Raw genomic sequence first — 118,941 nt, 5'->3', positions numbered from 1 at the left:
CCAGTCCAGACTTCTTTAGTTCCCCAGAATCCCAGGTCACAGAGCCAGAGAGTGGCAAAGGACCCCAGCTGCCATCTAAACCAACACTTCTCTGAAAGGAATTGCATTATAATGTACCTGACAAACAGTGGTCTAGCCTCTGCTAGAAGCCTCCCAAGGAGGGGGAAACCCAAGGTCACAGTCTACACCACTTTAAAACAAACTCATTGCTAGGATGTTTTCTCAGATCCAATGCCTGAACTTCAGGCTCTTTACACCTTCTCCCATCCACTCTGGCCTCTGCCTTCTGGGGTCAAACCTTCCTTCAACTGTTATAAGCCCAAGGCACTCAATGAGGTTAAGACTTGCCTAAAGAAACACAACAGGTTAAGCTGGTCCTGGAGCCTATGCATCTCTTCAACCCAAGTCTTTGAATCTGCTATGAAAACAAGATCTGTTAGAACTCAGAGGAACATGACTTACGTTATATCTCAGGGAGCATTTCCCAGTGTTTAGATCTGGCAAAACAGTTCGGTGAGACCATAGATGTGAGTGGGGAACAATTACCCTAGGTGAGAAGATGGTCCATCCTGGAGGGTCTGGCGCATGCCTGTGCCCCCAAAAGGCACTGAGGGGAGAGAGCGGGCCAACAGGACAGGAGAACCCTGGAGGTCCTTGGGCTGTACAGGACAAAGACTGGCAGAAAACATGGAGGCCAAAAATGGGAATGGGTGACCATAGTGGGAAGGGAGTGAGGCCACCTTGCTGAGTATCCTCACCCTGGGGGACAGCCCCAGGTGTATTTTGCTGATTATAGCTCTCTTTATTCCTGTGCCTTGAGTTTGTTAATTATCTCTTATTTATCTTGCATATAGCTTGTTTTGTATATATTTGCTTCTCCTACATTATCCCCAGTGCTTAGCAGAGTGCACAGACAATTGACATCTTATCATAGGGTTACAGGGGTTTAAAGCAGGAAGAGCTGCTAGGGGTCATCTAATTCGATCCCCTCCCTTTTAGATAAGAACGCTGGGACCCAGAGCCTTACATCAGGGTCAGTCTATTTCTCCTTTTACCCAAGGCTGGTTTGATTGGCTTGGGGAAGTTTCTTACACAATCCAGCCTTGAGCAACCTGCAGGGGGAAGTACAGAGGCTGAGAACCACTTCCCATAGAGTAGAGTTGGAGGAGGAGGGGTAGGGGCAAGACAGAAGAAGCAGGCTACTATGGTTCTACTCCAGGCCCTACCCTGGTGAAGGACCCGAGCAATGTCATTAATGCCATGAGCCCAAAGGCAGGCTCAGCCTCTCAGGGCAGAGAGGAAGGAGAAGAGGGCTCAAATTTCTTCCTCCAGCCATCTATGGACAAGTACGATGGAAGCCCCAAAGGGGCAGGAACCACCTCATTTGCATCTCCCTCAGGAAGGAAACAAAGTTGGAGCAGTGAAATCCTGTACCACAGCTCTCTTGTCACCACTTTTGGGCACAGCACCTTCAGGCAATCATTAATCAAACATTTACTGAGCACCCACTATGTGCGGGCCAGTGTGCTAAGCACTTGAGATCTGAAAAGAGGCAAAAGAAAGTTCCTTCCCTCAAGGAGCTTATAGAGGAGACAACATGAGAACAAATATAAATAAAGCAAGCTCTATACAGGATAAATAGGAAATAATTCACTGAGGGAAAAGACTGGCATGAAGAGGGGCTGGGGAAGGCTTCCTGGAAAAGCTAGGATTTCAAAGAAGCCAGGGAGGCCAGTAGTCAGAGAGGAGGGAGAGCATTCTAGGCATTAAAAGGTTAAAAAGAACATGTTCTCTTGCCTTCCTTTGTCTCCCAGGCATTTAGCTCAGAGCCTGGTACAGAATGTTGCTGTTCAATTGTTTTCAGCTGTATCCAGCTCTCTGTGACCCCATTTGGGATTTTTCTTGGCAAAGACATTGGAAGAGTTTTTCATTTCCTTCTCCAGCTCATTTTACAGAAGAGGAAACTGAGGCAAACAGGCAGAAATGACTTGCCGAGGGTTACACAGCTAGTAATCATCTGAGACTGAATTTCAAATCAGGTCTTCTTGACTCCAGGCCCCTCAATCTATCCACTTTGCCACCTAGCTGCCCCTTGGGAAGTAATAAATGATTGATTGATTGCCTTCCAAATGAGGCTAAACCCATGAGTGAGATTCTGTCACTCCCTCTGGTCTGCCTTTAATCCCATTCTGAGTTAGATGGAGCAGACCTAGGCTGAGAAACCTGAGGCCTCCAGGCCACGTGTGGCCTGCTAAATCCTTGGGTGTGGCCTTTTGACCGAGTCCAAGGTTAAGAAACAAATCCTTTTATTAAGAGGATTTGTTCTGTGAAGTTTGGATTCAGTCAAAGGGCTGTACTTGAGGACCTAGAGGGTGGTCTGAGTGGGTCACAGGTTCCCCACCCTGCGGCAGACTATACTTTACTATCAGGGCCACAAAAATCTGCCGCGGCCTCTGGCTCCCATATTCATGGGGTAATCACTCTTCTGTCCTTTCTAAGTGCACAAGGCTGCAGCCTTGTCAAATATTTCTTCATCCAAGAACAGGAAAGAAAAAATTCAAAGAAGCAACACAGAAGCAAGTCCCTATTCATGTGTGATACATTGGCAGCCCACTGGGGAGATAAGCAGTTGGCCCAGAAGAGTGATTACCCTCCCTCCACCACCTCCCACCACCCTGCTCCTGTCTTTGTGGTAGCTTTGGGTGAGAGAGGGCCAGAGGTCTTCCTCCCATTCTCCTCCCCCAGTTCTGGTCAGAGTTCATTGTCTGTTTGGAGTATCTCTCCAATCTATATGGACTAGTTCTAAGGATGCCAGTCCTATCAGATGATAACATCTAGACGGTTGTTCTTCATCCAGGCACGCCTCTTGGGTGGCCCCGTGTGGGGTTTCCTTGGGGCCTCTGGTATTTCTCCGCGTTGTGATACAGAGTGGGTCAATTCACATCTCTGAGTCTGAGTTTTATCTATAAAATGGGATGTATTCATGATTATCCACCCAGCAAGATCCCAGAATAATTCTCTCCTGCAGTTCATAGCTTCCCAGGCTCACAGTAGATGAAAATGCACCAAGAACACAAGGCTCCATTCTGCAAAGTGTTTGCTTTTGAAAGTATTTCATTTGGTAGTATAAAACTGCCCTTAAACCTGGCCTTGAACAAGGCATCTCCCTCCAGCATGTTAAAATCATACCAGGTTCTTTGAAAGATGACACCATATAGACCTTGTGATTGCAAGGCATAAAAGAGAAGGTAACCTTAATAAATGTGGATTGACTGATCAGAATTCTTTGCTTGGTGTGATATAACTGTGTATGGGTCATGGATGGACTGCCACAATCTCAAAAGGATTTCAGGTCACCCAAAGGGCAACGGAGACATGTGTCTACAAGTCTTCAGCACATTGCCAAAAGTGACACTTATAGAGATTGTTGTTAAAGCTCTTGTACAGGGAAGGTAGAACCAGAAAAGGAGGTTGGAGGGGAAGATGGGGTGGGGGGAGAAAAACGGTTAACAAATAGATAAATGGCTCCAGCACTACCCCATGGAACATCAAGAAACATACAGGAAGTTCTCCAGTACTCTGGGTGGATTCTATGGCTGAGTCACCAAAAGACAGGAACAATTTACATCTAACGTGACAGAGAAAATGTACAGCACCAGGAACCACTCCATGGTAGAAATTAATATGAGTAGTTATCAGGAAAAGAATACCAAATAGTAAGTGAATCCTCAGAATCGCTAAGAGAAATCAGGCCATCAATGAGCAGGAATCAGTGCCTTCCAGGCGCTGTGACTAGCACTGGAGATCGAGTAGAGAAGGCAGTCTTGGGTCTGTCGCCATAAGGAAACCAACTTGAGGTTGCTAGAAGAGCAACTCATTTCCCTGGAGGCTTGAGCCTTCAGAATAACTAGAAGAAGGCCAGGCCTAGGTCTTGGCTTCTCTGTCCTAAGCCTTGCTGCATCTCTAGCCCTGGGACCATATTGGAGGGCTTCAGAACATCTTGCCTCGATTCTCCTTCAGAAGGCTGGGGTTCAGTAATTCCCATCACTCAAATGAAATCTTTCATGATAAGAAGTTATTATAATTTCTTTCTACAGATGGGTCTAGGAACTCAGGGATGACCCCAGAATTGCTATTATCATCTCTCCCATCTCCTCCCCCCCACACACACACACAGAGTCCAGGTCTAAGGTCCACTCTTTGGTTTCTAGCTTCTGGCTCTCTCCACCAAGGTTCCAGCCACTGCCTTTTATAGATCCAGAGTAAGGCTTGGCTTCAGCCCACAGCCAGCCCCAGCCAACCAATTCCTCTTAAATCTCTGTGACTCAGTAATAATACCTGACATTTATGGAGCGTTTTAATGTTTGCAAAGCCCTTAATATATGTGCTCTCATGTCAATGAATGGAGGAAAGAAATGAATGAAAAAAACCTGTAGTCAGCATCTGATAAATGCTGGAGAGCAGAGAAAACAGACCTTGACAGAGAAGCCACTTCCGTCATCACGGACATTATTTTATTTGAACCTTACAGCAGAGCTGTGAGAGTGACAGGACCCAGAGCTGGAAGAGGTCTAGGTTCAGATCCCACCTTCCTAACCTATTATGAGATCTTACACAGGTGACATTATGCACTGTGCTAGGCACCAGAGATACAAAGGGAAAAATAAGTAGTTGCTTTCACAGAGCTTATGTTCTATTGGGGGGAAGAGGGGATAGAGTGTACATTTAAATAAGTAAATACCAAGTAGATATCAAGTTATTTCAAGAGAGGAGAGCAATTCTAAATCATTATTGATTACAGAAATGCAAATTAAAACAACTCTGAAGTACCACTTCACACCTATCAGATTGGTTCATATGACAAAAAGGGAAAGTGATAAATGTTGGAGAAGGTGTGGGGAAATTGAGACATCAATGCATTGTTAGTGGAGTTGTGAACTGATCCAACCATTCTGGAGTGCAATGTGGAACTATTAGGGCTATAAAAGTGTGCATACCCTTTGATCCAACAATATCGTCTCTAGGTCTATATCCCAAAGAAGTCATAAAAAAGGGGAAAGGACTTACATATATAAATATATTTATAACAGTTCTTTTTGTGGTGTCAAAGAATTGGAAATTGAGGAGCTGCTCATAAAATGGGAAATGGCTGAACAAGTTATATAATGGGATATTATTGTGCTATAAGAAATGATGAGCAGGCAGATTTCAGAAAAACCTGCAAAGATTTGTACGAACTGATGCTGAGTGAAGTGAGCAGAACCAGGAGAACATTGTACACAGTAACAGCAACATTGTTCCATGGCTGACTGATAAACTCAGCTCCTCTCAGCAATTCAATGATCCAAGACAATCCCAAAAGACTCATGATGGAAAAATGCTCCCCACATCCAGAGAACTGTTGGAGTCAGAATGCAGACCAAAGCATACTCTTTTCCTTTAGGGTGTTGGATGTTTTCTTCATTCTGTTTCTTCTTTCGCAACATGACTAATGTGGAAATATGTTTTACATGATTGTATATGTATAACCTGTTATCAGATTGCTTGCCATCTTGGGGAGAAGGGAGGGAATAGACAGAGGTAGAAAAATTTGGAACTCAAAATATTATTTAAAAATGAATTTTGAAAATTGTCTTTACAAGTAATTAGAAAAAAAATAAAATGCTATTTACATTTTTAAAAAAGAGAGGAAAGCAATGACTCTTGTCCCGGAATCAGGCAGGAAGCAGGAAGTTATGTATTCTATAGGTTAGAGGTGAGGAGGAATTGCATTCCAGGTGCAATGGCTGGAGGTCATTGGAGTCATTTCCTTGTGGGAAATTCCAGGGAGCTGCTACTTGGAGAAGGGACAACTGGTGCACACATGAACGTTGGCTGTTGGCCTACCTGCGGGGTGGGAGCAGCCTTTTCTATTTGTTGGTAGTCCAAATGGATCATGTCTTTAAAACTTCCTGACTAAACATAGCCTTCGTCTTTCATACCTTTGTGTCTAGGAATGCACTCAAAGCAGATGACACCATGTAGTTAAGGGCTACCACCCTTGTGACCCTTGTACCACATACCCAGGGAAATTGACCCAGAGTTTGGGTCTTAAAAGGTGTGTGGGAGCCATGCTGTAGTGTTTCACACACCAGGCCAGGGCACTTATAGTTTCTCTTAGAGGAAGAAAGGAGTCACTGAAGATTTTTGAGCAGTCAAGTGAAATGCTGTGTGAGATCTTTGTTTTGGAATATCGGTTTGGAGACCTTTCTAAATCTGCAAAACAAAGATAATATCTCTCCACTTCCTCCTTCACAAGGATGCTAGGAGGATCATATGAGATAATGTTTGTAAAGGGTTTTCACAATCTTTAAATGCTATTTAAATGGCAGCTATTATTATCCCCATTTTACAAGCATGGACCTAAGTTCCAAAAAGGGAATGACTTACTCAACAAGTCACTTGACTCATTAAGTGGGAGAGTCATAACTTCAACCCCGGTCTCCTGACTCCCAGGCCTGTAGTCAGGCCTGAAATTATTTGTTGTCATTATATATGTATTGTTAGTGTTGTCATAAGTGTTATTACACCCAGGGTTTCTTCAGTGATTTCAGGAAATGCAGGTTACCCACACGCCTTTCAGCTGATAGTAATGTGGATGATAGCTGTGTACTTTTCTCCCTCATTCCCCCTCATTGCCTCTGGAATCAAAAGAGGGACTAGGACCTGTAGGAGGCTGCAGGTTTGGGCTTTAGCCAAACCTAACCACCCTCCCCCATGCTCAGCCCAAGGATGAAGGGAGGCCTTGAGTCAATGTGACCTGAACTGGACAGATAGTGAGGGAGAGGGACATACAAGGCCAGATCTGATCCCCAAAGAGTATTGGTATCCTAGACTTGTGGCCATGGAAGCAGAGCTCACAGGATGGATGAGGTCCCATGCCCTAGTCTTTACTGCAGAAGTAGATGGAGGCCTTTCTCTAAGCCTTCATTTGCGCATGGATGGATTTTAGTAACTGGTTGGGTGGGCAAGGAGAACAGTGAAGTCTATGGGGAACAGAGCTGGGGTTTGGGGTGCCAGTTTCTTTGCAACACACCTGAGTCACTCTTGAAAGGAGGTGGAACCCAAGGTCCTTACCTTTCACACCCCAGTTCTCTTGGGACCTTGAGCACCAGGCATATGGAGGTGGGGGTGGAGGTGGGAAGAGGGCCCTGCCTTCCTTACATGGTCACACAGGGCCACTGTGGTTCCAGAGGCACTTCTCTTATTACATCACTCTTCCACTCAATAAGCTTTGATAACTCCCTATTACCCACTGAATAGAGCATAAACTCCTGGTCCTAGTATTAAAAGCAAGCCATAGTCTGGTAGAACCCACCCATCCAACTTTACCTCATGCAATTCACCTTCACCTATGCTCCAGCCAAAGTGGACTCTTCTCCATCCCCTGTTCTCCTCTTGACCTCTCTGTATCTTTGCTCATGTCACCTCTGTGACTCCAAGATCTGCAATTATTTGTTATTATTGTAATTATGCTAATTATTATTATCGTGTTCTCCTGAAAATAGACTCCATCTTCATCCCCTGCTCCTTGGAGGGCATTATCCTGTAATATTCCCCCATCCCCCACCTTTGGGCTAACATGGGGCAGGTTCCACCAGTTCCTTAAGATCAACAATCAATTGGCTTATGTCCCCACCAAGTAAACCAAGTAAGGTTTACTCTGGAAAATATAAGCATGTATGTATTTGCATGTGTACATATAAATGCATATATACACATATATGCATATATGTATGCATGTGTATATGTATATGTGTGTGTATATATCTCCCTGATCTGGGTTTTTTAAAATGTGAGTTACAAAGTCTTTGACTTCTATACAAGTACTAAAGGTAACCAATGAAATCTAGAAAAGGATAGTCATTTGACACCCCCAGTTCCTCCTCCACCCACCCAGCAAATGCAGAAGATTCAAAGGACTCTATGGAGTCCATAAACAAACGCACAAAAAAACCATGTAAATTACTCATAATAGCAATAGGTAATCAATATAATCGCCTCTCTAGCTAATTCTACTTTTCCAAACAATGTCCCAGAGTTCTTTCAGTTTATCATCAATGTATTTAGAAGGAAACTGAACTTGGGATTACCCATGGGACATCCTGATTATCTACAGAATCTTCTCCTTAACATGCACATTGACATTATTTCTTGGTGACTTGTAGGGTCACCCTGTGGTTTAGACTTTTCTAAAAGGTGGACACTCTTTGGGGATTTTGGAGAAGTAACCCCCTTTCTATCAGACCTTCACTGTTCAAATAAATTACCGTAATAGGGGAAGTATAGATATTCTGCTCCCTCATGTCTCGATGAGTCCTTAAACTGAAGGAGGACCCACAAACTCCCCCCACATTAGGGTCAACTCTCAGAACTCTTGCATTTGAAATTTCTTTTGGGCTAAACACCTCTCATCCCACCCCACCCCTCCAGGCTGGCACTGCCTTGCCCAAGAGACTACTCTTCTATGCCTGTAAGTCAGAGATCAAATCAAATCAGTAAACATTTACTGAGTGTCTACTATGTGCTCCAGATACAAATACTCTCCCCCCCCCCCAAGAAAGACAATCCCTGCTGTCAAGAAACTTGTAATCTAATAAGGAAAGAAAAAAACACAAAAAGCTCATGGGAGGGGTGAGGAGAAAAGAGGAATGCTGGAGCATTGTGGAGAAGTAAAACTGCCAAGTGAAAAATGAGATGATTCCATCTGATACTGATTCCAGCTAAGATTGCATGGCCTAGGAAATCTGTTTCCTATGGCAAGGGGGCAGATACCAATAATAATAAAAGCTAACATATAGTGCTATGTGCTAGGCACTATGCTAAGGGTTTTAAAATTATTATCTCATTTGGTCCTCACAACAACCCTAGGAGGTGTGTGAGAGTATTACTCCCATTTTACATTTGAGGAAATTGAGGCAAACATAAGTTAAGTGACAGATGTTCAGGAATGACTTTGTCCACAGAGCATGTGAAACATTTGTTTACTTGTCCAGGGTAGTCCACAGTTATCCTGACTGCTTCCATTTGTTGAGCCAGTAAAATTCCTTCTTGATTCTTTGACTTTTTATCAGAAAGGAAAAAAGATAATCACAAAACTGGCTTTCTTGCTCAGGACCTGACACACAGTAGGCACTTAAGAAGAGTACAGGTGATATTCTAGCTTGGAAAATTTTAGGGAAGGTGAGTGGAGCCTTCCTCAGGTTGGGTAGCTTGGCACACCCTTTCAGGAACAGTGACAGAATTGATTTGATTGTAGCACTAGCATTGGAAGAAAGTGGGGGTGAGACAGCATGGTGGCTGGTTAAGAGAATCCATGGTATGATTTGGTATATACGTGATGGCTGTAGCTGGGACCTATTTGTAGCATGCCATTGATGCAACCACCTTTGGTGTGGACAGGGTCAAAGCAAGGATTCTGGTTTTAAATGTGTTGAGTTCTCCAGAGTTTGTACTGGTCAGGGCAAGGGTGGTTCCTCTTAAGAGCCAATCAAATCATACTGGAGGCCATCACTGAAGTCTATCCCGTAAGAGGCATCAACAGGCAAATCAAACCCTTCCAGTTCATCTGGAGAATTAGCCAGGAGCTGTCATCTTGTCTCTTTACATAGAATGTCAGCTCCCTGAGGTCAAGGGACTGGTTCATTTTTTGTCTTCATATACCAGTATATATAATGAGAGTTTAATTAATGCTTGTTGATCGATTCTTTTCTTTTTCTTTCTTTTCTTTTTTAGTTTTTAACATTCACTTTCACAAGACTTTTCTCTCTCCCTCCCCTCACTCCTCCACAAGACGGCAAGCAATTTGAAATCAGCTCTAAGTGTACAATCATGTTAAACGTTATTTCCACATGAGTCATGCTATGAAGAAAGAATCAGAACAAAGGGGAAAATCCACAAGAAAGAAAAAAGAGACCATCTTCGATCTGCATTCAGACTTCACAGATCTTTCTCTGGATGTGGATAGCATTCTCCATCATGGGTCTTTTGGAATTGTCTTGGATCATTGCATTGCTGAGAAGAGCTGAGTTTATCAAAGTCAGTCATGGAACAATGTTGCTGTTACTGTGTACAGTGTTCTCCTGGTTCTGTTCACTTCACTCAGCATCAGTTCATATAGGTCTTTCTAGGTTTTTCTGAAATCTGCCTGCTCATCATTCCTTATAGTACAATAATATTCCATTACATTCATATACCACAACTTGTTCAGACATTACTCAGTTGATGGACATCCCCTCAACTTCCAGTTCTTTGCCACTACAAAAAGAGCTGCCATAAATATTTTTGTACATGTGGGTTCTCTTCCCCTTTTTTTTTTTGTGATCTCTTTAGGGTTCAGACCTAGAAATGGTATTGCTGGATCAAAGGCTAAGCATGCTTTTATAACTCTTTGGTCATAGTTCAACATTGCTCTCCAGAATGGTTGGATCAGTTCACAACTCCATCCACAATGCATCAGTGTCCCAATTTTCCTGCACTTTCTCTAACATTTATCAATTTCCCTTTTTTGTCATATTAACCAGTCTGATAGGTATGAAGTGGTACCTCAGAGTTGTTTTAATTTGCCTCTAATCAATAGTGATTTAGAGCATTTTTTCATATGACTATACATAGTTTTAATGTCTTCATCTGAAAGTTGCTTGTTCATATCCTTTGACCATTTATAATTGATTGATTCTTAACTGGGTGCCAACAAGGGAGTCAGGCTTCTCTCAGACTGACTCACTATGCCTTCCACCCCAGAGCAGAGCTCCAGGGTAAATCTCTAAAATGCATTTTAGGGATGGCTCATGTTTAAAGTTCCATCAAAAGGGATTCATAGGATCTCTTCTTGAAAAAAGGTACAAAATAGGTATCAGACACAGGGGAGGTAAATGACACAGTAAACAGAGCACTGGATTTGGAGTCAGGAAGACTCATTTTCATGAGTTCAAATCTGGCCTCAAACACTTACTAGCTGTGTGACCCTGGGAAAGTCACTTAACCCTGTTTGCCTCAGTTTCTCAACTATAAAATGAACTGGAGAAGAAAATGGCAAACCACTCTAGTATCTTTGCTAAGAAAACCCTAAGAGGGATCATGAAGAATCAGGCAAGACTGAACAACAACTCAAAAATAGGATAGCTATTTATTTCCTCAGTCACAAAAGAAATGTTCAAAACACAAAAGACATATAAGTATTAACAAAAACTAAAACATAAAACAGGATCTTGTCTCTCATCATCTGCCTGACAAGAAAATGCACTTTGTGGGACTGCCAAAGAAATGCTTTACCTTATCCCTATTCTGTCCCAGGTGTCCCAGGCTCCTGGTCAGCCAGCTGGCCATTTCCCATAGTGCCCTCAGGTTCAAGATGACCTGAATGGTCATTATCTTCTCTAACAATCGGTACAATTGCAAAAATGCAGCTGCACAGATGCTAGAACTCAGAAACACTGGCATTTCTACAAGATAATTTTTAAGGCTCAAAAAAAAAAACCCATCTTCCAGGATCTATGATTGCGATCTGGTGCCTACTCACTGTGTGACCCTAAGCAAATCCTGGAGATGCTCAGGGCCTCAGATCATTAATCTCTAAAGACTACACATTGTAGAACACATGTATTAGTAGAGGGAGTTTCCTCCCTGGGAGTTCTCCATAGGTCCAGGCCCATTCCATCCTCCCTGCAAGGCCAAGGCGCCATGCTAGCTACTGGAGAAACAACTTCAGAAAAGCATTTCCTGTCCCAGGGGACCTGAGGAGATCATGGATCATTTGGGAGAACCTAAGAAGAGACAATCCAAAAGTAGCAGGAGTATACTCAGTGTTTCACACTACCACTAGATTGGAACCCCTTTGAGGGAAAGGCCTATTTGGTACATCCCTAGCATCCATCATCAGATTTTTGCACATAGTAGATATTTAATAAACATTTGTTGAATTAGAAACGCTAGAGGCTTTAAAGAGAGCAGTTTGGTCAGAAAGGAGGAGGGAGAATGAGTGAGTAAACGCTGGGGGAGGGGGACAGGAAAGGCCAAAAGGGGAAGGAACATTGACATTCCTTCATGAGGCTGTCCAACCCTTCCCTAGGTGTCAGCTAGCTCTGCAGCTTGAGGGATGCCGTGGTGGAAGACGCTGGGACATAAGGTGAGAGCAAATCAGCCTTCAAATACTCAGGAAAGCAGGTAAGCAAGCAGTTTTAAGGCTTTCCCACCTTCTCCTTCCTGAAGACCATTAGAGGAGTGGCCTGGAACCCACTGGGAGGAGCTCACACATCCTCTCCTCTTCAGAGCCCAGCCTGGAGGAAGAGATACCTGTGAGAAGGGACTAGGGGATGGAGAGAAGAGAGAGCAGAGGCAAAGGGTAAAGGAGAAGAGAGGAAGAGGATGTAAGGGGAAACAAAGAGAAATGAACAGATAGGGGAGAAACAGAGACAGAGAGAGGAGAGACAGAGAAACTGAGACAGAGGGATGAGAAAGAAGAAAGAGAAAGACAGAGACAGAGGAAAGAGAGAGGAGAGACTAAGACAGACAAAATGAGAGACAGAGACAGAGAGAGGAAAGAGAGGGAGGAGAGACAGAGAGATTGAGACATACACAGAGAGAGAGAGAGAGAGAGAGAGACAGAGAGCAAGAGACAGAGAGAAAGAGGGGAGAGACAGAGACAGAGAGAGACCGAGACACCAAGAGACAGAGAGAAAGAGGGGTGGGGAGAGAGAGAGAGAAAAAGAGAGAGAGAGAGAGAGAGCACCCTCACTTTTCATCTTCATCATGGCCCTGTATGACTTTAAGTCACTTCCCCTGGCTGGGCTTCAAAGACCTGAGGTTGAGTCTTCAAAGATCTGGATACGGTTGAGTGGAACTAAATGACCTCTGGGGTTGCTCTCAGCTCTCCACATCAGTTGTGTTTAAATATACTCTTCCATGGATTCCTCTGTAGCCTTTAAATTTCAGATGGCTCTGGAGGAGAAATGAGGCTGGTGACCTGCACAGCCCTCCCTCACTCAAAACAAAGTCAAGTGCAAGTCATGTCATTATTTCTCCAATGGCATGGTCTTCTTCAGCAACGAAGGATGAACACACACACACACACACACACACACACACACACACACACACACACACACACACACACAAAGTTCAACTCAGCTACAGTCCCTCTACTCTACCTTTCCTGATCTCCCACTATTCCAACCCACCCTACCCCACTGGCACCTATTCAATTCAATAAACATTTATTAAATGCCTACTATGTGCTGGGCACTGTGCTAAATGCTGGGGATTGAAAAAGAGTCAAAAGACAGTGCTTGCCCTCAAGGAGCTTATCATCTAATGGGGGAGGAAACATGCAAACAAGTTCTATACAGGATAAATAAGAAATAATGAACTAGGGTGATGTAGTATGAGTAGGGAGGAGAGAGAAGGCCCTGGAATGAAGAGGGGTTGGGGGAGACTTCCTGTAAGTGTTGGGATTTTAGCTGGGGCTTAAAGGAAGCCAGAGAGGTCACTTAATTGAGAGTGAAGAAGTCTATGGACTGTGCATCTCTTTGTAGCATTAGTGCTTGGAACAGGTATCTTATACACAGTTAGTGTTTAGTTCCAATACTCCCTTAATCATTTGACTTTTCCTTAGTCCATATCCTTTACCTCTTGTCAGTCAGTCAGTCAGTCAGTCGGTCAATCATCATTCATTGAGTTCTTACTATGTGCCAGGCACTGGGGATACAACAAAGAAAGGCAAAAGACAACCCTTGCCCTACAAGAACTTACCTAATTGGGGTGGGAGAGAAAAAAAATGTAAACAACGATACATTAACAAGTTAAGTCATGATAAATAGAAATAATCAACAGAAGGAAGGCACTGGAATTAAGAAGAATTGGGAGAGAAACTCATAGAAAGTTAGAAAGATTGTAGAAGTTAGGACTTTAGCTGAGACTTGAAGGAAGCCAGGGGGCAGAGATAAGGACAGGGAGCATTCCAGAGAGTGGATACCCTTAGAGAAAATACTGGGAGGGAAAGACAGACCATATTGTTTGTGGAACAGTCAGGGGCCCAGTGTCCCTGAATCAAAGAGTATGTGTAAAGAGTAAGGTGTAAGAAGACTGGAAAGGTAGGAGGGGCTAGGTGAATGCCAAAGGCTTTAATGCCCAGAGTATTTTGTACTTGATACTTGAGATAAGAGAAAGCCATTAGAGTTGACTTCATGAAGGAGTGGAAGGTGACACGATCCAACTTTGGATTTAGGAAAATCATTTTGGTGGCTGAATGGAGGTTGGATTGGAGTGGGAGAGAGACTTAAGGAAGATAGGGCCACGAGCAGCTGTTGTGATAGTCCCAAAATGGATGATGAGGACCTGGGCCAGGGTGGGGCTGGTGTCAGAGGAGAGTAGGAGACATATTCACTGTGGTCAACACTGTTGACATAATCACAGAATTTTGCTGTTGAAAGGATCTCAGTGGGCACCTAGTCCAGTCCATACCTCAAAGAAATCCCCTGCTCTAATATACCCAACAATTATGTAGGCTCTGTTGGAAGGCCATCTCCTTCTCTTGGACATTCTCTTCTCCCTCTGGACACTGCTCTCTCTTTGGTTCTAACTGCTCTTGGATTTCCTTTGTGGAAACATCCCTCATGACCTACTCTCTACATGTGTGGGTGTTTTCTAGGGCTCTGTCATTATTCTCCTTTTCATCCTCATCATCATCATCACCATCATCATCATCATCATCATATTTAGCATAGTAGTACCTACTATGTCCCAGATTTTATATATCCATCCATCTAACTCTATCTCTATATATATGAAATCCCACCTGAGCCTAGAATTCTCTCTCTCTCTTCTCTCTCTTTCTCTCAATAATCTTGATAATTCATGAAATTATCATCTCCGTGCAGATGACTCCCAAAGCAGTGGCTGACATATAGTCATTGTTTAATAAGTGCATTTTCACTCATATTCTCTCTCCTGAGTTCCAGCCCTGCATCACAAAACTCCAACTAGATATCCTCTCCCTGGATGTCCCATAGGTATCTCAAATTCAACATGGAACTCATTGTCTTCTTCCCAACTTCCCTTTGTCTGTAGAGGGCATCAAACCTTCCAGCCTCCCATGTTTGCAGCCTCCTAATCATCTCTGAGTCTCCCCCTCAGCCACATCCTCCCATAACAAATAGGTTGCCAAACTTGCATCTCTCTTTTCATTTTGTTCATACCACATCATCCTAGTACAGGCCTCATCTCCCACCTCTAAGCCTGGATCATTGTAGTAACCTCCTGACTGGTTTCCCTTCCTCAAGTCTCTTTCCAAGTCATTTCTATACTATGATGTCAAAGCAATCCTCCTAAAGCATAGGCCTGATTTGAGTTTTCATGGCTCAGAGGGAGTATAAATAGCAATTGTTTCCATTCTGGCCAGAAACTCTGAGGGTCTTTTCCTTAGAGAATGATTCTTTATGAAGGCAAGCTAAGCTAAATTTTGCTTCAATTCTTACCTAGCCTTTAATCATTGAATGGGTGTTGCCTTATGACAAACCGAAACCTGGGAAAGATCTTAGCTTAAAAAGGCCAAGGTCTCCCACTGCACCCAGGAAAATTGCCAGTCATCCAGACTTATGTTTTGCCACTGGATTCTGGTGACTCGGAAGGAGAGGGTGAGGCTAACGCCTTTGTACAGCCCTGCATCACTTAAGTCCAATTCACTTGCAGGTCCAGACATCACCCTCCCGATAATCAAAGAAACAACAACAATCCTGCCACACCCTGCTCAAGAAATTCCAGGGCAATCAGGCCCAGAAGATAAAATCCAAACTCATTCAAAGTTTTTCAAACTCTAACCTAACTTTCATGATTTATTTCATGTTCTTTTCTTTTGCTAGTGGGTACAAGTCTTGCCTTGATCATAATAGGGGAAGAGTTCCCTACCACTGGGGTACATGGGACCCAAAGTCCTGGCCCTAGACAGTGGTTCATGAATGTAAAGGGTAGAATGGAAGCTCTCTGTGGCTGAGGTATGCGGTTCAGGTCTTGGCCTTTTCCCTCTTCAGAGAGGAGAAAGAATTCTGCTTGAGAAGGTGTGGTTGCCAGAGGCCCTAGTCACAGCCTTTGTAAGCCCTCCTAGCTCTAAGAGGAAAGGTGATTTTATATTGCTATTGGGACCCTAAGACCTTTAGTCCTGGATCGAAGCACCCATGTCATGAGGATTTGAGGAGGCAGCTGTGGGTCATGCTCCCAGGTTTGGTTGGCAATTTATGGATCTAGTAAGATAGAGGAGGCCCTCTCACTGATCCACATTCTCCAGAAAGTTCTTTGAATCATGGCTTCATGTGTGTCAGGGTATCAGTACAGCTGCCTGGCTGAGCAGTCCCAGGTTTGGGAAATGGTTTATGAGCTTAAAAGGGAGTTTGGGTAAGGCTGCCTATTCCTAACACCTGAGGGCCAATGACATGGCTCTCGTGACCAGCAGAACACCTAGTCTCAGCTTTGGTCAGTGGCTCTAAAGTTCATGACCCTGTAATCCAGGTTTGGTTTATTACCCATCCAACTGGTTTGGTTGGATTGTGTCCAGGAGTCTTTACAGGAAGCTTCCTTAGAAGTGGGTGGGCTAAGCAGGTCTGCTGGTGCTGCAGTGTCCTAGAGGAAGGGGATAGAAAGGTGGCATTCCCTATAAGGGAATGATTGATGATCCCCTTTGAGATGGGACAATAGATGTCTCTAGACATCAGCAGAGACTGGGGGACCATCAAACAGTCCAGAAACTGTCAATGATTGTCAGCTGGCTGAGGATTTGAGTGGGGCAGAGTGGGAAGAGAGGTTTCTAGGATTTTTCTAGGGCATTCTTTCAGCTTTAAAGGGAGGAAAGGGCATTCCTCTTTAACCTCTAAGAGAGTATGGGGGGTTCCCTCCAGAACATCTGAATGGTGATAAGTCTTCTGACCAGATTCAGGATAAGTGAAGGGTTACCCAGTGTTCCAGCTTTGGTTACCTAAATGGCAATGGTTGTGTTGCAGGGGCGGAAGGTTATCAGAGTCGGGGAAGTCAAGGTGTGTGCATTTATGGGGGTGCATGAGTGGAGGGAAGTGGTGAGAAGATAGATAATGAGTTTCCAAAGCAAATTAAAACTGCATCACCTGCCAGAGTTACATAATGGATCACAAGTGATCAAAATGGAGGTCGAGAAACATGAAAGGATAACACAGGAAAACACTTATTTCCATTTCCTCTGCCCATCCAGTCACTCTATTTTAGCCCAATTGAATTGGCTGACCTGCAGCTCAGTTTCCTGTAACTTTCTATCTCTAGTCTCTCCACCTTTGCCCACACTGCCCTTGGGCTTGTCATTCCCTCCCTTTTCATTGTCTGACTTGGAATTTCAGTTCCCTTCAAAGTATCCCTCCAGGACCACCTCTAACAGGAGGTCCTGTGTTTCTGTTTGCCTGGTTTCTAGCACAGAGCCTGGTGCTTGCTGGTTGGAGTGGATTGAATAAATGGCTCAAAGAGTAAAAGAGGAGAAGGAGAAAAGAAAGGAGGAATGGTGTTGACTTTGTACCTCTGCAGTAATAGTTGTCGCCTACATGTAGCATGGGGGTATTGTGTGGCTTGCAGGGAGAAAGGATAGATAAAATCTAGCATCTTCTGCCCCCTTTAAAGTTTAGGGGTGCTGGGACCCCAAAATAGCGACACAAGGTTCTTGCCTGAATGAATTCAACCCAAGCTTTCTTTCAGCCAAAGAAAAATAAAGTTTATTGAAAATCCGCCATATTGGCTAGGCTCTTAAGGAGTCTGAGCATTCGTATTACTAATGTCAGGGGGCCAGATTGAATCTGAGCACCTTCATGGAGGGAAAATGGATCTTATATACACTGAGGGAGGGATCTAAGGGGGTGCCCAAGTAGCGTGGGGTGACTAGAGGAGGAGTTTAAGGAGTATCTTGATGGGAGTGGCCAGTAGTCTGGGATTACTAGAGGTCGGGGGCCTGGAGCCAAGATAGGATTAAGGGTGGGAAGTAGCTGAAGGCTACCTGGAGATAACCAGCTAGGTTAAGAGTAACAGAGATTTGGGCATAGCAATAATGGAAGTTTTATGGCCTGAAGGCAGTGGGAAGATTCAAGAAGGGTTCCAGCGGGTTCCTAGAGCCTGTACCCCAACACCCTCACCCTTCTCCAAGGAAAACTTCCATTCCTGCCCAGAAGGGAAGCAGAAGGTTGCAGTGAGAGGTTTAACTACTTCTCTACTCTCCAAAGAGAGGGGGTATCTGATTAGAATTACACCTGTTGTTTCCCTTAGATACTGTTAGTTTGGGGGATGTGATTATTCAGGTTCAAGTTATATTTCTGATTGCTATTTCTTACTAGGAAGAGGAAGACCCAAGCTTTCTATCCCAAGGCTTAACTCCTTTCCCACCAAATGTTAACACACATAGTAGGTAACAAAGAAACAAATATTCAAGTCAAAACAAAATATTCAAGTCAAAACAAAAATCAGAGAAATTATACATAGGAGAACGTACCAGACAATACAGAGTGACGGAATTCTCCAATTGGAACCAAAAGTTCAGTGGAGTTACCGAGAATCCCAGATCTCACCCAAGGGGAAGTTCACCAAAGTCTCTAGTGTAGTGAGCTGAAGAAAAAGACATGATGGAGACTGTTAGCTCCTCTCATGTCAATGTCTTCCCAGCCCTATTCTCCCTTCTGCAGTTTGAAGCGGGATGGTCATCAACCCTCTGCTCTCTCGGAGCCAGAAGCCTGAAATAACCAGAAGCCAATACAAAGACCAAAGAAACTACAAGTGTCAAAATCAGTCCATAGGGAGCTGAGCTCTCCTCTTTTCTTGTGGGAATTCCACATAAGTACAGGGCACTGATCTCCAAAGAGGAGAAAGTCCCATACTAGTAGGTTTGAGGACTCAGCTTACACCTCTAATTCATTTATGTACTTTAATTAGGGTCCTCTTGGAGCATGTCCAATCTAGGTCCCCGCCCAAGCATCACTTGATGGCTAATTTTTGGGCCCTCCTGGTTCAGAGTTAATGTCAATAGTAACTGTTTCTCTTTTTGACCAGCAGCCCTGAAGGCTTTCTCCTCCCAGTTTGAGCTTTTTTTTTTTTTTTTATTAATGGGCCATCTTCATTTCTTTTTTTTTACTTTAAAAAAATATACTTATTTTTAGTTTACCACATTCACTTCCACAAGCTTTTTAGTTCCAAATTTTCTCCCCCTCCCCAACAGAACATTCAATCTGATAGAGGTTGTACATATACATTCATAGTAAACATTTTTTCACATTCCTTGACTCATTTCTTAAAGAGGCCTATTCACTGAATGGACATTACCTACTCAAGGTGAGAACCTGAAAAGACTTTTGCCTAAAAGGGCCAAGGTCTCCCATTGCATCCTGGGCCATCTCCAGTCGTCCTTCTGAATATCTAGCCACTGGACCCAGATGGCTCTGAAGAAGAAAGTGAGGTTGGTGACCTTGCACAGCCCTGCCTCACTTAAATCATCATCTCCTTGATGTCATGGTCCTGAAGGACAAACACAACAACAGTAATCTTTGAGAATGAAGGATGAAAAGCCAAAGCAGCCTCCAAGTGAACACCTGCAGTGGATAGAGCGCCAGATCTAGAATCAGGAAAACTCATCTTCCTGAGACCAAATCTGACCTCAGACACTCAATAGCAAGTCCCTAAATCTATTTGCCTCAGTTTCCTCAACTGTAATAATAACCCTGGGACCTCCCAGGGTTGTTATAAAGATTAAATGAAATAACACTTATAAAATGTTTAGCATAGTGCCTGACTTATAGGAGTTGTTACATAGATGTTAGTTACTATTATTATTGCCAGTTATGTGCAATGGAGAAGTTTATGGCTCCATCATCCAACCAGGTTATTGTCAGATAAGTCTCATAATGAGTGTAGTCAGGTAGGAAATGAGATATACATTCAAATACACAAAAAGAAATACCTTCAAAGTAGTTTGAGGGGGAAGGCACTAGGAGCTGAGGGATGCAGAAAACTCTTCGCAGAAGGAAGAGAGGAATTCTAAGAGACAGAAATGAGGAAGGAATGTATTCCAGGATGGGGGTGGGGCGGGGTAGAGTCAGACTGTGAAAAGGCTTGGGCAAGTAAGTGTGAGTGTGTGTGTGTGTGTGTGTGTGTGTGTGTGTCTGTGTCTGTGTCTGTGTCTGTGTCTGTGTCTGTGTGTGTGTGTAAGCTAGGGAGAGGGAGAAAAGTCCAGTGAGGCTGGAAAGATATGTTAGGCCCAGCAACTTTCTCCCTACCCTCTTTAGAACAAAGAATTGTTTTTAAAAAAGAGGAAGGACCCCCCCTCCCCCCAGCAAACTAATCAATTCATTAAAAAAAATGACAGCATGTGCAGTGTTCCATACTTGTGTACTTTCACACCCCTCAAAGGAATGGGGGAGGTGTCTTTTCATAGCTTGTTCTTTGTAGTACCAACATTCTGTTTCATGTTTATAGTATTACATGGTTTAATGCCAGGTCTTTGAAAAAGTAAAAATAAGCATCACTCATAGGACAATGAAGAGGCATATGGTAGATATGAGCTGGTATAGGGAATGAGGCAATAGTAAATACAAAGTGATAAATGCTGTATTATAATTGTCACTGAAGTTAATCCAGTTGATTTGGGTGGAGATTCAGACAAAAGAATAGTTCACAGTCTAGTGGGGAGGTACTCATGACCTTGGGTCTCTTTGGTTTCCCTCCAACGACCCATTCATCCACCCACTTAGAGCCTAGGAGGATATGTGCTCATTGGAACCTCGTGGTGATTATGATTCTGGGTTTGGGTAACTATCAATACATCTACAACCCTTCCCCCTCTTGAAGAATAGTGATTTGGTCTCATAGAATGGAGATAAGTTGATTGGTATTGGGATCCATTCCCTTAAAAGAGAGAAAAGTGTTCACTGTTCCTGTGAGGCAGGCTTCTGGATTATCCACCAGGAACTGAAGATTCAGATATGGAGGAGCAGGAGAGAAAACAGGACTTTGCCCTTTGCTACTATTATGACTCATCATGAAGGGGTAGCGTCTAGAAAACTATTAATAGAGTTGAAACGCTTACACTGGAAAGACAGAGGCCCTATAATACTGATGCCTAGGCCGCTGGTTAACCTGGAAAAGGTGGTTTAATTGTTTATGAGAAACTTGAGTCCTTTGTGGAAACAGTTATCTTGTAACTGATACACTGTTACCTTGAGTGCTTGCAAAGGAAACTGGGGACTCTGCCTGGATCTGTTGAGATATTCTGAGGTTAACAGAGCAAACTGTGTGGTCCAAGGATTAATTGCGGGGAATATCTCCCCCTCCATCTGAATGAGTCCTGAACTTGAGTTCAAATTCTGCCTCAGACACTTAACAGCCGTTCAACCCTGGATAAATCACTTGACCTGTGCCTCTCTTTCTCCATCTGTCAAATGGTGATGATAGCTGGCCTTGGAGTCAGGAAGACTCATCTTCCCCGTTCAAATCTGGCCTCAGACGCTTCCTAGCTGTATGGCCTTGGGCAAGTCACTTCACCCTGTTGGCTCAGTTTCTTCAAATCACCCTAGTGTCTCTGCCAGGAAAACCCCAAATGAGGTCACAGGATTGAACAATAACTTGGATAATTTACTACGAGGATCGCAGGGGTTGGGCAGCTAGGATCAGACGTTTTAGGGACCCGAAGGTAAAGTGAAGGTTGTGTAACCGCTTTCCCGTCCTGAGGGTGCGGGGGTGTGGACCCGCCTTCCGGCAGAAGATTCTGACACCCCCAATAGTTTCGTTTTTGTGTCTTCTGTGTCTCGCGGTACACAGGAGGCGCCTAATAAATGCGGGTTGCTTCTCAGGGGGAGGAACATAGACCGAGAGGCGGGACTGACCCCGGCCGACCCAGCCGATCAGGATGATGAAATCTCGGGTCCTGCCCCTTCCCAGTCATCCAGGGTGAAGACTGCGTAGGCTGCCGGATTGCAGCGGCTTCGGCTCTCAGCCTTGGCCTCGGGGAGTTTGATGCGGACCAGGCGGTGCGCAAGAGACACGAATACGTGTGTGCGCGTGCGCGCTAAGAGAGAATGGGGGGGAGGCGGCGGCCCGCGCGGAGGGGCGCACGCGACACGAGGCGCTACTTCTGCGTCTGCGCAGGGCCGCCGCCGCACCTGCGCACTAAGAGCCCGGCCGCAGGCGCCGCCGCCGCCGCTGCCGCTTCGGCTGCTGTCGCTGCTGTTCCGGGCGGCCATGGGGCAGCCACCGGCCGCGGCGCAGACCTGGAGGTAGCGACGGCGAGCGGCGGCGAGCGGGGCCGGCGCGGGGCTACCGCCGAGCCCCGGGACGAGCCCAGGGAGCGGCCAGGGGGCCCCGGGAATGTAGAGGCGTCGGCGGCTGCGGCTGAGCGGTGAGGAGGGGCGGGCGGAGGGGCGGGCGGAGGGCGGGCCTGCGGGGTCACGGGGCGGGCCCAGGGGGTCACGGGGGTGGGGCGGAGCCAGCAGCTCACTCCCCCCTCCCCAGGCTTGCCCAGAGAAGGAGGGGTGAGTGTGTAAGTGCGTGTGCCCGCCCCTCTGTGGGTGAGTGAGCCTGAGTGTGAATGTCTGCCCCACTGTGGGTGTGGGCGAGTATGTAAGTGTGTAAGTGCGTGTGCCCGCCCCTCCATGGGTGAGTGAGCCTGAGTGTGAATGTCTGCTGTGGATGTGGGTGAGTAAGTGTGCAAGTGCGTGTGCCCGCCCCTCCATGGGTGAGTGAGCCTGAGTGTGAATGTCTGCTGTGGATGTGGGTGAGTAAGTGTGCAAGTGCGTGTGCCCGCCCCTCTGTGGGTGAGTGAGCCTGTGTGAATGTCTGCCCCACTGTGGATGTGGGTAAGTGTGTAAGGGCGTGTGCCCGCCCCTCTGTGGGTGAGTGAGCCTGAGTGTGAATGTCTGCTGTGGATGTGGGTGAGTAAGTGTGCAAGTGCGTGTGCCCACTTCTCTGGGTGAGTGCGTGTGTGCTTGCCCCTCTCTGAGTGAGCGTGTAAGTGTGTGTCCTTTCTCCTCTGTGGGTGAGTGTGTAAGTGCGTGTGCCCACCCCTCTTTGGGTGCGTATATGTGCCTGCCTCTCTAGTGGATGAATGTGAGTGTGTCCGCCCCCCCTGCGATAAGTTGGGATATGTGGATCTTGTCCTTCTGTCCCTCTGTCTGGGTCTCCCTCTTCCCCCTGGGTGTTGCTCCAGGCGTGTGCCCTCTATATTGTTCAGCTCCTTTGCTGACACTCCCTTCTCAGTAAAGGGGGCTTTATTGATCCTTTAATTAAGAAGGAAAAGAGGGAACAAACACTTCTGAAGTACCAGGCTTAGCTTTTACAAACGACTCTTATTGGAGCCTCACAACCACCCAGAGAAGTTGGTGGGTCTGTGTGTGGGCCTCTGTGGACCAACACCAGCAGTGGACTCTGAATGACCCATAAGTGATCCATGAGTGAGGCTGTGCAGGAGGACAGTAGCTGAGGTCTGGCCTTGTTGGCTATCATGTGTTGGGAGGGTGGATGGAATAAGGCTTTCTTGGATGCTGGCCCCAATGTAGATTTAGTTCCACAGCTTTGGAAATTTTTTTATTGTGTGTAAAACACACCCCAGAGGCAGATTTTGGAAAACAGTGTGAGCAGACCATTGCTAACCCTGGGAAGAGGGAGACCCAGACAGAGGGACGGAAGGACAGGGTCCACACACCCCAACTTATCGCAGGGGGGGGCGGACACACTCACATTCATCCACTAGAGAGGCAGGCACATATACTCACCCAAAGAGGGCTGGGCTCACGCACTTACACGCTCACTCAAAAAGGTGGGCACTTACACACTCACACCCACAGAGGAGCAACCTGAATTGGGGGAGGGGAGACAGTGTTGATGGGGCAGAACTAGGCTTTAGGGAAATCCCTTTGGTAGCTGGGTAGAGACTGGATTGGCATGAAGAAAGGCCTGTGATAATGAGGTTTAGAACCTGGGAGATTAAAAAGATGGTAGTACCTTTAGCAGTAGGAGGGAAGTTTGGTAGCTGGGCATGGTTTCTACTTCTTGGTGGCTTATACTTTAACTCTTCTAGTTCCAGCCACTTTGTTGGTGCAGATTTTCCCTCCAATGGTGCAAGTTGCCACTCCAACTGGTTTTCAGAAGTCATGGTGGCAGAAAAATCCATCAGCCCCTAGCCAATTTGGTGCTGATCCTGTCTCTAAAGTAGGCCAGTCCATAGTTCACAGAGTAAAGGGCTTAGATGTCACCTGACTATACACCAGTCTTTCCAGCTTGATAGGATCTGCCCAAGCTTTCTCTTTGGGCAGGCCTTTACAGCACTTCAGAATCCGGGTCTACCCCTGCAAGTTTGGCATCAGTGATACCCCCAAAGAAGCCTGACACTAATAAAAACACTGGCCATTGTGAAGTTATCGAATACTTCTTGTATGGCTATCTTTTTTTTGTTCTGTATGGTATGAATGAGTCAGGACCTCTTTTACCCAGGGCCATTTAAATAAACTCATCTTTGAGCACTGATGGGGCCAGGGGAGGTGGAAGTAAAGCCAAACAACTTTTATCCAAGGAGTGCATCTAGAGTCTAATTAAGAGACAGCTTTGACATGCAGACTTGTGTGTATACAGGGCAAGGTGAATCAAGTCCAAAGGGATCTTGGAGGAGGATGCAGGGCTGTCAGCTTCGTGGAGTCTTAAAGGAGGCCAGGGATTCTGGGAGGCTGGGTGCTCAGGCCTGCTGGACTGCCAACTCTAAGGCCTAGACAGTGGACTTGTGAGGAGTAGGAGCAGAAGCCACTGTGGCTGGACGAGAGGGAGCATGGTCGAATGTAATGGGTCAGTAGACTGGACAGGTCACTTTGTGAAGAACTTTAAATGCCAAAGCAAATTTTATTTGAAGTAAGAAGGAAACACTGTGGTTTGTTGAATTGGGGGACAGGAGACAGTGTTGATGGGGCAGAACTAGGCTTTAGGGAAATCTCTTTGGTAGCTGGGTAGAGACTGGATTGGCATGAAGAAAGGTCTGTGATAATGAGGTTTAGAACCTGGGAGATTAAAAAGATGGTAGTGCCTTTAGCAGTAGGAGGGAAGTTTGGAAGAGGGATGGATTTTAGGAGAAAGACAGAAATACTTGGGTTCAAATCACCCCTCAGACATTTACTCACTCTGTGACCCTGGGAAAGTCATTTGGCCAGCCTCTCTGGGCCTCATTTTCCTCATCTCTAAAATAGGGAAGTTGGTCCCTTTCAGATCTAAATCTGTGATGTTGTGATTTAGTTCAAAATGGCCAAAGAATTTAGTCAGGAGAGAATTGTGCTGGGAATGGGGGAGTTAATGCCCACACCCTTTTTAGGTTTTCAGGAGAATCTGTATGGAAGTGAACTTCCTATTTTCAGATTCGTTCTCAGTAATAGTAGGAGTGATGGGTAGCAAGTTTTAAAATGCTACCCAAAGCATTGTAGGTGCTTGCTCTAACATACATATCATACATATGCAAAAACAATTATTTGTATATGAGATTTTGGCTAGTTCTAGTTTCTTTTTAATCTCTCTGCCAGGTTGTTGCAAGTAGTAGAGTAAGAAATGGACATTTACCTTTAAATTGGTTGTTATTGAAATCTTTTATTTTTATGTTGCCTAGGTTTCCAAGTGTCCCCTCCTTTCTCTTCCTAGAGAACCATCTCTTATAACAAAGAATTTTATTCGTAGAGAAAAACAGGAAAAAGAGAAAAAATTCAGCAAAAATGGTCAGCACATAGAAAAGAAAAGTCTGCAAATCCAGACAGTGCTCTGCACTTGTAGCACAGGAGGAGAGGTGGAGGTGTCTTCTCAGATCCCTTCTTTGGGACCAAGTCTATTCATAGAGCTTTGCTTGTTTTGTGGTGGTGGTGCTTTGAATTTACATTGTTGTCATCTCTTCCTATATTGTTTTCCTGACCTTGCTTACTTCATTTTACATGAATTGATGTGAGCCCGTGTTTGTCTGTACTCATTTGTTTTTCTTACAGCACAGTGATGTTATATTCTCGTACCATGATCTGTTTATCCGTTCAACAGTTCATGGGCATCCACTTTGTTTCCAGTTCTTTGCAAACACAAAAAGGGCTGCTGTAAACACTTTGCTGGACATGGGTGGAACCTCCCTGGTCTGTGCTTAGCAATGGAATTTATGACTTAAAAGTTAACGGACTTTTTAGTCACTTTCTTGGCCCAATTCCAAATTGCTTTCCACAATGTTTGTGGAAGGTCACAACTTACCAGCAGTGTGTTGGTGTTCTTGGCTTTCTACAGTTCTTCCAACACTGACTGTGTTCCCATGTTTTGTTCTCTTTGCTGGGTGTGAAGGGAAATCTTAGGTTATTTTAATACTTAATTCTCATTCTTTCACGTAGTTGTTAATAATTTGAAAGCCTTTGGAATACTAGTCATATGTTTTGACCACTTTTTGGGGAATAGTTTTTGTTCTGCAGACATTTATTAAGTACCTACTGTGTGCCAAGGCATCATGTTGAAAGCTTAGAGGTTGTGAGTCCTCATGCATTATTAGTGGTAAAGCTACAGAATTATCCTGCATGCGGTATTCTAGGTTTGAAGCTGTCTTGAAGACCCTGAGGACAGACTGGTAACTCTATCTTTTTTACCAAGTCAGAAGAGTCCCTGTACTCTGGAAAGGCTCTCCCTGGACAGTTATTTGTTGTTCTTAAGGTTATGAAATTCCATGTGACACCTAGCCACCCAGAGCCTCAGTGTCAAAGAGAGGCACGGTCTCATCTTCTCTTTTGCCTTTTGCTTTTTAATTGCAGGAAAAGGGTGTGCCCAAAAGCTGATATAAAATATCAGGGGCAGTTTTCCTTCTCTGATAAATGAAGGTTTCAGGGACTTGGGTTTTGTTCTTTTTCCTACAAAAGCAATTAGATTTCCGTTTGGATTTAATTTTCGATAATGACTTAAAACTGTTTTCTCTTGGCCTTTTCCTGAAACATTTGTTTAAATTTAACCAGATCTTCAAATTGTGTCTTGGAAAAATTTATGTTAGGGTTAAACAGTTGGTTTTAATTACTGTAACATCATTATATTTTACTCTCCTAACTAATGGTAATAACATTTTTAAAATCTCTACGATTATGTTTATTTTAACTATTTTAATACAGAACACCTTTTTGAGGACTCAGCCCCCACCCTTTTATTAGGGTAGACTAGGCCATTTTATTCTCCTCTTAAGGGTTCCAGAGTCTTGATGGGTGGATAGTTCTAAAAAAAAATTTTGTTTTAATCAGCCAGGATTCACTTTCTTATCCCCACCCCTTATTGAGAACACAAGAAAACAATTATAAACATGTATAGTAAATTAGAACAAATTTCTATATTGGCTATGTCCAAAAAAAAAGTTTGTCTCTTTCTGCATTCTGAATTCATCACCTTTCTATTAGAAATTGGGCAGCGTTAGTCTTCTGGAATCCTAGTTGGTCATTTCTCTAATGTGAGTTCAGCACAACGTTTATATACCATTTATACCAGAACTTGTTCTTTGCTCCAGTTTAGAGGCATCCTCTCACATTCCATTCTTTGGCACTTCAAAAAGAGCTGTAGATATTTTTGTGTATCCCTAGAGTCTGTTTTCTGTAGGTCTAGTCCTTTCCTTAAGCTACCCTCCCTTTAATTCTCCCTTTGTCCCTTTCTCCCTCCTCTTAAGGGCGATCGATGTATTTCTGTATGTAGCTCTTTGTATGTATGCATTCTCCCTTCTTTTGAGGAGTTTGGATGAGAACAAGGTTCAGAAGTGTCAGTCACCCCCCCCCACACACACACACACACTCCTTCTTCCATGTTTGCATAGATGTGAATTTGTGCAACCAGCTTATGTGAGATAATTTCTCCTAACCTTCCTTCCCCGCCCACTCCACTACCCCTTTCCCCCCATGTAATCCTTTCCCCCTCTTGTTCCATTCTTAAAGATATCATCAGAATATAACAGAACAATTCCCAACCCTTGTCTAATTGCACTCCCTCTATGAATCCCAATGATGATAGATTTCGGGGGTATTCATATACAATCTCCCCGTGTTGGAATGTCAGTATTTTATCCTTGTTTAGTCTTTTATCAGATTTCATTCTTACTTACCTTTTTATGTTGATTTTCTTTCCTGTGCTTGAACTTCAGAGTTTCTCCCCAGTTCTGGTCGTTTTGTCAGGAATGCTGTGTAAATCATTCTTGTCTGTAAGCCTGTGTCCTTTTTGGAATGCTGTATTCCAAGTTCTCTGCTGCTTTATAGCAGTGGTTGCTAAGTAGTGTGTGATCGCAGCTGTGGCTCCTCAGGACTAGAGTTCTTTTCTTTTTGGCTGCTTGAAGTATGTTTTCTTTGACCTGGAAACTCTGGATTTTTGGCTGTAATGCTCCTGGGAGTTTTCATTTAAGGATTTTTTTAGAAGATAACTAGTGAATTTTCTATTTCTACTTTGTCCTCGTGTACCCGAAGATCTGGACAATTAGGTTTTTTTTAACTTTTTTGTTATTTGTTTAGTATTTTACTTTTCCCCTGTTACATGTAAAAACAATTTTAACATTTCTTTGTAAAACTTTGAGTTCCAAATTCTCTCCCTTCCTCCCTCCCCACACACTGTATTGAGAAGTCAAGCAGTTCGATATAAGTTACACATGTGTAATCATGCAAAACATATCCATAATAGTCATGTTATGACAGAAAACACAGACAGAAAAACTCAATAAAAATAAAGTTAAAAAAAAGCATGCTGCAGTTTGTATTCAGACACCAGCAGTTCTTTCTCTGGGAATGGATAGAATTTTTCATCATAAGTCCTTCAGAGTTGTCTTGGATCCTTGTATTGTTGAGAAAAGCTAAGTCCTTCACAGCTGATTGTCTTACGTTATTGCTGTTTCTTTGTACACAGTACATTTCACTTTGCATCAGCCCATGCAGGTCTTTCCAGGCTTTTCTGAGAGTATCCTGCTCATCATTTCTTGTAGCGTAGTAGTATTCCATCATAATCACTTCTCCTCAGAAAAGAACTGCTCCAAATGTTTTTGTGCATATAAGTCCTTTCCCTTTTTGTTTTTTTTTTATCCCTTTTGGGATACAGACCTAGTAATGGTATTGCTAGGTCAGAGAATACATGATTTTACAGCCCTTTGAGCATAGTTCCAAATTGCTCTACAGAATAGTTGGATCAGCTCACAACTCCACCAAGGGTACATTAATGTCTCATTTTTCCCACATCCCCTCTAACATTTGTCATTTACCATTTTTGTCCTATTAGCCAATCTGATAGGTATCTGGTAGTACCAGAGTTGTTTTAGTTTGCATTTCTCCAGTCAGTAGTGAGATAGATTATTTTTTTATATGGCTATAGAAAGCATTGATTGCTTCATCTGAAAACTGATCATATCTTTTGATCATTTATCAATTGGAAAATGGCTCTTATTTTTATAAATTTGATTCAGTTCCCTATATGTTTGAGAAATGAGGCCTTTCTCAGAGAAACTTGCTTCAAAATCATTTTTTCACAGTTGCTATTGTTATTGTGTTTCCCTCCATCCTTATTCCCATTTATTCTGTTCTCCCTCTCCTTTTACCCTGTCCTTCCTCAAAAATGTTTTGCTTCTGACTACTCTTCTCTCAGTCTGCCCTCCCTTATATCACACCCCCCATTTCTCTTATCCCCTTCCTACTTTGCTATAGGGTAAGATAGATTTCTGTACCCAGTTGTGTGTGTGTGTTATTCCCTCTGAGCCAGTTCTGATGAGAGTGAGGTTAACTTAACTCCTCCTTACCTTCCCCGTCTTCTCCACTGTAAAAGCTTTTTCTTGCCTCTTTTATGTGAGACAGTTTACCCCATTCTACCTCTCCCTTTCCCCCAGTACATTCTTCTCTCACCCCTTAGTTTTATTTTTTAGCTATTATCCCTTCATATTCAACTCACACCTGTGCCCTCTGTCTATATCTATAGTTGTCCTAACTACCCTGATAATGAGAAAGGTCTTATGAGTTAAAAGCATTGTCTTCTCATGTAGGAATGTAAGCAGTTTAACCTTATTAAGTCCCTTACGATTTCCCTTTCCTATTTACCTTTTTAATGCTTCTCTTGAGTCTTGTATCTGGAAGTCATATTTTCTATTCATCTCAGGTCTTTTCTGTCAAGAATGCTTGAAAATCCTCTATCTCATTGAATGTCTCTTTTCCCCTGAAGAATTATACTTAGTTTTACTGGGTAGGTGATTTCTTGGTTGTAATTCTAGCTCCTTTGCCCTCAAGAATATCGTATCCCAAGCCCTCTGATCCTTTAATGTAGAAGCTGCTAAATCTTGTGTTATCCTGACGGTGGTTCCATAATACTTAAATTGTTTATTTCTAGCTGCTTGCAATATTTTCTTCTTGACCTGGGAACTCTGGAATTTGACTGTAATATTTCTGGCAGTTTTCATTTGGGGTCTCTTTCAGGAGGTGATCAGTGGATTCTTTCAATTTCTGTTTTCCCCTTTGGTTCTAGAATATCAGGGAAGTTTTCTTTGGTCATTTCTCAGAAGATGATGTCTAGGCTTTTTTTTTTATCATGCCTTTCAGATGGTCCAATCATTTTAAAATTCTCTCTCGTGGATGTTTTCCAGGTCAACTTTTTCCAGTGAGATACTTCACATTATCTTCTATTTTTTTTCATTCTTTTGGCTTTGTTTTATTTTTTATTTTATTTTATTTTTTTTAATTTTTTTTATTTTTTAATGTTTAACAATCACTGCCATACAATTGAGATTTTATCCCCCCCACACCTGCCCTCCACTACCCCCCTCCCTCCCCACGACTGCATACAATTCTGTATAGGTTCTACATATACTTTCTTATTGAGTATATTTTCACTATAGTCATGCTATGTAGTCAGATTAAGATAAATGAGAGAAATCATATAACAAATCAAAACATGATACACAAACACACACACACACACAAACATGATCTGCTACATTTTGCGAATGACTTCCCTATTTCTTTCTCTGAGTGTGGAAGGCATTTTGCCTTGAGAACCACCATTGGGATTTTATTATTTTTTTCTTCAGAAGTTCTTGCGTTATTACAAAATTCCAAGTCTACCAGTAAAAACTCTCGCACACTGTGGTCGTTGCTGTGCACAAAGTTCTCCTGGTTCTGCTCCTTTCACTCAGCATCAGGTCATATAAGTCCTTCCAGGCTTCTCTGAAGTCTTCTTGTTCATCATTTCTTATGGCACAATAGTACTCCATTACATTCATATACCATAATTTATTCAGCCATTCCCCAATTGATGGACATCCCCTTGACTTCCAGTTTTTGGTAGCTACAAAGAGTGCTGCTATAAATATTTTTGTACATGTGGGACCCTTTCCCATTTTTATGATCTCTTGGGGATACAGTCCTAGTAGCGATATTGCTGGGTCAAAGGGTATGCACATTTTTGTAGCCCTTTGGGCATAGTTCCAAATTGCTCTCCAGAATGGTTGGATGAGCTCACAGCTCCACCAACAATGAATTAGTGTTCCAACTCTCCCACATCCTCTCCAGCATTTATCATTGTCTTGTTCTGTCATGTTTGCCAATCTTATAGGTGTGATGTGGTACCTCAGAGTTGTTTTGATTTGCATCTCTCTAATCAATAGTGATTTAGAGCATTTTTTCATATGATTATAGATATCTTTAATTTCTTCCTCTGAAAATTGCCTGTTCATATCCTTTGACCATTTATCAATTGGGGACTTTGTTTTATTTCTTGATTTCTCATAAAGTCATTAGCTTACATTTGCTCCATTCTAATTTTTAGGAATTATTTTTTTAGTGAGCTTTTGAACCTCCTTTTCCATTTGATCAATTTTACTTTTGAAGGCATTCTTCTCCTCATTGGCTTTTTGGACCTCGTTGGCCGTTTGGTCAAGTCTGTTTTGTAAGATGATATTTTCTTCAGTATTTTTTGTGTGTCTCCTTTACTCTTTTCTCATGATTTTCTTGCATCACTCTCATTTCTCTTCCCAGTTTTTCCCCTACTTCTCTCACTTGATTTTATGGGTTTTGCTGCACTAGAATTTGTTTAGTCATTTTTAAACATATTAGGAGGAGTTGGAGGGAGAACTTAGGCAAGTCCTTGCCTTTACTCTGCCTTCTTGGCTCTGCCTCTCAGCAGTTAGATTTAAAAAAAAAAATTCTTGAAATATGTCTAGGCTCGTTTTGTGGTCATAGTGTTCAAATAGTCCACAGATTCTTAAAGTTTTTTCACCTTGTATAGCTTTTCTAGATTAGTTGTCACTGCTATGATGTTTTCTTAGATTTTTTTCTGGCCTTTGATTTTGTTTTAATATTTCTTGTTGCCTCATGAAGTCATTAGCTTCTGTTTAGTCTATTCTGATTTTCAGAGAGTTTATTGCATGGATGAAGTTTTATACCTTTTGTGCTGAGCTGTTAATTCCCTTTCTAATTCTTTCTTCAGAAACTCATTTTTTTTCCAATTTTTTCCTCAAGTGCTCTTATCTAATTTATAAAAATATTTTTAAACTTTAAAAAATAACTCATTTCTTCCAGGAATTCTAGTTGAGTTTGTGCCTGAGTTGTATTTTTCTCTGAGATATTGCTTGTCATTCTTTCCTTTTGCATTTGCATCTTGGGCAGTCTTTCTACCATAATAGCTCATTATGGTTGGGTTTTCAGTTTGTTTGCCTCTTCTTCCTTCCTCCTTCCTGACTGTGGACTCGATGTCTGCTGATTTCTGCCACACTGGTCCTGTGGCTGCTTTCTTGGGGATTGAGCATTATATTGTTCTAGGATCTCAGGGTCAGACTGGGGACTTGTGATGGCTGCCGCCGTGGTCCAAGCTTAGCAAGTCTCTGACCTGAATCTGGGTCTGCACAAGAGTAGACTTCAACTGGACTCTGTCTTGTCAGCCAGCCAGAAAGTCTGTTGATTCAGAGGGACGGTTGTAGGCTCTTTTGGTCTGGATTCCTGCCTTGGTTCTTCCTCTGCCAGCCTGGTCTGAGCCACGCAGCTGTTGCCCTGCTGACTTCCTCGGTACATGGTCCTGGGACTCACTGGCCAGGAATGCTACCCCTCTGCATGGGTCCCTTTCTCACATAACCCTGGATCTGTGATGTAGAACTGGGTAGTAGGCAACAAAGCTGCTCGTTGGTGCCTTTCCCCATTGTGGTGCTCTGGTGAGGGTCACCCTGATACAGTGTGAGAGCTCCTCTTGTGTTGGTTTGCTGGACTACTGTCCTTGGGTGTTAGAGTGCTCTGCCCACCCCCAGCCTTGTCCTCATTGTCCTTAGACCTCCCCTCTATCTGAAGAACTGGGATGGACAGATGACGCACTGTGACTTTTTCTGGATTTTCTCTTTGGGGATTGATCTGGTGCATTTTAGATTTTTTGTTTTAAAGTTAAATACAAAATAAGAGAAAAAAACGTTGCCATGTACACAGCAGACCATAAGAAATGATTCAGTATAAAACATTTCTATTTTAAGAAAACCTGTATAATAAACACTGGACGTTGTTTTCCAGGTTGCTCAGCTTTTCTTTGCTTCCTTGTTGGTTTTCTTTTGTTCCCTGCTGTGTGCTTTTTACTTTATTTTTTTCCCCTCCCTTCCCCCACCATGCTCAAGAAGGCTACAATTAAGCATACACATGCATAGATATTCTAAACATACACATACATACACATATATGTAATATTGTACTAAGCTTATTTCTTCCTCTCATTTGTTTCTCTGAGGGTGGATAGCATCTTCCTTCATAGGGCCAAGTGTTTCCATGTTTTTCTAAATCAACCAGCTCATCATTTCCTGCACCACAACAGTATTCCAACCCAATCACATCTATGAGAGTTTTCCCCCCAATTTTCTGCATTTCTCCTGTTCTTGGTTACATAGGTTTTACTTATACAAGAAAATTTTAATTTAAAATAATTGAAATGATTCTTTTTAAACTTTAACGATGCTGTCACCTCATAATTTAGTTTAAGGTCCGATATGGCTGAATCTCCTTCTTTCACATCTTTTTTCCCTGGTTTCTTTGAATTTCCTGACTTTTTGTTCTTCCAAATGAACTTTGTTATTATTTTTTCTAACTCAGTAAAGTATTTTTCAGTAATTTAAATGGGATGACATTGTATAAGTAAATTAGGTAAAATATCATTTAAAAAATTATGTTGGCTTTGCCTACATGAATGATAGATATTACTTCATTTATTTAGATCTGAGTTTATTTGTATAAAAAGTGGTTTATGTTTTTGTTCATATAGTTCCTATGTCTTTGGCAGGTATACACTCAGGTATTTTATACTGTCTAGGTATTTTAAATAGTCTAAAACCATATTGAATAATATTGCTGACACATAGTGTAGTTTCTCTATGTTTCACTTTTGGTTAAATCTATTTTAACTTTGTTATGATTACTACCCCTGCTTTTTTTTTACATACTAATTTCTACTCCTGCCCTTTATTTTTAGCTTTGTGTATATCTCTCATTTTTATGATGTCTCCTAAAAGCAGCATATCATTGAATTCACCTTTTTAATCTGCTATCAATTTCTGTTGTATGGGTAAACTCTCATCCCATTCCCATTCTATCCCAAGCGACAATTACTTGTTGTGTATTTACCTCCTTTCTATTTTTCCCCACTATCTTTCTTGCCCTGTTTACCTTATCCCCCCTCACTCCTCTGCTTTACTTCTACTGCCACTTTGCCCTCCTATTCCTTAACTTACTCACCCCTCTAAGAGTCTCTCCCTGATCCTCTTGCCCTATCCTATCCCCTTGCCGTCTTATTTCTTTCTGAATTTAGAAGACTTTTACACTCTTCTAGATATATATTTTGTTCCCTCTGGTCTGGTGCATTTTCTAATTTTTTTAAAAAGGAATTATTTTCTTCAGCGAGCTTTTATATACCTCTTTTACTATTTGGCCAGTTCTGTTTTTTTAGGTGCCTCTTTGACCAAGTTCTCAAGTTACCAATTCTCTTTCCCTAGTTTTTTTTGGCAACATTCTCATTTATTTTCCAAGTTTTTCCTCTACCACTCTTACTCGATTTAAAAAAAAAAAACAAAAACTTTTTTTGCTCCTTTTAAAAATGTCTTTCTTTAGCTTTTCCAGGAATTCTTGTTGGACTTGCTAACACTTCGCTTCTTTTTTTTTTCTTTGCTTGTAGCTGTTTTCACACCATTGTCTCCTTCTGGATTTGTGTCTTGCTCTTCCCTGTTACTGTAGTAGCCTTTTACGGTCCAGTTCTTTTGCTGTTACTTGCTCATTTTTCAAGCCTCTATCTTGACTTGTGAACTTTTTAAAACATTTCACTATATTAAAATTGGACTCTGTTCACCTGCGAACTAGTTCTGGATATCTCCTAAACTTTCTGTGCTTCCAAGGTCATGTGATCTGAGGACAGATGTGGTCCCTGATCTTGTGGTCTGCACTCTGGCGCTTCCTAGGAAGGAGCCACCAGCGCTTGTGGAGCTGTGACCAGGGGTGCTGGTCCATTGCACCTGTGAGTGACTAAGTGATGGGCAATGGAGTGGCCAAGCAGTGCCCAGTTCTGTCCCCAGTACCAGAACAAGGGTCTCTGGTCATCTCTTTCTGACCAGTTCTCTGACCCTCTTACTGTCTCTGGGCAGAGAGCTCCAGAGGCAGCGGCTGCTGCTTCTCCTGCCTCCAAAGCCCCCTGCTGATACTGCTGCCTCTGGGCTCTGGGCTGGCCCCACCCCATCGTCACAGACCTCTCCTTCTGACTTCACACCCCAGCCTTTGGTTGGCTCTGCCACTTCAGAAAAATGCTTCTTCTATTCTGCCATTTTCCCTTCTAGTTTGTGCATTTTGTAGATGCATTTGGAGGAGAGCCCACCTCATGGGTCTCACTCTGGCCGGTAGTTCTTTACATGGTCTTTAGAGGGGATGCAGAGGTGGCACTCAGAAGACTGAATCAGGGTTGGGTGGATGGTACAGCGCACACAGTAACACAGTTTCACTGTAGCTTAGGCAGCATGTGGGAGTTGAAGACGCCAACCTGATAGACGTCCTTAAGGGCACTGTTTCCATGGTGTTGACCGTATTCTTAGGCACCCTGTTGATGCACTGGGTAGGTTGCATATAGCAATTGGTTCACCAATTGATCTTTTTCTTGGTCCCAGGCCCCCAGTCTCCCCAAATCTCTGTAGGATGGTTTTTTCTGGTGCTTTCCACAGTGAGTTTCTTCCCTGTGCCCCTTGGCTTCATGACCCTTGACACGTTTTTGAAAGCTTAGGGATCCTGCCTTGTTCAGTTTGTTTTGTTTCCTTCCTCCTGTGTCTTGCCCATAGTAGGTGCTCAGTAGATATTTGTTGAATGACATTTTTTTGTCTTCCTTGTATGTCAAGATCCTGTGTTCAGTCACAGCTTACAAACATTATGTTTCTGAAAGTTTCATTATAAATATACTGTCGGTGGAAAAATGCATTCATTCTAAGATCTAAAGTTGTAAAGCACAGGTCCTTGGGCTGGCCCCTAAAAAATCTGTTTAGAGATTCCAAAAGGTAGCCAAAAGAATACTCTCTTTTGCAATGGAGAAAAGCTCTTCATGTGTATATAGCATTTCAGAGTTCATCCTCATTTTACAGAGTAGAAAATACTGTTGAAGTATTAGTGATCAAAAGAAAATTATTGTGTTTGTCTTAAATCCTCATCTTTGATCAAGATAAATTCAAGATGTCATAGGAGCAGGTGGAGATAGTCATGATTTGGAAGAGGGCTTTTCCAGAACTCTAGGTTGTTTTTTGGCACTTGGGCCAAATTTTGCTTTAAATCCAAGACTCTGTACAGTTACAGGCATAATTCAAGTTACTGTGCTAGACTTGGAGGATATAGAGACCCTCAAAAAGAACATTTCCCCCCATGAGAGTAGGCTTATATGAGGTTCTCTTAGTACATCTACACAATGAAAGGTTTGGAATAATTGCTCCTTAAGGCCTATTTTATGTATTTATTTTGTAGGCAGTCAGGGATAGGTGACATGCATAGAGTCACACAGCTCGTGTCAGACACTGCATTTGAATTCAGGTCCTTCTGATTCCAGGACTGGTACACTAACCGCTGTCCCACCTTAAGCTGCCCCCTTGAGGCCTGTTTTAATTCTCTTAAGTCAGTGAAACCTGTGTGGGGATGCGTTTAAGCTTGTGGATCAAAAGACTGATGTAGTTCTGTCTCTTTTACTCTTTGAGAAACAAGACTGTTTTCACCTTCTGGAGAAACATAAGGCACTGTTACAGAGCTGGTGCTTAATGTTTGAAATGAGTTGTGGCGGGTATAGCTGTGGTGACAGTGAGATGGAGTAGTTATGTCTCCCCTGTGCCCTGAGAGGTTCATTGTCTCCCAGTCTTCTCAGATCTCTCATTCTCTTTCCTTTGGTGACATTTTACTTGGCTTGCTTTACCTCTGCACAGGCAAGGTCTGTTGGGGTCCTCTGAGTGCAGTAGATGTCTAGTGAAGTTAATATGGTAGTGCCTCAGCTTATAAGGCGTAGTCGGATGATACTCGCTGCCTTTTCAGCCCTCATGTGCTCTTGCTGCTTCAGTTACCCCTACTTGGATGGCTCTGTGATCCCACTGAGGTGGGTCAGCTCTCTGTGATTCAGATCCCCCTCTGTCCCATCCTTGGTGACTCTCATTCCAGGCTCTTGTAACTCCAGACTAGGGAGGGCCTCTGTTAGATAGTGGACACTGGTGGGGTCCATAGACTGCCATTTGGTCTGGGTGCAGAGCTATCCCATCCTCTTTTCTAGTTGTCCTCTTCTTTGGTGTATCCTTTATGTTGCATGCAGTTGCTCATTTATAATGTGTTGCCTTGGGCTCCTGCAGCATCCTGCGATATACCATGAAACAGGGACATATATAAAATGTGACCAGAAGAATAGTGGTATTAAAATGGTGGATCTTTGTTTTAGGGAAATACTTTGATTCACTAGAAGAACCACACAGTTTCCCAAACTCATTGTACTCTTGTGTTCCATTTGAGGTCCAGTTCATTGTAGCTTTGCAGGGTCTTTCCATATGGATGAACTCTGTGGGTGCTCTATCCAGCTGTACTGGGAGTGTCTGTCTGTGAGACACATCAGCTGTCTCTGACACTGGCCAGGCACCTTCCTCTCAACTTTGTATCCCCCTCAGGGGCTCTAGCACAGAGCTGAATTGAATTTAGTTTGCTATATTGCTGAATTGAGTATAGTTTCTTTCTGTTTGTTGTACAGATAGATTTTTTTCACCATTAACTTACGTTTTAGAGTTTGACACTATAAAAGTAAAAGGCAAATTTGGGTTGATTTACTGTGAGTATTATCCCATATTAAGATAGCCCCTCCCAAAAATGCCTACTCTCAAGCTGATTTGAAAACAGTGAAATGAGTGGAGATGAGGGGAAATATTCCTTATACATTCTCCTCACTCCACCAGAATATTCCAAGGCAGCCTTGTCAGTTAGGAATCCCACAGCCAGATGTTCATAAGGTTGTTTTTGTTTTTTAACTAAATATATGAGTCCTGGTTTTTGTAACAGTAAATTACAAAATCTGTGTTGTCGGAAGTCTGAATGCATTTGGAGGAAGTTAGAGATTTGATTTTTTTAAAAATATCATTAAGCCAAATGCAGATTTTGATTAAATGCAATTGAATCCTAGTCATATTAACCATTGCTAAAATGGAACATGAAAAACTCAGTTCAAGAAACTGCTTTTTGTGTTTAATGGCATTATTTTCTAAATTAAGTTATTTGTAGTCATCATACCCATTATAGTCTTGACTAGCAAAGACTGATAGAGCTTCTGGAATAGTTTGGCAATAAACATGAATATTCTTTAAAAATAACAACACTTTTTACTTTTTTTAGTTCTCTCAAAAGTAAACTCATCATTTCCAGTAAAATTCAAAGACAAAAAGTGTATAAGGTTTTCTTTGGTGGTGGTGATTTCCGTGTGCATGAGTTCTTCTTCATTCATCTGGGCCTCCTGCACAGGGTAGCATGGCATTTTGGGAAGAGTCCTGGCCTTGGCCTTGGCATTAGGCAACCTGATGTTGACGTCGTGGCTCTGACCTTGGATCATCCTGCCCAGGCTGTTATTTTTTTAAAAATTATTTTGTTTTCAGTTTTCTACAATCACTTCCATATATCTTAGATTTTACCCCCTCTCTTCCCCTCTTTTTCTTCCCTTCCCCCTCCCTCCCCGAGACAGTGTGCAATCTTACATAGGTTCTACACATACATTCTTATTAAATACATTTTCACCTTAGTCATGTTGCATAGAAGAATTAAAATGAATGGGAGAAACTATAAAACATAACATAAGAGAAAATGGTCTGCTTCATTCTGCAATCCAATTCCATAGTTCTTTCTCTGGATGTGGAAGGCATTTTGCCTTGAGTTCATTGGGAATTTTTTAGGTCCTTGCATTGCTGTGAAGGACTAAGTCTACCAGAAAAATTCCTCACACACTGATTGTTGCTGTGTACAAAGTTCTCCAGGTTCTGCTCCTTTCACTCAGTATCAGTTCATATAAGTCCTCCCAGGCCTCCCTGAAGTCTTCCTGTTCATCATTTCTTATAGCACAATAGTATTCCATTACATTCATATACCACTACTTGTTCAGCCATTCCCCAATTGATGGGTATCCCCTTGATTTCCAGTTCTTGACTACCACAGGGAGAGCTACTATAAATGCTTTTGTACAAGTGGGTCCTATTCCCATTTTTATGATCTCTTTGGGATACAGTCCCAGAAGTGATATTACTGGGTCAGAGGGTACGCACATTTATGTATCCCTTTGGGCATAGTTCCAAATTGCTTTCCAGAATGGATCAGCTCACAGCTCCATCAACAATGAATTAGTGTTCCAACTCTCCCATATCTTCTCCAGTATTTATCATCTTCCTGTTTCGTCATGTTAGCCAATCTGATAGGTGTGATGTGGTTCCTCAGAGTTGTTTTGATTTGCATCTCTCTAATCAATAGTGATTTAGAGCATTTTTTCATATGATTATAGCTTTAATTTCTTCCTCTGAAAACTGCCTATTCGTATCTTTTGACTATTTATCAATCGGGGAATGACTTGTATTCTTGTACATTTGACTCAGTTCTCTATATATTTTAGAAATGGGGCCTTCATCACACACACTAGTTGCAAAAATTCTTTCCCAGTTTTCTGCTTCCCTCCTAATCTAGGTTACATTGGGTTTGTTTGTGCAAAAACTTTTCAATTTAATGTAATCAAAATTATCCATTTTGCAGTTCATAATGTTCTCTATCTTTTGTTTGGTCAAAAATTTCTCCATTCTCCATAAATGTGACAAATACACTATTTCTTGTTCCCCTAATTTGTTTATAGTATCATTCTTCATACCTGAATCAAGGACAGATATAAAAAAGAAATACTATAGCTTGTAATCTCAGGGACTGGACAGTAAGAGGGAGTCCAGTGTGATTCTGACCCCATTGGAATGAAGTAATAATATAAGCATCTCTTAATTGTGTTTGTGCTTCTTTTCCCTCCCTCCCCCATGTCCTCTCATGCATATATGATAGTTTCTGCAAACACAGTGAACAGTAGACCAAAGGAGATAGATGGTGCAGCTGTAATCAGTCAACAAAATTGATTAGTCACCTGTTAGCAAATGAGATGATATTTGCAAAGTCCTTAGTATTTAGAACATAGTAGGCTCTATAAAGATGCTTATTCCTTCTAATGCAGTGACAAAAATAATTTTTATTTTTCCCCCACTTAATAGTATTTTATTTTTTCCAATTACATGCAGAGATAGTTTTCAACATTCACTTTTACAAGGTTTTGAGTTCTAGTTTTTTCTTCCTCCATCCCCAAGAGGGCATACGATCTGATATAGGCAGAATTGATTTTTAAAGACAAAAATTGAAATAGGCTCTGACCTCAAGGAGCTTACATTTCATCAGGAGAGACAGTTATTACACTTAGGTGTGTGTAAAGTTCCTATTGGCACAGGTAAGTTCCTGGTGAGGGAGTGAGCTCATTGTAGGTCTGCAGTTCCTACTCTTAGCAGCACACAGCCAGTCCAGCACAGTGGTCTTGACACCAGGTCTTCTTGATTGAGTCCTTTGGCTTTCTCCTGTGCTCTGCTGCCTTCTCTGTGGAGATGATATAAACAACAGATGTAAAGTAATTTCTGGATGAAGGCACTGTTAACTAGAGGGATTGGAGAAGGCCTTCTGTGGGAGCTCCCTTATTGAGCTGATTGTTAAAGGAAGCCAGGACTTCTAAAAGTTGGAGATGCAAGAGGGACAGCAAGGCTTGCTTGACCAGGCAGTGTATAAAGAGGAGCTACGTGTCTGAGACCCAGAAAGGTAGGTTGGAAGCAAGGAGAAAAGTGCATCAGTGTCAGTGCTGAGCAGAGAGGAGGGCCCTCATTGTGGAGAGCTTGCTTTCAGAGCCAGTTTAAGGACTTCTGTGTTGTCCTAGAAACACTAGGAAGCCACTTTTAATGTCTGAGGAAGGATTGATGGGATTCCTCGATTTAGAGCTGGCAGAGATCTCCAAGGCTTGCTAGTCCAACTCTCTTTTATGACTGGGAGAGATGAATTGAAGGGGTGGCCTCCCAGCAGAGATGGGAGAGGAAATAAAGAGCACAAATGGAGAGTCTGGTCTTGCCAATAGGGGTCGGAGACTTGGAGCAAAGGAAGGGAAGAGATAATGGTGTCAGTGTAAGAAAACAGACCCAAATCCACGCCTCAGATATGGAGTAGATCTGGCTGAGTCCAAACAAAACCATTAAAAGGGAAATATAGACATGCATGTCAGAGCCTCAGTTCTGAAGGTACCATGGAGCCCACAACCCAAGTGGGGCAGAGTTGATTTATGCTTGAAAACCACAAAGGGGAGGTCTTATGGTGGAGCATGGACTGTCCTTTCCAGCAACAGGTGAGACACAGGAGCAGGATGTTGTGAGGCAGCAGCTGACCGCAAGGCTAGTTCAGGCTGGTTTGAGGTGCAGAGGTCAGCAGGGTCAGCCAGTGAACTTCAGCAAAGGGGTCTGGGAGTGAGCAAGACTTTTGGCTCCTTTTGGCAAACAGTCTTATTCTGTTCCCCCTACCTCTGCGCGGTTGGTAGCTCATGGAGAACAGATGTGTTGCTGTTTTCACACTGGGTAGAAGGGGTTATGAAGTGTGCATCTGGGGAGAGGAGGAGCTCACAAAATGACCTCATTTTTCTTGGTTCATTAGCAGTCCAGATCATTGCGAGAATACTCCCATTTCTTGTTGTTCAGTCATTTCATACTCTCCATGACCCCCTTTGGGGTTTTCTTAGCAAAGATACTGGAATGGTTGACCATTTCTTTCTCTGCTATATCCCCATTTTACAGATGAGGAAACTGAGGCAGAAAGTGTTAAGTGACATGCCCAGAGCCACACAGCTAGTATGTGTCAGAGGCCAGATTAGAACTGAGGAAGATGAGTCTTCCTGATTCCAGGCCTGGTGCTCTATCTACTGCACTGTCTAGTGGCCTGCTATATTTCTGTTTTATATTTTCTATTTAATGAGATATAAACCCATATACTCTCATTACTTTGCATTTAATCATGTGTGTATTCCTTCCATGCTTATCACCCTCCCTGCCCCCAATTGGTAATAGCAGTCTAGCTGGAGCCAACTTGGTGATGAGCCTGCCCAGTGGAGTCAGTCTGGTCCTTGGATGGCAGACAAATGGGACATGAAGAAGGTGTGGGAAGTACTTGCCAGGGTTTGCAAGTGAGGTTCAAGTTAGCTCCATACTGAAGTGAAAAAGCCCAGGGAGACTCTACCACCACTAGCTAGCATTTCATACCACTTGAAAGTTTCAAAGTACTTTTACTATTATCCCTTTACAGAGAAGGAAGCTGAGATTGAGGGGTTAATTGACTTGGCCCTCACCCAGCTAGGAAGTGTCTGAGGAAAGATTTGAACTCAGGTCTTCCCGACTCCAAGTCAGACAGTCTATCCACTGTACCACCTAGCTATCACATAGTTAAATTATAAATAATTGATAATTACTCAGAATCTTGTAACCTCCTTTCCTGATAACAAAGCTGTGGCATAGGCAGAGAACACATGTATTAAGAGATTACACTGTGGCCTGATGGATAAAGTGCCTGACTTGGAAGTCAGGAAAATGGGAATTCATGCCTCCTCTAAAATCAGCTGTGGGATTTGAGGTAGTCATTTAACCCAGCTGAGCCTTCATTTCCTCATCTGCAAAAAACAGCCTTGAGGCCCTAATCCAGCAAGGAATCTATCCCTCATGCATACTGTTAAGACTATCCAAGATGACTTATGCTCAAGGTTCACTACTACATAGGTCTCTGTTAATGATACAAATTGGGGGGGGGCAGGGCCAGGAGAGGGCCATTGCAATAGTCCAGGTAAGAGATAGTCGGGGGGCTGAACTAAAGTGGAGGCTGGAGCCAAGATGGCGGAGTAGACAGACGCACATATGCTAGCTCCGATCCCACAGCCCATAAAATATCTGTAAAAAAGAACTCCCAACAAATTCTGGAGCAGCAGAAGCCACAGAACAACGGAGCTGAGAAGATTTCTGTTCCAGAGAGCCTGAAAACCTCTTGCAAAAGGTCCTTCGTGCTGCAGACCAGGAGCGGAGCACAGCCCTGCCTCGGCTGCGCGACACCGGGAGGAGCAGATCCGAGCAGGCTTCGGGACGGAATCTCCAGCGGTCACGCAGGTCCCTCCACCCACAGGTGACGGGGGTCGGTGAGAGGGTCTCTTTGGCAGGTCGAGAGGGGAGTGGGGTGCCCCCATAACTCAGGCCCTCTTGGGAGGCAGCAGCGGAGGCGGGGGCGGACCAGGGCTCCCCAAGCAGGCAGGAGCCAGGATCCATTGTGGAAGGTCTCTGCATAAACCCCCTGAGGGAACTGAGCCCTGCCAGGTGGCCCTGCCGCAACCTGACCACCTGAACTTAATCTCACACTGAATAGCAGCCCCGCCCCCGCCCCAAGCCCTGAGGCTAGGAAGCAGCATTTGAATCTCAGACCCCAAGCCCTGGCTGGGAGGATCTGGAGGCCAAGTGGGTGTGAAGTAAATATTCAGAAGGCAAGTCACTGGCTGGGAAAATGCCCAGAAAAGGGAAAAAAAATAAGACCATAGAAGGTTACTTTCTTGGTGAACAGGTATTTCCTCCCTTCCTTTCTGATGAGGAAGAACAATGCATACCATCAGGGAAAGACGCAGAAGTCAAGGCTTCTGTATCCCAGCCCACTCAATGGGCTCAGGCCATGGAAGAGCTCAAAAAGGATTTTGAAAATCAAGTTAGAGAGGTGGAGGAAAAACTGGGAAGAGCAATGAGAGACATTCAAGCAAAGCATGAAAAACAAGTAAACACCCTGCTAAAGGAGACCCAAAAAAATGCTGAAGAAAATAACACCTTGAAAAATAGGCTAGCTCAATTGGCAAAAGAGGTCCAAAAAGCCAATAAGGAGAAGAATGCTTTCAAAAGCAGAATTAGCCAAATGGAAAAGGAGGTTCAAAAGCTCACTGAAGAAAATAGTTCTTTCAAAATTAGAATGGAACAGATGGAGGCTAATGACTTTATGAGAAACCAAGAAATCACAAAACAAAACCAAAAGAATGAAAAAATGGAAGATAATGTGAAATATCTCATTGGAAAAACAACTGACCTGGAAAATAGATCCAGGAGAGACAATTTAAAAATTATGGGACTACCTGAAAGCCATGATCAAAAAAGAGCCTAGACATCATCTTTCATGAAATTATCAAGGAAAACTGCCCTGAGATTCTAGAACCAGAGGGCAAAATAAGTATTCAAGGAATCCACAGAACACCACCTGAAAGAGATCCAAAAAGAGAAACTCCTAGGAACATTGTGGCCAAATTCCATTGTTCCCAGGTCAAGGAGAAAATATTGCAAGCAGCTAGAAAGAAACAATTCAAGTATTGTGGAAATACAATCAGGATAACACAAGATCTAGCAGCTTCTACATTAAGGGATCGAAGGACATGGAATAGGATATTCCAGAAGTCAAAGGAACTAGGACTAAAACCAAGAATCACCTACCCAGCAAAACTGAGTATAATACTTCAGGGGAAAAAATGGTCATTCAATGAAATAGAGGACTTTCAAGCATTCTTGATGAAAAGACCAGAGCTGAAAAGAAAATTTGACTTTCAAACACAAGAATCAAGAGAAGCATGAAAAGGTGAACAGCAAAGAGAAGTCATAAGGGACTTACTAAAGTTGAACTGTTTACATTCCTATATGGAAAGACAATATTTGTAACTCTTGAAACTATTCAGTATCTGGGTACTGGGTGGGATTACACACACACACATGCACACATACACACGCACACGAGCACACACATAGAGACAGAGTGCACAGAGTGAATTGAAGAGGATGGGATCATATCTTAAAAAAATGAAATCAAGCAGTGAGAGAGAAATATATTGGGAGGAGAAAGGGAGAAATGGAATGGGGCAAATTATCTCTCATAAAAGAGGCAAACAAAAGACTTATTAGTGGAGGGATAAAGAGGGGAGGTGAGAGAAAAACATGAAGTTTACTCTCATCACATTCCACTAAAGGAAGGAATAAAATGCACACTCATTTTGGTATGAAAACCTATCTTACAATACAGGAAAGTGGGGGATAAGGGGATAAGCAGGGTGGGGGGGATGATGGAAGGGAGGGCAATGAGAGGAGGGATCAATTTGAAGTCAACACTCTTGGGGAGGGGCAGGATCAAAAGAGAGAATAGAAGAAATGGGCAGGATAGGATGGAGGGAAATATAATTAGTCTTTTACAACATGACTATTATGGAAGTCATTTGCAAAACTACACAGATTTGGCCTATATTGAATTGCTTGCCTTCCAAAAGGAGGGGAGGAAAAGAAGTTGGAACTCAAAGTTTTAGGAACAACTGTCGAGTACTACTCTTGCCACTAGGAAATAAGAAATACAAGTAAAGGGGTATAGAAAGTTATTTGGTCCTACAGGCAGAGGAGAGGATGGAGACAAGGGCAGAGAGGGGTGATAGAGGAGAGAGCAGATTGGTGATGGGGGCAACTGGAATGCTCGGTGTTTTGGGGTGGGGGGAGGGGAGAAGGGGGGAGAAAATTTGGAACCCAAAATTTTGTGTAAATGAATGTTAAAAGTTAAATAAATAAATTAAAAAAAAAAGAAATGAAAAGAAAATAAATGGAGGCTGCAAGAATAGGGAGGAAGGATCTGATGCAAGAGATGTAGTTGAGGTAGAAATGACAAGGTTGATCAGCTGATTAGGTATGTATGTGAGATGAGGGAAGAAAAGGAGGGAGTAAAATGCTGAGTCTTCAAACCAGAGGCTGGAAGAAGAATGTTGAACTCTTGATGAGAATAGGAGGGTCTTTGGAGTAGGAGAATGGTTAGGTAGGTAATGACTTCTGTTTGGGGTGTGTTGAATTTGACGTGTACAGAACACTCAGTTTAAATGAATTAGAGAAATGTATTATGACAGTATCTGCAAAGAGCAGGACACAAAATAAACCCGCAAAAAATCATTTCTCTCTAGCAGTAACAAAATCCAGGAGGAAATGATAGGAGAGGCTTTTACGTTACCAGAGCTCTCTGTTTCTCTCTTTCTCCCTGCCCCCTCCCTTTTTTTGTTTCTGATCATAGGTAGCCTTGGGCATAGGTACTTGCCCATTTCATAGCCTTTCAAGCTGAAGCTGAGGGAGATTCAGTGAATTGCCTAGGTCATCATTGTAGCAAGAAGTGTTTGTATGCCTGGTCCTTTTTGAGAGTTTCCAAATCATTGGGGGATTATGGGGATTGTGGGTTTTATGAGGTAGATGAACTCTAAAATGTAATATATCTTTTGCTGAGATTTGTATATGGAATTATTAGTCAGTTAAGCATTTGTTAAATGCTTTGTGCCAGGCATTGTGGGTATACAAAGAAAGGAAGGAGCATGCCCACTGCCCTCACATTCAAGATGCAGAAAATTGTACAGACAAGGTACATACAGTGTAAATTGGAAATAACTCCAGAAGAGAGGCCCAAGTGGTAGGCTTACGGGTGGGGAAAGGCTGGGAAAGGCCTCTTCAAGATGATCAGATTTGAACTGTCTTGAAACCAGGAGGCAGAGGTGAGGAGGAAGAGTATTCCTGGCATAGAGTGGGAGTGGGCAGAGGAATCCATTAGGCCCAAGGAGAAAAGAAAATCGAAACCTTAAGATTTCTTAATCATTTTTCTCTTGATTTTAAATTGCTGTAATGAAATAATTCTTGGATCTGATTAATATGGACAGTACTGACATGGGGATGACATTTATCATATTTTTAAGAAGTTAGTCTCACTGGGCACTTGGATGACCTAACATGACTTCGCTACTTTCCTCCTCTGAGAATTCATACACCAGCATCCTAATAACCATAAGAGGCATTGAAAAAACTTCATGAAAAGACAAGCACAATAATCCATGTGGATGACGAAGTTTCAGAACCTTTAAAGCTCAGATGACTCAAGTGCCTGTAAGGATAACATCTGGGCAAAGCTCCACCAAGATCTGAAGTGTCTGTCCTCATACGAGAGTGTTCCTAAGGGCTTCTTCGAGGCAGCTCACGACTTGACAGACCTCAATACTGGTGGCACCTTACAGACCCCTGTGTTCCTGTTTAAAGTCAAACTTGCAATTGGCAAAATTGGAGAAAGTTAATGATTCTGAAAACTATGGAAACATGTTCAGATGTATGTGGAATAATAGACTGTAAGTAGTAAGCCAGTTATCTATTGAATCTGTCCTAGGGTTTCTTGTGTAACACCGTTGCTGGGCACTTAGCAACAACTTGTTTCTCTCGTACAATGACCATATGGTTTGAGTGTGTTATTAGCCATGGTTCATAGGACTATGATAAATATGTGTTTGTAATGAAAGTTTTTGGAGAAACCAGCCAAGTGTAAAGACTCATAGGAGATCTGGGTTAGAAAATTGGAGAAAATGAACAGTGTATTTGATTCACTCGCTGCAGGTTCATTTGTCACTCCTGAGTCCCGCAAATCATTTGCTGCATTTATTAGAAAGTTTGGGAAACATTGCTGGAATTATTCCATCAGATCATTTTGACAAAATGAAAAAGTCTGTTAGGCTTTTGGTGCACATTCTCCTTAAGGGCTAATCCTGCAGCTCCTTTTGAAGGTTATGGAGGCCTAATATGTCAAGGACAACTATGAATTAAATGGCATTGTCACCATTTTCCTGGCATTTGTCCTTTAAACAATAGATTGTGTAAATTTGGGGAGCGCAGTGTCTTTTTATGATATACATGCAGAATGCCACTTTGTTCAAGTGGTGGTTAGTTACACTGTAACAAGAAATCCTTTCTTCATATAAACTTGATAAAGTAACCTTCTTTAACATCTGGAATATGTCTTTGGAAGTTTGGGTTTCTGCCCTGAACAGTAACCTGTCATTTATCAGCTATTTGGTTTTTTGTGGCAAGAGACACTTTGAATAAGTCCATGATTGGGTTTCTGTCAAATTTAGCAAAATAGAAAATGTCTTCTGTGCTTTCTATTTTTGAATTTGAATATTCATTTGCAGGCAGAATTCATTTTCCTTCCGCATTTCTAAGTGCTTATTACCAAAATGAAAGATGGAAACTTTTTTTCTGGTCAAGTAAAGATTAATTAAAAATAGTTTAATATGGTTTTTTTTTTCAAATTTTTTGGAAAGCTGGCCTTAATACATTTTGAAGAGTCATTTTCTACATGTATTTTAAGGACTATGGGGGGAGAGCTAGAGCAGGTCCATGCTTCTACTCTGCCATCTTCTTAATACGTTTTTAAATGTATTTTTTTATTGAAAATCCTAAGGGCAGGACAAAGCAAGGGGTTCAGGTTTGGGAGTGCTTCATTCTCAGGCAAGACTTTGAGTAGGGAATTTTCTACATTTAGTTCGAGCCACTGCAGTTTGCTTCAAATCCTCAGTGATTGTTTCGAGCAGCTAGGTGGTGCAGTGGATAGAGTGCCAGGCCTGCCGTCAGGAAGACTCCTCTTCTTGAGTTCAAATCTGGCCTCAGACGCTTCCTAGCTGGGTGACTCTGGGTAAGTCATTTAATCCTGTTTGCCTCAGTTTCCTCATTTGTAATATGAGCTGGAGAAGGAAATGACAAACCACTCCAGTATCCTTGCCAAGAAAACCCCAAATGGGGTCAAGAAGATTTGGACATGACTGATCAACAGAAGCAGGGTTGCCATTTCAGGAGGGGCCCAGCCACACTCTCCCAGCTCCACTCACTGTCAAGACTTCTTTATTTCCTTGCCCATATTTCCAGCCCTACTTTGTATTGTCTTACATTAGAATGTATACTCTCTGGAGGTAGAGACTGTCTTATTTGATTATTTTTGTTCTCATTAGCACAATGTAATAAACGCTTTTTGTTACAGTGAGTTAAATAATTTTCTTCTTGTTTGCTAAACTTTCAGGGACAGTTGCTGCCATCTACTTGTTCATTATTGAGATATTGATTTAGGAGATTATATAGCTGTTAGAAACCTCACTCTTGGATGAGCTTTAATACCACTGGCCAAAAGATCTTAGCTTGAACCATAAGATATGTATTAGATATCACATATTGCTATTTCCTTAACTTGGAACAACCTTTTGTAATTCTCAAGAAGAGTAATTTAAGAAAGGTTGAAAAGAAAGTATGTATCTGGAAGTACTTGTGCATAGGGTAGCTTTTGTCTCTTCAGTGTTCTCTCCCTCTTTCCTATTCTTGGAGCACTGTGATCTCTTCTTTGTCCTTGTCACCCCTCCCTTGTATCACACTTAATGGTGCACATGTCTTATTCCCCTTCCTCCCACCCCAATAAAATGTCAGCACCATCAGAACAAGCCCGCCCTTCATTTGTGTTTATGTCCTCACTGGGCAAGGACAGCTTTTATTTATGTATCCTCAGTGATCTCATCATTGTGGTCTTCTTTACTATACAGATTGTAACCCATCCCTTCCTGTGCTGCTCTCACCAAGTCTTCCCCTCCTCCCTGGGGACACCAGTGAAGCATACACACACTGCCCTTCTCCCTCACTCTTGCAATTTTTTTCACTTATATCAGATTTTTTTTACATCTTTTAATCTTGTTCTCTTTCATAATTCTTTATTTTTATTGTATTAATAGTATATTCACATTCACCCTGTTCTTCTGAAGCATTATTTCATGATTGAACTGTGTGATCCCAGTTGAATGTTGCTGTTGAGAAGCTGGATCTTTGCTTTGGTTAGTACAAGAATTTTGCAGTTTTCCAAAGATAATTCAGCCTCCTTTTCTCTCCCCGTTTAATTCTGAGCCCACTTTATTTTCCATTTGTCGGGTCACTTGGTCGTGACATGACTGCTGATGGGTGAATTCTCTTTTCCTACCTGTTTATCATAGTCTGGATAATAGACATTTTTCATCTGTGGTTTTTCCTGTGTGGTTGGTCAAGTTAGATTCTTTCAAATGTATATATGTATGTATGTGTATATATATCTCACCCAGGAGCCTCTCGATTGTTCCGAAGTTTGATCCATCTACAAACAGCGGGATCTGGAGGCTATTACCATCTGTATGGAATTCCTCTTCAGCCTGGGACTCTGTGTTTCCTTTGTGATAGTGGCCAACGCATAAATCTTTAGACAAGCTCATCCCAGGTGCCATAGCCTTCAGGGAGTCAGATCTAAGCTTGAGGGATGTCTGCTTGGCAGATTCGAGTGCCCTCCACTCAGACATCTTTTTATGGCAGCTAGGCAAACGTGGGCAGTAAGGTGGAGCAATGGATAGAGTTCAGGGCCTGGATCGGAGCACTCATCTTCTCAAGTTCAAATCTGGCCCCAGACACTGTGTGTCCCTGGGCAAGTCACTTAGCACTGTGGCCTCAGTTTCTTGATCTGTAAAAAAAAAAGAGCTGGAGAAGGAAATGGCAAGCCGTTCAGTGTCTTTGTCAGGAAAACCCCAAATGAGGTCACCAAGCGTTGTAAACAGCTCAGCAGCTATAAAGAAGGATGAAAAGATTTACACAGTCTGATACTGGAGGAGTATGCAAAGCTAAGAAAAGAGTAGACACAGTGACTGCAACAGTGTAGCCTGGCCTCAAAGAGGAGAGAGAAGGGGCCTGCTTCCTCCCCGCGCTCCCCCCCCCCCCCCCCAACTCAAGTCACAGCTGTTGTACCTTAAAGAATAATTTGTAATGGGGTGACTGAATGGAGGGAGCAGGAAGGATTCTGGAAGAAATTTGGTGATATTAAAAAAAGATAATTTTTAAAAATTTACTCAAGAACTATCATTCTCTACTAAAATTTCCATTTCACTTTTTGTGATGTGTTTTGGAGATTCTTTTCTCAGATTATTGATGATAAATAGATTTGAAGATTCTGTGTGGTCTGTAAGTTTTGGCTTTCTTTCATTCCTTTTTCCTGAATCATGTTTTCCAATTTTTTTTATTGTCTTTGTCTAATGTTGCATGGAAATCATTGAAGAGTTTATTTTGATTTTAATTTGGTAGCTCTTACTGAGTTTTTTATAGAATTTCTCTACCTCTTTATCTTCTGCAAAAGGTGTCAGTGTATAAATACTTCATGGTGGTTTTTTCCCTCCACAAATACTAAACGAGGATGGCCAAATACCCATGAGACAATTTGTTGCTTTATTTTCCCTTCCAAAGAGAGCTGACGAACACTCCTTCCATTTAGCTGTATCATCCTTCCGTCTTCTCATTTTGTTTCTAGCAAGAATGTCAAGATTATTAGTCTTGATTACTACATTTGCTCCTTGACCTTTGAACAGGGATCTCACATTTGAACAGTAACCAGTCACAATTCCAGAGATGAATCATATTGCCCATAGAGAGGTGATGGATTCAGTACAGATTGAGACTTTTTTTTGGTGTGGCCAATGCTGGAATTTGTTTTGCTTTTTGTAAAACTTGGAAAAGTCCCAGCAGAAAGGTTTTGGATGATTTGAAAACTGATATTTAGCACACTCTATCTCTGTCCTTGTCACAGTGGAAGGCAACTCCATAGGACTTAGGGCCATTTTGTATTCTTGGTGCAGTGGGTTGTTGTATACAAAGAATTCTTCACCAAGTGGCCAGTCAGTTGGTGCTGCACTGACTTCTCACCTGAGCTGATCAGTGATTCAACAGACATTTGTTAAATTACCTCCTATGTGCTAAGCATTCCCTTCTTAGTACTTCGGCTGCCCATACAAAAGCAGGGTAGTCCCTTTTCTTATTAACCTTGTCCTACTGTGGAGAGACATGTTTACAGATGAGTAAATGGAACATTTATACAACATTATACACAGTAATTAGCTTTGAGGGTGGGGCACTAAAGACCCAAGGAGAATCTAGAAAGGCCTCTTATAGGAGATGGCACTTAGGCCTGGATTTCTAAGAGAGAGGGGTAAGGAAAGAGAACATTTCCAGGCATGGGAGAGAGCTTACGAAAATATAAAGAGGCAGGGGATTTGGAACATCATGTACAGGGAACAGCCATTAGGCCAGATGTTTTAAAAAATAGATATATAAGGGGAAGAACTTTATAATCAACCTGGAAAAGTAAGCTATTTCCAGATCATGAAGGACCTTTTCCAACGGAGGGGTTTGTCTTTATTCTCTTCTAGGGACGGTGGGGAGGCTTTAAAGCTTCTAGGACAAGAACATGACATGGTTAGATCTGGGTTTTAGAAAAGTCACTTTGACAGCTGGGGAAGACTGTGTTAGAGAGAGGAGCAATCACTTGGGAGGCTGTTGGGCTGGGCCAGGAACTGGAAAGTCAGTTGCAGCCTGTTTTTGCAGCCCTGAAAACTGGGGTTGGTTTTCATATTTTTAAATACAAAAACTTTATTTAAAAATGTAAAAACTCTTAGCTTTGGCTGTAGTTTACCAACCCATGGGCTAGTCCATCAGAGAGACAAGGAGAGCCTGAACCAGTGTGGTTGTGGTGGAAGTAGCGAAAAAGGCAGGGATCAGGAAGATTGTGGAGATGGGATCCACAAGACCCAGTGACTGATGGGAATTGGGGGAGGAGGACATGCTGAGGAAGTCATGAAAGATGACTCCAAGATTGCAAACGGGAGTGATTAGAAAGTCATGGTGTCCTCACTAGGAATAGGGATGTTAAGAAGAGGGGCAGGTAATGTTGGGGGCAAGTTAAGTTTGAAATGCTTCTGGGACATTTGAGTGGAAAAGTCAAGCAGGCTGATAGAGATGTGAGATTGTACAGATCTTGAAAAAGAGGTTGGGAGGACCATGAGAAAGCATGCGGGAGGTGGGGCAATCTACTGCGGGAGAGGCTGCAGAGATCTTGGGGAGGGGGATAGCCAAGGAGCATTCTGGAGGCAGCAGAGGGGGGTGACCTTGATCAGGACAGTTTCTCAAGAGGCTGAGAAGGGAGTAGGAGCCAAGCATGTTTCTCAAGATAGAAAAAGTCCCATAGCACCAAAATGTATGTAGCAGCACATAATTGGAAACAAAATAGTAGCCCATCCTTTGGGAAAGGGATAAATGAATTGTAGCACAGGAATATTGTGGAATATTCCTTCACTTTAAGAGATCACAACCGTGAGGACTACACAGAAGCAGGGGAAGGCTTGTAGGAGAAGGCAGTAGAACCAGGGCCATAGTATGTGTCGCTACTGCAGAAATGGAAAGGACAGCAGAAAAACCCACCTGAACACCAAAGCCTTATCTGGCCCTGAAGAAGACAGAAGAAGGTCTTTTGGGGCGGAGCCAGGCAGGCCTGCAGACTCAGCTAGGGGTTGCTTAGCTTTCTGCAGCTGATTTGGATTTTGCCTTTTTCTTTGTTACAAGGGATGGATTTCTGAGGAGGGAGAGAGAGAGGGAAGGAGGAAGAATATTTAGAAATGAAAGAAATATAAATTCAGTAAATTTAGAAATGTAAAAACCAGTAAGCCTTTAAAATATGTGAACTAAATCTTGCCCTTAGCTTTGGGAGTGGAAGGAGGGTTGAGAACAGGGAGCGGGTGTGTGCTGCTATTTTAGAGTCCAAGGAAGGCTTTTTAGGATGGAGAATGCTTGTAGGCTGCAGGGAAGGAGCCAGTCTTAGGTGAACGGGCTGTTTACAGGATCATTCTTAAAGCCTTCTCAGCATGGTAAAAGCTGCCAGAACTTGTACCCCCTTGGCATGGCCTTCAAAAACCTAGGGTCACTTTGACACCATGATGACACCACCATTTGTGGTTTGCATGTAGATCAACATTTGAGAAATGCGGATTGGATTTTAATTTGACCTGAGGTCATCTACTCTGAGCTAAATATCTAGAACTAATTCCTAGCTCATCTGAATATGGATGTTCTTATAAGCAATAAGGAATTCTTGATTTATGAAAATGAGCAATAACTAGATTTACACTACTCTTTAATTGATTGAAAATGTTATAGTGTAGCCCACATCTTCATTGCGGAGCCCTGACATGCCTCAGCAAACAGAATTGTCTTTAATTTTGTGTAAGATTTCCAAAGCAAGTTTGCATTGAGCTAACAATACAGGAGTAGATAAAAAGGAGGAGAAAAGAAAATCTATTTTGTTGCCTTTCTCTGATCATTTTGTTGAATTTGAAGCTGTCCTTGAAGGTAGATTGTTCACACAGGTGTGGAGGTCAGAGAGAGCAAAGATAATCAAAGACAGGTATATTGCAATAACCTAAGTTAATTGATTAGTAGGACCTGATTCATGAATCCATAGAATTTATCGTTTAATTTCTCTTTAAGGCGTCAGTGTCTTCCTGACGGAAGTTCCCTTTTATCCACTATGGAGATGGAACAAGAAAAAATCAGTCTAAGCAAAGAGTTGAGTCCAGATTCAGCCTCTTACCGCTGTTCAGCGTGTCATGGAGATGAAGACTGGAACTATGGGAATCCCATCCGGGGTCGAGCCAAGTCTCGGAGTTTGTCTGCCTCACCTGCCCTGGGGAGCACGAAAGAATTTAGGTAAAGTATCTATCCAAGAAGAGAGCCAGTTCCTCATTATCTGTTTAGGACATTTGCATTGTCTGGCTGGTGGGACCAGGAAAAATTACTGAGTTTGGGCTTTTTCAGAGAATTGGCTCAATGGGACATATGCAGGCCTGGGAATCCCTTGGTGTTTGCAATGTCAAAGGGACTTAAAGAAGGGAATCCACCTCTCGGAGCCAGTCAGTATGAGTGGTAGCATCTCACAAAGATCCTGTCACATGGGACACTGGCAGTCCACTCTCTGGCTCATCAGTAAACAGTGGCATTTGAGTTTTCTGTGATAATGACCTGTTTGGTATCAATATCAGGTTGCCTCATATGGCCAAGTCACACATATGCCAGTGCATGCTCATGTGCTTACACACGGTGTCTGATGATCCTGACTTTGTAAACTCTATACAATAGCATTTTTATTGTGGACAGTATCTTCCCTGCAATTTCACAACCTGAAGCACCCCCCCGCCCCAGCTATAATGCAGATTAATTTTAATATGGACTTAAGAAAAATATTTAGGCTAATTTGCCATAAGAAATTGCTTCCCCTTTGGAAAATGTCACTTGGATTGTTCCTTATTTGCATTACTCATACCACTGTCCTTCCATTAATGTAGATAATTGGCATTTGACTATGGAAATTCAATTTTAGTATTATATGCAAAACCAAAATAACTCTGTTTAACATAATGTCTGTTCATTTATTTTGTATCTAATGTTGGTGTCTTGTTCTCTCTTCAATTAAATGCTTCTAAATTTTAATGGGAAATTTTGAAGATCACTTAGTTTAAAACATGACATGCTAACTTTGCTGTACTAATTATAACCCAGGAATTTTTAAAACTTGACTCAAATGTCCCCCACTGGTCCATGCATAAATCATTGGAGCTCTCCTTCCAATTTCCACAGTGGAAAGTGTTAGACGTTGAAACTACTGAGTTTTGTGGGGCTGGCTAGGAGTAACACAAGGCTTAGGTGCAACATCTAGGGCAGATGTATATAAAACAAGGTGAGAGTGTGTGTTTGTCCAAAAGGCCTCGCCACCAAGCTCCTGATCCTGTTCTTTCACTGACTGGGCAGGGAATCCTTGGAAAGTCACTTAACCTCTCCTTCCTTGAGCTCTGCCGGACAGCTGATACTGCAGGGTCATGAGCATCATGGGTCTGAGGCTTTCTCTGGGGACCCAGATTGCAGCTCATTCTTCACTGCCCGTCTTGTGGCGTCTCCTCCATGTCGTTCTACGTGTGTATTATGGGCGAACCCCCCAACGCATCACTCTTTGCATTCTCAAAGTGTCATAGACAACAGGAGAGTGTGTGGTTGTCTGCAGTATGAGTATTGGTGTTAGAGAAATAAGCCTTTGTTTCAAGAAGAAGCCTAGGGCTATTAAAAGAACTTAGCAGTTTTCTAAAAGGCAGTCTCTTCCTGTTCTCATAACTCATTGTCCATTTCAGATGTCTAAGGTATACAGAAGTGTATACACATAAGTGTATATTAGCACAGCTAAGTCTTGATTGTGAATAATGAATCCACTTCATTGGAGTGAGATTGACTCCAGCCAAATGGTGATGGACAGTGTGAATTTGAATAATATGACCACTGGAGGGGATTCATTCTTCTCACCAATTGGACCCAGCTGTGTTAACATATTTATACAAGACTTGAAGGTTTGCAGAGAACTTTTGCATCTATAACATAGGTAATATTATTCCCATTTTATAGTTAATGAAACTGAGACTTAAGTAAATAAATGACTTGTCCATGATTACACAGGTAGTGTTGGAGTTAGGTTACCCAGGTCCCCAAGTCTAGTATTTTTCATACATGCCTATATCCACACACACACATACATACACATACACACACGTATTTGGGGGGGAATATATGTGTATATCTATATCTGTATATATTAGAGGATCAAATGCTTGCACACTCCACAGTGCCTTGTAACACTGAGCTATTATGATTTTTTACTTCTTTTCACATTTCATGTTTGTATATAAAAACGTAAACCTTAATATGCTGACACTTTTGATAGCGGTTGTCTGATTTCTTAGCACAAATGTGGTCCTTCCCTCCTCAGTGAGTGAGCAGGAGAGAGCCGGAAGACCTGTGACTTCAGGGTGGGGAGTTGGTCACATTTTTCAGATTAAAAGTTTAATTTTTTTTCTTTATAAAAGGATAAAATAAAACCTAAAGAAGTAAAACAATGGAGTAAATTTAGACGCTTTCACATAATTACCTGGTAAAGAATTGTACTCAGAATAATTAGATATTTCCTTGGCCAGACTATTCAATATATAGGTATCCTTCTATAATTATGCTTTATACTCGTCTGTTTACTTTGTGACAGTATTTTAGTGTATAAAAAGATCTATAAAATAATTTAATTTTTCAATAATTCTTAAGTGCCCCAATTACCTTTTTAAAAAATGCTATTTCCTAGTGAGAACAATACTAAAATTGATGATAAAGAAAGCCACTGTGCTCTTATCCCAGGTATGTTGAGGGAAGTATGTGAATCTTTAATTTGCTAGACAGCCAAATTCTTGGAATTTTTCAAATTAAATTTTATTTTTCCAATTAATCAAAATATGTATTCTCTCTTCACATCACCCTACATGCTTGAGACTATTACTTCTCTTTCAAGCATTTTTCATCAGGAAGGACTCCTAGACTTTCAGTGACATCCTTAGCTCATCTGGGGAACAGCCAGAGGCGGGGCCAAGAGAAGGAAGGGCTTTGTGTCATGGATTCCCTAACACCACAGTAAGCAACTGTCTTGTAGGCAGAGGTCACCAGCACAGGGCTTTGCTTGCTCTGAGTTAGCACAAGCCTAGTGTGATTAGAGCTGCTTCCGTGTGCTCAGTTGGACCTGGCTGTCTCTATTCCTTTTGGAGTTGTAAAATGCAGAGTCTGTGCTGTACATCTGGTGGGTGTTCTCTAGAGGTAGACATGCTCTTGGTTTGCTGAAATGTCACAAACGCTTGAATGGACTTTATCAGGATGGCAGCACGGGCCTTTGGGAGTAACAGCCCGTGGCATTCAGACCCAGGCCTGCTCCTGTCAGGGACAGTGGACACTGGAATCCCTTTCTTCATGGACAGATTGAATTTTGAATTTCCAAAAATCATTTTTATCGATATTTTGTTTTGACGTCACCTACATTTTCCCCTATATCCCTACCTTTATAATAAAAGGACATAAAGAATATGAGAAAACTTGCAAAACTGACATATCCAAAAAGTCCCGTATTCCACACCTTTGGTCCCTCCCTCTGCCAAGTAATGGGGGAGAGGATCTTCTTGTAGCTTTCAGGCTATTTTTTGTCATTCTCTATTTACAGTGATGTCATCTTGTTGTATATAATTTTTGCTGGCCCTGCTTACTTCATTTTGCATTGGCTATCATAGAACTCTTTGCATGCATCCCATCCTTCTAGCACAGTAATATCTCATTACTTTTCATGTACCACAGTTTGCTGAGAAATTACTCATTTGACGTGCGGCTACTTAGTTTCCAGTTCTCTGCTACCATGAAAAATGCTGCTATAAATATTTTGTTGTCTCTGGGCCTAAAAGAGGGATGGATCTCTTCAAAGAGTATGAATATTTTAGTCTCTCTTTGTATCCTTTTAAAGTTTGTATAATTTCTTATTTTTTCCCTAAATAGCTGTCTTCAAATTTTTATTTTAAGGTACTAATCAGAAATGTTGTCTTTTTTCCTCCTGTTTCCCCCACAAGGAGGACCCGTTCTTTGCATGGGCCGTGCCCAGTGACCACTTTTGGACCAAAGGCTTGTATGCTGCAGAACCCCAAGACTATCATGTAAGTTGTCTTTCTTTTCTTTTTGCTTGACAATATTTAGGGCTTAGCTTTTTGATTTTGAAAATTAATATGTATTTAATAAACAGTCACTAAAAGGTATGTGTTAGGTACATAAATAGGAAAAGTAACTCAGTCTCTGTTCTTAAGGAAGTTCTACCCTCTTAGGGGATTGAGATGTCCACAGGTAACCTACAGGATAAATTAGAAGATGACATGCAAAGGGCTCATCAGATAGACTTCTGAGAGAAGTCTGTGGCGGGGAAGCAGGGAGTCAGGAATTCAGTGAGGCTTCATATTCCTGTGACTGGAGATGGAGGAGCAAGGAAAGATGGTAGGAGACATCTGGAGGAATTATAGCTTATTCAACTTAATGGGAAAATAGTCCAGTCTGCCTGGAGCCAAAGAAAGGAGGTTGGAATCAGATCATTGAAGGCCTTGAATGCTAAACTGAGGAGTTCCTTTTTTATTTGGTAGATAATGAGGTTTGAGAAAGGGAGTGATGGCATCATTACAGGAAGAGGGCCTAGAGACAGAGCCCATTAAGACATTCCTGGTGAGCTGTTAATGACTGAAGAAGAGCCGTGACAGTGGAAACAGAAACGCTAGAGAGGTGTGGCAACAGCTGTGACAGTGTGTGCCAACTGATTGAACATAGAGGAAGAGGGGACAGTCAAGGAGGAGGCCTGACTGGCTAGAGGGCTTGTGATGGTACCATTAACAGAGAAGGGAAGTAGAGTCAGATGGGTTTAGAGGAAAGATGATGTGTTAGAAGAAAGATGGGGATCTGTCATCCATAGGATGGTGTCCTATAGACATTCAGAAATGTAGACCTGGCTTGTGGATTTGGGAGTCGTGTGCATTAAGCACATGAAGTGTGCTTTGAAGTCATAGGGTATAGAGAGAGGTGAGAAGAGGCCCCATGAGGCCAGGGCTTTGTGGGATGGCCCCGTCCACGTTCAGGAGGTGAAGGAGGAGCAATCAGACAGCTGGGAGGTGGACTGTGGAGAAGACAGGGTCACACAGCCAGAGGAGGCGGGAAGGGGGCTGTTTCAAGAAGGTGATGGTCAGCCTTGTTCCAGTACAGCCTGTATTCCTAAACTCTGCTCAGAGAGAGCCAGAGGGAGTGGGAAATAGCCCTGGAAGGGTGAATGGAGATCAGAGACCATTGTTTGAGTTGTGTGGAGATTGGTGATTGAAGCAGCTTGTGAGGCAGTGATTGGGGGGCTCACCCTGTATCTGTTGGTGTCCAGGGGGGAGGTCATCTAAAATGGTTTAACCTCTGCCATATTAGAGTGTGACAAATGCCACCCAGAAGTCTGATTCTAGTGTCTTCCTTTGGGGACATTTGTTTAGGAACAAGTGAACTAGATTTTGATCTTTGGTCTAGTGTGTGGAGTGGCTTTAATGGATGTGCATTAATGAGTAGGAGAAAAACAGGTCTTCTTTGTGAGGATACAAGTGATACAGTCAGTAGTATGCCTTATGTAGAGGTTGACGCACCCCAGATACCAAGTGGAACCTTCTCATGGGGTGTTAAGGTGGCTGGACAGTTCCCAGATCTCTAATCCTGCTTCTTAGGTTTCAGGAAACATGGTTTGAGGCAGGGTAGGAAATAAACACTGGACTCCATGTGAGGGTTCCCATATTCCGGGTATATACATCAGTAAAAGTTTAAAAGTTGCTAATAGTTCTTTTTTTAAAGCTTCCTTCCCCCTCCTCTTTGAAGATATTCTGCAACATTGTTTTTGCTTTTGTAACTTTCTGAGAAGACTGGGATCACTTCCTCTTTTAAAGGGGATTGTCAGATAACTGAGGAGAGTGTAACAGTGTATAAGGAATCGTGGTGTTTCTTAACATGTCCAAATCAAAAAGTAATTGTTCTTTCAAGGGCAGTGGGGTGGCTCAGTCAGTGAGTAGAGCACTGGTCATGGAGTCAGGAGGACTTCAGTTCAAATCCAGCCTCAGACATTCACCATTTGGGTGTCCCTGGGCAAGTCACTTCATCCTGTTTGCCTCGGTTTCCTTATCTGTAAAATGAATTGGAAAAGAAAATGGAAAACCACTCTAGGATCTTTGCCAGGAAAATCCCAAATGGGAGTGTGAAAAGTCGGATGTGACTGAACAACAATAATGGCTCTTTTCAGTTTTTTCCCTTATATGTAAGGAGACTAATTGACATTAGTACTTTTATCATCACCATGATTAATTTTTAACTAACACTTCTTCCTCTCTGTGAAGACGGCCTTTTACCTTCTTAGCCATTTGTGTTGAGCAATACCTGGAACAGAGGCTTTCACATGGCAAGTGGTCAACAAATATTGGCTGAATCAACTTTCCGATTGGTTGAATCAACTTTCCGATTGGTTTCAGCTTGCTGATTGGGTTTGGCTACTGATACAGTTGTGTCTAGCTGATTTTTAGAAGTTAGCTTCTCTGTAAACACGCAGAAAATCTTGCCAAACACACAAGAACTTGAATGTGAAAGATCATTAAGAAAGACCTACTCATTCCTGCTTTGGAGCAAAAGACCAAATGGTGGAGGTGCATTAGAAACAGTGATCTTGAGGGGCTGAAGAGTTCGGACTAGAATGATCTTTAAGGTCCCTTGCATTCTGAAGTTGTCATGACCAGCCAACCTCTGAACAAGGGCTTATCACAGATTTCTGTGGGATAAGGTGCCACTTGGTACGTTTGTCCTCCCAGGGCCTCTTGAAAAGGGCGGCTGGGCCTCTTCCCATGCAAATGTCCCCTTGCATGTACCGAAGGAGCTCTCCCCTGGCTATCTCTCACCTTTGGCTTTCATAGGTTTGCTTCCTTTGGCTCCCACTGCAGGCCTGTGTTATTTGCCTGGAGACATTGCTAATAAAGTGTGTGTGTGTGTGTGTGTGTGTGTGTGTGTGTGTGTGTGTGTGTGTGTGTGTGTGTGTGTGTGTGTGTGTGTGTGTGTGTGAGAGAGAGAGAGAGTCCTGAATAACCACACCTGCCCACGTGTATTCCCATGGGCTCCCTGCAGTGGGGACAACTTTTCACTTTGTGCACAATGAAACAAATGTGGTGTTGCTTTTCTCATTTCAAATGCATTGCTTCTTAACATCTTGATAATTAGCCGTCTAAAATATCCTGAGAGTTTGAACATGTAAATACAGCAGTTTAATGAGGAATTCTCTGTTGAATTCCTAAGTAAATCAGTCCTGAGGAGTTCTCCCTTAAATCACGTCGGCCTTGCCTACGCTGTTTTGAGCCTCTTGGCTAAGACAAGGGCTGTGCTCCCATCAGACTCCGCCTGATTGTGGTAAGAACCCCTCCTATGGGGCTGAGCCAGACCTGTGAGACAATCGACTGGCTTTCACACTTGGCTGAGTGCGGAGAAGGTGGGCAGGGCAGGAGGGGCAGGACTCTCAGTGCTGCTGAGGCTGAGTGTGCAGAAGAGCTGGGAGCCGGGAGCCGGTAGACACCTTCCTTCTCCTGCTTGTTAAGGAGAGCAGTTTTAGGTTGTTGTTCAGAGACAAAAATAAGGTTTGCTAGCACTGACAGGGTTTGCTTTGGCTTTTTGAGGGGTGTTTGGTAGATTAAAAAGAAACAGGAATAGATTCATCTCTCATGGCTAGTTTATTTAAGAGCTAAAAATCCCATGATTTTTCCCATGGTGCTGATTAGAAGCAATCTGGAACACTTTCTTTGAGATGAATCATTAACAGAAAGGATTATATTATGAGTGATGTAACATGAGTGACGGTGGTTTTAGGTAGTTTTAATTTTAAGTGGCTCTTTTGGCTTAATATTTTTAAAAATCTCCAAAAGATGACTTAGTGTTGTGCTTTGGAATTAAAATTTTATTATTTGGAATTAAGTTAACCTTAGTTAAATGCACAGCTGGGACAGTTTGGGTGTGTTTTCAGTTTTGTTAGCTTGTCTTAAACCTTTCTTTGCCTGCCAAGAGAAACAAAATTCTCTTAACAATGGCAGCAGCCTAATTTAAAATAAACAAGAAACATTTCAAGAATTATTTGTGATTTTGGAAGAAAGCCATGAAGATCATAAAGAATGTTGTGAATGACGTCTCATTTAACAAAAATACCTGGAAATGGTGAGTACTCCTAACAGAATGGATGCTCTGGGCATGTTCCGATCTTTTGCACCCTCATCAGTGAATGGTTCAGAGCAGTAATTTCTGAAGTGTCAGAATGTGTGTCAGTTCACACTTGATGGGGTCTTTGTTCAGATAATACTTATCAGACATTTTGTACAGTGTGTTTTGTATTTTGTGTTGTTTTTAAACAGTTGAATGGAGTTGAGAAAGGGAAACCTAGAAGTGGGAGTCTCTGTGAGGCCCACCACATAAAGGGACTGTTGCATCAGGCTGCATGGCATTTGTCAATAAGTGTGTACTTTGTAACTTGCAGATTTTGCTAGAACAAGGATAAGAGTAGGAATCAGTTGTAGTTCTTGAAAGATTTTTCTCACTTTTGAAGCTTTAGGGTGAGTCCCCAAAAGCCCACTGTCTTCAGTGGCCTGACAACAGATGGAAATTGGAATTGGAAGTGATTCAGCATTGGTCGGGAGTGACCTTCCCTTCTCCCATAAGAGCAGACATTGTAGGTCCATTGTACCTACAGGGACCCAGCAGTGATAGATGTTCTGTAGCATAGTATCACTAAGTATAGATCCATAGGGATGGTGCGCTTCCATAATCTTGCCAATCTTTTGACAAATGTACACATTTGTATCCTGGTAGTTACATGGTATGATGTGTAACTTACACTTATTGAGTTCTAATGTCAGGCACATCTGTGGAAACCATCAGTCTGACTTAATCGGAGCCCTACATCAGCACTGCCAGGATAGGCAGAGTTACTGTTGTCAGGCTGATAAATCAGAGAATTTTGTCTTTAACGAGGCAGGGTGAGAAGTCTGAATCGGGCCCCCTCCAAGGTGCTCACCATTGTCCTAAACCAGTGGGATCTTTCTTGCTCTTGCCTGGGCACTTTTTTGGTGGCTGTTATGCTCCTATCCTTTTGGTCCTTCACCTTCCTGGAGAAATCAGTTACCAGGGAACTTGCTTACTCTGTCCCCTGTATCATTCTGCAGAAATTGGCTGTGAGTTGATTTTCTGCTCTTTAGTGGTTGTTGATGCCTCTTCCCTCCTACTGCTTGCCCTCTGAGGAAGGAAAATCAGTTTCAGTTTTTAATGCTTATTAGTAGCCCTGGAGAGATCAGAGGTGGAAGTCTTTAGTTTAAATCCTCTGAGTTATCTTCAGTTGGCAGCAGTTGGGAGGCCAATGGGGGCACTGTTTGTGTAGCTCATGGTGTTGTCCCCAAAGAGCTGAAAAGGTAATGAGAATGGGAGCTGGACATACCGAGGTGAAGTTAATAACCTGGCTGTGGAGTGTGGGCCACAGAGCGTATGAGGACAGATCAGGGTTAGGAACGTGTCCTTTGTCTGGACAACAGTTCCAGCCATTGAGCTTTTTGTTCAGTGGACAAGACTGGCCCGCCTGCTGTGTGCATCGAGTCCTGTGGTGATTCAGGGTTCTAGCATGTCAGATCCCAAAGGGACCTTGGGGAGCTTCTAGTCCATTCCCCTCATTGTGCACATGAGGACATAATCCCAGCCCTCTGAGAGTCCACTGTGTAAAAGGAGAGTACAGATCTTGGACTCAAGAATTAGCATAGCCACAGACTGCGAGAATCATCAATGAGTTCTCTTGATCTACCACAGACTCTGTGGCTATCTATAGATGAGAGCTCCCATGAACATGTCCAGGAAAGTGAAAGTCCATTTTATTGATTTAGACAGTTAGACGGTGGACACTGGTCTTTTTTTTTTTTTTTTTGGTTAAATCAGGAAAGACTTTAGGGGTTGGATGGGGAGAGGGATAGATTTTTTCAGCTGAGTTCTAAAAGAATTGTAGGCAAAGGACAAGAGTTAGTTGTTCAAGGTGTGGGGAACATTTTAAAGAAGATTAGAGACCTTTACAAAGCAGGTACAGACACTGTGTGTCCAGATGGAGCGATGCAAGTGGGGTCTTGGCCAACTTGCCATTGTAGCAATGAGTCCAAGGAATGGAATCCTCTTCCTCCTGCGTATTTAGTAGCTTTCTCCTTTTTGAAGCTTTGTCTTCCTTCACATGAACTGTTGAATTTCTTTTTCCTGTGCAGGCACATTCAGGATCCAGCAAGCCAGCGGTTGACATGGAACAAATCTCCCAAGAGTGTCCTTGTAATAAAAAAGATCCGAGATGCCAGTCTCTTGCAGCCTTTTAAAGCCCTCTGTGTGTATCTGATGGAGGTATGTTTACTGTCGGGCTCATGGGCAGTACTTTGTAGCCCACAGACCAAACAGTAACTAACAGTCCAGACCTGCTAGGGAAGAAGCAAAGACGAAATCCTCTTTGTGGCCTCCTAAAGGCTCATCCCTCCTTAAGCTCAACATCTGTTCATCTCCCTGTGTAAATGTGAGCATAACTGTCAAGTAGGAGACTTTATAAACCTCCCCCAAAGTCTCTATGGGGAGACTTCTCACATAGTCTTGAGCAGAGGTAAAAACATATATTTGCAACAAGCAGAAATTTCTTTCTGGCCAACAAGGTGGAATTTTTTTCCTCTGGTTTTAGCGCTGTTGAGCCTTCTCCATAATGAGCCTGATTGATGGGGCATGGGTACGCTTCTGAAATGATCCATGTGCTTGTGTATGTTACTTTTAGGAAAACAACATGATTGTTTATGTAGAAAAAAAAGTTTTAGAAGACCCTGCCATAGTGAACGATGAACATTTTGGAACCGTGAAGAAGAAATTCTGCACCTTCAGGGAAGGTAATCCTTCTGCAAAATTGTAAGGGTTTCATTGATTTCCCATGGTTATCCCTTGTCAAAGAATGTGATTAGCAGTAGCTCAGGCTCGGCAGCACGGTGGGGAAGGGCTTGGGTTTGGCAGTCGTTGGTCTGAGTGGCCTCGATGTTCCTGGGCATTGCTGTCACCTTGGAGGTTTTGGAGGCCCCCAGTCCAGGAGATGGGGAGGCAGGTCAGCGCTTCTATGACACGCCCATCGTTGTGCATCCCAGCATCTCTGCTGGGAAGCCGGTCTTCCCAAGCGCGTCCCTTGGTGCTTTCCAGATTATGACGACATCTCTAATCAGATCGACTTCATCATCTGCCTGGGAGGAGACGGGACCTTGCTGTACGCGTCCTCCCTTTTCCAGGTGAGCTGGGCACGAGAGGGAGGCTGTGCTTCTTGTAGACACTCCTCGAGGTCTCCAGAGCCCTGCGTGGTGGCGCGGCGGAGCTGGAGGTGAGGCCCTTGTGGAGATTCGCAGACACGTTTCTGGGCACACACGTTTCTGATGGCTCCCAGAGGAGTGTGCCGCCCTCGAGGAACTGAGATCTTACAGGATATATCCTGCTCTTGACAGAGAGCCCAAACGTCAAGTCACTGGCTGGGAAAATGCCCAAAAAAGGGATAAAAAATAAGATTACAGAAGGTTACTTTCTTGGTGAACAGGTATCTTCTCCCATCCCTTCGGATGAGGAAGAACAATGCTTACCACTAGGGAAAGACATAAAAGTCAAGACTTCTGTATCCCAGACATCCAAAATAAATATTCAGTGGTCTCAGGCCATGGAAGAGCTCAAAAAAAAAAAAGGATTTCTTAAGGTCTCTGGAATCTCTTTTCATTTCTTTCCATCTCATAGTTTTGTACTCCAAAACTTGGAAAATTTGGTTGGTATTTCAGTTTTTTAGGCAAAACAAGTTTAGAAATATTAATTTTTAATCAAGAGTCATTCCATGTCAGTGTTTTGGGTGTCTGTCAGAATAGCACTGGGAGGAGCAGAGGCATGGCAACACAGAGTGTTGAGTGAATAAGGGGGCTGCTGTGCTGCTTGTAGCAGAGAGCATCTCTCAGGCCTCCGGTAATGAAGATGAAGTGGTGGGGGGCTTAGAATGTAGACTGTCTTGTTGGCAGTGGGGGAAAAACATGAAGAGGTTTGAATGGGGCAGTTTCAGGCTCAGTGTTGCTTCTTACGGACAGTTAATCTGGCAGCGTTGTCTGGGTCTGACCTGAGGGAGAGACCATAGGAATGGAAACAAAGGGATGGCCTTAAGTAACTTTGGGAAGAAAGATTCTCAGGAGGACCTAAATGTAGGGGACAAGGAACAGGCCAGAAACAAGAACAAGGCCAGGAAGACTTGGAGGATGATGGCACCACTGGGAGCTATAAGGAAGCCAAGGTGCTCAGGTGATGCCCAGGCAGGCAGAGATATGGGCCTGAGGAGGCTGGGGAGGGCCGTCCTCATCATACACAGCAGAGGAGATTGCTGATGATCCCAATTCAGGGAGAGAAGAGCAGAGGGCTGAGGCCTGAGCTTCAGGGGATGCCCCCATTTAGAGGCCAAGGAGGAGAGAACTGGGCACAGGGTTCTGAAAGGAGGGGGGGCACTTCAGAGACACCTCAAGGGCAGATTAGGAATTCCTCAGTGATTGTGCAGAGTCAGGAAGAGCTCTGCTGTGATTGAGTGGGAGGTCTTTGGAAGAGTTTGGAGCTGAAGGAAGAGAGGAAGACCAGCTGTGAGGGAGGCAGAAAGCTTTATTGTTGGGTGTGATCTCCCTGAGATGGAAAAACTGAAGCCCGGAGAGACTTAAGAGGCTTTCTTGGGTGAAGTCACTCAGGTGGGGAGGGGTTAGAGAGGATTCGAACCCAGCCCTCTTCTCCTACATTCCAGCATGGAGGCAGAAAGTAAGGAGTCCCTGGATAATAAGAACTGAATGTGCTCCCAGGTACCAAGAATACAGGTGACAGCATCTGTCAATCCTGGAAGGCAGGGCCTCTCTTCCCCTGAAAACAGAGTGAAAGAAGAGGATTGCTGATGCATTCGAGAGGGAGCCCATCCCTGTTACCATGAAGCCTCAGCAAGAAAGCCAGGCTCCTTCACTGTTGGAAGCCCTGGAATGAATTGGTGTCAGCCTTGTTTGCAGCTCCATGACCTCACATGGGCTCCCAGATTCCCCCCCCGGGAAGCTGGAGACCCCTTTAGATAAATAGCATTCAGTGTCTGTTGGAGGAGATCAGAAGCTCATGCTGATCTGCACAAATAACCCTACTTCCTATTTACCCACAGGGCAGCGTACCTCCAGTGATGGCCTTCCACCTGGGATCCCTTGGCTTTCTTACCCCATTCAATTTTGAAAACTTTCAGTCCCAAGTTACTCAGGTGATAGAAGGTGAGGTGGGTCAGCAGAGCTGGGTGGGCTCCTTGGGCTGGTGCTGGCCTGTGGAGTGTGGCCATGGGTTGGGGTGGGCAGAGTAAAGACTGACCACAAGCATGGGTCAGGACCCCAGGGTTTCTCCTGGCGGGTTTTCTTGTCTCCTCTTTATACAAAGGCTGTCTCCTCATACTTCAGGTACCTCACCCCCATTTAAAACTAGGACTCTTGTTTGTAAGTGACGTCTCCTGAGCCTCCTGTTGTTGATGACTCGTTTTCTCTTTGGCCCAGGAAATGCCGCAATTGTCCTACGAAGCAGGCTTAAGGTAAAGGTGGTCAAGGAGTTCCGGGAAAAGAAATCCATGATTCAGAATGGCATCGACGAGAATGGAGTGTTGTCTCCTGGCCTGGAGAAGGAGAGCAGCAAGCAGATGATGCACTACCAGGTGCGTCCAGTCACTGTTCTTTCTTTCCTCATACTTCTTCGATGCATGGTGCACCCAACCTTCCCTCCAGTGAGCAGCTGCTCTTTGGGCAGTAGGGGGGCCGCATTATATGGGAGTGCTCCTGCCCACTGGAAGTCTAAGCAGGCCACCAGAGCACCATGACATGGTAGCCCCCTGGGGATCCAACCACAGCTTGGACTTGGAGTGTCCTGGAGTACTGGTGAGGAAGCTGGTGTGACCATCATAACAGCCAGAGTCTAGTCTCCAAGGCCCGTGCAGGCTGTCAGTCTGAGCTAGACTTGTATCTGGCATAGAATTCCGTGCCCAGTAAACGTGTCTCAAAATTGTGTTTGTTAGACATTTTTGACTTCCTCCCTACAAAGCTAATGTCCCCTTAGAGGAGGTTTTGTCCCACCTAGAACACATGACTTTTGGTGATTCTTTGTGATGCCAATACAATGGGCCCCCTGCCAGCACAGACTGAGAGTCAGGGGCCTCCCAGTCACTGTTGTTCTCGGGGTCACATACTGTGTTTATCTGTTAGGTTCTAAATGAAGTGGTGATCGATCGGGGTCCCTCCTCATACCTCTCTAATGTTGATGTTTATCTAGATGGACATCTGATAACTACAGTCCAAGGGGATGGTAAGTCCTGTTAGCTCCGAAGGACACAAGTCTCTGCCTAAGGGGGAGGGACCCCTCCTGATCTGTGTCAAGACTGTGTCCATGCAGCAGAGCCAACAGCCCTCTGGATCTGACCGCGGCGGGCAGGGGCAGCCTTTCCTTGGCTTGGGTTATTCCTAGGGAGTTGAATCAGAAGAAGATTGGAATCCCTGTCTTCTCAGTTCAGGCTTAGCCCTCCATCCACTTGGTCCTGTGCCAGACAGGGCAGTGGAGACTGGCAAATATGGGTGGAATTAAATTGGTTGACTCCAGAGTGAGGCAGAATGTTTGTCATGGAAAATATGACCCCCTTCAAGAACCACCAGCAAGGGAGGGGTGGGGAGCCTGCGACCACAAGGCCGTGCACGGCCCTCTGGGTCCTCAAATGCAGCCCTTTGGCAGAATGCAAACTTCACAGAACAAACCTCTTCATAGAAGGCCTAGAGGGTGTAAACTATGTTGTGCATGCCTACGATACCCAAGAACAGGCGGCTGGCAATGTCCCTAGTCCTGTTGAGGCCTTTTTGGTTCCTTTCTCTCTGACTGTTCCAGATGAGGGAGAGGGAAAGCCTCAACCCACTGACCCTCCTTGAAACATTTTGTTTCCTGACTTAGGAGTGATTGTGTCCACGCCCACGGGGAGCACAGCATATGCGGCTGCTGCAGGAGCCTCAATGATCCACCCCAATGTCCCTGCCATCATGATCACACCCATCTGCCCCCACTCGCTGTCCTTCCGGCCCATTGTGGTGCCTGCTGGTGTGGAGCTCAAGGTCAGTCCTTGGAGGCAGACGCAGCCCCCATTAGACCCTCTATGTTTAGCTAGCATCTGGGCTGTGCTGAAGCAGCCTCCTTCTTAGCTTCTGCAGGCATGTCTTGTGTTCCTGCCTGCCCTTCTCTCCTTGCCTAGGGGCTTCCCTGATTGCCTGCAGGCAGAATCTGGATGCCCCATTGCATGCCCCATTCCAGCCCAGTTGCCACTGCTTCTGCCCTGTGGTCCTTTTAGGATGCCCTGGACATCATGGCCACGTCCTCCAGCCTCTGACCTAGCCCTGTGACCTCACGTTCATATCACCTCCCCTTCCCCCACCTGTGTTGAGTTACCGAACCCTTCCTGGTGCCATCTAGACATGCCCCTTTTCCAGGCCTGGCATGGCCCTCTGCCTCCTGCCCCCAGCACAAAGGCAGGGGCAGGACCATCTCCCCATAGCTGCATCCATGCTTCTCATTCACCCATAGCTGTCCGTGACTCCCTCTGTCTGGAGTCAGGCCCAGACCCCTCAAAGGGGCCTCAGGGCCTTTCCCTCTCTCACCACATCTTCTCTGTGGCCTGGCCTTGCACAGTCCCTTCTTCCCAGAATAAATGTTCAGAACCAGCTTTCCAGGGCTTTCCTTGGTGGTTTTTACAGATCACACTGTCACCAGAAGCTAGGAACACAGCGTGGGTTTCATTTGATGGGCGGAAGAGACAAGAAATCTGCCATGGAGATAGGTGAGTATTTTCCTCCGAGAGCCTGGGAGAGGGAGCATCCCCACCCCGTGTCCTGTCTAGTCCCCATCCTTGTGGGTGGGATTCTAGGTGACCACCATTGGCCACACTTTGAGTTGGGGTTAGGGCTGGCCATGTGAACTCTTTGGTGGTTTGGGATGGACCCAGAATCCTTAAAATTGAAAGAACTGGAAAGCTTTTTCTGACTTGACCCTGGGCCATACCTCCCTCCTCCTGCCTTAGGTCAGTGCTTCCCCCTATCCCCAAGTGCTTGCACGTGTAAAGCATGATTACACTCCATCTGTCTGGGGTGCGGGGGGCCTGGCTTCTGTTCACTCATTATAAAGGAGGCATTAACTGTGCTGCCCAGGAAGCAGAAGGGTGCAGGGAGTTTTGTTCTCCTAAAGAGACCCCCAGCCCATGAATTCTGTCAGGGCAAGGCTGCCTCTTGTCCACCTTCACATCTATAGTCTTGCCCAACATAGATAGCAGAGATCCCCCAGGAGCAAGTGCCTCAACTCGAGAAGGAAACAGGTTCTGAGTGGGGAACCACAGACCACAGAGGTAGGGGCCAAGGTCAGGCAGGCCCTCAGTCTGCAGACACTGGACCACATGGGGAGCAGCTATGATGCGTGCTGGGCAGCCAGACCTGCCCCCTCCCCAGCCTGAGCCTCACTTCCATCATGTTGGACTAGCTCAGTCAGGTGGCATCTGCATCCTGGCCTGGCCTGGCATGCCCATGCGTGAGCATCAGCTGCCTGCAGGCACCAGACCATCACTGAGGCAGTGTGTGCCAGTCAGTTACCGGCTTGGTTTTCTTAGACTGTGAAGCATAACAAACGTTTGTTTTCTTTGTGTGTGTGTGTGTGTATGTGTGTATCAGCATCAGCATCACTACCTCTTGTTACCCTCTCCCCTCCATCTGTTTCCGGGACCCTGTGAGTGACTGGTTTGAGAGCCTGGCCGAGTGTCTGCACTGGAACGTCCGGAAAAAGCAGAACCACTTCACTGGGGAGGAAGAGGAGTTCTAGGGGGCTGACAGCGCCCCTCAAGGCCCCCAACGCCCAGGGGGAACCGTGTGCAAATCCTTTCAATGTGTTCTTCTCTTACCTTAACCCCCAGCCCCCGGAACTCGACCAATCTATGTGTGTGTGTCTGTAAATATATATATATGCATATATATATGATATATATATATTTTTGAATACGGTAATGTACCTCATATCAGTTGTCTGATCTGCTGATGACCAGATATCATGTTATTTCCTATCCACTGGCCAAAGGGAAGAGTTTAAAATTTCTTTTTTTTGTCAACCAGATTAACTTTGTTTAATGTTTTGAATTCAGTTTCCTTTTGTGTTTTATAAATAAGCAAAATTAGAAATGATTTGGCATTTCTAAAAGATACCAACAGTGCACATGCTCACTTGTAGTTTCAAATTCAAAGTGATTTTCTATACCAACATTAAAAATGTGACATTACAGTAGTCTACATAACTTCATATTTGTAATTCTGCGTGTATGGAGATTTCATAGATGAGTTTATTTAAAATTCCGAGGGGATATGTATGACTTAATCTGTCCTTTGGATTATAAAACAGAAAAACCTGTTTATGTTTTGAATAAATGTATCCCAGCCAAATGTCTTCCTTCAGCAGATGATTCTAAAATACTTTTCCCCCTCTGTACATAGAATTTATCTCTATTTTTCCTACGACTATCAGGGGAAATGCTTCTGCAAAGATTGAAATTAAAAGGACATTTTTGATAGTCATTTGGAAAGACTGTGATTTCTTTTTGTTGTTGAGGTTCCTTGAGCAGGGTGGGCTCTTTCCACCGCCCCCCTGAGTCAGTAGCAGCCTTGACTTCCCTTTGGGCCCCAGGGCGTCTGCTGCTACCACTCACCCCAGGGCCCTGATGGCTCCCTTTCCCCCTTTCTCCAGCACTGAAGGGGTTTTCTTTTCCTTCCTACCTTACACTCTAGTTAAAAAATAATAACAACCAGAACCTAAACACGACTCAGATCCATAGGCCAAGGCCCCAGCACACTGGCCAGCCCGCTTCCTGAGACCTCTCCAGTAAGTTCTCAGCTCCCTTGTTCTCTCTCCCCCACCCCAAAGAGCAGCAGGAAGAGATAGAGAGCATTGCCTTGGGAGGCTGATCAGACACTGCCCACATTCCTCACCTAGCAACCATGGTGCCTTCAGCACACAGGAAGAGACTTTACATCTATATGTACTTTTTAAAGATTCTGCTCAGCTTGTAAAATGCTTATTTCTGTATATATCTTATGACGATTCAGAAACAGAAGGTCTGTGCTGAAAGCATTTGTACTAATATAAAGCCTGATTGAACCGTGCTGAGCTGTGTGTGGCATGTGTGGCCTCTGGGGCCATGCTGTTGCCAAGCCCAGAGGAACGCCAGATCGCAGGAAGCGGGGAGAGGCTTCAGGTCACTGTTTCACTTCACCAGTGAAATGAATTTGATTGGAATGATGTGTGTAATCAAGAGGAGCTGAGGATAGGGGACAAAGAAGATTCTCCCAACTTGACCTGCCCTGGGGCTGGTCCTTGGGTAGCCTGCCCCCTCATCCTCATGTCTGGTTTGTCAATGAAGATGGAAGAGCTTTGCAAAAACCACACTCTCACATGAACCATGTAGAATCAACTTGGAAATTATGTACGTGGACGTAAATTAATAATCTGTTTGGACAGGTTTTGTAAATTGTTTGGGGTGCGTTATAGTTTGAGTGAGCAAGATGCATCAGACCTGGGTCTGAAGGTACTGAGATGGCTTTATCGTTTTGTCTTTCACATGTAAGTACAGCTCTTCTCCCAACGCTTTCTCCCAATGCTTCATGTTTCCTAGAGGAATTAATCTATGAGATGACTGCTTCCTTCCTGATTTTTTCTTTGTATTTTTTTTCCATTGAAATGCAGTAGATAAGAACAGGAATCAGCAAAAGCTGTATACTTAGATATGGATGGGTGAGGATCTCTGAGTCAGGCACAGTCCATGGGAAAGCGTGCCCAGAGATTGGGCCTTCCTGATCCTTCCTGGAAGTGCATGCCTCCAGAGGGCAGTCTGTAACATATGGCCAGATGTATAGGTGTATTTTCACCTTTTGAACCCAAGAACTTGGTATGACCCAGTGCACATGAAAATGTGCCCATTTGCAGACCTTCCTAGCTCTCTTCCCCACCAGCTGCCCTGTGTCTTCTCAGCTTGTGAGAACACTGGGAAGGGAGCTGATTGGGAATGCAGTCTTCTTAGAAGTCACAGCTTGAAACAAAGTGGTAAAACTTCACTTTGCAGAAAGCCGTCTGGCCCCCCGCTGGTGGTCCGAAAGGCGGCCCTCTAGGGTGCTTGGGCTGCGCAGTCTCCCGGTGGTACACTTGTCTGACTTTGCTGTGGGTCACAGAGTGTTCTCAAGATCCTTAATTGACTTGTTCTTCCCGTAGGATAACTTAGACTAAACTTTTGAAGTGCTGACCAACTCTAAAAGCGACAGGCTGCAGTATGATTTTAGTGTGCTTTGAACCTCTCAAGATTCCTAATGTTTCATACTGTTAATACTTTGGAAATTTATTATTGTTGAAAGCATAAATTACTATTTTCACATCCTTTCAATAAACTCTTTTCTTAAGAAACAAATTGGCTTGTCCTCTCTGAGTGGGAACTTCCTGGGGGCCCAGCAAGGTGTCTGTGCAAGGATGCCCAAAGTATAGTGGCCTCAGGCACCGATTGCATGAGCCTGGCAGAGCCAGGAGTTGGTTCTCAGGCATTGAGGAAAAGAGCAGAAAACCCAAGACTCAAGGGTACTTTTGTGGTCACACCTGCCTAGAAAGATGCAGAAAAAACAAATGAGAGTTCCCTTTGTGGGGTTTTTTTAAAGTAGGCCTTTTAAAAAAGTTACAGCCCTGGGGGGAGCATGATACAGTGCTTGTACTCTAGGAATGGGACCCAGAAAGAGGAGCCCTTCAAAGCTGGTAACATTGTGAGCAGGCCATTGACCCTGGGAGGGAATGAGGCGCTTGAGCACCTGGACACCAGCCCTGGACCTCACGTGGCTTGTGGCCTAATATCACGCAGAGGGGAGGCAGGGTGAGCCCCAGCTCTGATTCCCAGTGATCTTGTTTGTTTTCTGTTAGACTTAACTCACTTTTTGGGGGAAAAAAATAACATGGCTATCTTAAGGCTTATAAATCCAGCCTACAGGAAGCAAGATGGGCCAGTAAGGTCCAAACGGATCCATTCTGCCTCCTTCGTGGCTGTGCTCTCCCTAAAGAACCAGAAACACTGGATTACAGGGTTGGACCTGGCCAATGGACATGAGGAGACCACTTTATTTAGCCCTACTGTGTGCCAGGCCCAGAGCTAAGCACTGGGGATACAGAGGCTCCTCCCTGTGAAAGTGGCAGGGACTTCCCTCCTAGCACCAAGCCACAGTCAAGCTCATTTTGAGGTCTAGCCCCTCACACCCCTTTTCCTTTGCTTCTCATGGACTCTGAAAGCTCATGCCTCCAGCACTCTGTGGGTGAGGTAAATCAGCCAACCTTGTCCACCTGACTTTGGCCTTCACTGTTACTTTCTACACAGAAAATTCAAAGACTGACAATATGTCCAAAAGATCCCTCAAGGCTGTGGAAGGACTGACCCAGGAAGGTGGAAGCTGGACAAGACCTCAACTTGACCTTGGCTGGAGGGGAGGAAGGCTCCATACCCATGCCACTCTCCCTGGTCAGCTGAGCTAGACACCATTCCCAGGCAGATAACAGAGCCTAACCAAAATCTCAAGAATCTCAGGCCAAGGAAATCCATAATTTCAACACAGCCAATTCAGCCCTGGGGAGGAGGAGCTCTAGGCTCTTCTCACAATCTTTGGGATAAGAAAGTAGAAACAAAGTGTTCCTCTTACGCTGGGGAAGGGCCCAGATGGGTGACACTGGCCCTTCTCATGGAGCAGCTGATAGGATATCCAAATAGGGTTTATGGCCCTGACCCGCTGTGTGGCCCCCAAGGCTCCTCCAGACTCCTCCTAAGCTCTGCTAAAGAGCGCCCCCAGGCCACACTTGTGAGTTCTGCATACTTTATTGAAAAATACAAAGCCAATAACCAAAGCTCCATTTGTTAAAATAATAAAACTTTGTTCCTTTAGTATGAAAGATTTTTTGAAATCGAGGCAACAAGTATGAAAGAGGGTGGGGAAACTGACTGCCTTTTCAGGGGCCCATGGGCACCTGGGTGCCCCCAAACCTTTCTGTTCTCCTTGGTAGCAGCTCTCTAGAAGTGCAGGGCTCTCCGCGATGCAGGAGGTCAGGCACCGCCCACCTCAGGAGGTGCTCACTGGCCCTGGTCCTGGTCTGCCAGTGTAGGGGCAGAGCCTGCGTCCAGGCTACTCCAAGGCATTTCTGGATGGGGCTTTGGCACAAGACTAGCTGTTGATGGATGTCACTGCCACATGCAGGGAGGATGAGGGGCTGGACTCCACGCTGATGAGTGATCATCCAAGCAGGGGTGCCGAGAGTGAGCGACAGAAGTGGGAGGGGGGGCATCTGCCCCGTCCTGATCCCAGCCCTGGAGGCCTTGGGGACGCTTGCAGGCCCTGTGGGGCTGCTCAGGACTCAATCCTTCCATAGGAAGAAAACACTGGCAAGAGAGAAGAGAGGTGTGGGTGGGGACCAGTGGAGATCAGCCAGCCCCCTGCCTGCCCTGGGCTTAGCAAACATGCAGATGGAGCCTCACCATTCAGGGTCTGTTTTTAATCCTCATCCCTTTTCTGGGACCCAGCAAACTGACAAGCCAAGCAGACTGAAGACCTGAGAGCCGAGTGTGGAACTGCTAACACTAGCAACCAGGTCTCCTGAGCCACAGATCTGACCCCCAACCTCTGACCCCTAGCCCCTGGGGATCCCAGGCCTGATCTATAGGGCTATCTTGCCACCAAGACCAAGGGGGAGGGGGAGCCATTCACTGGAGATATGTGTGAAGCTGTACTTTGGGGGACAGGGGCAGGCCACAGTGGGAACCCCATCCCCAGAGAAAAGCTAGAGTTCAGGAAAGGTTGCTTTAGCAGCTCTGGGAGGCACCTGAAACAATGGGTCGGGCTATGATCTTGGAGCAGAATGCACTGGTAAGGGTGGGAACTGACCCCCACAAAAATATACTGGGAGCCCATTCAGAGATGAGTGGTACAGTGGGCAAAGTCCTGGGCTGGGGGTTGGAGAAGCTGACTTCAGAGTGTCCATGTTACATGTTCTTGGAAAGTATGAGGCCCTGGGTTCAAGTCTGCGCTATACCACTGAACAGAGAGGTGACCTTGGGTAAGTCATTTCCCCTCTGGGGGCTCGGCCTCTCAAGTACCTCCACATGTGTGAACTTACAATCCTTCCCTGGCCTTGGATCCATAATATCTGTAAAATCTGGGGGTGGGCATGCTGGGATAGTCCCCTTCCACTGAGGCATCCTGAGACTCTGCTTTCTGAACTGGGAGCAGGAAGCAGATAACTCTTCTGAAAGGCTACGGACATTGCAGAATTTGTAGGAGGTAGTGGAGCAAAGGGAATGGCAGTGGGAGGGAGAGACAGATACAGAGAGCAGTCAGACAGGAGGAGGGGACGGGAATTCTGCAGTCAGTGGAGGTCGCAGGCTCCACCTGATGCTCTCCAGCCTTATCTCCTGCCCTTGACTAGGCACCGCTTGTGGCGCCCTCCACTCTGCTCTCTAGGCTGGGGAGGGGGGATGAGGACACAGTACTAGGGAAAACAAGAGAGTTTTCTGGGCTGCAACAAAAGAGACCTGGTTCAACCCAGGGTCCAGATCAAACCACAGAAAGAGCTGGAAGGGGGGGTACTCCTTCCCAGTTAAAGTGGAGTGAGCCTCCATCCCTGGCTTCCCAGCACAGGTGCAGAGAGGGCATGGCTGCGTAGGCCGCACATATGGTCATGCTCTTGGGATGACCCTCTATGGCTCCCTATTGGGTTTGAAATCAAAGGGCCTGGGCACATCTGTGAGACCCTGAGCAAGGTCCATAGGCCTCAATTTCTTCATCTGTAAAATGGGGAAGGGGTGGCCTCTAAGGTCCTATTCTCTAAGGACCCAATGACAGGGCAGAGGTCTGGGGGCAGTGAGGGCCCACTCACTTCTCTCTCTCAAACCCTGGCCAAAGCTTCGATACACGTGGACCATGGCCCAAAGCAAAACAGACTTGATGACCACGGAGATGCAGGAGCCCACGATGGCGGCTGCCTCACCCGTGTAGGAGCTGCCCTGGCCCCACGCTCTGCTTATCTGCAAAGACAAGAACAGCTCACTCAGTGCTTGCAGGGGTCTGGGCCTGAGCTCCCCTCCCTCAGAGCCCCACTGGGGAGCAGCCGGGCCCACCCAGGCCCTTCTCAGGCCTGCCTTGGCCCTCACCTGCCCCAAATGACAGGCTGCTCCCCAGACCAGGGGCCAGAACCAATGCAATCTGGTTGCAGGACAGCCGCATCTCTTTCCCGGGGTCAGACCAGGGAACCAGCCTGGGCACATGTGGGAGCACACACATGCACACGTGTACACACACACGTGTACACACACACTCTCTTTTGGGCTGTGCTTAGGGCCTCAGCTTTTCCCTCCTGCCTCAGGGTGGCCCAGACACTCCCCCAACACCCACCTGTTTCCTGACCCCCAGATCCTGCACCTCCAGGCCCTGCCACACTCTGTTTTAAGAGACACCAAAACAACTTCCTTCACAGAGCTTCCAAACAGGAAAAGCTCAGTCTTACCTCAGTGACCTCTAAGAATCCTCTCTGAGGGCACGCTGCTGGTCTGCCTTCTTCCAATCAACTTTATTACTGAGAACTTAGACCAACTCACTCCCAGTATGACCCTGAGCAAATCCTCACTTCTCTGGTTGTTCCTTCATCTGTAACATGAGGGGCTGGGCCTCACCTGGGCAGGGAGAGGGACTGGACTCCCCCTCCCCATTGGGGGACTTATGTTCCTGGGGAGCTGCCAGGGGCCCAAGTCAGGACGTGTCAGAGACAGGTCAGGAACACAGGCCTTCAAAGCCCCAGCGCAAGCTCCGAGTGATCCACCAGCCTCCACACTTTTCTCTCTCTATGTCTTGAGGCAGCAAGTCAACAGAGTGGATCCGGCATTAGAGGATTGTCAGGAAGACCTGGGTTCCAATCCTGCTGCAGACGCTTACTAGCTGCATGACCTTGGACAAGTCATTTAGCCTGGCTCATCCCCAAGGTACAATGAGAATAACAATAGCCCCTGCCTTCCAGGCTTGGATGAGCACCCTGTGCAGGTACCTGGCAAGGTGAACAGCTGGTCTATCAGTGCTAGCTATGGTCATTACGAGCTGATTATCTGGAGAAGGGTCGGGGAACAACCCAAAGTCCCCTTCTGTGTCACCATACTTGGCAGCCAAGCGAGACTTGGTGCTGTACCCCTGGCTGTCCTGGAGTCCTTTCTACAGCTCTATTGTTCATTCCCCCACTGGAAACTTCTTTCCCTTCCCAATGATCCTGGAAGCCTTGGTCTGACTGCTTGGCCATCCTTCCCTCTCTGCCATGTTAGGGTTAGGGTTAGGGTTAAGGGTTAGAATTGAGTGCATTTTTAGTGTTAGGGTTAGGGTTAGAGTTAGGATTAGGGTTAGGAGGAGCTGTGCCCATGTCATTCCAGGGCCTTGAGCAGGCGGGGCTCTTCATCTTTGAACAGAGTCAACAAATTGTTCCTTTCCAGTTTTCACTGAGAGAAATGACTGCAGCCATGCTGGGGCTGATGGGGTCAGCCGGCAGAGGGGGAGGAGAGCTCAGCCCATCACTCCCACCAAAGCCCTGGCTCCAGCTGAATAAATACACTCTGAACAAAATGCGAAAGCTGGCCAGAGGTTATCAGAGCCCCTCTGGGCACATTAGGGTGGACTGAAGCTTGGCCAACCTTGGGTCCAGTCCACCCAGTGGCTATAAGTAGCCTTTCAGGTCCTTGGCCTATTTATTCCTTCCTGGCTCTCTCCTCTTTAATAAATCAATACACCCCAAACAAGATGTGCATACTCTCTGAAGAGAGTCCAGCTTCCCTGGACAGTGTGGGAGCCGCTGCACTCTCAGGGACCAGGAATACCCCCTTTTTCAACCTGCACATGGTCACCATCATTACCCAAGCCCGGCTAGATGCTTGGAAAAGGGCAAATGCAGGGCAGAGGACAGAGCTGCCCAAGAGTCTCCTTTCTGCTAAGGGTGCTTCCTGCAAGACAGGGATTGAAAAGTGGAGTAGAAGAAGCTAGAGGGGTGGGGCCTGCAGACCTGAAGCCTCAAGCCCCCAGCCCTGCCCTTGCTCACTGGTTCATTATAAGGAAAGCTATAAACATCATAAACCATGTTGATAACACACACAATAAACCCAAAAGCTGCCAGAGGCTGAAAAGGCTTCTGATGAAATCCAATATCTATTTCTGTTTAAAAAACAATAGCCAGAAGACACAGAAATAAACGGACTTTTCCTTAACACAGCACCTATGTCTGTAATACCAAGAGGAAAAATCATATGGAATGAAGCAAAGTGAGAGGTCTTTCCACTAAGAGCTGTGCCTGCTCTGGAACCAGCCCTGTGTGAAGTCGGTGCTGGCTTGTTTAATATTATTTAATGGTAACTATGGTCCTTGAAATGCTAAAGGACTGAAGGACCATGAAGTGAGACCAGGCGAAAGCCAAAGTGCTGATTTGTGTTGAAGGTACTGTGGTCTACCTGGAAAACCCTTGTGAGTGCACTAAAAACCCTCCGAAGCAATTCAGAACTTCCATAGAATCAGTGGTACGACAGAAGATCCATTCGTGTGGCACAAACCCCTGCAGGAGGAGCTAGAGACATCACAGTCAAGAGAACCAGTGCACACGTAAACTCTCTGGGGTCTGTCTGTGGGATGCCCATCACCTCCTCACTGAGCTGGTGGATGCAGGGGCTTGCTAGAGCCCTCCCTACCCACATCTGGCAGCCCCACTTTGACTGGAGTCTGGTGCCCTTTCCAAGGCATCATCTTTGGCACTTGGCATCATTCTGGCTCTGGGGCCATTCTCCCCTGCCTCCTCCTCTCTCAGGAAGCCCAGGGTACATGCCCTCTCCTGGGGGACTGTCTGAAAAGGGTCAGTGAGACTCTCTGCTTCAGTTTCCCTATCCCCCACACCAGAGAACATGTTTGTTGGCCAAGGTCAGCTCCAGCCAAAACGATGGCTCTTCTCCAGTTTGGCTAATTGGGAGAGTGGTGCAGAGCAAGATTACAGCTCAGTTCAGGGCTGAACACCTCCTCCTAGCATGGAAGGGCCTCCCCTGCCTGCCTGCAGCTCCTGAGGCAGCCATGCTGAGCTGGTAGGAGTGAGCATCAGCCTGACCCGGCCAAGACTAAAGAGAGGCAGAGATTCTCCTGCTCCTCAGTGGGGCCCTGGCTGGCTTGGTCCCAAAAAGGCCCATAGGGTGGGCAACAAGAACAGGGCCCCAGGCGGCATTTCAGGCACCAGGCTTTCTTCCAATGGCACATGGAAGGGGATCCCCCGCCCTGCCAGGAGCCCCCTCACCGTGTAGAGGAGATAGAAGAGGTAAGCCACTTCAGGGATGTTCTGTATCAGGAAAATCCACACCAGTGCCTTCAGTTCCCTCAGAATCTGAAAGAAAGCAATGTCCCTTTGAGATCTCCTGGGACCTAGGAGAGGTCAACCTGGGTCAGGCAACACCTCCAAGGGTGCTCTGTCTACCTCAGCACATGCCTGGGAAGCCATTGTCCTGGCCCACCAAAACTCAGAAGGCTCCAGAGCTAGAGAACCCGGGTGCAAGTGACTTTGGTATGCAGCCTTAGGCCTCCATATGGGTCTCAGTTTCTTCCTCTATAAAATGGGGTTTTCGATGGTCTTTATGGAAACCTTATGGCAGGAAGAAAGGATGTTCTTAGGAGGCTCCACTTTCTGTGGGGAAACAGCAGAGGCAGCAATCCTGGAGAGGACTGGGTTTGAATCCCACCACATACACTTCCTAGCTGGGTGAGTCTGGGATTCCTCCTCCGGAAAATGGGGGTAAAACCATCTCTGGGGCTTGCCTCATGGTGGGCTTTTTGAGGTCAATTGCTCTGCAAACTTGAAAGCACTTTATAAATGGGAGCTGTCATTATTATGACTCCAGCTCAATGCCTTTTAGGGTCTTGGTTTCCCCACTTGTAAAAAGGGGGAGAATACCCTCCTAGGTGGTCAGCAGGGACAACCCAGGCCTGGGCCCTGCTGTTATAAGCCCCTCCAAGCTCAGCTTTGACTGCCTGCCTCCAACATCCCACACCCACCCAGGCCTCAAGCCCGACTGCTGCCCAGCTGCAGAACCGACTTCCCACAAAGGAAGCTCCCTGGGGTCAGCCCAGGCCTAATCCCAAATTCACCCCAGCACAGTCACTGTGGCCAGAGCTGCAGGGATGGCCAGAAGGGATTTTCATGGGCGCTGCCTTGGGGCCTACAGAAGGCCCCCTGGGGTTGTGTTAAAGGCCTCCCGGTCCAACAGTAGGACAGTCTCTGTTTTCCTCCCAGCTTGATTCAGTTATTGCTTCTTCTCTTCATTAAAAGGGCCATTCCGTGACTACTGCTTAGAGGCCTGTTCACTCAATGGGCGTTACCTCCCTCTAAGTGAGGACCTGAAAAGGCCAAGGTCTCCCAGTGCGTCCTGGGCCATCTCCAGGTGTCCTGATGAATATCTGGTCATCGGACCCAGAGGGCTCAGGATGCAAAGTGAGGCTGGTGACCGCACAGCCCTCCCTCCCTCAGAACAAAGAACACTCAAGTGCGAATGACATCATCATTTCTCCGATGGCAAACGAAGGCCAAACACCAGGCAGATCACCTCTGTTCTGACCAGCAGCGGGACAGAGGACCAGATGGAGCTGTAAGGCCTGGGAGGACCCAGCAATGGGTCAGCCACAGTCACGCTGACTCCTGGGGATGCCACTTGCAGGAGCCAAGCCCATGGGCTCCCCGAAGAGCCTTGGGGATGTTCTGGAGGGGCCTCGGATCTTCTCAGCTGAGGATCAAACTCATCCTGCCAGGAGCCTTTGGGGGAATCACAAGATTCTTCCCCAGAGGCTTGGAAAAGAAGGGGGCCGGTCTGAAATCAGAGCTGTGCTTGAGGGCCTGGGATGCTCTCTGACCTCTGGCTTCCTCCCCGTAGGCCTCCCGTCCTGCTACATGCCTCCTCTCAGCTACAGCTGAGGCCGGCCAATCCAAAGGAGGGAGCTCAGGGGACACCAAGGTCACTTCCTCCTGGTTCTCCCCATCATACCCACCTAACAGGGAAGCAAATGTTTCCATTCTCATTAGTAACTGGTGGTTACCCTGGGCTCTGTCCATCACAAGTAAGGGAGGGCTATCTGGTAAGCTAGAGGGGGACTCTCTCCCCTCTAGAGCTTGGCCTGAACCTCAGGGTCATGGCTCCTTGGAGAACAGGGGGCACTTTTTCAGGGAGAGGGAAATTCAACCCAGAGTCTCTGGATCTGAGTTCAAATCACCTGTGGGATCTGACCTCAGTCCCTTCCCTCTGTGGGCCTCTGTTTTCTCTTCTCTAAAATGAGGGTGTTGGGCCAAGTGACGTGAAATGTCCCTAGATTAAAGGAGGGGGTAGTTGCAATGCCACCCTGGATGCAGCTGTCCCACATCACTGCCAGCAGACCCTGCAAGAGTGCCTCAGGCCCCTCCTCACTGTGGGGAGGGCAGGGGAGGCAGGGAGACCATCCTCCAAGAGCTGGGGGAGCTCCCACCACCCTGATTTCTCCTTAACAAAAGCAGGCACACCCATGACTTCATCAGGGTGTCTGGGGCCAGAAGAATCTGAAGAATCTGAGGAGGGAGTGAGGCTCTGGGTGGGGCAGGGAGTGAGACAGCCAAACTCCAGGGGCCACAGGTTTTAAAAATACTTTTATAAGTATATTTCAATATAATTGGTTTCCTCTACACTCCTGTGTGCCTTATTTTGTACATTTACAAACACGGTTCTGAGAAGGGGTGTCACTGCCCTGCCCGAGGGGACTGGTTAACATGGAAAAGGGAAAGGGCAGGTTCTGCTCTACAAGCAGGAAGGGGACAGGAAACCCAACGACTCCGTGCTGGCCCAGAGGCCAAGTCGCATTTCAAACCAGGATTGTCAAGGAGGCTGAGGGGGAGGGTCACAGGGCATCCGGGCACTTGCTGGGGGAGTCCCAGGGGGAAAGAGGGGGATGAGGGAGAGAGCCTCCCCTCCTACAGACTCCCATCTCTGAATGTGCAGGGCACTGGATGGAGGTCGAAGGACCTGTGTTCAAATCCTGACTCTGCTCCTTACTCTCTGGGGGACCTAGGAAGGTCGCCCTCCCACTCTCAGCTTTCTCATCACTGAAGTGGGGGAGGAAGGAGATAGAGACTGAATAATGGTCCTGGAGAATGGACAGAGAAGAGGGAGTTGGCACACACTGTCACACACACTCCCATGACCAGTTTCTTTTACTCAACTTTGCGGGGATACAAGGTGGGCTTCAGTTCTGGGTCACTCACCAAAGGCAGATTGCAGAGGGGACCTGAGTCTAGGAATGGCATTCCCAGCCGGGGAGCCAGTTCGGACCCTGGGCCAGGCATACAGCAAGAAATGGAACAAGCCAACAGCAAGGGTGCTTCTGACCCTAAGCTCTAGTGCCCAGTCCAGTCTGAAGCTTGCAGGGGAACAACCATGGCAGGAAGCCCAGACCAAGGGCTTCTGTGGTTCTGTCACTCTGGCCAGCGGGGACTGGGTCTGGCAGCATCTAATCTTGTACATACCCAAGTCCAGGTCAGGCACTTGCTGAGCTCAGCCCAGGAGCAGCAAGCGACTCTGCCCTGGACTGGACCACTCAGGAAACACTGAAAGCTCACAGGTGTCCAGCCTGGGCTGTCTTTGTGATCCTGAAACAACACAATACTCAAATCCTTAGAAAACAACAGAAGGACCCCAGAGGACAAAAATTCAGCTCACATATTGCCCTGAAATGTGTGTAGAGCCCAGCCCCTACATAAAGTCCAAAGCCAAGGGAAAGGCTGGAAGAATGAGAAGACAAAAAAGAAACCCGCTATAAAGAGCTGTGATGGTGATAAGGAAGCTGAAGATACATACCCAGGAGTAGAGAAGGACTCTAAAACATCTACAAGCAAAGCCCTGAAGAAAAACGCACCTTGGGCATAAATCTAACTAGAATTCCTGGAAAGATGGGAAAAAGTTAGAAAAAGATTTTTAAAAAGCAAATGAGAGGGCTAGAGAAAGAAAACAGAAAGAAATGAGTACAATGGAAGAAAGATTTGGAAAGAGAGTTAACAGCTCTTAATAAGAGTCACAAAAACTTCCTGAAGAAAATAACTCCCTGAAAATTAGAACTGACCAAAGAAAAGCTGAATGAGACAAGAAGTAATGTTAAAACTAAGTCAAAAGAGAGGCAGGTAGATGGTGCAGCGAATAGAACAGCAGCCCCAGAGTCAGGAGGACCTGAGTTCAAATCTGACCTCAGACATCTCCTAGCTGTGTGACCCTAAGCAAGTCACTTTGATTGTCTCAAAAACAAACAAACAAACAAAACAAGAACAAAAACCTAAGTCAAAAGAGAATGAATGAGGAGGAGAAGAAAATGTAAGGTGTTTCAGAGCAAAAACAACAGCCATGGAAAACAGACTAGGGATAGATAATTTAAGAATCAGTAGACACCTGAACACCATGATCAAAAAAGGATCCCTGACATCATATTACAAGAATTTTAAAAGAAAATTGCCCATATCTCTTAGGATCAAAGGACAAGGCAGAAATAGGAAGAATAAACTGATCACCTTCTGAAACAAGCCCCCAAACGAAAACCCCCCAGGAACCTTAGAGCCAACATTCAGAGGTTCCTGGTCAAAGAAAAGAGAATCACAAGCAGCCAGAAAGAAAGAACTCAAGTACCAAGGAGCCAGCATCACACACAGTTTAGCAGCCAATGCCAAAAAGGAATGGAGAGCTTGGAATATGACGTCCCAGAAGGCAAAAGATCTAGGCTTTCAACCAAGAGTAACTTACCACGAAAAACTGAGCGTAAACCTACAGGGGAAAAAAATGGACCATTAAATGAAACTGAAGACTTTCAAGTATCCCTGATGAAACTATCAGAGACAAATAGAAACTGTGAAATACAAACACAGGAGTCATGAGAAACCAAAAAGGTACACACAAGTGAGCAATCATTAGGGACTAAAGAAGGATAGATTATTTCCGTCCTAAATCGTATCCCTTCAGAACTCTCTCAGGCGTCACAGAAGGAGACTCATTAGACAAAGGCCCCGGGAATGGCTCTATCCCATCGGTGAGTGGGCAGAGGAATATACTGGGGAGGTGGGGAGGAAAATGGAAGAAGAAGGGGAAAAAGCTCATATAAGTGGGGCACACACATGTAAGCTTATAACAAACAAGGAAGAAGAGGTAGGGGATGGGTGATACTTGAACCTCACTCCAATCTGAACTGGTCAAAGAAAAGAAGAATGCACCCATGCCTGGGCACAGAAATACATTCACTCAACAGGTAAACAGAAGGGAAAGGGGAAGATGAGAAAGAGTGAGGTTAAGCAGAGATTCATTTTTAGCAAAACAAACTCAAAGAGGGGGCAGGAAAAAAGACAGAAGGAAAAGCACAAAATAATAGGACAGAGGGAAATAAACAATTAATAACCATAACTGTGAATTTGAATGGGATGAACTCACCCATAAAATGGAAGACCAGGGCAAAATGGATTAGACGACTGAATCCAATAATACACTGTTGATAAAGAACACACACTTCAGAAGTAAAGGGCTGAAGCAAAATCTAGTATGCTTCCACTGAAGTAAAAATGGCAGAGGCTACAATTATGATCTCAGACAATGCAATGTCAAAAGACTGAACTGAAACAGATAAGGAAACTATATTTTGCTGAAAGGCACCACGGACAACGACATATCGATACTAAACAAATGGTATAGCAGCTAAATACTTAAAGGACAAATTAAATGAGCCATAGGGAGAGATTGACAATAAAACTATGGGGACCTCAATAAAAAAGGGGGGCCTCAATTTAGCCCTTCTCAAACCTAGACAAATCTAATCAAAAAATAAACAAAAAAGAAGTCAAGAACCTGACCAGAATTTTAGAGAAGTTAGATACGATAGATCCCTGCAGATTAACTGAATGCAAATGAAAAAGACAGAGTGTGTGTATGTGTGTGTGTGTATGTACACACATAAATACACACACATAAACATATATTTCTCAGCTGTGCATGGAACCTTCACAAAAACTGTCCCTCACAGATGCAAAAAAGGAGAAATATTAAATGCATCTTTTTATGGACCACAATGCAATAAAATATATTTAATAAAATGCCCCTTAAAAATTAATTGGAGACTAAACATATCTTAATCCTAAAGAACGAGCAGGTCAAAGAACAAACCACTGAAATAATAATTTCAATAAAGCTAATGACAGAGACAATTTATCAATTTTTGGGTGAAAAGATGCATCTCTGAACACTTTGACCCATGAAAGAGCGGATCAGTGAACAGGGAGCACAATTTAAAAAAACTTAGAAAAATCAACAAATTAAAAAACCCTGATTAAACAACAAACTGAAATCCTAAAGATCAAAGAAGAGAATAATGAAACAGCAAAACCAACAACAAGGAATGGCTTTTTTGGGGGGGAGACAATAAATAGATAAACCATCAATGATTTTTTTTTTAAAGAAGCAGAAAACCAGCTGACTAGTATAAAAAATGAAAAAGGTGAATCCCTAACCAATGAAGAAAAAAAAAAGAAGTTTGGAGCTATTTTGTTCGAGTGTATGCCAATTAAACAAACAATCTAAGCGAGATGGATGAATATTTACAAAAATATAAAATGCCCGGGTTGAAAGACTAAGAAATAGAGAATCTGAATAATTCAATCTTAGAAAAAGAAATTGAATAAATCATAAATGAATTCCCAACGGAAAAAAAGAAGACACAGGATCAGATGTTTACAAGTAATCACACATTTAAAAACTAATTCTAAACATTACATAAACTATGGGAAAGAAATAGGAAAAGAAAGGTTCCTACCAAATGACTTCTATGATACAAGCAGAGAGGGTCTTTATACCTAAACCACAGCAAAATAAAATAGAGAAAAGAAACTCTTGGCCACTATGCCTAACGATCATGATACAAAAATTTTAAAGAGAGTATTAGGAAGACTATGACAACACATCGCAAAGATTATACTCCATGACCAGTCTGGGGCAGGGATGCAAAGGTGGTTCAATACTAGAAAAACCATAATTATAACTAAATTAATAAGAACACGAAAAATCATGTAATTATATCAAGAGATGCAGCAGAAGGCTTTGATAAGATGATATTCATGTCAAAAATACTAGAAAGCAAAGGAATAAGTGAATTTTTTCCCCATAATATGGTAAACATTTATCTAAAACCAAATAATGGGGATACACTAGATACCTTTCTAGCAGAGTCAGGGTAAAGCAAGGATGTCCCTTATCATAATTACTGTTCAATATTGTGTTGGAATTGTTAGCTATAACAATTAGAGAAAAAGAAATGGAAGGAGTAAGTATAGGCAAAGATTATGGCTTTTTGCAGATGATATAAAAGCTTACTTAGAGAATTCTAGAGAATCAACTAAAAAATAATTGAAACAACTAATAGTTCCAGCAAAGCTGAAGGATATAAAATAAACCCACATAAATTATTAGCATTTTTGTTTATGATCAACAAAATCTAGCAAGAAGAGATAGGAAGAAAAATTCCATTTAAAATGGCTACCGAAAGTATAAACTTAAGGGAGTCTACCTGCCAAGACACGTGCAGGAATGGTATAAACACAAGCACAAAACACTCAGATCTAAGTAACTGGAGAAAGACTAATTGCTCATGGGTGGGGCAAGCCAATGTCACAAACATGATAACAGTACGTAAATTAATTAATTTATTTGTTGCCATGACTCTCAAGGATTACTCCATAGAGCTAGAAAAAGGTAACAACAAAACTCATCTGGAGGAACAAAAGGTCAAGAATGTCAACGTGGGAAGGCAGAGGGCCCAGCAGGGCCAGATCTGGAAATCCACTACAAAGCAGCAATCCTCGAAACAATTTGGTTAAGAAATAGAGAGGTTGGCCAGACTTAGGGTTATTCAAGCCTACAACATACAGAAGAAAACAAGCACCACAGCCCAGTGAAACCCAAAGATCCCAGTTTATGGGGCAAGAACTCACTAGTCAACAAAAACTGTTGGGAAAACTGGAAAGCAGCTTGGCAGAAGCTAGGCAGAGACCAACATCTCATACCAGATACCAATATAAGCTCTAATGTGCACATGACTTGGACAAAAAGAGTGACATCATAAACAAATTAAAAGGATGAGAAAGAAATTATCTTTAGCTCTATGTTGTGGGAATGAGATAAAAACCAAAACGGGGGAAAAAATCACAGAAGGGAAAATGGACAATTTTGATTACATAAAATTAAAAACTTTAGCATGAACAAATATAATACAGCTAAACTTAGAAGAAAAACAGAAAACTGGGGGAAGTTTTTCAGCAAGCTTCTCTGATAAAGGTCTGTTCCTAAGTTTCATACAGGAAAGTGATTAGAATTTCTAAGAATAAGAGCCATTTCCAAATTGATAAATGATACAGAATATGAACAAACAGTTTTAAGAGGAAGAAATCCAAGTTACTATATGAAAAAAATGTGCTCCAAATCACTAATAATTAGAGAAATGTACATTAAAACTACTCTGAGGTTTTACCTTACATCCATCAGACTTGCAAATTTGTTTTTTTTTTTTAAAGGAAAAAGGGAAGGGCCTGTAGGATTGCGGGGGTAAAGGCACCGAGCTGTGGACTGGTCCAGACACTCCAGAAAGCTATTTGGAACTCTGCCTTGAAAGCAATTACATTGTACATACCCACGCGGTGGCACAGAACCTGAGGGGGTGCCCATCAAGTGGGCAATAGCTGAACATGTCATGGTACAAAAAGCTGATGGAACACTATCGTGCTGAAAGAAATGATGAGGGGAAGGATTTCAAAGAAACTTGGCAAGACTTTCATGACTGGATAGAGTGAGGGGAGCAGAACCAGGGAGACGGCTTATACAGTGACAGCACTACTGTGAAAACAAGTAATGCTGAAAGACTGAGGAATTCTAACCAACACAACAACCACACACAAGGCCAGAGGACCCAGGATAAAGCACGCCACCCTGTTCCTGAGTGAGAGGCTCTGGTCTCAGAGGGCAGCCCATGTGCAATCTGTTTTATTTGATTACATAAGTTTATAACAAGGTTTTGTTTTTCTTGTTTTCTCAGTTGGGGGGAGTAGGTGGTAGGGAGAGAAGGAATAGATTTCCTTTGGGGGGAAAAAAAACCAAAGCCAAAAGAATCAGGCCTCATTGCTCTACAAGAGCCACATATGTAGTGAGTTGAGGCTGTGTGGTGCCGTGGAGAGAGCCCTGGCCTTGAAGTCACAAAGTCCTGGGTTCAAATTCTGCCTCAGATACTGCCTAGCTCTGTAACCTTGGGCAAGTCACTTCACCTCTGTCTGCCTCAGTTTCTTCATTGGTAAAATGAGGGGGCTGGACTTCATGATCTCTCGGGTGCCTTTTAGGTCTAGATCTATGATCATATGACTCTACAAGCCAAGATTCATGCATATACGTACATCACAGAGGAGGAGGCACAAATATGTGGAAAGTGAGAGACACATGGGTGCCAGTCATGTAAATATCTGGATGGATGGTAAATAAGCTGTCTCATTCTAAGAGGCCCAGGCCATCTTCATCCCCTAGGAGAAACAAGCATCTAGAGGAGAACCGAGAACTCTGCTGTGAGGCTCCCAAAGAGCCAGTGGAAGCTCACTCCATTTGCTTTGGTTGGGCAGGCCTTCAGACATGCCACTGCACATGCAGGGGAGGGGCCCCTAACTTCCAATATCCCATCGAATGTCATGAAATGTCCTTCCGGTCAGTGAACTCTTCCCCCAAGGCTTTGTGGGAGGGAGCCATGGTTTCCAAAGGTACTGCCAGCCAAGCACAAGCCCTGGCAGATCTTACTGGGCTGGAGGACTTTGTGTAAAGTCTACTGATAAGTTGTGTGTATGTATGTGTGAGTGTGAGAGAGAAAGAAAAAGAGAGAGAGAGAGATAGAGACAGGGAGAGAGACAGACAGACAGAGAGAACCAGCCTGTCAATCACTTAGTCAACTCAATTGTCAAGGTTTATGGATACTTCCTCTTTTGTACTGGTATCCCCAGTGCCTAGCACAGCGCTTGGCACAGAGGACATACTTAATAAGTGCTAGCTGACTGACTAACTGATCACTTACTGGTACCAGGCAAGACAAAAGGAAAAGTGAACATGCCTTCCTATGGTTAGGTGCCAAGAGGCTCCTCCTCAGGGGGGGCAGCTCTCAGAGATGCACAGAGGCTGTAGCTGATACTGATGGAGACTCTCAAAGCCCACAGAGCACAGGCACAGAGGTCAAGCTTCTTGCCTTAACACAAGAGGCAAAGGGACTGGTCTAGTGGCACATGGTGAGGAACAGAGTGGAGATCTGGATCTGGCCCTCTGGCCTCAGATGCAGGACTGTTGAAGGGAGAACAGTAAGAGGGTCCTCCAATGCCACTGGTGGGTAAGAACTGCCTGCCACAGGCTTCTCCAGGCTCTCTCCCAACACTGGGCTGACTGGCTGCCTCCCCCCAACCCAAAGGGGGACAGGAGGAAACAAGGGCGGCAGAGGGGGCTCCATGCACAGAGGCATCCAGCAAGGGGATGGGGAGCTGCATACTCACGGCCAAGATGCCGATGGTCACCTTGAGGATGGCCCAGAGGACACCGATGATGAGCATGAGACTGTGCTGCAGCGAGGCATACAGGCCAGACGTCAGGATCAGAACACACAGACAGAGCTGCGGAGGGAGACGAGCAGAAGGCTCAGGGCAGGCTCTGCGTGTGTTTTGCTATTTAAGCTGGAAAGAAAAACACACGTAAACCTGGGGTGTTTGTCAGTGATCGCCAGGCTGAAGGCGTCACCCTTGGGGCTCTGGAGACCTTCTGCTGTCTGGCAGAAGTGTGGCCCCGATGCCCAAGTGGGGGATGCAGGTCCTCTGGATAGTTGTTTGTTTGTTCTGTTGGTGAAGGGGGCCCAGAGGCTGACTAGTGGGGTGCGACCTGAGAAGGTCCTTAAGTGGGGAGGGGCACTGTCCCATGGGAAAACAGCCCAGGCTGGGAGGCTGGTCCTTCTGGTCCCTCTAAGGCACAGGAGCAACAAGGAGGTGACGACCTTTTAGTTCAGATTTCAGCTGTCAGGAGTCAGAAAGGCGGCAGTCTGTGGGCCACCAAGGGAGCTCTTGCTGACCTGCCAGTGTCTGTACTAACCAATCTTAAGCACACCCCCTCTGGTGGGGGGGAGGAAGAATACACTTATTAGAAGAGGGGTCTGATGGCACTAGTGGCCCAGTAGAGTGAGCAGTGGCCGGATTGGGGAGGGAAGGTTGGACACCTTCTGATGTCCTCGGTGGCCCCAGAAAGTAAGCAATGGGAAATCTAAGATTCTCTGTTTGGAGCAGCACCCAATGGGAACATGGTGCAGTACAAGGGAACCTTGTTCTTTTACTGATGGTTGAGCTAAAGAGGTGGCTGAAGGAGGTTCATGTTACAATCTTACACCAACTCTCCCATAAAGGAAAGAAGGAAGGAAGGAAGGGGAGGAAGCCTGCAGGGGAGAAGCTGTGACCTTGTGCCTCATTTAATGGGACATCTAAACAACCATGCCAGATGTGATGGGGTCAAGGCTCTGGTCCAAGTCTTGAACAGCCTAGGTATCGTTCGCTGTCGGTTCCCTCAGAAGGTCCAGAGAAGTCAGTGGTGAGGTAGCCTGGTGGGACCCCATCCTCTGGAGTGCCAAGGTGCAGTGCTCTTATGGCCCATGCCTCCAGCATGAGGCTGAATTCCTCTGGGCAGAAGAAGCTGACAGGGCAGGGGATCAGATGCGGAATCCTGCTTACCATCTTAGGAGCTCTGACCACTCTCTGCAAGTTGTGGGTGTTTCTGAAGCTACCATGTTAGCCCCTCACTGACCCTCCAGTGTCCTTCCCAACATGACTCCTATCTCTGCCTGTGCCTGGCATATGCTGAGCTGAGAACACATGTTGTGGCAGGGGAGCTGGAGTCTCTTCTTAGTTGCCCTCACCATTTTGGATTCCAGCTGGACTGGCCTGTGTGGGTACCCCTGTCAGACCTAGTCCTTCATCTCCACAGGCTGGCCAGATGCCTTACTCTTCATGGCCTCTCCTAGTGACCCTGTGGGGTGCCCCTGGGCCAGTTCTGTGCCAGCCCTCTGGAACCAGACTGGTTCACTCCTATGCTGGACACAGAGTAAGTGGTCACAGATGTTTGTGGAAAGAATACGAGACCAAAGCAACAAGACTGAAAGTCAGCAGGTCCAGACTGGGAGAGGAGGCCGGGTTTGGAGGGCAGAGAGGGCAAGGGGTCAAGGACAGACACACCACATGGCAGCTCTCCTGCTGGGGGCCCAGCCAGGGCTGAGAGAAGGCTGGCCAGAAAGAGAGAAAGTGCACCTGTGGTGTTGCCAAGGACAAACGCTCCTGAGGTCACTCACACCATGCAAAGAGCAGTCCACAGCTCCCGAGTCAGACGGAAACAAGCCTAGATGCCTCCACACGTGGTGTTAGCAGCCAAGAGAATGAGAAGGCCGCAAGAACCAGGGGAGATCTTGGGGATTCTAGGAATGGTGAGTTCACCTTGGCTCTAAATCTGTTCCACAGGCTGGGCCGGACGCCAAGAATTCTCCTGAGAGATACTATTGAGTACTGGGCCCAAACCCTCCTTTTTTTCTGCCCACAGAGTGCCATGCTTGTGGGCTCCCAAGGAAAGGCTAAACCAGGCCAGAGGTGGCCACTGTGGCAGACAGGGCTGGATGACAGAACCTAGAATCACATTCACCTCAGACATTTCCCATCTGTGTGACCCTGAACAAGCCTCTTCACTTCTGTAAGACCTCAGTTTCCTCATCTATAAAGTAGGGATAACAGCTTACTTCACAAGGCTGAGCTAATACATGAAAAGGACTTTGCAATCCTTAAAGCGACACATCCATGTCAGTTGGTCTTAGGATGCCGAGGTGGACGTCAGGTGCCAAGGGGACCCCTCCACACCTGACCTCGAATTGGAGGGGGAAGTCAGCCTAGCCCTTAAGAAGGGCTCAGTGGGGCCTCCAGAACCACCCTCCCCCTCCCTCCCCTGGGTGAGAACTTCTAGGTGCCAAGAACCTAGGCTGGGAGCTGGCAGCAAGGAAGCCATCAGAGCACTGCCACAGGCTCTTGGAAAGGGCCAAAAGTGTCACAGTTTGATGTGTCCTACATACCTTCGGACAGGTTGTTTGTTTAAACTGGCCAAGCATTGCCATGCCTGCCTGTCCCTAAAATCACTTGGCCCCAACTTGGGACTTATCATCCACCAGAGACCTCCTTCCTTCTCCCTCACCCCATCCACAAGTCCAGGAGGGACCTGAAAAAGGCCTAAGCAGAACATCTAGGTTGGGGGCTCCAGGGGCACAGCCACAGAACAGATAATTTAACACAACTCCCAGCTCCCACCTGCTGGCACAGGGCAGCACCCGCCTAGGGTACCAAGGGCTAAATGCCATGTCCAGGATCATACCGTCAGGATGTGTCAGAAGTGACTCAAATTCAGCTCCTGCTGCCTCTAAATAGCAGAGATGCCAGGCCTTATACAGCAGAGGCACTCAGCAACCTGGCCTGTCCAGGAAGGAGACTGCACAGCCAGGAGACAAAGGATTCCTGGAACCCTAACCCTAAATTCCCAGAAATCTCTGGGACATCAGGAATATATGTCAGTACTTTGTGAACCTGTCTTAAATAAACCATGGCCACGATGCCCACTGTGTGTGGTGAGAATGCTCCCGGTTATTTCTGGGGAGGCAGTCCTTCACCCAGGAACACATTTTGGAACCCCAGTGGGCTCCCTCTCCATCCCCACGTGACCACCAGCCAGCCCGCCAGCCCTGCCAGGCCCCTGTCTCTCGGCTCCCTTAGGAACCAGTTGGACAAGATCCCATTTGGGGCTGGGGGTGCAGGGAGGACAGCCCTGGGGCCCTCTCCGGGTGGGCTTTCAGGGACCTTTATACCTGAGCTTGGAGATCAAAGGTTAGCATGGAGAAGCAGAGATTGAGCATGAAGTACTGAGCCTGCAGGCTCTCCAGGGCCCCGCCCACTCGGAAGGCCATCATGCCCTGGGTCCGGATGAGGATTATGGCACAGATCACGTCAAAGAAACCAACTGACAGAATCACGACGAAGCGGGCCTGGCCAGGGAGAGAAAGAAGCCCAGTTGCCCACATGGCCAGCAGACCCTGCCTGACCACTGTCCCCCGCTGGAGGTCCCAGGCCTTATGACTTCCCCATCCCCCCCAAACTGGGCATCACATCATCCCACCACCATGCCTGTGGACGGCCGCCCCACAGCCATCACTAGGAATTCCTGCTCTTAGGACCATCTGGCTAAGACCACGGAGTGAAGAAAGCAGGAAAATGAGCCTGGGTCAGGCACCCTCCCAGCCACGTGATGGGCAGCTACTGACTAATGCGGTGCCTGTGGCCTAGCCTCTCAGGGCAAGACACATCCCTTCTTGTCCTGGGGCTATCCTCAGTTTAGCTCTCACCAGGTAAAGGAAGGAAAGTGTGATGGGCACCGAGGGAAGGGCTGGGACCCAGTAAGGGATGGATGGCTGTGTCTCATCAAGCGGGCCCTGGGCTGGAGCTCCAGCCCTGTCCCCCATGTCTCCCCTTCCCCCTCAGGTCCCTTCCTAGCTCAGCTCAGGCATGACCTCCTGTCCAAAGCCTGGCCTGAGTCTCTCTGTGGTGAGTTCAGAGGGTCTTTGCACACCATGAACAAGTAACTGACTTTCCTTCCTCTAATCCCTCATGTTTACTTTTCTGTGCATCCCTGCCCTGTGGGACTCAGGGTCTGAACCTCCTACTGAGCTGCCTATCTCTAGAAGAGGAGCTCCTTGGGGGAGGGGCTGTCTCTGCTTTTCTCTCTGCGTCCCCAGCACTTAGGAGGGTGGTCTTGCTTTATTCACCAGCTTGCTTTTGTGCTCCAGAGCCTGGCCAGGTGCCAGATGATACCTGTCTTGATACAATGCTTGCTCGTTGTTGTGTACAAGCTGGGTTTGGTTGGCTGGAACTGAGGATGATGAGTCAAGTAGGGGGCAGGGACCTTAGTGAAAGAAATTGGAGGAGGCTGGGCTGGCTCAGGAGGTCCCGGGGGGCTGGGGCTGGCTCAGAAGTCCCGGGGGCCGGGGCTGGCTCAGAAGTCCCGGGGGCTGGGGCTGGCTCAGGGGCTCCCAGGGGCCAGGCTGGCTCAGAGGTCCCTGGGGCTGGCTGGCCAGCCAGGGCAGGCCTCCAGGAAGTTAAGCTTCAAAGGGTCAAGCCAGCCTTGTGGAATGGGAAGAAGGGCAGGGGCCTGGTCCAGAAGACAAGGAAGTTGGCAGATGGGGAGTCCTGGGAAGAGTGTGGGGCTCTTCTTGCCCAGTCTTCCGGGAACTGAGCCAGGAGGAAGTGGTGATGCCTGGACCTTGTACTTTCCATGGGAGGACATGTCCAAGCTTAGTCAGCTGGGGTAAAACCTTGGTGCCAACTGGAGCTGCTCAGGGTGAGCTGATGGGCGGGGCAGCAGCTACCGGACAAGCACCTGTGACTTGGGTCATGGTCCCATGTCTTGGGGAGGAGTCCTGGGCAGAACATGGACTGGCCTCATGATGAGCTGAGCTTCCCCCATTAGTGGAGATGATGTGACTGCACTCCCAGGGTTAGAAACACTTTGGAGGCTTAACCCAGTCAATGCCTGCTGTGGCAAGCCCAGTGCAGGGTCTGGTAACACAGAGAAAATCATTCCTGACCTTAAGGGCTTCCATCCTTCTTGCAGGATGACAGTAGCTGGGGGAGAAGGCTGATGGGTCTTCCATTTTCAAATACAGTGAGTGTCCAGTAAGGTTCCCAGCCCTGGGGCTGGAAGGGCCTTCAGAGGGCATCCAGTCTAGCTTCGTATTACACACAAAGAAACTGAGGCTGATAGAGGAGACAGTCTGCCTCTAGGTAGCACTCTTTCCCTGGAACCTCCTGTTCCTCAATGGGGCAGATGTAGGGAGCTGGGACCCAGCCTCCTCTTTCTATGTGGGGCTGGGGGAAGGAAATCTCACAGAAGAATGGGCCACCTCCAGAAGGGGTGAGATCCCCATCCTCAGAGGTCTTCAAGGCAAGACTGGTGCAACAGGGACTCCTCCGTGCATGGGCTGAACTAAACGGCCACTATGGCCAACCCATCTCTCAAGTTCTGTAGTTCTGGGCTCACGGGCAAGGTGTCAGCCTGGCTTGTTATTCTGGGCATCCAAAATCTCACAAGATATTGGGAGAAATCTGAAAAATTCATCTCAAGATCCTGTCCATTCCTCAGTCTGCATGGTCATCCACATTAGCCATGCCTCAGGCTGGGTTACGTGTGGGGTGGAGGTCAGCAGTCTGGACCTCACCCACTGTCCAACACTGTGTCCCATACTCTAGGGGCTGCTTGGGAGGTGTATGTGGAGGGGCTGGAGGTTGGAGAGTCCTCCCACCAGGGCTCTGTCCCTGAGAGGCATGTCCCCTCCTAAGGTTTCCCAGGAGACAGGAGGAGGCACTATCAGGGTCACCCTCCAGGAGAAGGTAAGGCTCTGGAGGGCAGGAATGGGGTCAGTGGCCATGCTTTTTGGTCCCCTGCTCTGGCTAGAGAGGCTGGCAAACAGTGAAAGAGCATCTGAGGCACAGTGGTCCCACACCACGACGAGGGTCTGCCCATCTCCTTCCCAGGGGCTGATAGGAGCAAAGCTTGGTGAACTCAGGATGACAACCCTCCCGCCTGTGTCTGATGGGGGCTGGGTCATCCTCACCCTCTGTGCTGTCAGACTTGGCTGCAGAAATGGATCGACACAAGGCAGAAGGGAGTGCGCATGCTCACCAGGATGACAGGGTCTTCCCTCGCAGGCTTCTCCTCTGCCATCAGCACAAGGAAGTTCACCAGAGAGCGCAGCATCACCAGCAGGATGGAGAGGATAAACACGATTAGCTCCTGGCGATTCTCCTGAAGGATTCCTCTGGTCACATAATAAATGCAGAACACTAACCAAGACAAATAAAGAGAGAGACATGGGTCCAGCCCCAGCAAGACACCTGCACCTATACTCCTTCCTTTATCTTACAGAAAACCTCCAGGGTAGAGAGCGCTGGAGCCTGATGACCTCCCTTCAGAGACACAAAGTCTCAGCACTAAGAGGGACTCCGAGGTCATCTCAGTCTCACTTCCCATCTAGTTCAGAAATCCCCAACCAGGATTCACTTCCCGGGCCAGGAACCTCACTACTTTGCCAGGCAAATGATTTTGTGGTTGGGACATGTCTGAATGCCCTTCACAAGCTGGCTCCCATCCATCTTTCCAAACATCCTTCCTATCACTTCCCTACCCCACTCCCCAACTGCCACGTTCATGTCTTTGCATAGGCAGTTCCCTATACCAGGCATGACAGCACCAGCCCTTTCAAGATTCAGCTCAAGGGTCTACAGGAGACCTTTCGTGATTCCTCCAGCTATTTGTGCTCCCCCCACCCTGCATACCACCTTACCCCCCAAGTCCACGGCATTTTCAAACATTTCATTATCAGAAACATATTATCTTATCAGAAGAAATGACAATAAAGAGTAAAAACTGATTTACTTATTCAACACTACACCAAGCACACTACCAAAGGGTTCTTTTATAGAACTAGAAAAAATAATAAGAAAATTCATCTGGAGGAAAAAGTCAAGAATCTCAAGAGAAATAAGGAAAAGAAATGTGAACAAAGGGGGCCGGATAGGCCAGGTTCCAAACCATTCCTCAGAGCAGAGAGGGCCAAGCCAGCCCGGGACTGGCTGAAGAAAGGGACTGATCAAAGGAGCAAAGAGACAGACAGATACCCAGACACTGACACACACCTCAGGCCCCGATGTCAGGTAAAGGACCCATGGTTGGACCAAACTGTCAGCAGCTGAAGAAGTCAGATCTAGTGCCAAGGGAGAGGGCCGGTCACTGCCTGCTGAGGCTCAGCCAAGTGCCTGGCGCACCGGGGGCATTTAATCAATGATCACTGATCTGCGGCTCACCCCTCAGCCCTCCTGTTGTCCCTGTTAGGGCAGCAGCTCCCTGACAGCAGGGCTGCCCAGGTGTTTAAAAAGAATTTTCTATTTGTACTCCCAAAGCACACAGTAGGTATTTAATCGATGCTTATTCACTGGTTCAGTTCCTCTGTGCCATGTAGATTACACCTGCTTCTCTTGCTGATTCTCTTAGTAGCTTGGAAGCTTTCTCTGGAGGGCAGGGACTATTCTCCATGCCTCATGCTCATGCTTGTGCTAACTTGAACTGGGAGGCTGTGTGCAGTGAGTGGACCAGGGAGGCCTGGGTCTGAGTCTTGCCTCGGCAGGCTAATAAACTCTATGATTCTGCACCCCTCAGTCTCATTTTTCCCCAAACCCATCTTCTTCCCCTCTCTCTCCCAGGACAATCTCCAGACCTTCCACTAGCCCTGTCCCCACCCCAGCTCTAGTTTCTCAGTGTCATGGCCCTCCTCTGGTGGCTTCCCAGTGTCTCTGGACTCCTCCTGGGCCAGGTGAGGTTCAGGGCAGAGGATCATGGGACCTTGGGGCCAGCTGCTGGCTTTTCAAAAATGCATCATCTGAGATAAGAGCTACAGAAGGGAGCCAATGGATGCCCCCAGAGAAGACATTGTCCACTTGGGTCAGGCAGTAGAGAGTTCAGGGCCCCCGGAGTGTCCTAGAGGGAAGGACGCCCATGGGCACAACAGAGGGGGCCCAGGCTGCCTCACTCAGCAAATTCCCCATGGACTGTGGCAGGAGGGAAAGGGAGCATATCCATATTGCAGGGACCTCTCCCTGGGTTATTTTGATGGTACAGGTATCATCTTTCAAGGAAAAGACAATGATGACTGACGTCAAGGAAAGGTGCCTGAGTGGCATGTGGTAATTAGGTAAATAATCTACAAAAAGCATGGAGAGCCCTGAGAACCAACTCCAGAGCAGCGCCCTTCTCCTGGTTCCTCCCTGTCAAGTGGGGGACACACCCTATTCTTGAGAAGTTGAGATTTCCCAGTGGGAGATAGCATGAGGCATATTTACCCCATTTATCACTGAAGGATGAAGAAAGCCCTCACCTGACCTTTGGTTCACTGGCCTGGCTAGGCTCCCCAAGTCTCTTTCCCATAAAAGAAATTGACAAAGAAGCCTTGTTGGTAACTTTTCCAGGATTTCAGTAGAATTCCAAGCCACAGCCCAAGCCCCACAGGGAGGCAGGCCAAGGTCACAACTATTTTCACGGACAAAGCTAACAGATGCCCACCCTCAGCGACCAGTGCATCCCCAGGGTTTAAGCAGCCTCTGTTGGCCCTTGCCCGCCCAAGCTGGCCTTCCATCATTCACTGCCCAGAAGGAAACATGCCAGTAAGTTTGACTCCAGGAGAAGAGTGAGCACCTGGGGTCCCTGGCCACAAAAGTCTCCCACTCTCCTTAGGCCAAGTTGTCCGCCTCAGGAGAATGCCAGGCCCTTCCCTTGTTACTGAAGCTGTCCCTACAGCAGCTGCCTCATGCTCCTGTGTTCTGCATCCTTGGCCCAAGCCAGCTGACAGCACACAGGCTCTGCCACTTGCCTTTCCCTCAGGGAAGACACCCAAGTCACAAAGATACCCACGACTCATGAGGACAAGCAGTGATTCTGAACAGCCTTCCTTTCTCACCATTCAGCCGTGTTGAAAGGAAGCCCATGGGCACCTGTCTCATAGAAAGGCAATGGTCCTAGGCAGATGTCTAAATGCCAGGCCCAGCTGTCCAGCCCCAAATGTCCTCACCAGATGGCAGACCCGCATTTATCCCAGAGCTGGTCGCCTCATGTTAATAATGAAGCCAGAGCCAAGGTCATCTCTAAGACAGAGGGAGCTAATTGGAATGATTCTCAAGATGGGGGTCATGAAGGGCTTCTCTCCCTCCGGTCATAGTCTCCCTGAATGAGGAGGTATCTGCAGAAGCACCATCTCTGCTGGCGCTAGGCTAGGCTGGGGCTCCCTCTGCTCTGCTGCTTTCAGTGGGTTTGGTGGCACTTGATCTCATCTCCCTCCAGCACACAGCACAGGGCCTGGCACACAGGAGCCCTGGAACAAAGGCTTACTGACTTGACATGACTCAGTCAATCCTGTCCCCTAAGAACTCAACAGGGCACAGAACACATAGGGAACAAGATGCACAGAGAGGATTCGGGAGGTGATCTGAGGGGGTGGGGGACCAAGAAAGGCCTCCTGCAGAGGGCAAGGCTGGAGCAGAGTCCTGGAACAAGCCAAGGACTCCAAGGGACACAGGAGAAGAGGGGGACAGGAGAAGCCCCAGTGTTTGCCCTCAAGGCAGTGAGAGAAAGGCAAACTACAGAGACAGAGGGAGAGAGCCCAGGGAGCAAGAGGGATCAGAAGTATTAGGAAAGGGGAAAACATGGAAGGAGGGAAAGGAAGGAGAGAGGTAGGGAAGGAGGAAGGAGGGAGGAAGGAAGGAAGGAAGGAAGGAAGGAAGGAAGGAAGGAAGGAAGGAAGGAAGGAAGGAAGGAAGGAAGGAAGGAAGGAAGGAAGGAGGAAGGGAGGGAAAGGGCAAAGAAGAGGGATGGGAGAGGAGGAAGGGGGAGGGCAGGAAGGGAGGACGGGAGGGGAAAAGTGACAGCCTTCATGGCATCTCCCAGGATGGGCATGAGAGGCCAGCCCTCTGCAGTCTGAGAGTCTCTGTCTGGTTTTCAGGGGGTGTCCTCACTATGGCCTCCAGGCAACCAATCCACCTTCCATGGCCTCCCCTCTGGAGTGGAGGGAGGGGTCTGGGGCAGTTTCTCTTCCATCCCACCATGGCCAACAGGGCTCACAGTCCAGGGGCTAGGAGAACAGCTGCGGCAGCTGGCTCCCTGTGGATGACCTGAGGCCAGTCCCCCCCTTGTCAGACCCAGGTTCTTCATTCCCAGTACAAGAGGGCTGCACCATCCTACCAAGGTCCCTTCAAGTGCTAAGAAGTTGTGGTTTTTTTATACTTTGTGGGGAGTTCATATCCCAGATAGGAATCCCAAATCCTCCCTATGTTTGAGGTTTTAGAGACTGGTACTCCAGCATGGTCCCTCGCACGTGGGAGGTCATCGAATTTATCAACCAAATAGGGCTCCTATTTGGAGGGAGGGACGGCCTCATCCCCGAGGCAATATGCCTCATTTTAAGCCAACCAGCATTGCTCAAGTGGCTCTTGTGGCACGGGGGGAGTCTCCCCAGCAGGTCTCTGGCTTACACACCCACCTGAGGCCCCATGGCAGGGCCTGGCACATCCCCAGCGCTGGAGGGAACAGTGGTTCCCAGTATCAGGGCAAGGTGGCACAGTCAGTCAGTCAGTAAACATTTATAAAATGTCTGTGCTAAGTACTGGGGATACAGGCCCTGCCCATAGGCAGCTCACAATCAGTGAGAAGATTAAGAAAAGAATGTGGTCCCTGAGCCAGGGATGAGGAGAGCAGGAGGAAAGAGCCTGTTACCATCTGCATCAGAGGATTCTCACTGAAAACTCAAGTGAAATATGGAAGGGGAAAACCTGGAGGGATGTGACAACATGGAATAAATGAGAGGAGCAGATTGAGTGCATGCCCCTCAGGGCTTCATCCTGGTCCTGAGACCCCTCCCAGCTCAGCGTGCTCCCACTTACCGACACCGATGAGCTGAATGAGAGAGACGGTGAAGTTCTCATCCGACTTCTGCACCAAGGTCTTTATGGTTAACCCAATGATGCTCACAAGAGACACCAATGTGATGCAGAAATACACTTTGACTGGACAGGACAATTCCGACCATGGCTTTATCTGCAAAGAGATATGGCACGTACCAGTGCACAGGGCCAACAGAGTGGGCAGGGCGCTGGCCCTCAGGCCTGCCTCAGACACACACCAGCTGTGGGACCCCAGGCAGTCACGGCAGGTCTCTGGGCCTTTCTTTCCCCACCTGTCCAGCCCTGGAGCTAGGATCCTGGGTCAGTCACCTCATACACTGACCAGTTATGTGAGCTGCCCTCATGGAGCTCATGTTATGGGGACACATACATAAAGCAAAACTCTGCAAAATATTGAGAAGTTAAGCATGTGGGGGGAACAGCATCAGCAGCTGGGGGGATCAGGAAAGGATTCATGTGCCCAGTGGCCCTTGGAGGGATCTGGGAGCACATTGTAGGCACAGCAGATAACTTGAGCAAACTGATCAAGATGGGAGGTGAAAGTAATGTCAGCTTTAGACCAGCCCTTGAGTGCAGGAAGAGAAGTCAGACCTACAAGGTTAGAAAGGCAGGTAGAAGCCAGGGGCCACAGGAGACTTCTGGGGTTCATTGAGCAGCATGGTCAGACTTTCCCCCTAGGAAATCACACAAGACAGAAGTCCCTCCCCAGGGGCCATGAGGTGACTTAAAAATAGTGTAACAATTATATTTTGATCTAATCAGTTTCCTTTGTAATCCTCTACATTTGATTTTATGGATTTAACAACATTATTCTGAAAAGGGTCCCCAGGTTCCACCAAACACTCCAGGACAAAAAATGGCTCTAAGACTGTGAGTTACAACGGATTACTCTGCACACAGTAAAACAGATCTAAATAACTAGAGGAATATTAAAATTGCCAGTGAGGAGGCTAGGCCAATATAACAGCAAAAACAATTCTACCTAAATGACTTCTTTAGTGCCATGTCAGTCCAAGTATCAAAAATCACTTTCTACGGGGTAGGGAAAATATTCTCAATTATCTAAAGAAAGAGGAGATTAAGAATCTCAATGGCAATAAAGAGGAAAGGCAGGACGAAGGCAGGCCTGGGAGGAGCAGCCTCTGAGTACAAGGGCAACCAGCAATCTGGCTTCGGGGAAGAACAGGAAGGTCGCTCAGCAGAACAACCTGGTACCAGACACACAGAAGCAAACCAGCACCAGAAAGTGAGTGTTTGCTAAACACAAAGCTCCAGGATGCTGGGGCAACGCCCTGGTTGACTAAAACCCTCAGGACTTTGGCAGAAAGTGGGTGGAGACCAGCATCTCACAGCACCTTACAGGAGAAGGGGGGAGGGAAGAACTACCTGTCAGATTTAGGGAGGAAGGAAGGTTCCTGACCAAGCAAGGGATAGAGGGAGGTAGAAGGTAAAACAGGCAATTCTGATGACATAAAATTTAAAAAAACAACAAAAAAAGTTTTGCTCAAACAAAACCAATGAAGCTAAAATTAGAAGAGAAGCAGGTAAATGGGGAAAATCTTTGCAACAAGTTTCTCTGACAAAGATCTCTTTTCTAAGATATACAGGAAACTGACTCAAATTTATAAGAATAAATTGTCCAACTGATAAACGGTCAAAGGATAAGAACGGGCAGTTTTCTGAGGAAGAAATCAAAGCTCACACAACTCATATGGAAAAATGCCCAGAATCACTCATAATTACAGAAATGTTCATTTCCCCACCCTGCTACTTGTCTGAACTTCATGGTCTCCGTAAACTCCTTCCTCAAGACAAATCATCTTTGAATCTCACACTTCCTTGGTACTCTGGGCCCAGGGAGAGAGAGGGCAGCTGGGAGCTACCACCAGACCCTCAGTTTGAGGAGGGTACGCAGAGAATTCACCTCATCATTACTCGCCAAGCTGCCTTCCTGGACTTCATGATCTCATCTTTGAAACTCTCACTTCCTGGGATTACTTCCCACCCGGGCTGCAGGACTTTATCATGTCCCTGTGCTGGGTAACCTCTCTCAGACTGTGAGTTCCTTGGGGACAAGGACTGTCTTATGCCTTTCTTTGTGCCTGGCACACAGTAGGCACTTAATAAATGTTTAATGACTGATATTAAAACAACTCTGGGGTCCCAACTCATCCCTGCTAGATGGGCTAAGATGGCAGATGTTGGAGGGACTGTGAGAAAACAGGCACACTACAGCATTGTTGGTGGAGCTGTGAATTGGTCCAATCATCCTGAAAATTTGGAACTATGCTCAAAAAACTATTAAACTGTTCATTCGAGATTCTGCTACTAGGTCGATATGCCCAAGAGATCAAAGAAAGAGGAGAAGGACCCAAATGTGTAAAAAATATTTACAGCAGCTATTTTTATGACAGCAAAAGATTTGAAAACTGAGGGGATGCTCATCTTTTGGGGAACAGCTAAACAAGTTGTGGCACATGAATGGGGTAGAACACTATTGTTTTCTAAGCAATGATGAGATGGATGGTTCCAGAAAAACCTGGGAAGACTCAGATGAACTGATGCAGAGTGGAGTGAGCTGAACCTGGAGAATATTTTCTATGACAACACTGTAAAGACAAACAACGTGAAAAGACTTAGGAACTCTGATCCACACAAGGGCTGCCCAAGATGCCCGAGGATTCATGAGGAAGCAGGCCCCCAGCCTCCTAGCAGACAGGTGACAGATCCAGGTTACAGACTGAGACCAACGTTCTCTTTAGACAAATCACTGTGGGAATTTGTTTTGCCTGAGAGGTTTTATTGGTTTTTTTTTTGTCAGTTGGGGAAAAAGGGAGTTGGGAGGGAGCAAAGATAGATTTTGGTCAATTGAAAAAAAACAAAATTTAATTTAAAAAAATAGCAGAATTGAAGAAGGGAATTTCTACATTGGGACATTTAAACAACCCCCACCTCTCTCTCCAAAACAGGCAAAATCCAATCTAAATACTGAAGAGAGACCTGTGAGAAGCAGGAGCTCCTGGAGTGATTTTGGAACAAGCTCCAAGGGGGACAATATTCTTCACTCAATCCACTTCAACAAACATTTATTAAGCATCCAGTACATAAGCAAAGCAAAAGACAGCAGGAAATATATAGAGAGCAGGTCTTGGAGTCAGGAAGACCTGGGTTCAAGTCTTCTCTCTGAACCATTCTGTCTGTGGGCCCCAGGCAGAACAGCTGTTGCCATACATAAATGAAGGGACTTTCTTCGCTAGGGGATCCATACACTGTTGAAATCACAGGCCTGATCTAAAATTTTAAGCCAAAACGCACCTCGTGCTGGGCTGGGTGCTCAGTACAAAAACAAATGAACAAACAGAAATGGTGACTGCCTTTAAGGAGCTCCCACTCCACAGCCGCAGACGTGCACACAGAACAGATCCAAAGCGATCTCGGCACTACGGGGCATTCCCAATGCCCAGAGCCCGTCACATGAAGAGGAGCTGAAGGGACTGGGCACAGCTGGGTTCGAGAAGAGAAGACTGTGCTACCGGGGGAGGAAATTTCTTGCTGGCCAGCCCCAGAGGGCAGCCCCTGCTCCAGGCAACGGCTCTGCTCCCTCCTTGGAGGCCTTTCACCGGAGACTACCTGCTGGACCGGATGGCCACCAAGGCCTGGCCCTGGGACTCTGCAGGATCTCCTTGGCAGGGGCTTCCTACTCTCCAAAGACCATGTGGCTGGACAGCCATGTTCACTTCGGAAAGCCAGAGGCCTCCAGCGAAGCAATGTCTTCAGAGGCACCAGACCGGGGTGCTAAGGCTGAGGGTGCTCCTCCCATGCTCCCTATGTCCAAGGGCACTTGCACCCAGGGAAAGAGCTCACTGCAGCCGGCCCCAGGAGTGCTGGGCTCCCAGGATCCATCGGCTTGGGCTAGCGTACCCCCTGGTGGCAGCAGGGAGCACGGCAGGCCCAGATCCCAGGGGTCCTTCCTTAGCGGTCACCCTCCCAGGTTCTAAGGAAAAATGGGGTTTCATGTACCAGGGGGAAGAGACCAAATCTGAGTGGCCAAAGAAAATGAGAAATTCTCTCGAGAGAAATGCACCAGGAAGAGAGCTGAAGAGACATTGAAATGCCACGCAGACCCCAAATCCTGCCTCAGGCAGTGGTCAATAGAGGCGACCATCCTCAGCCCAGTCTCCTTCCCTGGACTGGACGGCCCTGCCCGAATTAAAGACCAGCCTTACAAAGGTGCCCACGGGCACATGTACAAAATGGACAGGGGCTGAGGCGAGAGGTGAGGCTGCCTGTGCCATATTGTTCCTGCTCTGAGTCCAACCTGGGCACAGCCCAGAGAGACAGTATGGGCTAACGAGTGGAAAGCTGGGAGGACCTGCTGTGGGCACACGCTGGCTGTATGCACACGCTGGCTGTGTGACCCTGACCAACCCACGCTCTGAGATGTGGAGATGGAGACAAAGTGCCTGCCTGGGGCTCCCTACAGCAAGGAGAGAATCACTTAGCTTCAGAGCTAGGAGGGATCTGAAGGGCCTAGGCCAACCCCTCATTACAGGAGAGGAAACTGAGCCCTAGGGAGGGCAAGGAATGTCACTCACGGTAGCTCACACTGACACCCCTGCTCCCAAGCAACCCTCCAGGGCCAGAAGTGAAGGATGGATGACCTGCCCCAGCCCCAGAAATCCCAAGCTATTTCTCCTGACAGCCATGCTAGGGGAAGGAAAGCATCTCTCCAATCAGCCTGAGGCTGGAGAAGCCCATGTACCCGCACACCTGCCCCAGATTTTCTGTCACTGGCTTGGAAGAACTCTAGGAAAATAGGGCCAGCACCCTGATGGTTTTCCTATCAGTCCATTGAGCACATTCACATCTCTCCCCCACCCCCAAGCTAGGGACATGGGTCTCATTTCCTCCTTCCCCCTCCCCCACCAATCTATCTGCCAGGACCTCTCTGATACCACCCCCTCCTCTGCTCACCTGCCTGTCCCTTCCCCCCACCCTGGTCCCCTCTCTCTCCTCCTCCTCCCTCCCCCTTTCTCTCTTGAGCTCTGGGAATGACCTCCCACCTGGTCTTCCTAGCCCTTCACACTGTCCCCCACTGTAGCTATACCAACCCTAAGGTGCAGCTCTGACTCCATCTCTCAATGGCTGCCCGCTGACTTCGGGATGCCTCTTCACCCCCCCACCCCCTGCTGCACAGGGCTCGACACCCTTGGGCTTGGTTCCAGCCAGGCTCTCCTGGATGTCCTCTTCTGGCCTCAGCAAGTCTCCCTATGGGCTATTCCTGGATTCCCATGCTCCCTGCCTTGGAGCATTTAGCCAAAAGCCCATGTTAGCCACGTCCAATGAAATCCTCTTGCTCCAGGGCCCTTTGCATGTTTCTACGGGACAGGGTCTAGCTCTTTCCTCAGAGGTATCACCTGGTGCCATATCCCTGGGAATGCCTCCTCTTCTAGGGGCCCTCATGGACCAGGTTGGCATACAAAGCCTGATGCCCCGGACCCAAGTCCAAGTAGAGAAAGGGGGGAAGATGTCAGGAATGCTGAGGAGGAATCCAATACCTGGACGTAGGGCAAGAGGGACTGAGGCAGAAGACTCCAGGGTGAGTGCCAGCAAGTCCTGGGTTCAAGTCCTGCTGGTGGGGTGACCCTGGGCAAGTCTCCTAACCCTTCAGGGCTCAAAGTCCAGAAGTGGCACAGAAGGTGCTGACTTGCTTTGGGAGAGGGAGTTTCCTCACTTAGGAGCTCACTCTACTAATAAAATCACAGGTCATTCCCTTTCCCTCTTCCTCCTAGAAGGACAAACAAAGGGAGTGGAGGAAGGGATGGAAGGAGGGAATAAGCATTTATTGAGCACCTAGTATGTGCCAGGCACTGTTATGATCTGATTTGATCTTCACAACCACTCTGGGAGATAAGGGCTATTCATTTACAGACAAGGAAACCGAAACAGATGGAGATTAGGTGACTTGCTCAGGGTCACAAAGTCAGGAAGTGTCTGAGGCTGGATTTGAACTCAGGTCTTCCTGACTCCTAGCCCAGTGCCACCTTCATGCCTTACAAGACTGCAAAGAATTTTCATTGAAGGACTCCTGGTCAAGGAGTTGAGGGAGCTGCATCCTAGTGCAAGTCCTAACGAACTCTGGCAAAAGTATGGGACAGATTCCAGGTGGAGCATGAGACAGTGAGTGAGTTTCCTTCCAAAACACAAGTTAATGAAGAGTGACCTAGGATGAGAGAGGAGTCGCGGCCCTGGCACAGATGCAGCCCCAGCACCCTCTGCCAAGGGGCCAGGACACCAAGCTCTCTCTGCAGGTTCAGGGGCAGCCATCAGGCCCAGGGCTCAGCTCTCCCCAAGGCCAGACTCTGCCCACGTGCCTCAGTACTTACAGGGCCACAGGGAGTGGGGATCAGTTCCTGGTGCCTTGGAGTCAAATTGGGCAATGGGGCATCTCCAGGCTCCGTGAGAGGAGGAAAGATGAGGTCTCTGAAAAAGAAGCAGAATCAAACCCACAGCATTAGTATTTTTTAATAGTGGCATGCAATCAGAAGAAAAGCAGCAGAAAGGGGGGGAAAGTTCTGGGTTCAAGTCTTGGCTCTTCCACATCTAGCTAGCCAGCCACCACCTCGGTGTGCCTCAGGTGGGATCTGGGGACAGTTCTTCAGCTGTGTCCAGCTCTCTGTGAAGGTTTTCTTGGCAGAGCTACTGGAATGGTTTGCTGTTTCCTTCTCCGGTTCATTTAACAGATGAGAAAACTGAGGCAAACAGGGTTGTAACTTGCTCAGTCACACAGCTAGTATCTGAGGTCAAATTTGAACTCAGGACCTCCTGACTCCAGCCCTGGCACTCTATCCGCTGCAGCGCCATCTAGCTGTAAAACACATTTCCAGCCACCCATCCTGGTCCTCCAGCCTTGATCCTCTCCGTCTTCATTCTGACTGTCCCCTCACTTGGAACACTCTCTCTCTTCCCTTCTGTCTACTGACCCTCCTGGCTCCCTGTAAGTCCCAACCAAAATCCCACCTTGTCCAAAAAGCCTTCCTCACTCCTCTTCATTCCATGGCCACCCATCGCTGCTTGTATGTAGGTAAGTACTCTTGCCTGTGGCCTCCCTCATCAGACTGGAAGCTCCCTGAGAGCAGCATAGTCTTTTGCCTCTTTTTGTATCACCAGATTGACCGATATTGTTGATTATTAGGAAAATTGGGGGTTATAGAACCTACTCCTCCAAGAGGAGCCAGGGACCACTGAGTGGTAGCAGACGATCAGAGACAAAACAATAGTTGTCTGAAGAAATAAAACTCATGTCAACAGTTTTGATTCCTTAAGGGTTATATGTGTGGTCTGGAGTGCGAGGCCTTGGGGGTCTGGAATTTTTATGCTTACACAATATTTTTCTGAGCAAGAAGGTTGCACACATTTTTGCATCTTTACTTGCATAAATCTCCATAAATCTGGAGCCCCAGCCTTGGCTCCCCGCTGGATAAGCTGGAACAATTCCAGCACCAACAGGGCAGTTTCCAAGGACAGTTTTGTACGGATTTCACAGAAAGGGCACACCCTCCCACACCCATGAGTCACTATGGGAAACTTGGGCCTGGAAAAATCCCAGTGCCAAAGACCAAAACAGGAAAACTACTGACACCTTGTGTGGCTAAATATTGCCTGGGCACTGGAAAGTCTGGGGCAAAGATACACACAGACAGAATGAGAAAAAAAATCTGGGTTCCCTGGAAAGAAATTGGGTGTCAAAGGCCTGAGTCTTTTCCTTGGATGCGCTGACTCATTTCCAGCCTTAAGACTCATCCTTCTTCAATATACTTCCAGGAGAGGATGTAAGCCTCCTGAGGGTAGGAGGGGATGCATATTTGCCTTTGAATATCCAGGGCTTATAAGGCACAGTGCCTGGCCCGTAACAAATGCGTATTATATTGTACAGGTTAGGGGGTGTCAGTCTGCCCAAGAGTGCAATGGGGGACAACCGCACGGTATGGTGAGACGTTCCCCAAGATGGGGAGCCAATCCACAGACAAACACTTATTAAATACTGGCTGTGACACCTATAAACTTGCATTAAGCACCTACTGTGTGCCACGCCCCTGCCCTCAAGGTGCTTACAGTCTAACACTGGGACACTATAGGTGGAACAAGTTGGAGAGATTCACCAGACGGGACGCCCCAGAATTAAGGAGAACTGGGAAAGGTGGGATTTTATCAGGGGGCCAGAAGAAGAGCAGGGAGAAGGACAGAAGTGAAAGGGTGCCTGTCCTCAGGGGGCTTACATTCAATTAGCTCAGACAAGTGCCACGTGCCAAGGGGAGGCCTTCCAGGCTGGGTCTCAAGCCCTCCCGGACCCCTGCCTCCTGCAGAGATAAAAACATTCCAGATCCAAAAGGAAGGAAAAAAACATGCACTTCTTAAGCACCTGAATGCCAGGCACTGAGTTTAGCAGGGAGGTGGGTGCTTATATTCATCTCATTTTACCGTGCAGGAAACTGAGGCAAGCTGGGGTTGATGGAGTGACACAGTTAGAAAACGTCACTGGAGACTAGATTTGAATTCGGGACTTTCTGATTCTGGGTCCAGCGCTACGTGCACTGTGAGAACCACCTAGTGGCCACCGTGTACGTGGGCCGGGCGGATACTCTCCTCCCCTCTGCCCACAAGGATGGTACAGTCCGGAGGATTTTGATGGGCTTTTCCAGAAGCTACCAATAGGCGGAGGGGGCGGGGCTTCCTTCCGCCCTGATTAGATGAAAGGTGACAACGTCCCCTCTCCAGGGTTAAGGATGGGACCGTCCGGAGGCTACCAATAGGTGGCGCGGCGGAGGGGAAGATAATGCTTCTCATGGGATGAGTAGTAATAGTGTCCCCTCGGGGTCAGAATGAAACCATCCGGAAACCACCAATGGGAGGAGGGGGTGAAGGAGGGGGGAGAAACTCCGTTTCTTTCTCCGTTCCCCCCCCATCGTGGTATGAAAGGTGGTAACATCCCCTCTCCAAAGCTCCCCCCTGTCAGGATGGGACCGTCCTGAGGACACCAATCAGCGGCAAGGCTGGCGGAGCCGCTGTTGCTTAGCAGCGCCGCAGTCGCCCCCGCCCCCGCGCGCCGACCAACAGACTGACTGATGGACCGACCGACCGACTAACCGACCTGCTCCCCTCGGACTCCATGCTGAGTGCCGCTGCCCAGCCGCTGCTCCGCTCCTTCCTCCTCCTCTGCCTCCTGCCCTGCAATAAAGGCGGGCGGAGACGCCGGAGGTTTTGCGGCTACATCGTGGAGGCACGGTGGGGGGGGCCGGGCCGGGGAGGGAGAGAGGATGCGGTTCATTTCCGCCCCGGACGTCCGGCGCGTCACTTCCGGCGGCGCCGCCCCCTGTCTTCTGCCAGCTGCCCAGGCCGCCAGTCCCTTCCCCGCCAGCCCCCGAGCTTGTCCTACCCCCCACGTCCCAGAACTCTTGACCAAGGGCGGATTGCTTCAGCTCCGCTTTGGGAAACGACTTCTCCGGGGCCCCCCTGGGGCGAGCGGCTCTCACTTCCCGATTCTCCCCCGGCCGCTGGGGTCACGTGTCGGCCCGGGCGTTCTCGGGGGGTTGGGGAGCAGAAGCGTGCCAGCGAAACTGGCCTTAGTGGCGCCCCACGTCCGCCCCGGGAGGCCCTGGTTCTCATCCCGCTGTGTCCCCAAGGAGCCCGTGCGCTTGGAAGCCCTACTGTGGGCCAGCCAGCTCCTGCGCATCCGGCCTGTGGAAGAAAGATAACGTGCGTGGCCGCGCACGTGTGTCTACAGGCATCCGTGCCCTCGTGTGTGCGCATCATATACAGGAGCGTATCTTGACACACAGGCTGCTAGTAGAGCATTGGGCTTGGAAGCAGAGTTCAAATCCGTCCTCAGACAAGGGTCAAGTCACTTCACCCGGTTTGCCTCAGTTTCCTCATTTGTAAAATGAGTTGGAAAAGGAAATGGCAAACCACTTCAGGATCTCTGCCAAGAAAACCCCAGATGGGGTCGCACAGTTGGATGTGACAAACATGACAAGAACAACAAAAAATGACACAAAATAGATGGGAGACATAAAGTGCTGAGCTTGGAGTCAGAAAGTCTTGAGTTTGAAGACACTGGCTGTGTGAGCCTAGGCAAGCACTTTACCCATTTGCTTTCGTTTCCTCATCTGTAGAATCCAGATACCACCTACCTTCTGGCATTATTGTGGGGATAAAATAATTGCAAAGCGCTTAGCACCATACCTGGCATGTTAGCTATTACTTTGCTTTTGATTCTGGGCAAGTGACTTCCCTTTTGTTTTCCTCAGTTTCCTAGGATAGAAGAGGATGAGCCTGGAGGCAGGGAACAGCTGAAGAAAAGTTACAAAGCCTTTCTGGCATATGTGGGCCATCAGGGCAGTGAAGCAATCCTTTTAAATCTCCCGACTAGAGTCACTATCCCAACAACCACAGTGCTTTCTCCAAACCTTTCATCCTTCTTCAAATCTCCTATCCACCCCCAACCCCCACTTGCCTTACCAGATCTTTCATCTGAGATTTTTGCCTCATTTCTGAGAAAAAGGAAAAAAAAGATCATTTGATTTAGAACTTCCTCTTCTCCCCTCCTTCTCATTTCACACTTCTTATATATCTTCCTCCACTATCTCCTTCCCCACTCTAGCTCCTCATATAAAGAGGTGGTCCTGCTCCTGCCCAAACCAAATCCAAACTACATGCACAAATGATCCCATTTCATCCCCCCTTCTCCAGCAGATTGTCCCATATTTCATTCCCACTCTCACTAATCCTCAGTCTCTGTCTCCTGGCTGTTCCCTTGCTGTCTACAAATCTGCCCATGGCCCACTCATCCTCAGAAACCCTCACTTGTTCATTTCATCTGAAGGAGTTCTCGTCCCATATCTCTTCCCTTTTGTGGCTAAACTCCTCGAAAAGGCCAGACTCAGTGCCTCCACTTCCCCTCATTCTTTTCTTAACTCTGCATTCTGACTTCTGACCTCATCGTTCAATTGAAACATCTCTCTCCAGGTTACCTGTGATCCCTTAACCGCCAGATCCAGCAGCCTTTTCTCACTCCTCCTTGACCTCTCCAGCCTCTGACACTGGGGATCACCCTCTTCTTGATACTCTTCTCTCTAGATCTCTGTGTTACTGCTTTTTTCCTGTCTTTCTTCCTACTTGTCTCACCACTCCTCTCTTGCTGGCTCTTCAGTGGGTTCTCCTCCAGGGTCTCACCTGGGGCCTCTTCTTTCCTCCCTCTAGGCTGTTTCACTTGGTGAGCATGGATTCAGTTATCATTTCTTTGCTAAGCTCTCTCTTGACCTCTAGTGTCTCATCTCTGATTGTCTTTTGTACATCTCATAAACATCTGAAACTCAGTGTGTCCAAAACAGAACTCATCTTTCCTTCAGAATCTCATCTTCTGGGGGGCAGAGCCAAGATGGCAGAGTAATAGCACAGACTTGCTAGCACTCTCCTTTCAAACCCAGCCAAATACCTGTAAAAAATGACTAAACAAATTCTGGAGCAGCAGAACCCACAGAATGACGGAGTGAAGCAAATCTCCAGCACAAGATAGAATCTCATCTTCCTAACCTCTCTTATTGTTGAGGGTACTACCACCATTCCAGTCACCCAGACTCACAACCAGGGTGTCATCCCCCATTCCTCCCTCCCCAACCCCCGACCCCCATGCCATTTGTGTTGCCAAGGCCTGCCTGTTCTACCTTGTCAACACTTTTCATATGTCTTCTCCTCTCTTCTGACAAGCCAAGTCACCAAGTGCCCACTATGTGCCATGCACTATGTTAATACAAAGAAAGTTGAAAATACTCTCTTCTCTTAAGGGGTTCACAGTCTAATGAAGGAGACAGCTTCCAAACAGCTATGTACAATGAAGATAGACACAGGATTAAATGGAACTAATCTCAGAGGAAAGGCATTAAGGATGACTGGGGAAGGCATCTTGCAGAAGATGGGACTTGACCTGGGCCTTTGGGGAAGCTGGGAGGGAGAGATGAGGAGGGGGAGTGCTCTAGACATGGGGAACAACCAGAGAAGAGGCACCAACTGTAACTGGAGTTTCATGTGGGCAACAGCTGGGAAGTTAATGTCTCTGAATGGTGGAGTATGTGGAGAGGAACAAGGTATAAGAAGACTGGGAAAGCAGGAAGGGGCCAGGGTATGTAGGGCTTTACAAGCCAGTGTTTCATACTTGATCTGGAGGCAATAGGGAGCCACTATAGTTTATTGAATTTGTGTGTAGGGGGCGTGATATGGTCATTCCTGTTCTTTCAGAAAACCCCTTTAGTGGCGGAATGGAGAAAGGTCAGGAGTGGGGAGAACCTGGAGGCAGGCCCCGCCCCACCATCTATCAAGAGTCCAGGTGTGGGGTAATGAGGGCCTCCACCAGGGGGCGCAGGGTCAAGGAAAGATCCCCCAAGGGAGACTAAGAAGGAATGATCAGCTGTGAGGAGGATGGGGGAGAAGGGGTAAGACTCCCTCCAAAGTGGTTTAGGTCTTCACTGCATACCTGGGCTGCGGGCATCTCTGCCTCCATGATAACAGAAAGTGTCCATTTTAAAATGGTGGCTGGCAGTCCAGATCAACTGTCATGTCTCCTTACTCACCAGCAGTGGCTCCCCATTACCTTAAGGATCAAATAGGAAATTCTGTGGTTCAAAGACAGTCATAACCTGCACCACTCCTCACACCTCTCTAGTCTCATTCTTTGTACTCCTACATGTATTTCTGATTCAGGGACACTAGTGCCCTAACCCTCAAACAAGACTCTGCCACCTGACTCTGTTTTCACCACATCCCTCCTGCCTAGGACGCTCTCCCTCATGCCCTCTGCCTTCCTTGGCTTTCTGCAGGTCTCCCACTCAGATTGCACCTTTGGCTAGAAGCCCTTCACAGTCCACCTTCATGCTTGTACCTGTCCTCTGAAATTATTTCTAGTCTTCCTTTGTGTGTGTGTGTGCATGCGTGTGTGTACATGCACGTGTGTGTGTGTGAGAGACAACAGCAAAGAGTTAAGATTCCACAGAGTCCTTATTTGCTGAAGTCATTGAGAATGTCAGATGATAAGAAAGCTGGCAGACTGCAGGTGGGTCCAACCAATGAAGAGACAGTTAATGGCCTTCAGAAAACCACAAAGTTCTCGATAAAGGGGACCAAATCTAAAACAGACTTGAACCCTGTTTTATCATCAGGGAATATGACTAGAAATAAATGGGAGAAAGCTTTTCTTCTCTGTGCTTGCTTAATAAGCTACTTGCATACTAACTTCTCCACCCAGGGGGTAGAGATAGCACAAAATAGGCACAATTCATATGTTGGGGGGAGGAAACATATCAAGGAGATATGTAGTAGGCATGTAGAGAAGATGGTGACTTAATGGAGAATGGATCAATCCATCTCCTGGAGGGAGAATCAGTCTTGAACTAATGGTATATATCTTATCTTGCTTCTGTACTCAGTGCTCTTCCTTCCTAAAAGGGGAGTGGGGGAGGGTTTGAGTCTACTTTGGCCAAGGTATTCAATTCCTCTGAACTCTGCTGCAATAAATTTTCCTTGATACCTTATTAGTGTCAAGTGTGTCTCTTAAAAATTTGGTGCCCAACATGGGCCCTGACTCGCTGACCTTGGACAGAGTGACATAAGGTACCATGGAACATGTATGTACCTTTTGAGTTCAATGATCCCTATAAGTTGAATCTGCGCCATTCAGGCACGTGACACTAGACCACGGGCAGAGAGTTCAGAGGAATTGGGGGAGGAACCTGCTGGCTGACCTTGCAAGTCGATATATTGGACAAAGGTAAGGCCAGCCTAGGAACTTGCACTCTGGGTTAGTCTTTTACTAATGGAATGAAGTTAAGTGCTGCAACCTCTTTGTTGGTCATATCCCAATCTGGGAGTCCACTTTGGGTTTACCTTAAGCTGATGATTGAACTTGGATACCCCAGAATACTAGGAATCTGGATTTGAGAAATGGGGGTTAGGGGGTTCTGGTCCTAGGGGACAGGGAGAAATCCCTGGGATGACTTTTGATAGCTGGGACACTCCCTACTCAGGGAGGCTGGCAGGATTGGCCATGGGCTGAAGATAGGCTTGAGTATGGGAGGGAAAAATTCTAAGGTACCTAAAAAGGGGGGAGTCCCCAGGAAGACTGGGAGGACATCCCCAGGACAGAGGGGAAGAATAAGTGAGTGCTCTTAAGATAATGGTACCAGGAAGGGAATAAAGAATCCTCTGAATATTCCTGCAGAAATGCCAGCAGATTGGGGTAGTGCATCTGCCCCAGAATAAGGATTTTAAATGGCCAAAAGAACTGATTCTTGGATCTGTATTGCTCTGTCTGTATATGTTGTGTTGATGTTTCTGTGTGAATAATAGTCTGTGTCTGTGTTTTATCTGACACTTTGTAAGATTGTAAATTTAGCCAGTCAGCCATCAAGAGCAGAAAGGCTGAGCTGGACTGTCCTTGAAATTCCTGTTACCTCCCTTCTTCAACCCTCCCACATCAGTTTCAGAGGAGTGGAAGGACAGGGAGGGAGAGAAAGGGAGAGAAAAATTATTCTTACTGTTTAGTTTATATGGTTAGTAATAGCAAGTAAAAGAGTGTAGGAGAAGTGTCAGGTCAAGAGTAGAAATATGTTATATGCAGTTTTAAAGGGGCTTTAATCAAAGCTCACCAGAGGGAAAGGTGAAAAAGTTTAAGCAGGTAGAAATGAGAGGAACATAGGTACTGCGTGATCAGAAGACTTGAAAGAAGGAAAAAAGAGGGAGGGAATCTCTCTTTTTCCCTCAGACCAAAGAAAGGCAGGCTAACCAGCATTTAACCATTTCCTGCCTCACCCAGAGAAGTTTTTGTGTAATGGTATACAACTGAAAGATAATTGGTAATTCTGGTCGTATTTGGAAATGTGAAAAGGTGAAATGTGTCACTCTTAATTTAATGTTTAAAGGTTAGAATTTATTAAACTTCTGGAAGTAAGTGGAAAATTAGCAAGTGAAAAAAAAGTCTCAAACAGGTAGCCTAGAAGAAGGGCTGAGAATTTAGGTTTAATTAGGTCTTGAAGCTAAAGTTGGCACTTTATGTTCAAATTAAGTCAATATATCTGATACCAGACAATGTATTTAAAGTGGCAAAAAATAAGAGGTTTCTCTGTTTTTAATAAATGATCACTTTGAGATAAGGGGAAAAGGTATTATTTTTATTGTTTTTACAGAGAGAGGGAGGGAAAGAAATGTGGCTTTTTTAGTATGTAAATTGTTAGATATTTATCTTCCTCTACTTTTTAAGTTTTGGGGTAGGACAAAATTGTTAGGCATTTTATTTTTATTTGGAACATAAAGAAGAATACAGGTAGTCTGAGAAAAAGCAATGGTGTAAAGAAAAATGGGAGATGGGGGAGCAATGGGCCCATATGCTTTCAGCCACTCCCTCCCCCATATTATTTCAGAAGACTTAGGTATGTTGAAAGAGTACAGAGGAAATGAAAATTTGTAACCTGACTGGAAAAATGACAGGTGAAGTTATGGAAAGATTTATTAAATTTAAAAATGAGTACTGACAGGAGTAAATATATTCATTATTGTGGTTGGTAATTGTTGCAATTCAATTAATTATTAAGTGTCCAAGTTCCCTGCTTGGAGGGGAAGTCAAGCCCACGTAGTTAACATTGCTTCAAAATTAAAAAGATCTCTTTTACCTGGGCTAAAGACATTTAGAATATTAACTTAAGCACATTTTAAGTTAACATAATTTTAAACTTAAAAAAATATTTATTTTTAGTTTTCAACATTCATTTCCACAAGATTTTGAGTTCCAAATTTTCTCCCCGTCTCTCCCCTACCCACATCCCAAGATATCATGCATTCTAATTACACCTTCCCCCAATTTGCCTTCCCTTCTGAAACACCCCTCCCTTGCCTTATCCTCATCTCCTCTATTTTCTTGTAGGGCAAGATATATTTCTCTATCCCATTACCTGTATTTCTTATTTCCCACCTGCATTTAAAAACAATTTTTAATATTTGTTCCTAAAACTTTGAGTTCGAACTTCTCTCCCTTCCTCCTTTCCCACCCATCCCCACTGAGGAGGCAAGCAATTCAAAATAGATTATACATGTGTAGTTATGCAAAAGAGTTCCATAAAAGTCATGTTGTGAAAGACTAACTATATTTCCCTCCATCCTATCCTGCCTCTATTTATTCTATTCTCTCTTTTGACCTTGTCCCTCTCCAAAATTTCCCCCTCCTCCCATTTGCCCTTCCTTCTATCATCCCCACACACACCCAACTTATTCCCTTCTCCCCTACTTTCCTGTAGTGTAAGATAGCTTTTCATACC

General features: G+C 45.8%; 2 protein-coding genes and 1 long non-coding RNA gene across 10 annotated transcripts; 1 reads left to right on the top strand and 2 right to left on the bottom strand.

Moving 5' to 3' along the window:
* The first annotated feature begins 22,190 nt into the window (after window positions 1-22,190).
* Window positions 22,191-72,423, top strand: NADK (NAD kinase). Of its 2 annotated transcripts, XM_072608552.1 has the most exons (12): window positions 22,191-22,417; window positions 54,788-55,006; window positions 58,768-58,851; window positions 65,011-65,140; window positions 65,556-65,664; window positions 65,966-66,051; window positions 67,968-68,070; window positions 68,344-68,498; window positions 69,043-69,142; window positions 69,776-69,933; window positions 70,570-70,652; window positions 71,533-72,423. In XM_072608552.1, exons 2-12 carry the CDS (start codon window positions 54,828-54,830, stop codon window positions 71,678-71,680), a joined length of 1,335 nt encoding a protein of 444 aa, XP_072464653.1. In that variant the 5' UTR covers window positions 22,191-22,417; window positions 54,788-54,827; the 3' UTR covers window positions 71,681-72,423. The 2 variants fall into 2 exon arrangements, with proteins under 2 accessions (XP_072464653.1, XP_072464655.1); XM_072608554.1 differs by lacking the exons at window positions 22,191-22,417; window positions 54,788-55,006; window positions 58,768-58,851 and adding an exon at window positions 62,200-62,938.
* On the bottom strand, window positions 25,619-28,261 carry LOC140504038 (uncharacterized). Its single transcript, XR_011966944.1, has 2 exons — window positions 28,139-28,261; window positions 25,619-26,349 (listed from the first exon to the last, which is right to left on the bottom strand). It is a non-coding gene; the product is annotated as an uncharacterized lncRNA (long non-coding RNA).
* Window positions 72,424-75,721: 3,298 nt separating the features above from the next.
* LOC140504040 (uncharacterized) lies at window positions 75,722-111,933 on the bottom strand. Of its 7 annotated transcripts, XM_072608555.1 has the most exons (12): window positions 111,735-111,933; window positions 108,970-109,066; window positions 102,563-102,716; window positions 97,761-97,921; window positions 94,894-95,070; window positions 91,517-91,633; window positions 85,716-85,736; window positions 84,455-84,577; window positions 81,215-81,301; window positions 77,792-77,939; window positions 77,033-77,169; window positions 75,722-76,298 (listed from the first exon to the last, which is right to left on the bottom strand). In XM_072608555.1, the coding sequence occupies exons 1-12, from the start codon at window positions 111,752-111,754 to the stop codon at window positions 76,101-76,103; spliced, it is 1,440 nt and encodes a 479-aa protein (XP_072464656.1). In that variant the 5' UTR covers window positions 111,755-111,933; the 3' UTR covers window positions 75,722-76,100. The 7 variants fall into 7 exon arrangements, with proteins under 7 accessions (XP_072464656.1, XP_072464660.1, XP_072464657.1 ...); XM_072608559.1 differs by lacking the exon at window positions 77,033-77,169; XM_072608556.1 differs by lacking the exon at window positions 85,716-85,736.
* Between the last annotated feature and the right edge of the window lie 7,008 nt (window positions 111,934-118,941).

Source organism: Notamacropus eugenii, chromosome 5 (genome assembly GCF_028372415.1).
Source record: "Notamacropus eugenii isolate mMacEug1 chromosome 5, mMacEug1.pri_v2, whole genome shotgun sequence".
In the NCBI taxonomy this organism is placed as follows: Eukaryota; Metazoa; Chordata; class Mammalia; order Diprotodontia; family Macropodidae; genus Notamacropus; species Notamacropus eugenii.
This window is presented reverse-complemented; position numbering and strand designations above follow the sequence as displayed.

Bases quoted from the DNA above. Each gene is read 5' to 3' on its own strand.
- LOC140504040 (XM_072608555.1), bottom strand. From the start codon at position 111,754: ATGGAGTCCGAGGGGAGCAG. The intron at 95,071-97,760 runs GTGAGCATGCGC...CTCCCTGGCCAG, and splicing joins GGGAAGACCCTGTCATCCTG to GCCCGCTTCGTCGTGATTCT. The intron at 76,299-77,032 runs GTAAGTTCACAC...CTCTCTTGCCAG, and splicing joins TCCAAGGCCAGGGAAGGATT to TGTTTTCTTCCTATGGAAGG.
- NADK (XM_072608552.1), top strand. From the start codon at position 54,828: ATGGAGATGGAACAAGAAAAAATCAGTCTAAGCAAAGAGTTGAGTCCA. The intron at 65,665-65,965 runs GTAATCCTTCTG...GGTGCTTTCCAG, and splicing joins ATTCTGCACCTTCAGGGAAG to ATTATGACGACATCTCTAAT. The intron at 68,499-69,042 runs GTGCGTCCAGTC...TTTATCTGTTAG, and splicing joins AGCAGATGATGCACTACCAG to GTTCTAAATGAAGTGGTGAT.